Source organism: Parasteatoda tepidariorum, chromosome 9 (assembly GCF_982258835.1).
Source record: "Parasteatoda tepidariorum strain Cologne lab strain chromosome 9, Ptep-v5.0, whole genome shotgun sequence".
In the NCBI taxonomy this organism is placed as follows: domain Eukaryota; kingdom Metazoa; phylum Arthropoda; class Arachnida; order Araneae; family Theridiidae; genus Parasteatoda; species Parasteatoda tepidariorum.
Genome location: NC_141763.1, coordinates 58,823,748 through 58,967,926, shown reverse-complemented (window position 1 = coordinate 58,967,926; position 144,179 = coordinate 58,823,748). Strand labels below are relative to the sequence as shown.

At 32.2% G+C, this 144,179-nt stretch overlaps 13 protein-coding genes, 1 long non-coding RNA gene and 2 pseudogenes across 18 annotated transcripts; 13 read left to right on the top strand and 3 right to left on the bottom strand.

The window, feature by feature from the left end:
* The first annotated feature begins 12,812 nt into the window (after positions 1-12,812).
* Positions 12,813-14,580, top strand: LOC122273074 (uncharacterized). The gene is made up of 3 exons (XM_071188515.1): positions 12,813-12,922; positions 13,565-13,998; positions 14,096-14,580. Exons 1-3 carry the CDS (start codon positions 12,813-12,815, stop codon positions 14,578-14,580), a joined length of 1,029 nt encoding a protein of 342 aa, XP_071044616.1.
* An 11,566-nt stretch (positions 14,581-26,146) lies between these two features.
* On the top strand, positions 26,147-28,251 carry LOC147804091 (uncharacterized). Its single transcript, XM_087151417.1, has 3 exons — positions 26,147-26,722; positions 27,426-27,889; positions 27,921-28,251. The coding sequence occupies exons 1-3, from the start codon at positions 26,147-26,149 to the stop codon at positions 28,249-28,251; spliced, it is 1,371 nt and encodes a 456-aa protein (XP_087007543.1).
* A 3,212-nt stretch (positions 28,252-31,463) lies between these two features.
* LOC147804090 (uncharacterized) lies at positions 31,464-32,203 on the top strand (annotated as a pseudogene).
* Positions 32,204-32,571: 368 nt separating this feature from the next.
* Positions 32,572-33,869, top strand: LOC147804089 (uncharacterized). Its single transcript, XM_087151416.1, has 2 exons — positions 32,572-33,246; positions 33,387-33,869. Exons 1-2 carry the CDS (start codon positions 32,572-32,574, stop codon positions 33,867-33,869), a joined length of 1,158 nt encoding a protein of 385 aa, XP_087007542.1.
* A 9,053-nt stretch (positions 33,870-42,922) lies between these two features.
* Positions 42,923-43,462, top strand: LOC147804088 (uncharacterized). Its single transcript, XM_087151415.1, has one exon. It carries the CDS (start codon positions 42,923-42,925, stop codon positions 43,460-43,462), a length of 540 nt encoding a protein of 179 aa, XP_087007541.1.
* A 1,863-nt stretch (positions 43,463-45,325) lies between these two features.
* LOC147804087 (uncharacterized) lies at positions 45,326-46,513 on the top strand. Its single transcript, XM_087151414.1, has 3 exons — positions 45,326-45,554; positions 45,878-46,114; positions 46,158-46,513. Exons 1-3 carry the CDS (start codon positions 45,326-45,328, stop codon positions 46,511-46,513), a joined length of 822 nt encoding a protein of 273 aa, XP_087007540.1.
* Positions 46,514-49,664: 3,151 nt separating this feature from the next.
* LOC147804086 (uncharacterized) lies at positions 49,665-52,774 on the top strand. Its single transcript, XM_087151412.1, has 3 exons — positions 49,665-51,266; positions 51,723-52,236; positions 52,284-52,774. Exons 1-3 carry the CDS (start codon positions 49,665-49,667, stop codon positions 52,772-52,774), a joined length of 2,607 nt encoding a protein of 868 aa, XP_087007538.1.
* A 6,875-nt stretch (positions 52,775-59,649) lies between these two features.
* Positions 59,650-63,230, top strand: LOC147804085 (uncharacterized; annotated as a pseudogene). Its single transcript, XR_015429250.1, has 3 exons — positions 59,650-60,945; positions 62,469-62,885; positions 63,032-63,230. The product of XR_015429250.1 is annotated as an uncharacterized LOC147804085 (transcript).
* Positions 63,231-63,640: 410 nt separating this feature from the next.
* Positions 63,641-64,303, top strand: LOC147804084 (uncharacterized). The gene is made up of 2 exons (XR_015429143.1): positions 63,641-63,956; positions 64,067-64,303. It is a non-coding gene; the product is annotated as an uncharacterized LOC147804084 (long non-coding RNA).
* A 43-nt stretch (positions 64,304-64,346) lies between these two features.
* Positions 64,347-69,047, top strand: LOC147804083 (uncharacterized). The gene is made up of 3 exons (XM_087151411.1): positions 64,347-67,577; positions 68,281-68,535; positions 68,616-69,047. Exons 1-3 carry the CDS (start codon positions 65,898-65,900, stop codon positions 69,045-69,047), a joined length of 2,367 nt encoding a protein of 788 aa, XP_087007537.1. The 5' UTR covers positions 64,347-65,897.
* Positions 69,048-73,736: 4,689 nt separating this feature from the next.
* LOC147804082 (uncharacterized protein F54H12.2-like) lies at positions 73,737-75,005 on the bottom strand. The gene has a single exon (XM_087151410.1). The coding sequence runs from the start codon at positions 75,003-75,005 to the stop codon at positions 73,737-73,739; it is 1,269 nt and encodes a 422-aa protein (XP_087007536.1).
* Positions 75,006-77,705: 2,700 nt separating this feature from the next.
* On the bottom strand, positions 77,706-80,110 carry LOC147804081 (uncharacterized). Its single transcript, XM_087151899.1, has 2 exons — positions 78,746-80,110; positions 77,706-78,352 (listed from the first exon to the last, which is right to left on the bottom strand). The coding sequence occupies exons 1-2, from the start codon at positions 78,788-78,790 to the stop codon at positions 77,708-77,710; spliced, it is 690 nt and encodes a 229-aa protein (XP_087008025.1). The 5' UTR covers positions 78,791-80,110; the 3' UTR covers positions 77,706-77,707.
* An 11,629-nt stretch (positions 80,111-91,739) lies between these two features.
* LOC107440987 (uncharacterized protein K02A2.6) lies at positions 91,740-93,397 on the top strand. Its single transcript, XM_087151898.1, has one exon. It carries the CDS (start codon positions 92,297-92,299, stop codon positions 92,984-92,986), a length of 690 nt encoding a protein of 229 aa, XP_087008024.1. The 5' UTR covers positions 91,740-92,296; the 3' UTR covers positions 92,987-93,397.
* Positions 93,398-96,224: 2,827 nt separating this feature from the next.
* On the top strand, positions 96,225-96,976 carry LOC147804080 (uncharacterized). The gene is made up of 2 exons (XM_087151409.1): positions 96,225-96,341; positions 96,437-96,976. The coding sequence occupies exons 1-2, from the start codon at positions 96,225-96,227 to the stop codon at positions 96,974-96,976; spliced, it is 657 nt and encodes a 218-aa protein (XP_087007535.1).
* Positions 96,977-101,126: 4,150 nt separating this feature from the next.
* On the bottom strand, positions 101,127-132,203 carry LOC107440988 (mitochondrial tRNA-specific 2-thiouridylase 1). 4 transcript variants are annotated; one of them, XM_087151897.1, is made up of 8 exons: positions 132,149-132,203; positions 118,862-118,959; positions 112,662-112,827; positions 111,055-111,227; positions 110,801-110,973; positions 108,231-108,351; positions 106,572-106,672; positions 101,127-101,465 (listed from the first exon to the last, which is right to left on the bottom strand). In XM_087151897.1, exons 2-8 carry the CDS (start codon positions 118,932-118,934, stop codon positions 101,133-101,135), a joined length of 1,140 nt encoding a protein of 379 aa, XP_087008023.1. In that variant the 5' UTR covers positions 118,935-118,959; positions 132,149-132,203; the 3' UTR covers positions 101,127-101,132. The 4 variants fall into 4 exon arrangements, with proteins under 4 accessions (XP_087008023.1, XP_071042200.2, XP_042901993.2 ...); XM_071186099.2 differs by lacking the exon at positions 132,149-132,203 and adding an exon at positions 119,493-119,710; XM_043046059.3 differs by lacking the exon at positions 132,149-132,203 and adding an exon at positions 119,497-119,710.
* Positions 119,795-138,999, top strand: slim (scruin like at the midline). Its single transcript, XM_087151896.1, has 11 exons — positions 119,795-120,160; positions 120,355-120,479; positions 122,116-122,200; positions 123,877-124,031; positions 125,328-125,491; positions 126,013-126,097; positions 128,701-128,755; positions 129,119-129,166; positions 130,099-130,238; positions 132,165-134,218; positions 137,353-138,999. Exons 1-10 carry the CDS (start codon positions 120,100-120,102, stop codon positions 132,480-132,482), a joined length of 1,236 nt encoding a protein of 411 aa, XP_087008022.1. The 5' UTR covers positions 119,795-120,099; the 3' UTR covers positions 132,483-134,218; positions 137,353-138,999.
* The last annotated feature ends 5,180 nt before the right edge of the window (positions 139,000-144,179 follow it).

Here is a 144,179-nt window from a genome sequence, read left to right as displayed (position 1 = left end):
CCCTCAGATAAATCTGTGACCGAGTGAGCAAAAACATCCTTGTAAACTTTTAAAAATTCCAACAATCTATCTCTTTGTTCAGCATCTAAATGATCAAGCTGAAAATTTCCACCCCAACATTCAAAATCCTCTCCAAGTTGAGCTGTGTCAATATTATTACATTTATCTTTATTTGGTACAAATAAACATTCCATTTTAGCGAGGGACGCGTTTTTATTAATATGGATAGGGGTTTCACCTACATTCATGACATTTATAAATAGTTTATCAGAAGCCAAAGAAACCGTTCTTGCAATTAAAAGATTGTCTATATTTTTGTTGGGCAAAAGAAGTATTTGTTCAGTATGTTTACTGAATTTATGTTTGTTACGAACGGGAATTATCAACTGTGAGAAAGGGGGTACTACAGTCTTTTGGGTCGTAAATAAGGAAATACCTTTTTCGGACTCACAAGTATTACAAGTTTCAGTATTATTTGCATGAGCGAAACTTATATCAATTTCACTATTTCTTAGGTTTCTAGTATTACAATCTAAAGTGAATTTATTTTTACTTAACCAAGGGTAACCTAATATTATGTCATACTCTCGAGATAACCTGGGCAAAACAAAAAATTCTGCAGAAAATTTTACGCTATCAATTTTTAGATCTAAGTTTATTGACTTGTTGATGTTAACAAGACCTCCATTAAAATTTTGTACTTCTATCCTACAATTTTCCTGTTTGTCAATCCAATTAAGTTCTTCTAACATATTCTCTGAAATTAAGTTAATTGTAGATCCGGTATCCACGAGAGCAAAATAATTTAAATTTTTAATGTCTACCTTAACAATTGGTAAATTCTTAGAAATATTAGCGTTAGGAAAAAATTCTGAACTCTCCACAGAAAGTGTACTTTTGTTTGCATTTTCATTATTTAAATTTGGTTCCTGATTTAACACCACGTGAGGGGTATCCACAGAGATAAGTGGTGCAGTTACCTCACCCCTAGTTAGTTTAAATCTTTATTTTTCTTAAAACAATTCTCTACTGAATGACCTATACGTTTGCAGTAATTACAATATGGAACTGGGCAATTCTTTGCTAAATGTCCCAATTTTTTACAGTTAAAACATTTCTTTTCAGACTGATTCTGATAACGATTTCTAGCACTATGTGTTTGACGCGGCTTCTCTCTATATTCCCGATTGTTTTGTTCGGTATCGAGTTTTGTTTGCATTTTAGAAATTGTTAGTGTAAGCTGTTCGATTTTTGTATTTAGATCATCTATTTTGGCTGCTGTATTATCTTCCGATTTAGCTTGAATTGCTGCCGCTAATTGCATTGGCTCAATTAACTTAAAATTTTCCTCAAACGTAAGAGTATGTTTTTTAAATTCATTATAACTATCTAGTGCGGTCGATGCAATTCCTCTTAACAATTCAACCCTTAAACCTTGCTTAGCAGCGGATAACAAAAGTTGTTCTCTATAACTTTCAAACTCTTCACCGCCATTACCTGGAATACAGTTATATGATATCCCTTCTAAACGGCTGAAAAACTGGCGTGCATTTTCACAAGGCAGCTGATATGCCTGTGTTAATTTGGTTATATACGAACACTGGCGTCGGAACCATAGGGGTCCGAGGGGTCCGGACCCCCCCAATAATTGGGAAGCCAGGGCTCATTATTTTGAGAAAATATTTCCGTTTTGTTTCCATAACTTTTAATTTCTCTCTCTCTTATTTTTACAAAGCACAACTTATTATATTATATAATTAAAAGAAAATTAGTAAAAAATAAAATACACACAGAAAAATGCACTGTCTGAAAAAATAAAACAGGTGTTTAGAGAACTACAAGAAATGTCACAGCCACCCTTTCCTTCAATAAGCAATAAAACACTCTTCCCACCATTCCTTCTCACTGCTAACTGATAAAGACGATTCTCCCTCAACATAACACACATAGTCATTTGATACCCAAAAATAGCCGCCTTAGTTTAGGATACGGGAAAATGGTTAGCATTTTTAACTTATCTTTATCGTATTTATGGCCCTGGGCTCTTTTGTCCTCTTTTTTAAAATGTCAAATATCAACAGACCCCTACCTATTCATAAATTGTCTCAAACAGGCAATTATCTAGAATTTCTAGGGGGGATTTCAGTAGGGAAAGATTCTTGTAGACATTTTCTATTTTCTTGGTTTTTTTTTTTTTTTTTTTTTTTTTGGTGGTTTTGTTAAGAAAATTTCTCTGAAATAGAATCATTCTAAATCTTCTCTTACGTATAAGCGCTCACAGTGTTATTCCATCATTATTTAAACTAGACATTTCCAGTCAGTTCGAAATTTTGATAAATTTAAGTAGTAATTCTGTTTACTTTTATATTTTGTTTCATTAATTGTTTTAACTTAAATTATTAGTTGTTATTTTTTTAAATAAAGTTTATTTAAAGTTTTTGCAATAATGTTTATCGTTGGAAAATAAGAAGTCATTAAATAAATTCTGGGGAGGTAAGCAAATGTTTGTATTAAATCACTTACTAATACATTTATTATTATATATTTGCAAGAATTGTTTTATAGTTTGTATATTAAATTTATTTATACAGTACATCATTTCATGGTTTTACTGTTCATTGCGCATGAATTTATTTTGAACGCACGGAGCTACTTTTTATTTATATTTGTAAAATCAATGTAACTTTTTAATTTTTAAAATTATAAATCGAAACTTAGAATTTTAATGACCTTTCTATAACTTTGTTTTCATTCAGAAATTTAATGTCACGTTTATGTTTATAAGGACATTCATAAAATTAATAAAAAATTTTAATTAAAAAAATTATATAAACATTGATTATTTATGTTCAAATATAAATAATTATCACTTACTTGCATTTTAATTAATTAAAACAATGAAGAATTACTTTAAATGCTAAAGTTTCCTAAAAAAATTCATAGAATTTTATTACGGTAAAAAAAACTAATAAAAATATTTTTTTTAAGAATGGGACAAATTGTTAAACTTAATTTATTGTATGAGTGTTTAATGATTACTTCATGTAATTTTATTTATTTTGTTTTTATCAAAATAATATGGGATTTTTAAAGTAATTATTTTGTGCTAATAAACATTTTCATAATTTGGTATTTTCAACAAATATTTTTTCTGAATTAAAAGTAATAATTTTTAAATTTTTAATACTGAAACTATAAATACTGTCGATAGAGGAAGGAAAATAAGAGTACTATGTGTTGTCTTTTTTATTTTTTCGTGTACATTTATATGAAGTTTTTATGGTTACCAAAATTAATCATGCGATCCAAAAAAAAAAAAAAATTATCTCATCTTGTCTGTTGCTTTGCTTGAAAATAATAATAAGAGAAATACATTGAATAAAATGGACATAAAAATTATTCCCATCACAATTATTATAATTTATAATTTCTTCAAAATATGAATACTATAGTTCTGTCAATCAACTGAATAAAATTTTATTTTCCTTTTTAAAGACAACAATTTCGATTTTTAAAACGTTTTGAGCAGGAACAAGATGAGAAAATGGCTAAACTTAAAACTGCTTTAATATTCTTGAATTTCTCAATTTTTTTTTTTTTTTTTAATTTTTTTTTTGCAATTTAGAGTTCTATAAATATATTTATTTTAATCATGATGATCTCTACTGAAACCAATATTAAAGATAGTTTTTCCAGTATTATTATTAATGTTGTATCTTTCATCTCAGAAATCCAGATCAATTCAAATTCATAGTAAAAAAAATTTTTTTTCGTTTAGCAAAACGTATTATGACTTTTTCCTTACATTTTCTTTTAAAAAATTCCGCTACAATTTAAAATGTTAAAATATGCCCCAAAAAATTTATCTCATTCATGATTGTTTAATCACGTAGGATTACATGACATAATATTATGCATTTATAAATTTCATGTCATTCTCATCAAAAACTTTAACAGACAAAATGTTCTTTTCAAAATGAAACTATATTTTTAAGACACTGTGCATATTGGATTTAAGTAACTTTACTTTTACCTCAATGTATTATTTAAAGAAATTATGCTTATTTTTCAATTGAGACTTTTGAAAAAGGGACATACGTGATACATAAAAATGATATGTGATACATGATTACTTCATATATTTTTAATACTTTATATGTTTTAATTTTTTCATATTTTTAATTATTTAATATATAGTATTGTAATAAATAATGTATCAATCAACAGTCTCTCAGGGGCTAAATCTTTTAATTAGTTAAAAATATCAAAAAAATTCAAAGTATTATCAATTTGTAAAGTTTTAGTCGTTTCTATGATACAATTCATTTTTTAATCATAGAATAAATTTGCAGTATTTCATACATTATATAGTAATCAAACACAGAATACAAAAATATGAAAGGTTCAAAAGTTAAAAATAAAATTGATGAAATTTTGTTTTTAAATAATGCTTTTTTATAAAAAATTGTATTAGAAAAAGAAGAAATAATCATTTAATAAAGAAATGGAAAGTAAAAAATTCGAAATAAAAAGTCATATTTTTAAAAACCACGTTTTAGTAGTGGAGAATAATAATTAAGAAAAAAATTTAAAACGAAAAACGTGGGGCGCATGAAATACATAACAGTAATGTTATATTAGTGTGTGTATGTGTGCTCTTGAGAATATGTGTATGTATATCAGTAATTGTAATTGTATCTGAATGTGGATGTGGAATATGCTTTTGTATATGCATATGTATGTAGATGTATATGTGGCTGTGCATGTGTATGAGTAAGAAAGTGTGTATATGTATGTGTATATGTACTGTTATGTATTTCATGCGCCCCACGTTTTTCGTTTTTCAATTTTTTTCTTAATTATTATTCTCCACTACTAAAACGTGGTTTTTAAAAATATTACTTTTTATTTCGAATTTTTTTATTTTGAATTTTTTTATTTTAAACTATGATTTTTTTAATTTTTATTTTATATTTTTAAAAAAATTATTATTTTTTAATTATTATTCTTCACTACAAAAAACGTGGTTTTCAAAAATATATATTTTTATTTAGATTTTTTTTCTTAGTCAAGAGTAGTCAAAACTACTACAAGACCACTACTAAAGTAATAGAACTTTTATTTTAAATTAGGGATACAAAAATCTTTATAGAAAAACAATACCTTTATGACTTTCATTAGTTTTATGCTGATGACAACCAAAACAATCTGGAAATGAATGAGGAAAAACTGGATCCTACCACGTGATTTTTCAGCCAATAAAAATACTCCGACAACAAAAATCTTTTCACCTGACACGTAATAATTTGAAATAATGGAATTGACAACAAAAGACAATCTCGAAAGTAATTTTTTTTTTAAATTTTAATTTTATTTTACTTTGCATGCCTTTTTTCTCTTCATTTTCATGTATTGTCATCCAATTCTGAACTGTGTGCTAAATTTGAAGTTTGTAGCTAGTCGGGAAGTTAGTTTAAAATCGATTACAAAATTCCACCCGGACAGACATACACGAAGGCAAGTTTATATAAACGTGGTAAAATAGAAATTATCAATAAATAAAATATTTATTTGTCGAAATGTTGTTATCATGCACTATTCTGCAGTTTTTGCCTATTTAGCAAAAATTTTACTTACTGAACTCTGTTCTTTTTTATAATTCTAGTATGCTACTATAATTGAAATAAATAGTATTTTTATTAAAAAAATATTTAGCTATTTTAGACTAACAAGCCTAGCTCTCAAGGCAGTTTTTGAGGACAAATATATTTCCTCGCCTGAAGTAAATTACAAACTTACGACTCACCACAACTCAATTTTTAATTGACATTAATGTAATAATTGTATTTGCTGCTTATTCTACTGATTCCCATTTTGAGTCACATTGCACAGTTGCATCTGCATCATCCGGAAAAACTCCCCAGTTTAAATTTTTTATTCATTTACAAGCCGAATACCAGTTCAGCGCATGGGGTAGAAAATAGGAAAGTAAATAATCAATCGATGTTAATCAACATGCACAAGCATGTACCAAAGCAATTAATGAAGTTAAAATAATTTTAAAAAATTATTTATTATTATTTGTTGCTCTTTCCAAGAAATTTCCGTTAGATCAATGTGCTATCCTAATGTTTGAACAAAATTCAATTTTTGTATAATTTTAATTTTTGCATAATTATAATTTGAATAAAAACTTAAAGACTAGCGAAAAAAAAATTCAAAAATAAAAATAAAAGGGAGTTAAATATTATTTTATAATTAATTTTAAAGTTGTTAAAAGGTAACGCAACAAACAGGATTTCTAATTTTGCAATTATCTGAAAAAAGTGGGTTTCAATTGAAGTCAACATAAAAAAAAATAATATTTAAGAAATGTAAAAATTGAGAAGCCTGTGTAAGAGTCTTTTTTTTCCGAATTACTTCTACTATTCTAGTTTTCATAGAAGAAAATAGTTTTTAACAAAGTTAGGTATATGTTTTATATTATTGTAATCTCGTCTTTTATCACACGAGGACATAGTTTCTTCTTTCCGCATCCTTTTTTACCATTATTGTCTTTCAATTTTAAGAACTTACTGACTAGACTCTTTGATCTTGAACTACCTATCATTATCATCGCACTAGCACGAATATTTATTGAAGAAAAAGCTTCTATCGGTTCTTTTCATGATCAGTTAATCTCTTTACCTTTGCAACCAAAACTTCTAAAAAGCGCAATAAAAAATACATAGCAAGAATTCATGGCAAATTTGCAAATAGAAGTGTTTTTCAATCGTCGTAGTAGCCATAGTATTTTTTAATTATATTTATTTCTAAAAATTACTGGTAGCCTTTAAGTTTTTACTCAGGCTAAAATACTAATTTTGATCTTAACAATTTTTTCTACATAATTTTACATAATTGCAAATCTTGTTTGTAGCGTTATTTCTTAATAATATACTTTAAGAATTAAATAAAGGGGATTTAAATTGTATTTTTCGATTTCTCAAACGTTTGCTCTAGTCTGAAAATTTTTACTCAGACAGTACTTTATGTTGTATTTCATTATAGATTGTTTGATTTGTAATTTTCTGCGCATTTAATAGTATTTTTTCACAGAATTGTACACATGATGCTCCGTAAAGACAACTCCTTCGATAAATTTCTAGAATTCTTGTCACAAATGAGGTAAAAAAAAAAAAAGGATCACAAATTGATATTTCAGGGGGGGGGGAAAGAAAATCAAAACATGACCAAAAATTTATGTTTAGTTGCCGAAAAAACATAGAGGAATTGAAAGACACTTATTTGAGACACTTCAAACTTATTTCGGCAATCAAACTGGTTTGAAAGTTTCAATTCCGTTTATCTTAATAGTGATTCTTACGATTTTCTTATCGTTTTTTCGCGCTTTTAAATGGTAGTTTGCTATTCCAAATTTGTATAGTTTTTTTAACTTAATTCTTAAAGATGATTCTAAAATAATTATATATGAGGAAGTAGATTACGGACCACTCTGCATCATAGAATCAAGATGTTTCTTGATTCTATGATGCAGAGTTTATTCATTCATTAGAGTTGTATTCTTACTATATATATATATATATATATATATATATATATATATACAGGGTGTCTCAGTTAAGCGTTTCAGAACTTCTAAGAGGGGTAGGGGGCATCCTGACGACTCGAAATCATGTAGCAATGTGGGGTCGGAAATGCTTTCCTGAAGCGGTGACGTACACAGAAGCACCATAAAGAAAAGAGACCGTAAGTGAAAAATCGCTATAATAATAGATTGAAGAAATTATATGGTACATGGGCCAAAGTAAGTGTTCGAAGTTTCTGCCACCGGCTACAATGTACACCTCCGATCTCCGGCGCATGGACATTCGAACATTCTGCAATACTCCAGACATATCTCGCAGGCAGCTACTGCGATTCTTGCAACCAGCATTATCAACAGGGGTGTCATAAACCAGTGTTTTCATATGACTCCAGAAATCGAGACATGATAGGTCGGGTGACCGAGGAGGCCATATAATTTTTTCAATGTATTATTATAGCGATTTTTCACTTACGGTCTCTTTTCTTTATGGTGTTTCTGTGTACGTCACCGCTTCAGGAAAGCATTTCCGACCCCACATTGCTATATGATTTCGAGTCGTCAGGATGCCCCCTACCCCTCTTAGAAGTTCTGAAGCGCTTAACTGAGACACCATATATATATATATATATATATATATATATATATATATATATATATATATATATATATATAAATAAGGGCAAGGGTGATATTTTTCTTTTTTTCTCAAGAAACGTGAAAATAACAGTCTTAAGTATGGTCCCCCCCATTAAATTTTATCTGACGACGCCAATGTATACGAAGCCATATTCGATTTAGTTTCAAATCTTTCCCTTAACGATTTAACTAACAATTTAAAATCCTTAGTGTACCTTAACTCTCGCTGAGTGGATACGAATTCCTGAGCTTCGCCGATAAGGCGTAACGAAAGAGCCAAAATTTTGTCATTATCATCCCATTTACAATAGTCAGCAATCGAATTAAATTTATCTATAAAAGCAGAGAAATTAGAATTTCCGTCAAACGATGGGATCACGGGTAAGAACTCAGAAACTGTGTGACTTTTGACTACTGGAATAATGTCTATTGTTTTTACTCCCGTAGAGTTTGTAGAAAGACCTTCTAACTGGTTATCAGTCATGTCTAGTTAAAGAACGGAAAAACCAACACTCGAAAAAAAAATATATAAACTAAAATTTTTGTCTTAGTGAAAGTTTACCTAAAAATAATTGCTATTTCGAAAGCATTAATCTAATTAGCTTTGTAACCACTAATATCAATCTCATCAGGGGAATATATCACACATTCACATAAATATGCCTTAATACCAGTAATACTAATAACAAAATAACACACAAATGAAAATAATATGCATCAAATTCAAAATCATTTGCTGAACATGACGTTAAAAAAAAGTTTTTTTTTTTCTAAATATTACTATTTACTGAAATAAAATTTTTCCTAACAGGTGTCTCGGCACCATTTGTTATATTTGCTTTATGGAGACATATAACAGTACCTAAAAATGTGTCTTTCATTAATTTGAATTGCGTTGTGAATTTGAATAACTAGTTAGTGGAGAAAAATGATTAATATTCCTTGATAATTACTCATCACTATCGAACCGTTTCATTAATTTAATTATGAAATTAATTAAGAAAAAATTAGAATTAACAATTTACTATTCTAGTTCAAGTCTAAATCAACACGTGTGGATCGACACGTGCTTCACTAATACTTAAATCTAATTGCATCTAGGCTTAGATTTCTTAATAAAATTATTTATCTTGATTTAATATTTTATTATTTTTATGCAATCAAAGTAATTCAAGCATTTTCCTCCAAATAAATTATTTAAGCTAATCTAAAATCAGGTTCGAGCCTGTCAGGAAAATATTCAAATATATAACTAAAAGCTACTAAAATCACAATAACTGCCTAAAGTGAATCAATTAATAACTGCTAATAAATGAGAGTTAAGTTTATATAAAATTACAATATTTATTGAAAATCATATTAATCATGTTCAGCTCAAACAATTAAGTATAACATTCCTCATGTGGTTTAACATTCTAAAACAATTAAGTATAACATTCCTCATGTGGTTTAACATTCTAATTTAAACATGACAATGAAAATCATTACTAATCATTTTAATACAATAAAAAAAGATTCTCTGGAGCAGGGAAAGATAAAAAAAAAATATTAAGTTTTCATTTCATATTAAGTTAAATTAGCACGAGCACGTGGCACAGCTACCACGAAGTTAAGTTTAATTATTAGAATTACTTATTTGATAGGATCCTACGGATTTAATAAATAAAAAAAAAATAAATTAGTTTATTTAAATTTAGCGTTAAACGAAGCAATATGAAAAGAAATAGGAAAACTTATCGTGATGTCCATCGGGAGATAGGGACGCGTCCGTTCCGCCGCGTTAACTTGATTCTGACCCTGCAGGCGCCAGTCACGACCATCACCTCGGGAAGCTAAGAGAGAGAAAAAAAAAAACTCTCCCTTCGTAGATCGCGCGCCACACCGTCCACGCTGCACAGGTTCGATGACGACATTATTTCGTCACAGCTATAGCTACTACCTATTGGTGGTTCGCTCGTACGTCAGAGCGGGAAAAAGAGAACTTGAAAACAGGGAATAAATAATTAATGAAAGGGATTTAGGGAAAACAAACATTACCTGCTCCAGGTTGAAATAATACCTTAACCTGCTTCCAGAGATTTAATACCCTAATATAATACATAGTTTTTCTTCATTTCCAAAATACTTGATTATACATTCACATACATTATGATGTCTGGCTTTTAAAGCAAAGCCCAGCGATATAACACTTCATTAATTTTTGTTTCGATTCAAAATACGTTTTATTGAGTTTATTAATTTTGCTGATATCGGGTTCATTGCAATTTTATACAGTTTTGGCCGATGTTTTGTTGAAATTTTCAAATGTTTTATTGAAATATCATTATATTTTGGCAGCCATTCCTGATACCACGGTGTTCCGCGCAAACAATGGCGTCAAACATAAGTCGCCGATTTCGCCAAGGGGCACCCTCAAGTATATTTTCACTCTAAACTCTAAGATGACTACTCATAGATGCATGCTTTTACATGATAAAAATTGTTTTGTATGTGGTAAGTGTATATGATAATTCACAACGAATAACAGGCATTGATTTATTTGTTAGCTTTAGACCACACAGTGTACCTGTTTGTAGTACACTGCTGGACAATTGCTAAGGACGGATCACAAATTGCAATGTAGCATAACATTAAGCGAGACATGAGACCTAGTAGGATAAAGTATAGTTGCCACATTGTTCAGACATTAGAATAAAGAACATTCATTGTTCTGGAAAGTACAAAAGCTATGAAACATCTGAAAGAAAAAAAATGTTCATTTGATGCTGCGTACGGAATAATGGAACAATGCATTTAAATGTCAGCAGGCAACTTGAAGAAAGGTGTCAGTACGGAATATGTCCACCGTGGAGTGTGATGCAACATTCTACAGGTCGTATCATACTTCGCACAACATTATCCAGCAGCTGTTGAGGCAATTTATCCCATTCCTCTGTCAGTGCACGGATGAGGGTGTTCTTGTTTGTCGGAGGATAGTTTCAACCAGCAAATTGCCTCCCCAAAGCATCTCAAACATTTTCAATGTGGTTTAGATCTAGAGAACGTGATGGCCATACGAGGCGTTGAATACCCTCACTGTCTAAACAATTCTGAACAGCGAGTGTTCGATGACATGTTGCGTTGTCGCCCATAAAAACAAATTTATCACCGACAGCACCACGTAAAAGACGAACATGAGGAAGTAGAACTTCCTCAAAGTATCGTTGGCCCGTCATAGTCCCATTCGCAACCACATGTAGGCGCGTGCGGCCATTGATCATGATGCTGGCCCACACCATGACCCTGCATGTCGGATATCGGTCCCTTTCCTGAATATTTTCTGGATGATAACCAGTACCACTCTCGCGCCAGATCAGTTGGCGTCTACAATCCGATGACAGACTGAACCTACTCTCATCTGAGAAGAGTACGCATGCCCAGTCCTGTTCAGTCCAATTGTGATGCTCACGACACCATTGCAAACGTGCAGTACGGTGCTGTCTGGTCAATGGGACGCACACAACAGGTCTGCGGGTGTATAGTCCTCCTCCCCTCAAACGTCTGGCAACAGTTTTTCGGGAGATCTGCTTTCCTGTGGTAGCAAGAAACTGATTTGCCACCTGCTGAGCTGTGGTGCGCCTGTTCCTTTTTACTGATAGGACGATGTATCTGTCTTCAGCAGGCGTCTTACTTCTAACAAGACCTCCCCCTTGCCGCTTACTACACATTCCAGTAGTTTTAAAAGATTTCCACAGCCGTTAGACAACACCGTCAGCGATGTCGAACTCCCTGGCAACGTTTCTTATTCTTCGCCCTTCGTCGATCTTTCCAATAATTCGGCCACGCTTAAAATCATCTAAGTAATATCGGGAAGACATGCCGAAAATTTCAAGTTCGTCAACTAAATCTTTCCTGTAAAAATTTGACTTGAAACAACAACTCTCCACAACGCGTCAAAACCTTTAAAGCTCTTATCAGCGCTATCACGTGATGAACAAACGTGGACAAAAAAATTTACATACGCATACCCCTTCTTACTATATCCCGCACTTATTCTAATTTTCCACATTTTGCTTCCCTTCATTTTGTGGTTGCTATGGATGATAGTGTTATCCGTCCTTAGCAATTGTCCAGCAGTGTATTAACCAAACAACCTGCAACCACAGATAAGATAAAACAGATGGGCCTTAACATGTTTTTACACTATAGTAATGGTGAGTGTATATCCGAAGAACTAGTTCTTTTGAATGGTGATGACGTGTAATACCATTTATAAAAATAACAGTTGCAGAAAGTTGTTAATGCTATGTATTTGCAATTAAGAATTAATCTTAATCTAAATCTGTGTAACCTTATCAATTAATCGTAATCGAAAATAGTCCTTCTAATTGTATCCTGTTTTTTGTTTCTATCTTTTATTGTGATATGTGCATTACCCCAGAAGATGCTTAATCGTCATCTCTTTTATATATATATCACCTACACACATACATTTTAAGAAACCTAACATGGTGTCTGATTGAAACACCTCGGTATTTATTTCAACTATTGATTTCCCCCCCGTTTTGCTGTATTCGGATTGTGTTACATCATCTAATAGTATCAAAACATGGTTGCTGATCAATTCATTCAAATGGAGCCATCTACTCTTGGCGACAATCCGGCAAGAGCTTGGGCAGATTGGAGACAAAAATACGAACTGTTTGAAACAGCTATCAAGTATAATAAGAAAGGCCATTGTTCAGTTTTAAAAATTTATCATTTATTAATAATTTGTATTAATATTTAATTAATTTTCAATTTGAATTTAGAGATTTAAACTTAATTGTAACTTTTTAAAAGATAGCAACATTAATTCATTGAATATCGTTTCTTTTAATTCTAATTCTAATTCAGAGATGTCAGCACTATTCTAAATTTTTATTATATACTACAACTTTAATTCAAAAATGCTTTTGATAATTATGTATGCCAACAGTCGATGAGATCAAGGCATCTATGAGCGTGGCTTGCTGGTTGTTGTCACAACACCGCCGATAAAATGTATAAAGGTACATTGCATTAAAAACATATTTGATTCCTTATGAATGTTTCTCATCCTTTTCCATACAACTACTAGCGTGAATTCAAATATTTCAGTGGCGACGAGCAGATTTAGGAGTTAGTTGTTTATCGAACGAAGTGAGTTAGGCCTAATTCGGCGATGACTACTCGCGTGCACTATGGCACATTTCGGACCGTTAGGTGAGTTCGAAGCTGCCAAAGAATCTTTCTGTGAGTAATCAAAAAGACTTATATAGTATTTTATCAGTAATGAAGTGAACAATGATGATCGCAAGAGAGCGATTTTCCTCTCTGTAGTGGGAAGTGTTACGTACAGTTTGCTGAAAAAAATTTGCTGGCACCTGAATTACATACTAGCAAATCATTAGATCAAATCTTGGCAGTGTTGCAAGGACATTTTGAACCGCCACCATCCGAAATTATGCAACGACTTCGCTTCGATTGCAGGGTAAGGAAAACTGATGAATCGGTTGCAATTTTCGTGGCGGAGCTTCGAAGTTTGGCGAGATATTGCAATTTTGGCGCCTCGTTGTCTCGAGACAGACTGGTCTGCGGAATTGGCGATGTGACTACCCAAAAGAAGCTGTTATCCGAAAGAGATCTAACCTTCGAAAGGGCTGCAGAAGTAGCATTATCGATGGAAGCTGCAGCAAGAAATGCTTCCGGTTTAGGCAGTGATAAAACATTACCGGCAGACGTGCTGTTATTGAAGCAGTCGAAAAAACAGGAAAGTGATGATTTTTCTACATTAACATGTTACTCTTGTGGAGAAAAAGGCCATAAATCACCAAATTGTAAATTCAGTAAGAGTGCCATTCTTGTGGTAAGGTTGGGCATATAGTCAAGATGTGTTAGTCACTAAAAAAAGGTACCTGCAAGAAGAAAAAAATGAGGTAAAGGTTGGTTACGGCAGTCAAGTGCATCAGGTGGTACCTGAATCTGCTGCGTGTGATATGTATGATGTATTTACATTAAGTACCTTGCACGATACTCCTCCACCTTGTAAGGTGCGTATAGAAATTGAAAGTGTGCCATTAAATATGGAAGTGGATACTGTTGCTCCTTTTTCTATCATGCCTTTTTCTGTTTATGCAGAAAACAACAAAGTTTTACATCAGTCGAGGGAGACGAACGTTAAACTAAGATCGTTCACTAAACACAGATTAAAACTTTCTGGCATCATGGATGTTAATATCACATACAAAACAAAGAGTGTAAAGCTTCCTATATTGGTTGTTGATCAATGTTCTGTTACATTGATGGGTAGAGACTGGATTGGTAAACTTGGTGTTTTAAATGACATCAAACAATGAATGTCTACAAATTTAATCCAATCAACTCAGTCTTGAAATGACTTTGCAGTATATTTTGAATGAGCACAAAGAACTGTTTTCTGATGGTTTAGGAAAGTGAAAGAGGTGAAAGTTCATTTGAACAGGAAAGAGTCTGTTCAGCCAAAATTTTCTAAAGCTCGCCCTTTACCTTATGCTTACAAGAAAAAGATAGAGGATGAGATTGACAGGCTGTTGCAGCTAGGTGTACTCGAGTTAGTATCATCTTCGAACAGGGCTACACCCGTGGTTCCAGTTCTGAAAGCTAATGGATAAATTTGTCTCTGTGGTGACTTCAAACTGACAGTAAACTTTGCGACAGATTTTGAGCAATATCCATTGCCAAATATCGAGGATTTATTTGCTAGCCTCTCAGGGGAGTGATGTTCTCAAAAATTGATTTATCTGACGCATACTGCCAATTGGAACTGGATGAGCCATCTAAAGAGTTGTTGGTGATTAATACTCATCGAGGATTGTTTAGATATGCCCGTTTGGCATTTGGTGTGGCCTCAGCTCCTGCAGTATTCGAAAGAGAGATGGACACCTAGATGACCTACTTGTAACAGGAGACTCTGAGGGAGAGCACCAGCAGAATTTGAAGAATGTCCTGTCTACTCTGTAAGAGGCTGTTATTAAACTTCATCCATCCAAGTGCTCGTTTATGCAGTCCTCAGCTGAATACTTGGGCCATCGTATTGACAAGGATGGTTTGCATCCAGTGCAGACCAATATAGATGCTATAAAGGAAGCTCCAGAGCCTACAAATGTAGATGAGTTAAGATCTTTTATAGGTCTCCTCACATACTATGCTAAATTTGTTCCAAATCTGTCATCAATGTTGGCACCGTTGTACAGACTACTGAATAAGAATCAACCATGGCAATGGTTTAAGATAGAAAAAGAAGCTTTCTGTGAAGCAAAACAGAAACTGACAGCCTCATCATTGTCAGTCCATTTTGAAAGGAATTGCACTTGGAATGTGATGCTAGGCCACATGGGGTAGGAGCAGTTTTGTCACATTCATCAGGTGATCGCCCCATTGCTTTTGCTTCTTGCTCGCACACCAAAGCAGAGCGAAATTGCAGTCAAATTGAAAGAGAAGCTTTAGCTTTAATTTTTGGTGTCACTCGTTACCGAAAATACTTATTGGGAAGAGCTTTCACATTAGTAACAGATCACCAGCCTTTAGTCAGTTTGTTTTCTGAGAGTAAGCCTGTGCCAACTATGGCGGCTTCTCGTATACAAAGATGGGCTCTTATTTTATCAGCAGACTCATATCATATTGCGTACCGTAAGGGTAGTTCCCATGGTAATGCTGATGCCTGCAGCAGACTGCCCTTACCAACTACTTGTACAGATCTGCCCAAGTCAGCAGATATTGTCTTATTATTGGAAGCCATGGACGATAGTTCAATTACCAGATATCACTGCCAAAAAGAATTGCAATCAGATCCTGTTTTGGTGCAAGTGAAAAAGTACATAAAAAGGTCTGGCGAAGTAAGTGAAAAGGTCTAAGACTGTTGCTGAAGAAATCAGCTAGGTTAACTGTAACTTGGTATTAACTGTTTATGTTAGTTTCAGTTTCTGTATCTCGTCAGGTTGTCATTAAATGTGTTCGCAGTGATGTTAGATCATGCTCATCTATTTAATTAGCATTTAAACGATACATAACCAAAAAGAAAACAAAAATTAACGAAGTAAGTTTTCAATCTCATTCGATATTCTGAAATTACATCGTCATGGCATCAGCTCCTGCATATCATATAACGCCGCCGAAATCATTTCCGTTTTCGATGCCGGAGGAATGGCCTAAATGGAAGCAAAGATTTCTACATTTCCGAACTGCTTCGGGACTAATAAAAAAACAGAAGAGGAACAAGTAGATTCCCTTATATATGTCATGAGCGATGAAGTCGAGGACATATTTCTTTCGCTCAGTATATCGTAAGCAGATAAAAAGAAATTCCAGGTGGTTTTAAATAGTTTCGACACTCACTTTGTTGTTAAACAAAACATAATATTCGAACGTGCGCAGTTTAATTGGCGAATACAAAAAGAAGGTGTTATATATTTTACTGTAATGGCAACACATCTCTTACTGTTTGTAATCTGGCAACACTGTGTTGTTCACATCTTACTGCAATCCAGATCATTCATGTAGCAAAACATTATGCTTCTTTCCTTGTTGATCAAAGTTAAACCTTATCTGTTTATTTTACTATATCAATACAAAACAGTTTAATCAACGAAATAAATATCTTATCATAAACTTATCAACATCGTTTTTCTTTTGCCATGGAGCAATTGCTAAAGCCAATGTTTTGATGTGGACCCCACGTGGTCGGATGCACAAACCAAATGGAAACATTGGAAACGGACTTTCACGAACTTTGTTATCTAAATATCTAATTTTACCGAAGACGGTAAGCTTTCGTTCTTATGCACTTACATCTCCGCGACTGTATTTTGAAGTATCTACGATGTGGAAAGCTATGACGATGCTATATCTACCCTGGACTCTACATATATTGTACGTCGCGACGAAATCTTTGCTAGACATTGTTTAACCTCCAGAGGTCAACAAACAACAGAAACAGTCGGAGAATACTTACAAATCTTAAAACAACTCAGCAAGGACTGTGATTTCAAGGCTGTCACAGCACAACAAATTAACATGCCAGCTTAAACTAGCACCATATCTTGGTAAGATCACAATGGCCAATTCCGCAATGACGTCAGAAATTGCTGGACATTGTATCGTGAGCATTGAGGTCCAAGCTCATCGCTATGAAGGGATAGAAATTCTAATTATGAAAGACTTGTGTGCTGATTTCTTAATCAGGTATGAACTCCTAAAACTTCACTCCTCATGGATTATCAACTTCGAGGAAAGCAAGTCTCCACTGGAAATATGTTCTTTAGCTGTTGCTAATGTAGATCATGTATCTTCATTTGCCAACTTAACTCCAGATTGCAGACCAGTGATCACCAAGTCGAGACGACGCACTATAGAAGACCAACAGTTTATTGCGGCAGAAGTTAGAAGACTGCTAATAGAAAACATCATCGAACCCAGTCATTCACCGTGGCGAGCTCAAGCATTTGTGATTAAAGGTGAAAACCGTAAACCCAGAATGGTCATTGATTATTCAGTAACCATAAACAAATTTACCTTACTTGATGCTTATCCTCTTCCCAAAATTGAGGAACTTACTTCCAGAATATCCCAATATGAAATATTCAGTAGAATTGATCTAAAGAATGCGTATAATCAGGTCCCAATCATTGACTCAGAGAGACACTTCACCGTATTTGAAGCTGATGGAAAATTTTATCAATTTCGTAGGCTTGCTACACCATTAGTCCTTTTAGAGTGACTAATGGTGTAGCAAGCTTCCAGAGAACTAGCGATAAACTTATTCAAGAAGAACAGCTGGAAAATATGTTTCCCTATTTAGATGATGTTACTATTTGCGGAAGGCACCAGCAAGAGCATGATAAAAATTTGCAAAAGTTCCTGGTCGCTGCTACGAAATTCAATGTAATTTGAAATGATGATAAATGCATGAACTCTTCAAAATCTATTGCGTTACTAGGATACTAAATTGAAAACAAAACCATCAGACCAGACCTAGAAAGATTAAAGCCATTAATGAGTCTAGCTGTGCCTAGGGATATAGCCTCACTGCGAAGAGCTCTAGGAATGTTTGCCCACTATTGTCGATGGATTCCGTCCTTTTCTGCCAAAATTCGCCCTCTATTGACAGAAGGTCCATTTCCCCTCTCAAAAGAGGCTGTTGCTGTATTTGAATTTTTAAAGAAGTTTGTTGCTAATGCCATTCTAGCTGCAATTGAAGAAAACACCCATTTCGTGTCGAAACAGGTGCCTCTGATTTCGCTACATGTGCTACTCTAAGCAAGCTGGTCGGCCAATAGTATTCTTTTCTAGAACACTAAATCAGTCTGAACGAAGACACTCATTGATAGAAAAAGAAGCCTATGCCATCGTTGAGTCCCTACGTTACTGGAGGCACTATCTCATCGGCAGACATTTCGAAGTATTCACTGACCAACGAAGTTTCATGTTCGACCAACACCATAGAGGCAAAATCAAAAATGAAAAGATCACACGTAGAGGACTTGAATTGGCCTGTTTTAAGTAAGACATAGTATATCGTCCAGGAATAAAAAATGCAACAGCTGATGCTCTATCCAGAATATCCGCAGCTACTATCTCCGGAGCGGATCTAATAGAACTGTATGTTGCTCTCTGTCACCCTGGAATTACCCGAATGGTACACTGAGTGCGGTCCAAAAATCGAAGAAGTAAAGAAAGTCATTCATACCTGTACCACATGTCAGGAACTAAAACCTCGCTTCCACAGAAATGAAGGCATCCTCATTAAAAGTACAGCACTAAAGTACTATTAAATATTGATTTTAAAAGCCCGTTACCCTCTAACAACAAAAACCGCTTTCTTTTAACCATCGTTGATGAGTTTTCGAGATACCCATTTGCTATACCCTGTCAAGATATTTCTTCATCTACTATTATTTCCAGCCTACAAAATGTTTTTTCTCTGTTTCGCATGCCCACTTACATACATTTAAATCGCATGAACTAAAGACATACCTAACTTCACAAGGTATAGCCACCAGTCGTACTACAGCATATAATCCTGCTGGTAATGGGCAGGTGGAGAGATACGATGGTTTAATCTGGAAAACAATTGAACTGGCACTTAAATCAAGAGGTTTAGCCATCAAACAATGGCAGCTGGTGTTGCAAACAGCTCTTCAAGCAATACGCTCGCTTTTATGCACAGCAACTAATGCTACACCTCAAGAAAGGATGTTCACACATATCAGAAGATCTCACAATGGGTGCTCATTGCCTACTTGGCTGTCTACTGCAGGACCTGTTCTAATGAGAAACCACATCCAAGAAAATAAATATGAACCCATTGTTCAAGAGGTTGAGCTCTTGGAGGCTAATCCAGAATATGCCCATGACAGGTTGCCTGACGGCAACGAAACCAGCATCTCATTGAGGCACCTTGCTCCTCGAGGGGATTCCACTGGGAACCTAGATGAAAACCATCGCCTTACTCTGGAATCTCTTTAAAAATACTGAGCGCTTTGTGATGCTGTTTCCTTCCGTCCTCTTGTATCCTTACAAAAGTAAATAAAATAATTTTCGCTCACTAGGTCAATGTACTTAAATGTGTAAGTCAGAAACTCGAAACAGGACAGTCGCAAGAGAAAAATTGAAGTATGCTAAGGTCCAACTCGGGGCCCCAAGTGCGCCGTACCAAGATCTTTTCAAAATTAAATGCTAACTCGGATTTTTGGCAAATACCTCTTGATGAAGAGTCTTCGTATCTCACAACATAGATCACACCCTTTGGCAGATTTCGTTTCTTATGTTTACAATTCCAAATATCATCTGCTCCGAATATTTTCAACGTAGAATGTCTCAAGCTTCAGAAGGTCTTCTTGGTAGTATATGTCGCGTGGATGATATACTCGTCTCTGGTTCAAATCAAAAAGAGCGTGATGAACGTCTAACATCTACTTTAATCCGTCTGAAAGAAACAGGAATAACTCTTAATTAAAAAAAATTTGTTTCGCTGTTAAATATATAAAATATCTTGGTCATGTCATTGATGAATCAGGAATACAGCCAGATCAGGACAAAGTAAAAGCCATGCAAAATTTCAGAAGCCCAACAAACAAACCTGAACTGTAACAGTCACTTGGAACGGCAAATTATTTAGCAAGATTTATTTCACGATTTTCAGATATTATGTCACCTTTGATTTCCATACTATCCACAAAGAATAAATTTGTTTGGAACTCTCCACAGGAAAGGGTAATAAAGAAGATGAAAGACATGTTGTTATCTGAACCTATACTTACCATTTTTGACCCAAACAAGCAATCAGTTGTTACAGCCGATGCTTCTTCTTATGGATTTGGAGCCACACTGTGTCAGAAACATGATGCTACAATCAAGGTGGTAGCTTATGCATCGAGAAATCTAACTCCTACTGAACCACGTTATGCTCAAATAGAAAAAAAAGCCCTTGCACTTACATTGCATTTGAAAAATTTTCCAATTATCTAATGGGTAGCAAGTTTCTGTTTCAGACAGATCATAAACCTCTTAACCCAATACTTAAGGCCTGGTTTCTTAATACAAGCGCCTTATTTGGGCGTCAGCGGGTAGTTGACGTACCGCTGACACCAATCTGTCCTAAGAAACCAAGCCCTAGTTAGCTCAGCGTGAGAATTAGTCGGTCCAACGCGCAAGTGAGGAAGACGATTCCATAATGTTAAAAACTTTCGTCGGAAGAGTAAAAATAGGGAAAGAGGGAAATTACACTGAGAATTTTGGGGGGGTTTTCCATTCGCTTCCTTGGCTAAATTTCAAAGGCTTGCCGTCACCGTTCGCATTTGTTTATGCTTATTTTTTGCGACGTTTGCTGTCATTTTCGAACTCGTATAAAATATCTTATTTGTTGAATTTTTTCTTTATGTTTTTATTATTGTTATCTGTTTTGCTTTTGTTGTTTTATTATTTTTTACTATTTTTAATTTGGGATCTGCAGTTTATAATGGATGATATTTAACATAAATGAAAAGATATATTTAATTCCAATTTGTATTCAATTCCAATGAGTTCCAATTTGCATAAACATATACGTTTGAAGCAATAGTAATTTTAATAAGTTCCTATTTGAAGTCAACGTTGTTTTGATTCTGAAGTGTTAGGCTTATTCCAGCATCAGTTTGAAACATTTGATACAGTAATATGGATAAATTCAATTTTATTGAGAAACTGGAAGGTGAAAGGTAACTGGGTAAGATGAAAATTTGACGTTGAACTTCAGCTTACAGTTCAAAAAGTAATGCCATTAGTGCGTGGTGAGATGATGAAGTCACATATGTTATCAGAAACAGCCAATGAAACTGAAAGAGTAGCTTATGCTATTGCTATTAAAACTTTTGAAGAATTTGACGCTATTGCTCGATATGTCATTGGATCAAGTGTGAGAGGTGAGCTAAAAAGACACATTCTTACTTGCAAAACTGGTAAAGAAATGTGGGATGCTCTTCACTCTGTTGAACAGAAAAATGAAAAAAGACGAGATCTACTTTATTCTCAACTGTTGTAAAGATCCAGTTGATAACATAGCCACTCATGTATCTAAACTTCAACATAGTTGGAATGATTTACATGAAGAGCTTAAGTCTGAAAAAGTGCAGCTTCCGAAGTCTATGCTGTTAAACAGAATTTCAAATACACTTCCAAATGAGTACCTGGAATTTAAAAATGCGTGGGAGTCTGTGCCCAACAATGAAAGAACTATTTCCAGTCTTACTGAGAGACTTAGACTCCACGAACAGCGTTTAGAGGAAGTAAAAGCTCCGGCTGGCGATAGCAAACGGGTACCATTTGTTGTTAAACCTGCCAATGGATTTAACATAAAGCTTCAAGACAAAGTTCTTACTGATTCAAAAAGGGATTATAAACATAAAAGAACAAATTGTTATTCATGTGGTAAACTTGGACACATGAAAGCTAACTGTAAATATTCGAAACATGAACAAAATAAATATTCAAAAGATGAACAAAATTTAGGTCAGGCATTTATGACTTGTGGTACATAGAAAATCTCAGGATTTTTGGCTGATAGATTCTGGTTCTTCACATCGCATTTCATCAAGAAAAGAATGGTTTTCAACTTATGAGAACTTTGATAATCCAAAGCTATTATGATAAGGTGATGGAAGATTAATGTTTGTCAAAGGTATTGGTGAAATTCAAATTTAAACTTTGGTTCATGGAAAGTGGAAACCTGGTTATTTGAAACAAGTTTGGTATGTTCCTGAGAATGATCAGAATCTCTTTTCTTCAGGATCTGCATTAGATAACGGTCTGCATGAATATGCTGACAACAAAGTTCGTGAATTCAGGAACAAAAAGGGTGATACTGTAGCAGTTGGTATCAGACACAATAGTGTTTACAGACTTCTGTTGCGTGTGTTGGTTCCAGAAACTGCTTGTTTAGCTGTAGAGAATAACTGCCTACAGTTATTGCATGAACGTATGGGCCACCAAAACAAACGATATGTTCAACAATTTTTGAAACGACGAGCTATTGATGTAAAACTAGACAGAGAATTTTGTGATGCCTGCATGTATGGCAAAATGTACAGGCTGAGTTTTGGTCCCCGACAAGATCGTCCAACTAGCCTTGGTAACCTTGTTCATGCTGATATGTGTGGACCTATGACTGAAAAATCATTGGGTGGAAATAGATATTTTATTGCATTTAAAGATGACTATTCAAAATATAGGACTGTAGACTTAATCAGAAGTCAAAAATATGCTTATAAAATTTTATCCGAGATGAAAACTGCTGGATACAGATTAAGAGTTACTAATTGATGGAGGTGGAGAATTCAAGAATTCTGAAGTGTTTGTTATTGTACAGAAAGCTGGCTTAAATCACAGGACATCCATGCCCTACACACCGGAGCAAAATGGGGTCATTGAGCGAGAAAATAGAATTTTGGTTGAAGCAGCTAGGTCCATGTTGCATGCCAAGGAAATGCCTGAAAGCCTTTGGGGTGAAGCTATCAATACTGCTGCCTATGTTCTGAATCGTACTGCTCCTACTCCTGAAGAAGGCAAATTTCCATATGAACTTTGGTTTCGAAAAGTTCCCTCGATTGATCATCTAAACATTTTTGGAACTGAATTTTATGTTCACAGACTCTTACAAGATCTTAATTTTACTGTTGCTTTACCCGTTCTTCAAATAGATAATGAAAGCGCCATCCGTCTCAGTAAGAATCCCGAGTTTCATAATCGAACGAAGCATATAGATGTGTGTTATAAATTTGTGCGAGAAAAGTTTGAAAATAGACTATTAGATGTTCAGCACTGTACAAGTGAAGACCAAGAAGCTGACCTTTTTACAAAACCCATTCCTAAATTTTGTTTTCAGAAACTGAGAAAAATGATTGGCATGTGTGATTTAAAAACTTTAATTTAAATCCTGACTTTAGTAATTTTGTTTCTAAATTTAGTTTGCCATTTCTGTTACATATTTTTTCATTTAACTTTTAAAAGGAGAATTTTTTTTAACAAGTATGGATTTAGGGGAACTGTTAAAGTATTAAATCAATACTTGTTAACTGTAACCTGTTTTTATAACCCATTAGCCACCTACTACAACTTCCAATTCCCCATCATTAGATCAATCGATTATTGTGTGATGTTCTATGCTGTTTTTCATCTCACCGTTAACTGACTTTAATAAATTTGTTTTTATGTAAAAGATAACTCTTTTGTTTTACTAATAGTTAGTAATGATGACAGAAACTTGGGTGGAGAGTATGAAAAGCAGTGAAGACTCTCCAATTGTTTTATGTAAACCACTGAGTTCAACACATGATATATTAACCCTAGAAAACTTCCTCCTGGTCATAATGAACTCTTCTCAAGCTCATATGTTAAATTAATATGGAAATGATGTGATTTGTATTGACTTCGCCCATGGGGTTGATTCTTATGGGTTTGATCTTGCTACCATTGTAGTTTTAAATTATAAACGAGGAGGCTTCCCTGCTGGATTCATTATAAGCAACAGGCACGATAGCATTGCTCTTTCTGTAGCATTTAATGCTATTAAACATGTTTGTGAGAATATCTCTCCTAAGGTTCTTATGACGGATGACACTGAGTCATTCTACAACGCTTGGGAGGATACGTTCGGAGAACCTCAGAAACGTCTCCTATGCTCTTGGCATGTTGATCGAAGTTGGCGGGAAAAAACATACAGAATTGGTGCCAAATAAGGAAGAGCAAGCCAATATTTATAAAATCATAAGATGTCTGTTATCAGAACCAGATCTTAACACTTTTATAGTGTTAGCAGGAAATGTTGTGAAATTGTTTTAAGAAAATGAACTTTCAAAAAGTTTTGGAGTTTATTTTGAAAAAAACTACTTGGGCAGAACTGAAGTATGGGCTTATTCATACAGAAAGTGGGCTGGCGTAAATACGAACAAGCATATCGAGCGTATGCATCGAACATATACTTAGAGGGGGATAAAATCAAACGCCTAGACAAAACAATCCATTGCCTCATGAAATTTGTCAGAGATAGGTTGTTTGGCAGATTGATTGCTTTAGAGAATGGCAAAATATCTTTTAAGATATCAAAATTGCGCAATAGGTATAAGAGAGTAAAACTCTAACATCTGATATATCTCCTCTGAGCGAAAATGAATGGGTAATAACATTCTCAAACAAGAATCGAGGAAATGTATTATATTCATAAAGCTGATGAATGCAGTAAGGAATTCCCTTTATTGTGTAAAGAATGTGGTTTTTGCATTCAGAATTTCACTTGTAGTTGCATCGATAATGCCATATAATGGAATATGTGCAAGCATATTCATACAGTTTGCTCAAAAGTTTAAGACGCCACAGTTTCTACAGAAATGGTAGACAACAATATTGAAACCCCTCTCGAAGGTGATTTGATAATTGATGAAAGTGAATCGCAGATAAAGAACACGAAAAGAATGTTCACGTTACATCTTTAAAAAGAAAAATTGAGGATATTGATGGATTAAAATCAGATGTCAAAAAATTTCATATTGAACTGGGTAAAGTGCTAGAGGAATGTGATTCCCAGGAAGAACTGTTAGATATAAAAAATATTTTGATAAAATCAAAAAAATTGTTCAAACATCATTCCTCCAAACAAAAAAATTGCTCACCAAAGATTTTTTTCAACGAAAAAAAAGAGCTAAAAACGAAAGCATTCAGAAAAACCAACAGCAGTAGAATCACATAGCATTGCATGCTCATTGATTTTAAATCAACAAAGTAAAGTCTCTGAATCCACTATTTGTTAGTGCCACTAATTAGTCTTTCTCTTAACATTTAACAACCAACATTTCACAAATATTAATAATTAAACATAGCAATTAAATATCTGCAACTTTTCCCACTGACACTTTTGCTTGTTTTCCCCAGATTATATGTCTTGTTTTTTTGTTTCAACACAAAATAATCATCACATGTTACTTAAAATTTCATGAAGCTTATTAAAAAAATTAATATTAACTAATGTGGTGTGCCTCGGCAAACACCCAGTCCCCAAGTATGTACCTCGACAACCCTCCTGACCACTCCAAAACGAACTGAAGTGAGGTAAATCCAGCCAGCATAACCGGTTGTAAAACCCCCTCATACTCACGCACTTCCAAACTGACTCGCGTGGAGAGAGGACGCGTTCCTCACCCCTTCATTAAAATTATCTAATTCTTTACAATGTAAGTTTTCATTATATGTTTTTGTTATAAATTAAATTTTTCCTTAACTTAAACTTTTTTTATTCTTATTTATTTTTGTAATTAATTTTTAATTACGCAATTTAAATATAGCATGTTATTAACTTTAAAGCACACACGTGGAATACAGCGAATCCGCACAACCCCCTACCATCCTTCTTCAAACGGTATGGTTGAACGGTTCCACAGTTCTCTGAAACAAGCTCTTCGGTGCCACAACACCAAATGGACTGAATCTTTACCAGTAGTTTTACTAGGATTGCGAAATTGCTTCAAGGAGGATCTCAATGCATCTTGTGTTGAGATGGTCTATGGACAAACTGTCGTCTTACCTGGAGAGTTCTTTGAACCGCCTCCCGATGCTCCAAGTGATCCTTCAACTTATCTTTCGAAACTTAGAAAAACCTTCAGAACTCTAAAACCTACACCTGCGTCCTGCCATTCAAAATCATCATGCTTCGTACATCCAGCTTTAGAAACGTGCTCCCATGTGTTCGTAAGAATCGATACCTTGAAACCTGCACTGTCATCACCTTATGATGGACCTTTTGAAGTTCTCCATAGAACTGAAAAACATTTCACGATTAAGAAAAATGGGAAGGAAGCCACCATAAGCATTGACCGGCTAAAACCAGCCTTTCTCTTAAACACAGACTCAACATCAGATCCCGTACAAGAAGAGAGAGTTTCAACGCCAGCAGTTTCAACTCCACAAGTTCAATGTGAGCAAGGTGACTCTTTACCGGTTATGACTCGCTCTGGAAGAAAAGTCAAGTTTAATCCTCGATACTTGTAATCACTCTATAGACTTTTATAGACTGTTTCGTACCTTTGGTACTAAGGGGGGAGTACTGTGGTGTGCTTCGGCAAACACCCAGTCCCCAACTATGTACCTCGACAACCCTCCTGACCACTCCAAAACGAACTGAAGTGAGGTAAATCCAGCCAGCATAACCGGTTGTAAAACCCCCTCATACTCACGCACTTCCAAACTGACTCGCGTGGAGAGAGGACGCGTTCCTCACCCCTTCATTAAAATTATCTAATTCTTTACAATGTAAGTTTTCATTATATGTTTTTGTTATAAATTAAATTTTTCCTTAACTTAAACTTTTTTTATTCTTATTTATTTTTGTAATTAATTTTTAACTACGCAATTTAAATATAGCATGTTATTAACTTTAAAGCACACACGTGCTATAACTAACACCAATTTGTGGTGATTTTCATCTATGTTATACGTGGAAAGGGATGATTTCAGTTTATACATTGAACAGCTAGAACACTTTTTTTTGGCAAATGATGTTGAAGAAAACAAAAAAGTTTTGGTATTTATATCAACAATCGGAACTCAAACTTATAAACTTCTTCGAAACCTGTTGCTTCCGAAGCTGCCAAGTGAATGTTCCTACAATGAACTAAAAAAAGTTTTAACGCTACATTTTTAGCCAACTCCAATCATCATTGCTGAGCGTTTTCGATTTCATAGGCGAAATGAAACATCCGGAGAATCTGTTTCTCAGTATCTAGTCGAGTTAAGAAGACTGGTTTCCACGTGTGATTTTGGTGCGCTTCTTGATGAAGCATTACGAGATCGCTTTGTGTGTGGACTGTGCAACGAAAACATTCAAAAGAGACTTTTAGCTAAAAAGGACCTAAAATTAAATCATGCAATGGAAATAGCTACTGCTATTGAAATAGCTAAAAGTGATGCAGCTAATATGAAGACATTCACACCTGCTGTATACATAGTACAGCAAAGCTTTTCAGATCAGAAAAAAGGTAAACATAACTCTTCTAAAAATGTTTCCTCAAGTGTGCAGAGTAAAAAGAACTTTAACTGCTTTCGATGTGGTGCTGTCCATAATCCTACCAAATGTAAATCAGTTAAATGCCATTCCTGTGGGAAAATTGGTCACGTTTCACCTGTCTGCATGAGTTAGAACAAAGGCTCATCCACTAAAAAAGTTGAAAGATTTGGTTGTGAATCAGAAGCCTCATTGTATGCTGTTGCGTTCATTAATCAAGTGTCGGGAAGAAAAGAAATACACTATTACTGTCTATGTAAATGGTAAAGAACTGGAAATGGAGCTTGACACTGCAGCTGATGTCTCCATAGTATCAGAAGTGTGGGTGAAAGACAACTTATTCGAAGCTGAGGTGACTCTATCATCGACTAAATTAAGAGACTATAATCAATCAGAAATTGAGGAATGTGGCGAAATCCATGCTGTCGTTAAGTGCTGTCCCTCTCATAATTGTAAAAGGAGATAGGCCTGCCTTGTTTAGTAAAAACTGAATTAGTAAATTTAAACTCGACTAGAAAGAAATTTACCATGGACTCCATAAAAAGTGGAAACTCGCTCAGTATTGATCAGATCAGGCACAAGTATGCAGAACTTTTTCAGCCTGCCACTTCTCCTAATAAACATTTTAAAGTTTCATTGAAGATACAAGGCAATGCTCGACCATTTTTTTGTAAAGCAAGACCCGTGCTCTACACATTCGAGCAAGTGGTGTCTGATGAACTCAAACTATTAGAGCAAAGAGGTGTATGGAAATCAGTTGAACACTCCAAATGGGCAACGCCATTGGTAGTTATACCAAAAAAGAATGGTGCTGTTAGGCTTTGTGGAGATTTCAATGTGACTGTAAACAAAGTGTTAGAGCCTAATCAATGCCCTCTGCCTACGCAACAAGGCTTGTTTGCAACACTTAGGTGGTAAATACTTTTCAAAACTAGACTTAGCTCAGGCTTACTCACAAGTAGAGCTTGATAGTGAGTCTCAGGAGTTTTTTACACTCAACACTCACATGGGTTTAGTTCGACCAGCTACACTACAGTATGGAGTAACTGATGCACCTGCTCTATTCCAGTCTACAATGGAGCAAATGATACAGCCGTTCCCTTCAGTCATTTGCTTTCAGGATGACAGTTCCTTAAATTCAATGTGCATCTTAATGGTGATAAATGTATTTTTATGCAACTTAAGGTAGAGTTCAGGGTCACATAGTGGATGAAAGTGGAATTCACCCAACTGAAGAAGAGGTGTTAGCAATTAGAAATATAAAACCTCCTCAAAATGTTACTGGACCTTAAATCTGTTCATGGTCTACTGAACTATTATATAAAATTCATTAAGAATGCCTCAACATTGCTATCACCTTTGTATGAATTATTAAACAAAGATATTCCATAGACATTCCGAATCTCTAGACATTCCGTCTGTTTGCAAACACCGCGTCGTTCGAACGCTCATGTCATTCGTTCTTATTCTTAAATTCTATTTTATTTTTACTTACATTAAATAAATATTTTCAGTTGATTTAATATGTTTCTCACGTATCATTGCTTAAATTAAGCTCTCGCTGACAGGTTATGGGCCCAGAAATGGAAATATTAATCAACTAGAATGGACACTTAAGAACGAATTTGGAAATCGAAAGTGTTGGAAATAACAGAACATATCAGTTTCTTATCATCACTTGTTCGCTGAAATCACTTCTGACATCGAAAAATGGCTGAAGCAAATGCATTTAAAGAATTGCAGCAACAAATTGCAGATTTACAGACTCAATTAAATGCTCGAAGAACACCCGTTTCTACGTCAAGTGGGGGACTTCCAGAATCGAAACATCTTGATGGCTCGAACTATTCCGATTGGAAATTTCTAATGAAAAATTTCATAGTTGATGCTGGACTTTGGAGATTCATTGAACCGATAAGAAATGAAGAAATTGATCCTGAATTAGATAGAAGAGCACTGGCAAAAATAAATTTATCGATTAAACCGATAGCGTCAACCGAAACCAAGAAAGTGAAAACAGCTAAGGAAGCCTGGACGTCACTACAGAATACCTATGAAGATAAAGGGGTAATTAGAAGAATTGGACTGTATTCATCGCTATTTCGAACAAAATATGAAGATTGCTCATCGATGTCAACGTATATTGACAACATCTCGAAAGTATCGGAAAGCCTCTAAATAGTGAAACTGTTGGTGGAATAATACTTGGAGGACTACCAGAAAAATTCAGACCACTTATTCTCGGAATACAAGGCTCAAATCAAGTAATTACAGTTCATTTTGTCAAAAATTTGCTATTACAAAAAATTTGAAAGATTTGTGTTCTACATCAACCAATTGTTCAACGTCGAGTGTGTCCGCTTCTAAGTCTGGCAAGTGCCGTTTGGACAGGCTCATTGCTTGCCCTGATCAGAGCAAGACCAGGCCGGCCTCCCCCATACCAATCATGCACAGGAGCTTTCCTCCAACAGGAACCAATATCTTGCCTAGTCCGGGTTGCTATTTCTGAGAAAGTAAGAAGGTCATCGCCAGCAGTATCTCTATGGCTGCCCTCACGGGCGAGACCGTCAGCAATTTCATTCCCGTAGACATTCACGTGCGACGGTACCCACTGAAAAAAATTTCCTACTGTCGTGACTCAAGCAATTTAGAAGCTGGACAATGTTTAGTGTCGTTCTGTCACCATGCCTCCACCATTCAGACAGGTGCTGTATGGAGCTACGGCTGTCACTCAGAATCCATACATCTGAATCGACATTGTCAGCAATGTAAAATTTCACAGCTTCCTCAATAGCTATTAGCTCTGACCTAAAAACCGAGCAAAAATCAGAATTTTTGATACAGATCTTGATGCCAGTCCCCTTTAAGATGAAAATTCCACTACCCGATATAGCACCAGCACCCATGCTACCGTTAGTGTAGATCTGTAAAGCATCATTTGAAATTTTATGAAGGGTTTCCAAAGCCAGCTGTCTGAGATACTCTGGGTGCTGTAAGCCCTTGTTGGTATACGAGCATAAATCCGTTCTAAAAAAGACGCGTTCGTGGAACGACGTAGCAACATCCATGCAACCCGCCAAAGAGATATATTCTACTTTATAATATTCTTATCGCATTTAATGATTTAAAATATCCAGTTAAAGTTTTCGTTGTCACGTAGAATTTGATTTTTGTTCTAAGAATATTTTGGTTAAAATAATTTTAATACTTTGAATTTGTGAACTTTTAGGAAAGTACTTATTCTCTATCTAGTATTAAACAAAGTAAGCGTGTTGATTTAAAATGATTATAAGTGTTACAGTTTATAATATGGTGGTGTGATATAACAAATCGATAACTGAATGTTACAAAATATTCTCAGTATTATGGTGATTCATCCTTCCAGCGCATGTTACAAGGAAGCGCTGCGAGCGTATGTAAAAATCTTCTACCTTGTAAGCACTACTATAACTTTCACTTCTCTCAGCAGTTGTAACTCATTATGTTGTGATTTATCATTAAATGTTGCTTTGTTAAACGTTTGGAGATCATGTATGAATGAAAACCCATTTAAATACATTCTCTTAAATGGTGACCCGCGATAGACGTAACGTATGTATATCCTTATGATTATTATTTATTATGATTGTTGAAACTGAATAAGAAATTGCATCTCTCTGATTTTTGCATTATATATTAACTATGGAGGCAGCAGCAGCAGTAAAAATGCCAAACTTCATTCCATCTGATCCATCATTATGGTTCACAATGATTGAACCCACTTTTGAATTGGCTACTCCAAAGCCAATTACTGAATCAAGAACTAAATATAATCATTGTGTTGCCCACTTACCACCTGATATCGCAATGACTGTCCGTGACATTATCATCGATCCGGACAAGACGGATCCTTATGGAAAGTTAAAAACGGAAGTAATAGCACGATGTGGGGAAAGCAAATCGCTGGTGAGCAATTGGGAGAGAGAAAGCCATCGGAGCTCCTTCGTGTGATGCAGAGACGTGCTGAAAATCACAATGTTTCTGACACGCTAATTCTGGAACTATTCCTACAACAATTACCATCAAATGTGCTATCAATTCTGGCATCAATTTCTCTCCTAACTATTAAAAAGGCTGCTGAAATAGCAGACAAAATATTAGAAGTATCACCTCCACAAGTAAGTGCTGTTTCCTCTCAAAATTCTTTAAATGCTGACTCTGAACTCTTGAAAGAAATAAAACATTTGAGAGAAGAAGTTGCTAAAATGTCTTTGAGACAATCCAGAAGAGTTACTCGCACTCCATATCGAAATAATTTTCGACAGAGAAGCCCAAGTTCTAACAGACTCTGTTGGTATCATAGGAAATTTAACTCGAAAGCTCATAAGTGTGTACCTCCCTGTAATTTTACAGTGTTAAACGACAACGGCAAGGAGTAACGGCGACATACGCCTCTCGTCGCTTTTTTGCAACAGATCGGAAAAGTAATTTATGTTAAAATAATAATCAAAACCTTTAATCGTAATCCTTTACCTATTTTGTGTTTTGGCAACGCCTCTCTGCTTGTAGATCTGTGTGTTTAGAAACACGCTGCGTGCTAATTTGTTTCTTAATTATTTAATCTAGTATCTAATAAATTTATGTCAACTGTTAATGTCTATGTGAATTATTTATAATTGGTTATGGGAACCAGTAACGCGGATTAACTTGACATTTAGAAAGATAGCTAGGGAAAGCTTTGATTAGGCTTACTGGAAGTGAAACTCATGCTGTGTTGCATTCCTAGGACTAACACCTTTTTTTAACAATGGAATTTAAAGCTCATGTCGACAAACTTGTTGGTGTTTCTAACTGGAGTAAATGGAAACGTCAGATTGAACTTTTGCTTCGCCATCACGATGTTCATGATTTAATAACTGGTGATCAGGTATGTCCTGTTCTTTCCGAAAATGCAACAACGGAAGCAAAGGCGCTTCATGAAAAGAACAGAAAATCTTTCATGGAGAACGACTCTCTAGCACAACTTGTTCTAGTTAGTAGCATGGATGATGCAAATGTTGAACTCACAGCAACATGCGACAGTGCGATAAGTATTTGGCAAAAGTTACTTTCTATTTATGAGCAAAGCTCGGGTCAAAGGCTTGATCGCTTAATGGAACAATTTTTTCGATGTGAAAGGGATGCAAATGATGATGTTGTCACACATATTGCCAAATTGCGAAAGAATTTTAGTGAACTTAACGATGAACTTAAAAGAGTTGCTAAGACAACTCTTCCGAATTTGCTACTAATGAGTAGAATCATGTCAACCCTCCCATGTGAGTACTTTGAGTTCAAGAGCGCATGGGAGTCTATTCCAATTGAAGATCGTTCTATAAATATGCTGACAGAGCGACTTCGTCTAATTGAAATGGGATGGCAACCGAAGAAGTCAGATTCTACAGCTTTTCTTGTAGAAAAACAGGGCACATTGCCAAAGATTGTTAGAAGGCAAATAAATTGAAAGCCTCTGGTGACGCATTTGTGTGCGTTGAAGGAGTGGAGGAAAACGAACTCTGGATAGCTGATAGTGGAGCGTCAGCTCATATAACCAGTTTTAAAAATTATTTTCTCGATTTTAAGAAGTTTCCTTTTTCAAAGCCAGTGCATGTCGGCAACAACAACACAATTTTAGCTTCTGGACAAGGAACAGTAAATGTTGAAATGAAAGTAAATGGAAAATGGGTCAGCAACCATTTGTCAGAAGTATGGTATGTACCTGATGTGAGCAGAAATCTGTTTTCTGTTAGTCAGACACTTGAAAAAGGTTTTGCTTTTCAAGCTGAAAGAAAAGAATGTTTTTTCACAAGAGATGGAAGTGTACGCTTAAGAAGCGTTAAGACAGTAAATGGACTATATGCTTTAAAAATGAGAGTTGTGTGTCCATTAATGTCTGCTGAAATATGTGTTGCTTCTGCAGATCAGTCCTTTCAACTATGGCATGAGAAATCATGTCATCAAAACAATACTTATGTTAAAGAGTTTCTTGGTCGAAGGGGAATTAAAGTCTGTGAAAGTAAGGAATCTTGTGAAGGGTGCTTGTCTGGTAAACAACAACGTGGGTGATTTCCTGACTGACCTTGCCGACCAGCAGAAACTGGAGCACTTATACATGCAGATGTGTGTGGACCTATGCAGGAGAAGTCAATAGATGGATCTCGCTACTTTGTGTGTTTCAAAGACGATTTTTCAAAATTTCGTAGAGTTTTCTTCATGGAGTCAAAGTCTGAAGTGCCCAATTGTCTCAAGATCTTCTTAAATGAAGCTAAAATTGCAGGTCATACTGTTAAAGAATTTCTCAGTGATGGAGGAGGAGAGTTTAAAAATTCTCAGGTTTGTGAAACGTTGCAAAATAGGGGAATAAATATCAGATACTCTATGCCTTACACCCCAGAGCAGAACAGTGCTGCAGAAAGAGAAAACCGAACTATAGTGGAAACTGTTAGATCTATCCTTCATCATAAAGGTCTTCCTCTAAAGTTGTAGGCGGAGGCAGTAAACACTGCAGTATATGTCTTAAATAGAACAGGTCCAACTAGGCAGAAGAATAAAACTCCTATTGAACTTTGGTCAGGCAGCGCTTTTGATATAGCCAACTTGAAAATATTTGGAAACAAGTGCTTCGTGCATGTTCCTAAGCAGCGAAGGCAAAAATGGGATCCGAAAAGGGTTTCCGGCTATTTTGTTGGTTACTGCGGCAATAAAGGTGGCTATAGAGTTTGGGTACAGGATCAAAACAAAATCGTTTTGAGTAGAGATGTTATTTTTCAAAATGAATCCTATTGCTCTATGATACCTCAGAATGAGAAGTCATGTGATGATGTCAACGAACCATCAATTAATCATGAATCAGATGTAGAATTCATCAGATCCTCTGACAAGAAAGATTTAGATGTGAGCCAGGAAATAGGGGAAGATTCATCTGATCCAGTAGATTTTGAAAATTTATCTGATAAGCAAGAGATAAACTTGTGAAACAGGTCACTGATAAAGAAACCAGCAAGATATGACAATTGTGTTCTTCTAGCTGAATATACAGAACCTGAAACATATAAAGAGGCCATTGCTTCAAAAGAAAGCAATGAGTGGCTTGCAGCTATGAAAAAAGAGATGGGTTCTTTAGAAGACAACAATACCTGGAAGTTTGTGAATCTACCTCAAGGTAGAAAAGCGATTGCTAGTCGCTGGGTTTATAAAGTAAAGAAAAATACTGATGGGACTGTTCAGCGCGTTAAAGCATGCCTCGTCGCCAAAGGCTACAGCCAAAAAGTTGGTGTTGATTTCAAAGAAACCTTTAGTCCTGTTGTGCGTTGGGATACCATCAGAACAGTACTCAGTATTGCTGCATTTAATAAGCTGAAACTGATTCAATTTGATGTCAAAACTGCATTTCTCTATGGAGATTTGCAAGAAGATATTTACATGTATCAGCCTGAGGGCTTTGAAGATGGTACTGAACAAGTCTGTAAATTGCTTAAGAGCATTTATGGATTGAAGCAAGCTCCAAGAGTTTGGAATGAACTCTTCAAAAGTTTCGCTGTGAAATGTGGTTTGAAACAATCAAACTCAGATCCCTGTTTGTTTTTGAATGATGAGAAATCAATTTACTATCTCATTGTGTATGTTGATGATAGAATTATTGCATCGCTAGATGAAAGTGTTGTAAAACAATTCTTAGAGAAACTTAAAAGTGATTTTAGTGTTGTGATTGGTAAGGCCAACTACTTTCTAGGTATGCAAATTGAATGCCTTGATGATGGTGGTATATTTATACACCAGGAAGCTTACTGTAAGAAAATTTTGAATAGGTTTGAAATGAATGAGTGCAATTCAGTAAGTACTCCAATGGAAAAAGGTAGTATTACCACTGATCAATCAGTACCCCTCCCAGCTGTTGTGCCTTATCGTAAAGCTATTGGCAACTTAATGCTCTTAGCAATTGTTTCTAGGCCTGATATATCGTATGCAGTTAGAGTGTTATCTCAGGTCTTAGACAAGCCTCAGCAGGTGCACTGGAATATGACCAAAAGAATTATGCGTTACCTGAAAGGAACTGAAAGATGTGGAATTCTGTTCCAAAGTAAGAAAGATTCTCAGATTACTCTTCAGTGTTATACCGACTCTGATTATGCAGGAGATCCTCTTTCGAGAAGATCCACTTCAGGAATGGTTTTCCTATCCAATGGTGATGCTGTTTCATGGAGGAGCCAACGACAAAACTGCATTACTCTTTCAACGACTGAAGCTGAATTTGTTGCAGCTAGTCAAGCTGCAAAGGAGGCCATTTGGTTAGGTAATCTTTTAAGAGAATTACAGTGTATTTCTACAATACCAGTTCTACAAATGGACAACCAAAGTGCTATGAGATTAGTGGAAAACCCTGAATTTCATCACAGAACCAAACATATCGACATCAGATATAAGTTCATACGTGAACATTATGAATCAAAACAACTAGATGTTAATTATTGTAATAGTGATATGCAAATTGCTGATATCTTAACTAAACCTCTAGTGAAAGACAGGTTTCTAAAGCTCAGAAATTTAATTGGAATACATAATCTTAATTAAGTGTATCTGTGTATTTATGTTAATATTTATAGTGCTATATACTATTTAAGTTGTTATTGTATAATCTTTTTTTCAATGTGTTTAAGAAGACAAATATTGCTATTAGTGTTTTGATTTAGGGTAAGTGTTAAAATAATAATCAAAACCTTTAATCGTAATCGTTTACCTATTTTGTATTTTTGTGTTTTGGCAACACCTCTCTGCTTGTAAATCTGTGTGTTTACGAACACGCTGTGTGCCGGCTGTGTGCTAATTCGTTTCTTAATTATTTAATCTAGTATCTAATAAATTTATGTCAACTGTTAATGTCTATGTGAATTATTTATAATTATTTATGCTTTCTAGTGGACACGGGAAGCGACTGTTTTTTGATACCAGCATCGAAAATAGATAAAATGTCTGCTCCAACTCAAACATTCATTGATGCTAATGGAACTTCCATTAATGTTTATAAACGGAAATTATTATCCATTGATTTAGGTCTACGAAGACAATTTGTGTATCCTTTTTATATATGCAATGTTTCAACCCCCATTATAGGTGCTGATTTTCTGCATTACTTTAATTTAAAACCAGATCTTAGAAAACGTAAGTTATTTGATATTGAAACTCATTTAAATACGCATTGTGTATTTCATAATTCTGATATTTATTCTATCAAATCAATTGTAAATGATGATATTTTTTCTGAAATTTTAAGTGAATTTTCTAACATCAATAAATCTCCAAGCCCCGATCAAATTATTAAACATTCTGTACAACATCATATCGATACTTTTGGCCAACCTGTCTATGCTAAATCTCGACGTCTCGCTCACGATAGGCTAAAAATAGCAAAAATGGAATTCCAGCATATGTTGGATTTGGGTCACATGCGCCCATCCAACATCAATTATACTTTTCCACTACACATGGTTCCGAAAAAGAACAGTGATGACTGGCGTCCGGTTGGCGATTTCAGAGCACTTAATGCTTATACTAAAAAAGATAAATACCCCATTCCGAGCATTGTTGATTTTACTAGTCAGCTGCACGGAACAACTATTTTTTCTTGCATAGATTTAGTAAAAGCCTTCCACCAAATTCCGATTGCTCCCGAAGATGTTCACAAAACTGCTATAACCACACCTTTTGGACTCTTCGAAAGCACTCGGATGCAATTCGGTTTATGTGATGCTTCTAGCACATTTCAGAGATTTATAGATGAAGTGACTCGATGTTTATGCTTTTGCTGACGATATATTAATTGCATCAAAATCTCTTGAAGAGCATATTAAACATCTTAAAGCTCTATTTTTTAGACTTGACCATTATGGACTAACAATCAAACCTTCTAAATGTATATTTGGTGTTTCAAAATTAGAATTTTTAGGCTTTACAGTATCTAAAGATGGTCTTGAACCAATTTCTGACCACGTTAATGCTATTTTTAAATTTTCCTATGCCCACAACTTTAACCCAACTTCGTAGATATTTAGGCATATTTAATTTTTATAGAAGATTTATTCCTAAAGCCGCCGATATTTTATCACCCATAGTTAAATTCCTCGAAGGACACAAAAATCGCAGAAAACATCCTCGATCCAATGCTCAAAAATCTGATGAGCAATTAGAATGGAACGATGAAACAGATGCTGCATTCACAAAATCAAAAGAAGCTATTTCTAACGCCACACTTTTGCGTCACCCTATTCCTGGTGCTCAGTTAAACTTGTGGGTGGATGCGTCTAATGTCGCTATAGGTGGTTCCGTCAATCGACTGTCTGACAACCAATGGGAACCAATTGCATTTTATTCGGCAAAATTAAATAAATCCCAAAGAAATTGGTCAACATATGACCGAGAATTATATGCCACATATTCTTTAATAAAGAAATTTCGACATTTACTCGAAGGTCGAAACTTCTTTATTTATACCGATCAAAAAACATTAATTTTCAACTTCCATCAAAATCCTGACAAATGCAGTCCCCGCCAACTTCGCCTCTTAGAAAAAGACCTACTTTTTGAAATAGGTAAGGCCCACTTTATAACAGTAATCAACTTAACGAAAGGTTATTGGCAAATCCCGATGAAGGAAAGCGCCAAACCATATACAGCATTTGTCACTCATGCTGGAATTTACCAATAGAAGGTTCTTCGGAACGGTTTCAAGAATGCAGGAAGTACCTTTCAGAAATCCATGTATAAAGTACTAGCTCGCCATAGACACTACTGTCACTCATACATTGATGTTGTGGCGATATTTTCTAGGTCCTGGGATGAAAATCTCTACCACATCGACCAGGTGGTTCAAACTCTGAGAAGTGTTGGTCTAACCGCAAATCTAGATAAGTGTGATTTCGGAAAGAGTCACGTGAAGTTCTTAGGCCATATAATAGGTTCTGGCACTCACTCTCCAGATCCTGAGAAAGTGGAAGTCATCCAAAATTTGTCTAAGCCTACCAACAAAAAGGAAATTAGAAGTCTATTAGGGCTGGCAAGCTATTATAGAGATTATATCCAAAAATTTTCTGAAGTAGTTCTACCTTTAACAAACCTTACTAAAAAGAATGTTCCGAATAATATTTCATGGGACTCGAAAACAGAAGCATCCTTCAACAAACTTAAAGAAGATTAAAATGCCATCATTACACACTCCAGACATCGATAAACCCTTTCAACTCTATACTGATGCATCTGCGTTTGCAATTGGAGTGTATTTAGCCCAAAATAATGAACAGGGAAAAGAGATGCCCATCGCATTTTTTAGCAAAAAACTAAATCTTTGCCAACAACGATGGTCAACCATTGAGAGGGAAGCGTTTTGTGTCATCGAAGCTTTGAAAAAGTTTGATACTTGGATTTTCGGTGCCAAAGTACAAATTGTGTCAAACCATAATCCCCTTACCTACCTGACCCGAAGTACTCCTCATGGTGCTAAACACTCTCGGTGGGACTTAGCGTTAAAATGCTACAATATGACTTTGACATACCGTAAGGGCAGTTCACATAGAAATGCCGATGCCTTATCAAGGTTAGCAGTCAATTCCTAAAAAAAAATAATAATGTATATATACAGGGGACCTCATCAGGGGGGAAGGTGGGGGCACGATGCGCTCACTTAAAGCTTGGGGGGGATTTTTACACTAAATACAGTTAAATATAGTTTGGGGGGGGGGGGAATTTAGACGAGAGAATTTTTTTAAGTACATGAATAAAAGAAGCAACTGGCCATTTTCAGGCATGCATAACTTGACTACAGGTGCAAAGCAAAATACATAAGGAAATTCTGGAAATCCACCTCATCCTATTTCCTGTCCACAGAGAATAGGGGTGCCACTAGTAATTGCTGTTTCCCCCTGTCTGCAAGCTGACATTCTCACATTCTTCTCCTCAAGAATATTCTTCTCCTTACAAGAATTTCTACTTTCTTGGAAAAAGGGGTGTCATGATTGTCGTCGCTCAAATGTTTCGGTCATGATCAGTCGTGGTTCTTTCACAATCTTTGGATATAGCGGTTTATTTCATAAAGAACATAATTTATGGTATGGGACTGAGGCGCACGTGAGCAACAACAATACGATGACAGGCTTTAAGAAACAATCAATTTTAAAGAAAGGCATTTTTAGCGCTCCTCTTTTGATTTTCAAGATGCTTGTTCGTGCCCACTGCGACACAAGCGCCATCCATCTCTTAGAGTTTTAAATATTTGAATCAGTGTTAAAAGAGTTCCGCGATCAAGCGGATGTGTCTATACAACAGTGAAAATGTGTGTGTATAAAAGTTTTAAATAAAATAATTAATGAATACAGTCCGGTATCAGAGTTACTGAAATACATCCGGTCCGTACAAACCGGACTAATTAGTGAGCTATGGATAAAATTTGAGATGTGCAATTAATGTTCATTGTGCGTAAAGCTACGATGTAAACAAAGTGAAACTTTAAAATCAAAAGTGAAACCTTCTTGGATGAGCATCTGATGTCAAAGTAGGTGCATGAACTTTCTGGTCATTTACTCCCACCAGTTAAATTCTGTGTTTACTTATATGAGTTAAGTGATATATGTTAATTTTGTGATTGTATTCTGTTTGCAAAATGTTTAAAGGTGCGAAAAAAGTAGTCATACAACTTTCCGCTACTGAGTTAGGCGTGATAATAGGTGATAAAGTGACAAATATAGATCCTACTAATCTTATAAAAAATACTGAGAGTTACAAAACAGATCCTAATATGGTAACTGATCTAATCGAGGGGATAATAGATGGTAGGAAAACAGAATCAGAGAAATTTGAGAAAAGTAAACAACAAGAGTTACAATTGGAACAAATAAAATTAGAGAGAGCAAAAGCAGAATTGGAATTGTTGCGCAAGCAGCCAGTTCAAAAAACTAATGATAATTATTCTGAAAACAAAGTTGAGAATTGCGAGTCTCTGGATTTGATAATAAAAAGTATAAAAACTTTAACTATTATAGAGTTCCGAGTCAGCCAGAAGGGTGGGGTTTATTTTTTGCTTCTTTGGAAAGGTCCTTTATAACAAAAAATGTACCCGATAAATTTAAGTCTGAAATACTTTTGAATTTACTAGGCGAAAAAGCGTCAAACGTAATTTCTTACATAAGTGATAACGAACTCAGTGATTATGATAAAATAAAAACAATTGTATTGAGGGAGTTTGAACTGATCCCCCAGTATTGTTTAGAGAAATTTAAGAAAACTACTAGGCACACAAATGAAACCCATTTGCACTTTGCATCACGTTTAACTGCTAGCTTTAATTATTATTTAAAATTGAGAGAAGTGTCTGATTTTGATAAGCTAAAACAATTAATTGTATCGGACAAATTATATCAAACTTTAGATAAGGAAACTGCTTCTCATATTAGCATTAGACAGTCTAGCGGCTGGTTTGATCCCGTAAGTTTAGGCAAAGAAGCTGATTTATTTTTTGTCTCACGCGGAAAATCTTTAACGGAGGAATATCAACAGTCATAAATCGTCTAATATGAGAGCATTTTTGGCTGATGGCAAGAGTTTAAAGTATATTATGTGTTCATCGGAAAGTCATCCTTTATATAAATGTAATTATTATTGGGGAATTCTGAAAGAGTAGAAGTAATTAAGAAAAATAACCATTGTTTTAATTGCCTGGGAAAACATTTAGTGAGTAAGTGTAATTCAAAATTTTCGTGTTCGATATGCAGGCAAGAAGGAAAAAATAAAAGACCTCTTTACATTATCCTAGAAACGAAAGTATTGAGAATGGGAAAAACGAAAATGCTAATGAGGCAGCTGTAAGTAGAGAACTTCTTTCCCTCTCTCCTAGAGTAAACAAAGCTTCACTGTCGCCGATCGCACCCATATTTCAGGCGTCTGCCTCTACTCAAAGTCAAAACAATCCGATTCTTTCATCAAGAGTAATAAATCAGAGAAAAATTGTTTTGCTGAGTACGATTAATTGCTTATTGAAGAGGCCGGGATAGCCTGGTCGGTAGGGCGCTGGGCCCATATCCAAGAGGTCGTGGGTTCGATCCTCGCCGGCCGAAGACTCCCCGTGTAGTAAATGGTGACTGATGCACGTTGAATCTGTCGAGTCTCAAAGTCCTCCATGTTCCCACAACAAATCAATACCTCTGGGGGTACTGATCCAGGAGTTTCCTTGTCTTCTGGATTGGTTCAAAATTACAAGGCTACGGAGTTGAACGTAAGTAGTCGTAAACCCATGAAATTGGGTCGGCTGTTCAACGACGGTTATAAAATAAAATAAAATTGCTTATTGAAAGATAATCGAGGAAATATAGAGTCCATGGAATATTAGATCAGGGTGCAATGAATAATTTTATGACTTTAGATTGTTTTTTCTTTCTTTAAGTTTAAGCTATTTGCACAAACATAACGGTTTGCGGTTTAGGTGATACATTCACAACAATTAAAACCTTTGTTAATGCTACAATTTCTAATTTTGAGGGAAGTTTTGAAAGAGATTTAGATTTTTTAATTGTACCTAAAATTACAGATTTTATGCCGTCAAAAATGATAAAGATAAATTTACCTGAATTAGAGTTTATTAAACTAGCCGATGACAACTTTAATGTTCCAAGTCGTATCGATGTACTTTTAAGTGCTGAGATATTTTACGAATTATTGCTGCCCGGTCAAATTTATCCGCTTAACGGTACTTTGATTTTTCAAAATACAGTTTTCGGATACGTGGCTTGTGGTAACGTTCCCATGGAATCAGAGGAAAGGCTACACTATGGATTTATTCAGGATAATACTGAGCTAAACAAAAATATAGAGAAATTTTGGGATATAGAAGAGGTGCAGTGTGAGGTAACCAAAAATAAAGAAGCAATAATTTTCGAAAAACACTTTGAGGAAAGCGTTAAAAGAGATAAGACGGGGAGGTTTATTGTAAAAATGCCATTAAAAGATGATCCGAGGTGTTTGGGAAAATCTAAAGATATCGCTTAAAAAATTAAATTCTCCGTGGAATCGGTTTTTAAAAGATCCTGAATATTTAGCTTTGTAGAGATTTTTTACGCCAGTATGAAACATTAAGTCATATGACCGAAGTTTCGGAATGTGAGGAAGAAGCAGGAACTTATTATATTCCACACTTAGGAATTTATCGCCCGGATAAAATGACAACAAAACTTCGTGTCGTGTTTAATGCATCCTCACCAACAACTTTAGTTAATTCACTCAACTCTATACAATATAACGGTGGAGTTATTCAGGAAGATCTATTTAAAATAATAACAAAATTTCGCAAACATATTTATGCATTTGTAGCTAACATCAAACAAATGTATAGAATGATTTTAATTGATCAGAGTCAAACCAAACTTATGAGAATTCTTTGGAGGGAGGAAGTAAATGACCCAGTTAAGATGTACGAACTCAAAACTGTCACCTATGGCACAACCAGTGCACCTTACCTAGCCACACGAGTTTTATTGCAATTAGCAAGAGATGAGTCTAACAACTATCCTCTAGCTTGTCCAGCGTTAGAAAAAGACTTTTATGTTGACGACGTTTTGAGTGGTGCTGACTCCTTGAGTAAAGCAAAAAAAAATTGCAATCAGAGTTATCAAAGGCTCTAAATAGTGGAGGTATGCTTCTGAACAAGTGGTACTGCAACAACCCGGAATTGACAGGGTCTGACAATAACTATAATTTCGAAGATGAGACAAAGACACTCGGTGTAATTTGGAAACCTGCCGATGATCATTTTGCGTTCCAAACTTCCATTGAAAGTACTGTACCACCAACAAAGAGATCAGTGCTGTCCACAATAGCACGTATTTTCGACCCTTTTAATATATTGGGTCCGGTGATCACAAAAGCGAAAATCTTTTTACAAGAATTAAGCTTGACTGGAACGATCCGCTTCCTGAAATGGAGGCTCAACAGTGGGAAAGCTTCAGCAATGCTTTGCCATCAATTAACAACATCAGTATTAAAGATGCATTTTAATAGAAAATCAAGTGCATATTGAGCTTCACGGATTCACGGATTACGGATTTTTAAATCATATTCAGACGACGGAACCTTTGAAGTGAACTTGATTTGTGGTAAATCAAGGGTATCGCCTCTTAAGCGTGTTACCATTCCAAGATTGGAGTTATGTGCTGCAGACCAAGACTAATAACAAAAGTGAAAAGTGCTTAACAATTTGAATCAGCTGAAATTTTCCTGTGGAGCGACTCGATGATTGTCCTCTCCTGGATACGGAAGGAGCCCTTTCAACTAAAAACATACATTGCGAACCGGGTAGCATCAATTCAAGACTTGACACAAGTTCAACAATGGCGTCACGTATCTTCCGAGAACAATCCGGCAGATCTCATCTCCAGATGGATGAATCCTGAGAAGTTGATTGGAAATAAACTGTGGTTCAAGGGACCTGCTTTTCTGAATGAGCGAGAGTATCCCAATCGGGAAATTCCGTCATCGATCCTAAATGATGAGTTCACCTGCGAGATTAGACATTTAGAACAAATTAACTTGCCTGTGCTTAGTATGACTTCTAACCCTTTTATTCTTGAATTACTTGATATTAGCAATAGTATACTGAAGTATTGCATGTTATTAGTTATCTTTTTAGATTTATCCACAATGTAAAGAATTCTGGAAATAGGATGTTGGGGCCTCTTACTACGAAAGAAAGAAGTAAGAGTGAAACCAGATTTCTGTGGTCCATTTTTTGTAAAGTATAAACATCAACGGAAGGGAATTTACCATAAAATTTATGTTTAGTCATTATGTTATTATGTCATTAGTCGTATGTCATTATGTCCACATTATGTTTATTGCTATGTTATAAAATTATGTGTTTAGTCACTAAGACAATACACCTAGAATTAGTAACGGATTTAACCTCAAATGAAGTTTAAAGAGATTTGTGGCTCGTAGGGGTTTATGTTCTAAGTTGTTTTCGGACAATGCCACAAATTTCACAGCAGCCAACAAAGAACTATCAAAATTACATAATTTGGTTGTAAAACCAGACGATTGCTTGGCTAACTATTTAACAAGTGAGGAAATCGAATGCCACTTTCTCCCACCGAGAGCACCCAACTTCGGTGGACTCTGGGAAAGTGGCGTTAAAGTTTTTAAATTTCATTTTAAAAGAGTTGTGGGCAATTCCAGATTGAGTTACGAAGAATTCCTCACTGTCACAACCCAAATAGAAGCAATTCTAAATTCGCGACAGCTTGTACCTCTGTCACCTGATTCTGATGTTTATGATGCATTAACTCCTGCTCATTTGTTTATCGGCAGACCTTTAAATGCTATTGTAGAACCAAATTTAATTCAAAATAAGGACAATCAACTCTCTAATTGGAAGAAATTAACTAAAATAGTTCAAATCTTTCGGAAGAAATGGCATATAAAATACCTTAACAATTTACAACAGAGGTCCAAGTGGATGGTAAAAAAGGATAATGTAAAAAATTTGTGATATGAACCATGGGCTGCGAGATATCACGAGGCATGGACAAAACATTGAACATGTTGATGCTGAAAAGGCAGTTATCCGCTGGTTACGAGGGGAGCGCATAGATAGAAGGAATGCAACAATTCAAAACGCTACAGTTGAGCAAAATCGCTATGTTGTGAGTTGCATGATTGATTGCGCGAAATATCTTGCAACAGAAATGATGGCATTTCAAGGACATGATTCAAAATCAGGTAAATTTTTAAACTTGCACAAAGTTATTTAGATAAACTAGACGCTGATCACGAAAAAAAGAAAAGCATCGCGTCAAACCTCCTGAGTTGGCGCAATCAAAACAGACTTATCCAGGCAATGGAGTTATGCATCATCAATGAAATTGTTCCGAGTCTTAAACTACACAAGGTATGGTCCCTCATTATTGATTGCACTCAAGACGTCAGCAAGAAAGAGGTGATGGCTATCATTGTTCGCTACCTAAAGAATTCATCGAATTAAAATGAACCACCAAAAGTAGTTGAGCGTGTACTGAAAGTATTAACACTCAAATCGTCCACAGGAGCGGCTATGAAAGAAATAGTTCTTCAGACTCTCAAAGAATCCAAAATTCCGATAGAAACCCTCGTTGGGCAGAGCTACGATGGTGCTCTCAATATGCGTGGCGATTTCAAAGGTTTGAAAACACTGATCCAGGAAGTTGCACCAAAGGCTGAATATATTTGGTGCAGTAGTCACCGTTTTAATTTAGCAATAAACACAGTCGGTAAATCGTCGATTGAAAAGAAAAGAGCCATTGGTATGCTAGAAGACTTATACGTCTTTATTCAAACGGAATGCAGTTTTCGTGGAAGAGCAAGGAAATGGACCATGTCGGTCGTTAAAGCGAGTCCAGACAACGAGATTTAGCAATACCAAAGACGCTGTAACTACTATTCTAAAGACTTTTACTACTGTAATTTCTACATTGAAGAGAATAATTGGAGATCCGCACATGGAACATGAAACCATCACTAAAGCGACTGGTTTGCTGCACAGAGTACAAGATATCAACTTTGTTGTGTCTCTCCATATACTGGATAAAATTTTTACCATTACATCTCCTGTGACAATATTAATGCAGGGAGTTGCAGTCGACCTGGCCCAAGCAGCCCAGTTGCTTGAAATTTGCAAGACTGGCATCAGGAAATTTAGATAAAATGTGGACACATCGTGGAAAAAAATAAGAGAGTTGTCATGCACATTTTCCGAAACTCATGGCATTGATATCGAGATCAATCGGAGACAAAGGAGAATTCCCCACATGCCTGGTGGAAATTGCATGGGATGAAAGACTTCATGGAGAAGAATTACTAAAAACGAGTTTATATATTGTGGCTTTGGATGGTTTGAGCATTCAACTTGAAGATCTTTTCCGGAAAAAAATTTGACTTTGTACCGTCAAATGCGTCTTTTTAGCAAAAAAAGTTTAAGATCTTCGGCATTCAAAGCTACAAAAGATGACATAGGATATTTATGCAATAAGTACGGTCTCGATGCTGACGAAGTCGCTAATGAGCTGGAGAACTTTAGAGATCTTTATCTTGAATTGGGAGAAGATGACAGTGAAATTCATAAGGAATATCAAAATGCAGCATCACTGGACACAGAGGAAGAAAGCTCAGAGTCTGAAATTGACGAATCAGATATGGCGGTTCTTTAAAAGGATTGGAGAAAGTGTGGATTTTTTTCTCCACTGAAAGTAGCTTTCGAAATTTCCGCATTTCCTACAATAACATGCATTTATAAGATCTTGGCCATTCTACCAGTCACAAGTTGTTCCGCCGAAAGAGCGTTCAGCAGGCTTAAAATCATCAAAAATAGATTGCGGTCCACCACTGGCACGAAGCGTCTTAACAGCTTATTGATAATTGCTGCAGAAAGTATCGACAGATCATATTATTAATACTTTTGCCATGAGCTCGGAAGTTTTAAAGAAATTATTATTACTAGCCAGTTCTCTTGACTAAAGCATCAATAATATGATTTGTTGAGACTTTTTTAGATGTATCGTGTACGTTTTAACCCTTACAGTCACTATCTTTATTCAGCGATCAAAGACAAATATTTTTGTGTGTTCCGTGCTACTTTTTACCAAATTAAGGGAAAAAATTTTAAAAAAAAATTATACTTATCTATGTAATGAAAGAATTTTGTAAAATATAATGTGAATGTTTATTTATTAATTAACAAATATTTGCAACAAATGCATTATTTGTTTTGGTTACTTTTGTACATTAGTAGATGGAAAAAGCCGTTTCTGGGCCAGCGGTGCTGGTGGTGCCGAGTTGAGTTGAGTTGTTTACCTCCTGCTGTTGAGTTGAGTTGTTTGCCTCCTGATTTAGTTTTGGTTTTGTTTTTAAAAGTTTTTAACTTTCGGTGGCAACACTTGAAATAGTTTTGGTTTCGGTTTCCAAAATTTCTTACTTCCGGTGGCAACGAGTAAAATATGAAAAAGATTTTAAGTTCCGGTGGCAATGCTAAATTTTAATTTGGTTTTTTCAACTTCCGGTGGCAACAAGTTTAGTTTCGGTTTTCAAAAAAATATGCATTTTTTAAGATTATTTAAATTTAAAGTTTCTAACTGAAAAGTGGCAACGCCTAAGTTTATGTTTTGTGAATGGCACCACATAACTCTACAGTGGTGCCAGTTAGTGACGTCATCTGTTGATTCTAATAATCGTGGCGCCCTCTAGTGATTAAAATAGCAACTAATTTCTAGGTATAAATGCTTTGTATTGATGGCGCCATCTAGTGTCAAAAATATTTATTAATTTCGTTCATTTAAATTGGAAAAATTTAATTATTAAAAATAAATAATATAAATGCTCATATTTAATTGAGGATTCGAACTCACAATCTCCAGGGCAAAATGCTTCCATGAGATACTGGTTTTTCAGGCACGCTTACCAGTATCCCAAAGACGCATACAGATACAAGGAAAACTTATAGTTTTAAGGAAATAAATTTAAACTCGCCGGCGGTTTCGGATAAAATTTCAGTTTAATCTTTTTTTGTTGATTTTATAATGACAAGGCAGCACTGACTATTTCTGCCCGCCTTACGAACTAACTACTTTGATTTTTACTTACAGTTTCTATTTTAATATTACTTTAGAGTTGTGGCAACACTTTATTTATATTAATAAGAATGGCAGCGGCTCCGCAATGACGCTTCTAAATTGATGACGCAATATCATTTTCACTTTTACACGCTACGAATCGTGAGATATCCAGTTCAAACAAGATTCAACAGGGTTGGTTTTGGTCCATGACGTATGAGTATTGGATTCAGTTCTTTTTACTGACATGTTGGTCACGTGACTGTTTCAAATTTTATCATTGGATATTACTTATTTTACTTTGTTAGAATGGCAACAGCATTCTCTACATTTATAGTATTTATCCAATCAAAGTATATATTTCTAAAGCAAAGCGTAGTGTGATATCGAACATATTTTGAATTATCATTTTGGAGTTCTTAGTTTACAAGAAACGGAATCAATTTGCGACCCTGGTGGACTGAACATATAATGGGTGTTAAGAAAGTTCCGGATACAAAGCAGGAGATACCTCAGTCATTATTGCCTCCAGAAAATCAAATTCAAATAACTAGTGAGAACTTAAATGATTTTCGTTTTAAGCGATTTGTATATGGACTCGATAATAAAGTGACTTGTAAAGAAATTTTAATTTCACGTGCCCAGTGGAACGAAATGATTAAACACCACAAGGACATTGCAGCCAGTGAACCAGACCAAGTGTTCCGATCAAACATGATTAGCTTTACCTGACGAAATTTTCAATAAGAGAAGAAAAAAAAAGATACATTCTTTATTTCAGAATGAGGAATGGTTTCTATATAGTAGCATTCTAGCTTTGTTGCTACAGTGACAAAGAATATTGATCGAGTATGTATGTGAAAAGCACGAAAATTTATGAATGGTTCTTGCGATGAGAAATGAAACATGTTTCACAGCCTTACAATCTTGTACCCCCGTTGTGATGACCACAGTGCTAGAGAACTCCCACTTAGTTCGAATTATTCATAAACTTGTTAGGTTTTGTAGTAAACTTGTTCAGGATTAACTGATTTCAGTATCGTTAGAAATTCTGCAGACGATAGTTTGTTCGAAAATAGTCTCTCATCCTCTTTTCGTTCTTTAACAATTCAGCTATTTTTTAAATAGATGTTTCAAGTTTTTAGTTATCTAGCTTTTTTTAAACTTTCCTCTGATGTTGTTTTTACTTAAATATTTTTCTTCATACATTATAAAAATTGTTTTTTATTGATTTTAAATAATTGACAAGATGAGCGGAAATAATATTCATTGTGAAAAGTGTAATAAGAATTTCACTGCTAAAAAAAGTCTGTATAGACATCAAAGATCTGTTCATGGAAATGCATCTTATCAATGTGCTCAGTGTAATAAGAACTTTAACAGACAAGACGTGCTATCCAGACACATCAAATTAAATTGCCACACAAGTAAAAGAAATGAACCCTCAGATGCCGGACCTTCAGGCCACCTTGCAAAAAGAATTAAAACTTTGTCATCAGAAGCGAGTACCAGTAGAGCATTGCGAGTGCAACAGCCACATTTAACTGCATTATCAAATCGTGTAAAGACCTTTAACATCGAAAATGTGGACGGTTTTAAAGACATTAGAGAGTTTCTAAACTCTTTACACGAAGAAGTTTGCGGAATAATCAAACAAGAGCTGTCAAATAATGACTTAAAAGTAAACTGCAGACTTAAATGTGTGTATGAAAATAAATCTATTTCTACAAATGTTATCACTGAAGAAAAGTGTTTTAAGACGAAAAACACTGTTGTAGTTCAGGCAACTGACTTGAATGAACTATATTCATGGACTACTGAGAAATTAATTCAGGAGGCAATTGATTTTGTCCACAAAGAATCCGGTTGGGTTTTGAAGGTAATTCTGTCCCTAGAAGTGAGAAAGAACAGGTATAACCCGTTAAGAGGTTCTTCATATATTGATCTACCCGATGTCATAAAACGGAAACATGCTGTTATCAAGATCAAAAATAATGATAATCGATGCTTCCAGTGGGCAGTTTTATCCGCATTGCATCCTATTACTGAAAGAGGATTACATTCCAATCGAATAACATATTATGAACAATTCGCCCAAGAACTTAAGTTTGAAGACATATCATTCCCGGTGAAATTAAGTGATGTGTCTAAGTTTGAGAAAATAAATCGAATATCGATCAACGATTACGGCTTAGATGAACATAATAAAGTGTTTCCTTTACACATAACTAAGAATGAGGAAGATAAGCATGTGGATTTGCTATATTTAACATCAGATGCTACCAACCACTATGCTTGGATTAAGAATTTTTCCCGCCTCGTTTCCACACAATTGTCATCAAATAGTCATAAAAAATATTTGTGTCGACGATGCCTTCTGCATTATGGAAGCTTAGAACTCTTAGAAAAACACAAAAGGGATTGCAATCAACATGATGCTGCAAGGGTGGAAATGCCCCATGAAAAAGCACTATCATTTCAAAATGTGAGACATACTTTCAAAGTTCCGTATGTCGTCTATGCGGATTTTGAGAGTTTTACAAAACCAATAGATTCTTGTGAACCTTCCAATATGAGTTCATACACCAACCCTTATCAGAAACATGAACCCTATAGTTTCTGTTATTATATTTTATTTTGTAATGGTTATTATAAAGATCCAGTAATGTATAGAGGACCAGACGCAGCGGAAAAGTTTTTTAAAGCCATGCAAGAAGAAGCGAGAGTCATTCGAGACATCTACAAAAACCCTTTACCTATGTTACCTCTTTCAGACGAGGAAATTGCAGAATACGAAACAGCTAATATTTGCTACATGTGCCAAAAAGAGTTTTCTCTGACAAACATTAAGGTATGTTAATTAGCTTATATATATTTTTTTCTTTTTACTTTGTATCTTATAAATGGTTTTAGGAAAAATTATTTAAAAAAAAATGAAATACAATGATTATTTTTAACTATTAACTGCGAAGTTATGTAGATCAATTTTCCATGTTTAAAAACCTCATATCTCTTTCTCCAGCAATTTCGGCATAATGTTTTTCTTTTTTTTTTAAAATATTTAATTTATTTCCATTTTATTTTTTCTGAAATCAACAAGAATTTTGACTGATGATTTCTAAATTTATAATAATTTTCATTGTTGACAAACTATTTGAGAACAATTTTTTTAAATCGAAATCGAAAAATGAATGCTTTTGGTAATTAAAAAATAAATTTTAGGCGATACATTGAAAAAATAATAATATGATTAAGTTATATTTCATTTATTTAGTTACCTTTTTTTTTCTTTCTTTCTTGATAATAGGTTCATGATCATAACCATATTAATGGACGGTATCGTGGGGCAAGCTGTTCTCGATGCAACATCAAAGCTAAGATCCCTGACTTTTTGCCTGTATTTTTTCACAATTTAAGTGGTTATGATAGCCATCTATTTGTAAGAGAGTTAGGGACTGATGAGAAAAATATAGACGTTATTCCCCAAAACACTGAAAAATATATTTCGTTTTCAAAAAAAATTGAAGGTGGGTTCAAAATTCGCTTTCTGGACTCATTTAAATTTATGTCCAGTAGTATCGATGAACTATCAAAAAATCTGGCTCGAGATGACTTTCAAACAGTCCAGCGTTTTTTCCCGATAGATAAAGTCCCACTTATTCTAAGAAAAGGAGTATTTCCCTATGATTATGTCACCGAACATGAAAAATTTAGTGAAACGACCCTCCCAACGAAAGAAAATTTTTACAATGAGTTAAATGAGCAAGATTTGTCAGAAGAAGACTACGAACATGCAAAACAAATATGGTATGAAAGGAATTGTAAAAATATTCCGATCTTTATCTTAAAACAGACGTTTTGCTTTTAGCAGATATTTTTGAAAATTTCCGTAAAGAGTGCATGGCAACATACGCGTTAGATCCGGCGTGGTATTACACATGTCCTGGTTTGTCCTGGGATGCAATGTTGAAAATGTCTAAAATAGAAATTGAATTGTTTGATGATTATGAAATGATACTTTTTATTGAAAAGGGGAGCAGGGGGGGGATTTCACAATGCTCTAAACGTTATGCACTTGCAAATAACCAATATATGGAAGATTATGATAAGTCTAAGCCGGATACATACCTTCTTTACCTTGATGCCAATAATTTATACGGGTGGGCCATGTCCCAGCCCCTCCCCTTAAAAAATTTTAAATGGGTCGATCCTCAAAAAATAGACGTAAATCAAATACCAGATAACAGTAACCAAGGTTATATTTTAGAAGTCGATCTTCTGTATCCAACCGAGCTTCATGATGAGCACTCAGATTTACCTTTTGCATGTGAGAGTGCCATCCCCCCAAATTGCAAATAAAAAAGATTACTTACAACTATATGGAATTAAAAAAATTATGTAATACATTATCGAAATCTCAAACAATGTTTACAATTTGGCTTAAAGTTAGAAAAAATTCATAGAGTTCTAGAATTCGATCAGGCACCATTTTTAAAACAATATATAGATTTAAATACTAAAAAGAGAGCAGAGTCTAAATCTGATTTCCAGAAAAATTTTTACAAGCTTATGAATAATTCCATCTTTGGGAAAACAATGGAGAATATCCGGAAAAGAGTCGATGTAAGACTATGTTCTAGCGTAAAAAAATGTGAAAAATTAATTGCAAAGCCTAACTTTCTTGATCGGACAATATTCTGTGAAAAACTAGTAAGATTTCACATGCAAAAAACCCACCTTCAGTTTAACAAGCCCATAGCAATCGGAATGAGCATATTGGAACTATCTAAAACTCTAATGTACTCATTCCATTATGAGAAAATGAAACCGAAATATTTGGATTTCATTAGCCTATTATATATGGACACAGACACTTTTATTTATAGTATTGAGACATCCAATGTATATGAAGATATAAAAAGTGACATTGAATCATATGATACATCCGATTACGCTATTGGAAATCCGTACGGAATTCCGAGGATAAATAAAAAAATTTTGGGAAAAATGAAAGATGAGTGTCGAGGAAAAATTATGTCAGAATTTTTAGGAATACGCTCGAAATTATATGCCTACAAAGTTGAAGGGGAAGTCACTAAAAAGTTAAAAGGCATAAAAAAGTCTACTATCCAAAATAAAATCACTTTTAATGACTATAAGAACTGTCTGTTCCATAATAATTAGTTAGTTAGTTAGTTTTTAGTTATTGGCGCAAGAGCCAGTTGTGGCTATATCGCACCTACAACTTGGTTTTTATTAAATATCTATATTGATGTATCAAAACCAATGGCTTTGAGGTATGAGAAGATGTTGTCGTGGGGACTGTTACCAATTAATAAAATCAATGATGGATTAAAGCAACCGAATTGGCGTTGTCTCTGAATTTTAAATTTGCTACATTTGGTTAAAATGTGTTTCACAGTGAGCGGTTCCTTACAATGGGAACACTCTGGAGCAGGCTCATTTAGTAGAAGATGTCTGTGAGTAATACGAGTATGACCGATACGTAAACGGTTTAAAATAACTTCTAGCTTTCGAGGTAGATTAAGATGTGTATAAGGTTGTAGGTTAGAATAGATACTATGTAGTTTATTATTTGTCTCATTATTCCAGTTTTTTTGCCATTCTGAATACAAGGTACATTTGATAATATTTTTAACATCTGATAACGTTGATTTGTGATTAGTTAGGTTATTTGTTGATTTTGCTGCCCTATCTGCTACTTCATTTCCTAAAATGCCAGTATGTCCAGGTATCCATGAAAAAATTATTTTGTACCCAGAAAAATTTAAAGTGTTGTAGAGATTAAAAATACAATTTATAATAGAATGAGGTTTATGATTACAGTTTAACAATGCTTCAATACAGCCCTTTGAATCGCTATATATATACCATTTCTTTAATGGTTGAGATGACATAAACTGTAAAGCCAAGAATATTGCGTGTGCCTCACTTGTAAATACTGAACAGGATGGGGGAAGTTTTTCTGAAACAGTGGATCCATTGGCCACAACAGCTGATGCTGTGTGACCATTAGTTTTTGAGCCATCAGTAAAGACCGGATTAAAATCTGCGTATTGCTCTCGGTGGTAATTAAAAATTTGTTGATAAATAATGGATGATGTGTGTTCTTTAGTATTTCCTTTAAAAATGTCGATGAAAGGAAAATTTATACCAATCCAGGGAGGATGCGGTTCACATACTGGTAAAATATCAAAATCCTCGATGGTAAAATCTGATAAAAGTTTTTTCATCCTAAGTCCAAAAGTTGGAACGCAGGATGGTCTATGGTTAAAAAGAGTTTCGTAGTCTGGCGTTAAAATCTTAGGAAACATGGGATGATTAGGGTGACTCTTGATATGAAAATAATAATTTAGGGCAAGTTTTGCTCGGCGTATAATGAGGGATGGTTCATGATATAAAGCTAGCAAACTTTGAATTGGAGAGGTACGAAAAGACCCTGTAGCAATGCGAATTCCTTCGTGGTGTACTGTGTCTAGGTATCTTAAAACAGATTTTCTAGCAGATCCATATATAATAGATCCATAGTCAATTTTAGAGCGAATGATACTGCGATAAATTTTAATCATAGATTTGGTGTCTGCCCCCCAAGAGCAGTTCGTTAAAACTTTGAGTATGTTTAATTTCCTTTCACAATTTTGTCGCAGATAGTTAATGTGAGGTTTAAAAGTTAATTTTGAGTCAAAAATTATGCCCAGAAATTTTACTTCAGGTAAAACTGGTATACGGTAACTATTGATAAATAATTCTGGATCAGGATGAAGACCTCGTTTACGACAAAAGTGAATGCAAGAAGTTTTGTTAGGTGAAAAAGTAAAACCATTACTGTCTGCCCACTGTAATACTTTATTAATTGCATATTGAAGTTGTCTTTCTATTGTGTGCATATGGGTAGCTTTGCACGAAATCCGAAAATCATCGACAAAGAGTCTACCGTCAACAGAAGGGGGTAAAAGGGATCAAATTTTATTTATTTTGATTAGAAATAAAGTGACGCTAAGAACACTACCCTGAGGAACACCCTCTTCTAAAGTGTAAATGTCTGAAAATATAGGATTTAAAAACACTTGAAAGGTTCTTTCTGCCAAAAAATTTTGAATAAAATAAAATAAATTCCCTGTTATATCATAATCTAGAAGATCTCGCAGAATACCATAACGCCACGTTCGGTGGTATGCTTTTTCGATATCGAAAAATACTGCTACCAGATGCTGTCTTTTCAAGAACGCTTCTCTTATCTCAGTTTCTAAAAGTATGGCATTATCAGTAGTAGAACTGCATTTTCTGAAACCAGTCTGTTTGCAAGATAAAATATTTCGAGATTCTAGCAAATAGGTAAGTCTAGCATTTAAAATCCGTTCCAATAGTTTGCATAAACAGCTAGTAAGAGCTATGGGCCGATAGTTATTAGGATTTTTGTGGTCTTTTCCTGGTTTGGGGACAGCTATTACGTATGATTTGCGCCAGCTGGAGGGAAATTTTCTCTCGATCCAAATTCTATTGAAAAAATTTAAAATTATTTGTAGATGTGTATCTGAAAGGTGCTTAAACATGTTACTGTGTATATTATCAGGACCAGGAGAAGTGGGTTTACAACGTTTTATTGCCGATTTTAGTTCTATTAAAGTAATTTTTGAATTATAATCATTGATTGGTTCGGATGGACATTTAAGTATTGTTTTTTCAGTTATTGCTTTATATCTTTGAAAGGAGGTTGGATAATTTGTGTGGCTGGAATTCTGAGAAAAGCTTTCAGCAAGAGTGTTAACTATTTCTTTTTTATCAGTTATTTTGCGGTTATTTATTTCAAGATGAGTAACAGGTGAAGTTGCATAATGGCCAGATATTGTTTTAATCTTTTTCCAAACTTCTTTAGATGTAGTATTACTGTTTATTCCACTGACGTATTCAATCCAAGATTTCTTTTGGCTTTGTCTTCGAGTTTTTCTTGCTATTGCTCGGGCCCGTTTGAATGCAATCAAGTTTTCTTGGGTGGGATATTTACGGAATTTTCTCCAAGCCTGTTTTTGAAATTTGTGAGTTTGGCTACATTCCTTGTTCCACCAGGGTTTTGTATATTTAGGGCAGTTAGGAGAAGTGTAAGGCATTGACTGTTCAGCTGCTGTTATGAGGGCATTAGTTATTTCAGTTGTGGCTTCATCAATAGTTCCTGTTTCTATTGTATGTTCATTGAATGTAAGAGATTTACAAAACATTACCCAATCTGCTGCCGCGATGCAGAGTCTAGGTAATCGATAGATATTATTTTGAGACGGTACAGAAATTTTTATAATGATAGGAAAGTGGTCACTGTGGTAAAGGTAGTTGTCAACAAAAAGCTCTAAAAACGGGTATATTTGAGGAGAACAAATAACCAGATCAATAGAATGAAAAGTTCTAGAAGGTAAATGAAAATGAGTTTTTTCATTTTTATTTAGTAGACATAATTGATGATCATTGATGAGTTTCTCTATCTGGTTACCACGAGAATTTGAATTGGCGCTACCCCACAATGGGTTATGCCCATTAAAATCTCCCATGATGATGAATGGTGACGGTAGTTGAGTAATTAGATTGTCTAGGTCAGATTGTGGTAATACCTGATTTGGTGGTAAATAAATACAGCATACCGTGATAAGTGATTGAATGAAAATTTGAACCGCAACAGCTTGTAGAGGGGTTACTGATGAAACAGTAGAAAACGGATAGCTTTTAAACGTTAAAAGTGAAACGCCGCCGCATGCTTTGTTACCTTGTATAAAATCCTTTCTTGAATTAGTATACCTATGTATATTTCCCTTATGAGATGGTTTAAGGAATGTTTCTTGGAGACAAAAGCATATGGGATTGTGTTTGTCAATTAGGCTTTTAATGTCTATTAAATTTGTGTAGAAGCCTCTGCAATTCCAATTTAAAAGTTTTGCCATTATTTATTTTGCAGATTTAAACTTGTTTTTAGGCATAAGGTTAATTGGAGTCTCCATTCCCTTCTCTATTTGCATGTCCGAATCAGTTGCATTATCAGTACTCATATCTTCAGATTGTTCTAGCTTACTGTTGGATAATTTGTTCCTATTTTTATTGAAACGATTTTGTTTACTTTTTGAAACAAATTTGGGTTTGCTTAATTGTGGCGTCTGGGTTAATTTTTTGTGCAAAACATTTACTAGCTGTGGAGTTAGTTTCAGATATTGATTTTTTTCAGTATTGTTTTGTGAAGATGTTGATTGAGGGGAAACAGATTTTACAGATTTGTGTATTTGATGAGACGGTATGGTTTTTGAGGCAGAGGTTGTTTGTTGAGATGTTTGTACTTCTGCTTCGATTACGTTACATTGTATGCCGATGGATTTAGTTATCTTTGAATTGGTGACAGCTGCAGCATACGAAATATTAGGTCGTGGCTGTGCGTTTAAAAATTTAGATCTAGCTTCAGTGTAGGATAGATTTTGCGTAACTTTAATGCTTATAATTTGCTTCTCTTGCTTCCATTTTTGACACATTCGAGAATTAGCGGAGTGGGGTTCATGGCAATTTATGCATTGTTCTGGTAACGTGCAGGATTTGAAGTTATGCCCTGCCTGACCGCAGCGAGAGCAGGTTTCTTTGCCTCGGCAGTTGTTGGTGGCGTGGCCAAACTTCTGGCATTTAAAACAGCGAAGTGGATTTGGTATGTATGGACGGATTTTACAATTTCTATAGCCAGCTTTAATGTCAGTAGGTAAATTGGCTGTGTTGAAAGTTAGAATCAAGTGTTGTGTAGGAACTATTTCATCGCCCTTTCTTATTGTTATGTGTCGTACATCAATTACGCCTTGACTAGAAAAGCCTTCAATTATTTCAGAGGTTGGAAGAAATTGTATTGTTTTTTCTGTTATAACGCCTTTCGATATGTTTAATGTCTTATGGGGTGCTACAGTAATAAGAACATTGCCAAGTTTATTTGATTTTAAAAGTAGGGTAGTCTGCTTTTCAGAACTAGTTTCCACTAACAAGTCACCAGAGGGCATAGCACGAACATTTTTTGGATTACCTATCTGAGATTCTAGAGACTTTTGTACGAGAAATGGTGATAAAGAAGAAAGTTTCTTTACTGTTGAGCTGAGTATCAGATATTTAGATTTCGTAGAGTCGTAATTAGAGCAAGTAGATAAGTCAAATCTAGGTGAAGTTTTTCCGAAACAGGGTGATTCAGTAGGAGTAGTCATATCAAATGAAGATGTTCATCTGGACACTCTCATGCCCACCACCGAGCCCAACAAGGGGAACAGAAACACTGGCTCTGAATACATCAGCCTCAGCATTCTGCTCAGAGTAGCTCCAGATATAGCACTAAAACCAAAGGAGCGTGGATCCGCCAAAGCTATCAGAGCTCAGGGGCACTCCTCTGATGCAGTACTAGTCCCGAGCAAGGAGCTAAACTGTCCCTACCAGCCGATTGAAAGAGAGGGGGACCTAACCTCCTTCCACTCGTCTAAAATGAAGCAGGGGCCAAAGAGCACGCAGTCTACCAACTCCGAGAGGAAAATGCCCCCTTGGGCGCCACACTCGTATGAGAAAGCAGACAGGTAGCTCCAGGCTCCCCCTTTCCACCTTACGAGACGCAGCACACGGCAAACGTGCTGGTTAGCAAAAGCTAACGTTGTTAGTCTGCATGCTTTAGGGAAAGATTGGTTATTTAAATTAAATAGGTGAAACATAAATCAGGAAACCCGACAAAACCAGTAGAAAACAAACAAAAATTAGAAGATATATAATCTGAAATTGATAAACAGTGTTTTTGAATGAAATGAAATAAAATTCGTCCACTAGGTCAATATAAACATTGGATAAAAGGTCGGAAACTCAAAACAGGACCGTCGCAAGAGAGAAATAGAAAAATGCTCAGGTCCAGCTCGGGGCCCCGGGTGCGCCATGCCCGTCACACAAGAGTGTGCCCCTGGGGGGCTGTTCCATAATAAAGAGCTAATGACATCCATGAATTTAATTCGCTCAAAAAGACATGAAGTCCTTTCTGTAAAGGCTCATAAACTAGCCTTATCTCCTCAGGATCAGAAGAGATATGTCTTACCTGATGGTATAAATACTTTACCTTTTGGGCACTATGCCATTGAAAATGTATAACTTTATATTTTTATATCAAACATTAAAAAATCTTTAACTGTCTGAAATTGGTTGTTCTGTTTATTCATGTTTTCTTTTAATATTTTCCCAGTTTTATTTTTAAAATTATTTTATTTAGTCTAATATTAGTAATGTTGGTATATTTTCTAATTGAAAAAGCAAAATATTTTTAAGTGAGATGGATACGATAAAGTTAAAGTCGCCTTTCACAATGATCGTTGCGGGCCCAACTGGGTGTGGGAAATCTGAATTTGTGAAGAAGCTCATTAATTATAGAATGATAAATCCTTTTCCTAAAAATACAATTTGGTGCTATGGAGTGTTTCAAAATCTTTATACGAAGATACCGGGAGTTATATTTAACGAAGGAATTCCTTCCAATATAAATAAATTAACTGATACTTTAATTATAATCGATGATTTAATGAGTGAGTTAGGTGGTGACTCGAGATTAACACGAGACGCTGCCAATCAGCAAGCCAGTCCCTATGCTAGTTGGCCCACTGCAGCCGCAGGCTGCGAAGGTTTAGCGTAAGGGGGATCCTGTATAAAGGAGTCCTTGCGCGCAGTCCACGCTGCAGCAGACGTCTACGAATTGATATAGCACACAATGAAACACCTGTAGCTACTGACCACCGTGCTGCTAGTAGTCTAGAGGGAGCCGTACGGTCCGTTAGCGCAACGCCGAACAGGTGTCTATCATCGCGAGCTGACGTGACATTTCGGGGTCCACTCCCGCATTTCCGAGTTGCCCGACACTCGTCCATCCACTGCTTTCAAACACGCATCACCGTGCTGCTGTTACGCTGCACACGAGCGGCTACTGCACGATAAGATAATCCAGCTTAACGAAGGCCGATGATTCTCCCCCGTTTAAACTCCGTAACTTGTTGAAATCTCGCTCTCTTTCGTCGAATAGGCATAAGTAATGACTAAGCTAACGTTTACCACTAGCAGATAACCATACTCGCTTGGCTACAGCCGTCTATTTATTCGGATCCATCCGCCGTTCAGAGGGCGCTGCTCAGCATACGCTACGGGTCTGAAATTCTAATCATTTGCATATCATGCTCTACTTTGCATTTCCTGAAAATTTCAGCTCACTCGCGTAAGTCCTTCATGGTGTTGCAATTTTCATAAACATGAGTTTATATACGAGTATATATGGATGGGTGATCGTGTAAAGCTAAAGGTGGTGGCGCTAGTGGTTAAATTGCCTTTCGCAAGACTTCCGGGTTACTGCTTCCGATATATTTTTACGCCGCAGATTGAAAAATCATATTATTGCATCATATCTTTTACTGTATTTCACATGTACCGAGTTCTTTCTTTCAGCCTTTAAACTTCAGCATTATCAATTTCAGCTTTGATCATAGTTGTTTAAGGTCGGTATTTTTTTACAAATAATTTTTAACATTGATCATGTACTGTTAATTAGAATATTTTAATTTCAAATTTAATATCATTAATTCGCGATTTGTCTTATCGTTGTAGGCTTACGCGATTTCTTACAGATAGCTTATTTTAATATTACTGTTTCCGGAACCAATTTTGAAGTTTTTAAGTTGCACTAAAAATTTTTTTCTCAATGAAACTATAAGTTTGATTTTATTTTTTAAGAAGTAGAAGCTTTTAAGGCCAGGTGTAAATCGTCATTAAAAATTATTAAATGAGATTATTAAAGAAACTCAAAATCTTCTTCCGAATTGTATTGCTCTCCTTAATTGCTAAAGAAATGTAGCTTTTTAGTTACAAAATTATTTCAATAAAAGCATGATAAATCAAGGTAAGCTTTGTTTAAATGCCTTTATTTATCAAAATCTGAATTATATCCTCTTCTTACAAAGAACAACATGCAAACTGGCTTTAAGTGAAGAATATTTTCTAATTAGGCTAACTTAAAAAGATATTTTTAAAATCGTTTTTTTTTTAAAGCCTGATTTTGTTAATACAGTTATTCAATGTTAGATTTGTGATTTTAATATGTGGTCTTGCAGAAAGAATTGTTTTTGAGTTTATTAAAAGTGATTCATTTGAAATTTTAAAATATTTTGTGATTAACAATCTAAAGTTTTGCCTTAGCCGATGTTAGCTGAAGTAAATTTTCTTTAAATTAATATACTTAATTTTTCAATTTCTTTAGATTGTTTTAAAACATTTTCATTGTCATATGTTTTTTTTATATATTATATTTAAATTGTAATGATTCCAGTTGCTGATTAAACACTTAAAAAATATTAAATTCTCAGAATATATTTTGTCTTTAATTCTGTTGGTCTTTAAATCAAACATATTTCATTTTTTTTCACGTAACCTAAAGATCAGATAAATATTGAGAAATTACTTATTTATAATTAATTCTACAAATTTTATTAGATAACTGAGAACCACCAACTTCATAAAATTATCTAATTAGTTATTGTTATTAGAATATGCTGAAAAACATTTATATTTTGTCTTGCTAGTTTAAATTGTATATACTATAGTAGGAGTGCACAACCTTTTTGAATGAAAGGCCACATGTTAAAGCATGCAAACTAATGACGGGCCACATGCATATTTAGTGTTATATTCATAATTACATATTTAGTGAAATATGATTATTTTCATTTAAAAATTAGTGTTAAGTACCATATACTTTACAGTAAACTTAAAACTTGTTTTCATATAATTCAATACTATAAAATATAAAAACTTATATATTTATTAATATTAATATTGTAAGCAAAAGCTCCAATGGGCCGCACATCAACAGTCTGTGGGTTGCATTTGGCCCTCGGATAACAGGTTGTGCATCCCTATTCTATAGCAATATTAGAATAACATATATATTCTCATCTGCATTTTTTGTGATTTTATTTTCTACATTTACATAAATTTGTTATTGATTCTTCCTAATTTTTTTTAGATGAGTAGTTTGTATTTTCGAACTTTAGATAGAGATGCCGGTAGAAGGTATCAAGAGAAATTGACGATTAAAGGGGAGATTCACCCTGGTCCAATTGATGAAGATGTCAGGAAAAATGTGTTTTGATGGGAAGAAATTGCCTAATTTGTCTTTTGGTGACCTTTTTATGTACCTGGTTATGTCTAAAAATGCTTATGCACCTGAATGTTTAAAAAATTATAAATCTTTAGAAGCATATAATTTTCTTTTAAATGGTAAAGTGTTTGATTTAAAACTTTATAGAAATGATCTTTTGCAAGTTTGTGTGGTTACTTGCTGTGTACAAGCTAGCCAAACTCTTGGTAAATTCCATTTACCATGGGCTGCTATTGAATGTAGTGGCAGTATACTTAGTGCTCATTGTTCTTGTAAAGCTGGGTAATAATATTTTTTAAGTCATTTTTTTTTAAGATAGGCTTGTTGATTTTTAACTTATTTAATGTTTAAAAAGTTGAATAACTACCGAATTATAATGTTTCTTGTGATTGAAAGCAACAGCATCAAATCATTTCTCACCTTGTTAGGCTCGGCGAAACATGTTCTCACGATGCTGCACTTTTCTTCACAATTGAAGCTGCTATCAAGGAAGGTGTTAATGACCCAGCATGTACGTCACTGCCTTGTATGGGGAAAAAATCAGCTAAAAAGGTATTCATTTTGCCATAGAACTTGGATTATGTTATTGTTCTGTAATTAAACTATTGATTTATTAATTTCAGATATTTTTTTTAATGTGGCCAGATTTATTTTTTTTATGAAGAACTTATCTTAATTTGTTAATTATTTTAATTTGCAAAAATGTTCCTAATTCTTTATAATAAAATGTTTATAAATTCTAAAAATTATGTCTGATAATTTTGAATTATGTCTGTAGACATTTAAAATATTATATAATGAAAAATTTATTTTTAAATTTTTTAGGTGTATTTAAATTTAACATTGTAAATAAATCTTTAAACAAAAAGTGAAACAAAGTATATAATGTTGTGCAGTAATTCCTTATAAAAGAAAAAATTGGAAATTAGAAGAAAATTTATGTATTTTTTATTTAAAAAAAAAAAACCAAATTGAATAGATCAACTTAAACTTTATGGTATAGAAGAATATTTAAGCCTAATGTGTTTCTTTTTTAATAAAATTTGGTTTATAAGTTTAATGCACAACACGACCTCATTTAGTTGAGAAATGCTTGAATAATGAGTTACTCTTCTAACATGTCTTAATGTATGGACGCATATTTTTATTTATTGTAGTTATCGATTGAATAGTAAATCAAGTTATATCAAAACATTGTATTCTAAATTTGGATCATTCTTTTCGGTGGAGATCATTCCAGCTGTGGATATAAACTTCAGCCATAAAAATAGAGGGTCAAAATCAAAAACGAATGAAATTAACATGGTATTACCATCTGAAGAGGCATATATGAAATTCTTCACTTTTATAAAAGTGTTATAATTATATCAATTATATAATTTCACATTCAATGCAATTATATTGTTATTATTTTCTGTTTTTATTTATTTCGTTGTCTATTATTATATTTTTCTTCCGTTTAGGAAAGCCATCCGGATGCACCTGTTTCAACTCTGTTTACAGATAGTGAAGACACGCAGAGTGCAAGTAGTGATGTTGAAATGGACTCGCCATTAGCACCAAATATGATTGATTTAGTTCAAAAATTATATCCTTTATCAACTCCCTTATCTAGCAAACAAAAAGTTGAAGTTGTTATGAAGCAGCTTGAATCAATCCGTGTGGACTGTGATAACATAGAAGAGGAGACCCGTAAGTAGGTAGAAAAGGAGAGAGCTGGGCCAGCGGATCGCGGATCGAGTTGAGTTGTTTCCCTCCTGCTGCGGATCCGAGTTGAGTTGAGTTGTTTCCCTCCTGCTTGTTGAGTTGTTCATCTCCTGCTTTAGTTTTGGTTTCGGTTTCCAAAATTCCTTGCTTCCGGTGGCAACACTCAACTTAGTTTCGGTTTTCAAAATTCCTTACTTCCGGTGGCAACACCAGATTTAGTTTCGGTTTTCAAAAAAAAAAGTAATTTACCTCCTATTTCTGGCCACTTGCTTATTTCTGCCCGCTTGCTTATTTCTGCCCGCTTGATTATCCGATTTTAGTTTTGGTTTTGATTTTTAATATTATTTTTCAGTGGTGGCAACACTCGTTAATTTAAATTTCTTATTTAAGGATGGCAGCACCATTTTTTAGTTTCGGTTTTCAAAATATGTGGACACCGCTCGTGGCTCCATCTAGTGATTAAAATAGCTACTAATTTTAAAAATATGAATGTCTTTTAATGATGGCGCCATCTAGTGATTAAAATATTTACTAATTTCGTTCATTTAAATTAGGAAAAATTTAATCATTATAAATAAATAATATAAATGCATGTATATAATTCAGGATTCGAACTCACAATCTCTAGGACAAAATGCTTCCATGGGATACTGATTTGTCAGGCACGCTAACCAGTATCCCATGGACGCATACGGATACAAAGAAAACTTATGGTTTTAAGGAAATAAATTAAAACTCGCATGCGGTTACGGATAAAGTTTTAGTTTCATCTTTTTATTGATTTCATAATGACAAGACAGCACTGACTATTTCTGCCCGCGTTACGAATTGACTACTTTGAATTTATACTTTCAGTTTCGATTTTAATATTACTTTAGAGTGGTGGCAACACTTTATTTATATTTATAGGGTGGCAACGGATCCGCAATGACACTTCTAAATGGATGACGTAATGTTATTTTCACTTTTGCACGTTACAAATCGTGAGATATCCAGTTCGAACAAGATTCAACAAGGTTGGTCTTGGTCTATGACGTGATGGTATTGAATTTAGTTCCTATTTAAAGCGTGTTTGATAATTTTATGAATTACTATTATGAAATATTTCATTAATTGATGATGATTGTAAATATTTTCTTTATTTAATAAAATTTCATTTCAAAATGTATATACATGAGTTAAAAATAGGAAAAAATGAGTGATTCCAGACCACCCAGCTATTCATGACATTGACTGAAAGGCCCCACCCACATGGTACATTACTACGAAAACCTGAACTCCTATGGAATCTTATAGAATACGGAAATAGCATGTCATTTCCTCTTTCTTAAACAAGCTTTAACCAGAATAAGTCATCATGGAATCTCATAGAATACGGAATACGTCATTTCCTCTTTCTTAAACAAGCTTTAACCAGAATAAGTCATTTTCACAAAAGTGGTTCTGACTTTATTTGCTGTAGTGAATGCAGTCTGTTTTTTTTTCTTTAACGCGTGTTTGATAATTTCATGAGAACTATTATATTTAAAATATATAATTGACGATGATTATTTTTATTTTCTTTATTTCATAAAAATTCAACTAAAAATGGATCGACATTATTGTGATATATGTGATTTTACTTTTACCGTGAGAAGCAACTTCTTAAGACATATGCGTGCTAAGCATAAAAACTTTACCTTTGAGTGTTTAGAATGCAAGAAATCCTTTAATAGGAAGGATACTTTAAAACGACATGCTAAAATTCATTCAAGATCACTAAAAAGAAAAAGTAGTCCTGTCAGAGCGACCTCATCTAAGCGATCTAATATACTGAATAATGAAGAAGCATCAACATCTGCTGAAGAAAGAATTCATGAACCTATTATAGAAGAATCATCATCATCTAAGCAACCTAATATCTCAGTTAATGAAGGAGCGTCTACATCTGCTGAAAATATAACAACAATAAAGGCACTGATAGAAGCATTCAGTGGGCGATTGAGAACAGTTCGTTTTGACAATGATAAACATTTCACCGAAATTGAAGATTATTTGGAGTCTAATCGAAAGAACTTTATAGAGCTCATTTCAAATGAACTGATTAAGAATAACTTAAAAGTGAATGTTCAACTCATTTGCTTGTATGAAAAGGCGACGAGTGGTGGTATAATTACGGATGAAAAAAACTTTAAGACAAGAAACTGCATAATTCTACCTTCAACGGATATTAATGATGTATTTAGCTGCAAAAAAGATAAACTTTTAATGGAGAGCTCCGAGTTCGAGGAAAAAGATAGTGGATGGGCACTATCTGAAATTCTTTTCCTTGAGATCAGAATTAATAAATATAATCCATTGAATGGCTCGACATTTATTCAACTACCTCCATGCATCGAAAACAAAAAAGCAGTTATTAATGTTCACAATAAGTACGATAATAAATGTTTCATGTGGGCTATTTTGTCAGCACTTCACCCGCAGAGTGATCACAGCAACAGAACTTCACACTATGAACCTTTTATAGATGAACTAAACTTCATGGGTCTCGAATTTCCCATGAAGCTAGAAAACATTACAAAGTTCGAAAAGCAAAATCCTATCTCCGTCAACGTATACGGTCTCACGGAGAAAAATGTTATATTTCCTCTGCACATAACTAAGACTGAAAGAGAAGTGCACGTTGACTTACTGTACTTATCATCATTAACTACAGCTCATTACTGTTGGATAAAAAATTTATCCAAACTCTTAACGTCGCAACATTCATCACACAATGGAAAAAAGTATATTTGTCGCAGATGCCTGCAGTTTTTCTCTACCGAAAAAATTAGGAGCGATCATAAACTGAATTGTGACTTGCATGACTCAGTACGAGTACTAATGCCGGCAGAAAACGATAAATATTTATGTTTTAAAAACGTTAGACACATGCATAAAATCCCTTTTGTTATCTACGCAGATTTCGAATGTTTGACGCGAACGATAGATTCTTGTGCTCCTGATTCAGATAAAGCATTTACTGATTTCTACCAAAAACACGAAGCGATAAGCTTTTGTTATTATATATCGTACTTCGGAGAAGTATATAAATCACCTGTGGTCTATCGAGGTAAACACGCTGTTAAAGTCTTCATGGATATGCTTAAGGACGAGGCAAAATCTATAGCATCGATGTACAAAAATCCGCTTCCAATGCTACCATTGACAGATGAGGAGTTTGAATCGTACAGGACAGCCGAAAATTGTTACATGTGCAACCGAAACTTCACAGTTTCGAATTATAAGGTATGTAAAATTTTATTATTTTTCAAAGTCTTTTTTTTATATTGAATATGTGCTTGTTTCATGCATGGATATTTTCTTTTCTTTAATGTTAAATCTATGACGAAAGTTAGTTATACTCAAACTTTAATAATAATGAAAACCTTTTATTAAACTTCCTTATTACTGCGCGTAAAATGAAACTTCAGTATTAACTTTTTAGTAAAATTTTAATAGTCTATAGCATTGCAAAAGCGTAAAAAATAAGAATATTATTTCATGGAAAGAAGTCACTAAATTTTTCTCATACAAATTATACTAATATATAACTTAAGGGAAAATTCGTATTTAACATAAATATCTAGTTATATGTTAGATTAGGTTTTTCGCAACTCGACTTTTTTTAATCGATATTTCATGCTTCATTTTATAGCTCGATTTTAAGTTACAGTTAAATATCTATATATAATTTACTATCTTCTTTGATTTGCTTAAAATAAAAATTTTGCATTTCTAAACAATAGAAAAAATTATTTAAATATATATTTATACATATATAAAAAGAGTTAAGTGTTGTGATAGTATAAAGTAAGAATATTATTTTGAAGACATCATAGAATTTAGGAAGCAATTTTTATTTTGACTAAGATGTTTATTACGTTAAGTTAGAAATCAATTAACTATATTAATCATTATAAATTTTCTAAGTGAATATTTTAACTTTTAGGTGAAAGATCATTGCCATTTGAGCCAAAAATTTCGGGGAACCAGTTGCAATGAATGTAACTTAAAAGCGACAGTTCCTGATTTTATCCCCGTAATATTTCACAATTTATCGGGTCATCTCATCGCTTTAGAGTTAGGTTCCGATGATGGGGATATTTCAATCATCCCCGAGAATACGGAAAAGTACATATCAATTTCGAAAAAAATTGCAGGAAAAATCACTTTAAGATTTCTAGACTCTTTCCGGTTTCCACCAGTTTGGATAAACTAGCTAACAATTTAATTAAAACCCCTGAGAAATTTAAGCATATTAAAAATCATTTTCCTTCCAACCAGGTTCCCCTTATTTTACGAAAAGGTGTTTATCCTTACGACTTCATTATCAACGAGGAACGTTTTCAAAATGAAGCATTACCTCCCAAGGAGGCCTTCTATAATAAACTTAATGAATGTGACATAACCGATGAAGATTATGCTCAAAGAGTTTGGGAAAGTTTTGGGATAAAAAATCTGGGAGAATATTCCGACATGTATGTAAAAACAGATGTCATGCTTTTAGCAGATATTTTTGACAACTTCAGAGATGTATGTCTTAATACATACGGGTTAGACCCGGCTTGGTATTTTACTGCACCAGGTCTTTCGTGGGACTCCATGCTTAAAAAAACTAAAGTTGAAATTGAGTTACTAACCGATTGTGATCAGTTACTTTTAATTGAAAAAGGTGTAAGGGGGGTATTTCTCAATGCTCAAATAGATACGGCATAGCGAACAATAAGTATCTACCAGAACAATATGACGCGAGTAAACCCAGTAATTATTTGCTATATTTAGATGAAAATAACTTGTACGGGTGGGCCATGTCCCAATTTCTCCCATTAAAAAATTTTAAGTGGGTTGATGATATGACCATTGATTATTTGAATGTTCCAGATGATAGCCCCATTGGATACATTCTTGAGGTAGATTTGGCATATCCATTTGATTTACATGATGATCATTCTGATTTACCTTTAGCCCCCGAACTAGAAAAACCTCCAGGTTGTAAAGAAAAAAGATTGCTAACAACGTTAAATGATAAAGTAAAATACATCCTACATTATAGAAATTTAAAGCAATATGTGAAATTTGGGTTACAAATAAAAAAAATTCATCGCGCTCTTCAATTTGAGCAAACACCCTGGCTTAAAGAATATATAGATCTTAATACTCAGCTTCGACAATCAGCTTCAAACGACTTTGAAAAAATTTTTTTCAAATTGATGAATAATTCTGTATTTGGTAAAACGATGGAGAACATCAGAAAGAGGGTAGAGATAAAACTAGTAAATAATGGGAAAAGTGCCGAAAAATGGATAGCTAGATCTAACTTTCATGATCGTACGATATTCAATGAGAACTTGGTAGCTTTACATATGCACAAAACAGTATTAAAATTTAACAAACCAATAACGGTAGGTATGGCTGTTTTGGATCTCTCCAAAACTCTTATGTATGAATTTCATTATGGATATATGAAACAAAAATATTCAAATTCGTTACAGCTTTTATATACCGATACAGATAGCTTCATATATAATATAGAAACTGAAGATGTATATAAGGATATGCTTAAGGATATAGATAAATTTGATACATCAGAATATCCTGAAGATAATATTTATGGAATACCTCTTGTTAACAAGAAGGTCTTAGGGAAAATGAAGGACGAAACGAAAGGGGAAGTTATGTCTGAATTTATAGGTCTTAGATCGAAAATGTATACATATAGAGTAGGGGTTAAAACAATCAAAAAATTAAAGGGAGTGAAACGAGGGGCTATCGAAACTAAAATTGATATAGAAGATTATAAAAGATGTCTTTTTCAAAATAATGAGCTTCTTGTAAAAATGAATTGTATAAGATCAAAGAAACATAATTTGTATAGTATAACACTCAATAAATTGGCTCTATCCCCCCATGACCAAAAGCGCTATGTTTTCGAGGATAAAGTCAGTACTGTCGCTTTTGGACACTATTGCCTACTATAAGTGAATAGAAGAAGAGGAACTGATTGTACTATAGTATTTGAAAGTTAAATTTTTTTTGTACTTGATTATTGTTGTATTAAAGTATCTTGAATCAAATGCCATCTTACTCACTTATGTTAATAAAAAGTTTATTTGAAGCAATTTTAAATGTATATAACTTTCTTCTTTTTTTCAAGCATATCCTGTTTATAGATTTATTATTGTTTATTCATTCAATATACGTTTAGGAATTGTAAATTATTTTTAGGTGCTGCATTTATTTTTAAAAAAATTATTCAGTAATTATTTTTTCTTTCTTCCAGGATTATTTTTTCAAAATATTTGTTTAATTTTTCAATAGTAGCATATTTCACAATTGAACTTAGTGTTGTGAGGGAAATGTTAAAGTTAAGGTCCCCCTTTACAATGATCGTTGGTGGTCCAACGGGGTGTGGGAAAACTGAATTTGTAAAAAAGCTCATTGATTATAAAATGATTAATCCTTTCCCTAAAAATATAGTTTGGTGCTATGGAGTGTTTCAAAAACTTTATACAAAAATACCAGGAGTTACATTTAACGAAGGAATTCCTTCCAATATAAATAAATTAACTGATACTTTAATAATAATCGATGATTTAATGAGTGAGTTAGGTGGCGATTCGAGATTAACTAAAATATTTACAAAGGGATCACATCACCAAAACCTTTCAATTATATTCATTGTTCAAAACATATTTCATAAAGGGAAAGAAATGAGAGAAATCTCTTTAAACTCACATTATTTAGTGCTATTTAAAAACCCTAGAGATCGATCACAAGTAGCTCATTTAGGGAGACAATTATATCCATCAAAATCAAAATTCTTTCAAGAAAGCTTTGAGGATGCAACATCTAAACCATATTCCTATTTATTAATAGATTTAAAAAGTGATACGGATGAATCCTTACGCATGCGTACAGGACTGTTTCCTGGAGATACTTATTATATATACCAACCCCGATAACTTTATTAAAGCAAACGATTTTGTGGAAGTAACATGTCTGCTGTCGTTATAGATTTCGAGGGGTTTCAATTACCTTCAGGGGGCTATATCGTGAAAGAATTAGCATTTCATTCGGTTAACAATAATAAAATGACGGGTATATTTACTTTTCAGCCACCGCATTCTTTTCAAAAGTTATTACCTCATCAGAAATTTCAGTACAAATGGGTGACGAGAAACATTCATGGCATAGAATGGGGAGAAGGAGAATTGCCTTACAATAAACTATATTCCATTTTAAATTTTTTATCCTATATGTTTCCATTTATATACGTTAAAGGACTTGAGAAAAAGAAATTTATAGAATTTTTAATCGGAAGATTTTGTAAAAATTTAGAAGATATTGGATGTCCAAAAATTGATCAATTAAGTATAAATTCAAACTCGTGTTCTCTTCACAGTTCTAATTTTAAAAGTTGCGCATTCACTAAAGTGAAAGCTTTTGTAAGTTTTTTAGAGAATGATAAATAGACTCGAATAATAATTACATCATTCATTTGATAACAAGATGTCAGTGTGCACTGAACAAACTTTACAGCTCTTAAAATTAATTTCTAAAACTAAAAATTCAAAGTCTCTTTTGAAAAAGTGTTCAAAAAATGAGATAAGAACTTTGTGTGAGTGTGTATTAAACGTGTTGTCTGGAAACATTGCCTTAACAAAAACTCAAAAAAGTCGATTATACCCTTTTAAAGAAAGCTTGCGAAAACTTTCAAACAAGAAAATACCCCTTTATAAGAAAAAGAAAATTATTATTCAAAGAGGGGAAGGATTTTTGTCTATTTTATTACCAGCTGCTATATCAGTTATTAGTTCATTAATTCATGGAGTACAGTAGGAAATTTGTACTAGTTCCAGAAGACAGGGTTCAGGTTCAAGAACACTTATCAGAATTGGATCAACAAATGAAAAATATTCTGCAGAACAAGGACTTAACAGATCACGAGAAAGCAGCTCTGTATTTACAAATCTTGCAAAAGTATACGCATTTTTCAATTTCGAAACCGAGTAAACCAGAACCTCAACCGAATGAGCAGGAAATTCCAAATAAAGAGAATCCTGTAGATGCGTCTGCAGAAGAGGACTCCTCAAATATCAAAGAAGAAACAGAGGACTTGGAGGAAAAAATTCTAACTGTAGTTCCACCTCGATTTCGAGAAAAAGCTAAAGATTTATATGAATTTTTAAAGAGTAATGAATCTCTCCTTTGGAACGCTAAAGGTGAAATCATTCATGAAGATAAAGCTGTTCCAGGAAGTCATATAGTAAATCTCATAAATGACTTTTTACGAAATAGAAAATCAGCTCCTGTGGGGAGGAATGTATTTTTAAAAACGTTAAATGATGTTCAATTACCAACACATTTAGACGTAAATAAAAAATTGTATATTAAAAATAAAATTGTCAAGAAACCTGTAATGTATGCTCGCAGAAATGCCTGGTTGAAACTTTAAAAAAAAAAAAATAAATAAATATTGATTGATTTAAACTTTCTGTCTTTATCATCATCTTCAAAGTTTTCTTTTCAGATAAAAATTTTATATTTAGAAAAAAATATCTTAAGTAAAATGTAAAAATATTGAAGAAAAATAATAGTTATAGATTTTCGTTTAAACAAATTCCTTTCAAGAAACTTTTTTCTTAGGTATAATATCCTTTCTAATTTTTTTCTTTGTACATGAAAATTTTTAATATAAATATTTTTTTTTATATTGAATATAATTTCTTAAGTAATCCTTTTCAAATTTTTCTTAAACATAAATTTTTTCGAAAATAGTTTTTTTCTTTTTTTTTTTTTTTTTTAAAAAAAAATATATATATAATTTGAAAATAATAATTTTAAAATACAAATTAAAATGATAGACTTTCTTTTTCTTTTAAAAGTAATAAAATAAAAAAAAATGAAACAATAGAAAAACATACACAATTTTTAAATTTTACAATTTTTTTATTTTTATTTTCTAAACACAAATCTTACACCGTATCTCTTCTTTACAAATTGATACACTCGAAAATCATTTATATACAGCTGATTTAAAATATGAAACATAGAATACCCTTGACAGCGTTTCAGTAGAAAATAAATACAATATTGACCACACACATTTGAAGTCAGTGATTGATATACTTTAGAATTCCATTGTACAGCTGAGTAAGGAGATGTATTCATGTCGTAAAAACTAGGTGGTCGACCGTAGGAGTCATACAATTCTAACTCATTCTTCTTATTGATAAATATACCCAGCCAGTGGGTTCCAGGTTGGGAGGATTCATCAGAGTTCATTATCGCACACGAATTTTCTTGTAAAATCGGTAGGGTGTCTATAGAATACACCCCTCGAAAATAAGGTGATGTCATCTTTTCTTTAGATAAAATATGAAATAGCTGCAATCCATCCATTCTTTAGTTTCCGAAATCGTACAAAATATTTCTAGATTTGTTTATTTCAATTAAGTTTTCAAACTCAGCGAAAATGATAACACATACGGTGTGTTCTAATGGTTTGCTAAATTTTAGTTCTAATAGTAAATTACTGTGCTTTATTAAATTTAAATGCTCTCCCGAACACAAATCCGGTGAAAGATTAAATCCGAACAAAGTGTTGAAATTCTTATAGTCTTCTCTGGAAATAAATATTCCTCTGTCTTGGCCCATTCGATCTGTTCCAACAAAAAGAGTTTGATAGGCACGTATATATTGATTTTGAGAAAAATCAAGCTCCAAAGGATTGTGTGGTACGGGTTGTCCGTCAACATACACTCCGATAAAATTTAAATTAAAATGTTTAAATTCGTAGGGAGATTTTGAAAATGTTCCATGAAAAGCGTCATTTTCTACACATCCTACAATAATTTTTTTTGGCATTTGTCCAGAAAATATGTTATCTTGAATGAAAGACATGCTCCCTTTAGGAATCGAATACACTTTGCACAGAACTCTATTAATAGGATACTTTGCACTTGTTTTCTCCAATGCTTTAGCATGACCTAGAATAACTCCGGGATTCACGCGAACTTTTCGAATAAATAAAGAAACATGATCCAACACAACTTTAAAACCTTCAGATCCTTGTAAACAAAATTCAGGCTTGCTTCGTATTAATTTTATTTTCAAATCCACTAAATTAAGTAAGAGACGATCTTGATAAAATAAATCTGAATGAATACAGCCAATCATTTCTACTGTAGCACTTTCTTTAAAAAATTCGGTTCTTTTCTTCAGTCCATCCTCATTATCTTTGTAAAATAATTCAGCTGTTAATTGAGAAGTTTTGCTATCATATCCATGGTTTAAGAGCGTCTCAATATACGCTCGATAAGGGTAGGTATTATTTGAATTAGAAACCACGCGATCATTTAAGGACACATCTACTTGAGAAAATAAAGAATGAAGAAATAAATTCACAGGTCCTATAGTATCATCTTTAGTGATAGGTGTATTGTCAGTTTTAACTATTTTCGCTTTCACATATAGTTGTGTTTGACTGAGATCTATATAGTCTTCTCCACTTCCAGAAATGTGAAACTCTACAGGTGCGTTATCGAAAACGTTAGAAAGTGGATGAAATTGTATCCATTGCCCATCTTGAATAACTGTTTGAGTTCCGGGTAAATTGAAAAGTTCCAATTCCGACTTTACGCATTCGGGGGAATCTTTCAATAGAAATGTCATTTTTTACGGGTCGAATATATCACGTCCACTCACTTTACGTGCTTTGGAAGAAATGAATCTCTTCTGTTTCTTACGCTTTCTTTTATATCCTCCCTTCCCTACCATTGACTGTACTTTATCGAGAGCTTTTTGTGTTAAATTCTTTCCGCTTTCTTTACTTCTTGTTTTTAGTGCTTCTTTAAAATTTTCTCCTGACAATACATCTGACGCGACACGACTGCCTGTTATTAATGCTTCTTTTGCAACAGTTTTACCTCCTTTTACTAAAAAAGGTAATGCTGCTCTAAATAATCGACGAAATATACCTCCGATTCCATAACCTTTCTGGAAATTAACTCCTTTGTAATAGCCCAATCCGGAGCCAATTTGACCCGCATAATGGTCTTCAAACTTTTTAGTGCAGCAAGCATATGGTGCATTCATCTTGATGGTTATATCATTAAATGAGGATACAATAATTGTGGTATTCTATTTATAGTATTTGTCTCAGACGAAAATGTAGTACTAGGATCACTTTACCTCGTTCAAAGGGTACAAAATCACCTGAATTGAGTCTCAGTTCAACTTGAATAGTTTGGAATGAATGCCTCATTAACGGTAAGTATTGTGGTCTATCGTAATACTGGCTAATCGTTTCCCCGTCTTCTCCTTTGATTCGAACGATTCGTAATAAAGGGGCTTGTATATCGCCTACAATTTGTGGTGAAATTAAATCTGAGTAGACGTAAAACACGGAAAAGTTAGACATTGCATCAGCAGCAAACTCACTTTTCATGTTACCCGTTATGATTGTATCACGTTGGAATCCTAGCAATTCACCTAACTTTTCTAAATGAAGACTGCAGCCCTCAACTGCATTAATTTTTACTCGTTTTGTAGCTTTATTGAAATGTAATGTAAATCGAATAGGATTTTTTGGTAAAGTGAGTTGTATAGCTGATACAATATCGAACATTGATTCATAACAACCTACATCAATTGTTTTCTTAACAGTCGATGTGATATTGCCATTATTTATTTTATATCGAAAATAATTATTAGTTTCATTAACGTTATACCATGAATGAGGATACATGATTTCGGACAAACCTACTTCCCATTGTCCATTTAAATCAACCGGAACGGGTAATTGAACCTTAAAATGAGATAATTTGTTTTCAGGGAAGAATTGCATAGAACTATCAGAAGGTAATGTTACATAGAACGACATTTTTGAAAATGAACTTATAATGAAACTGAGCTCCTATTTATACTTTTTGAACATCATTCACCCAAGCATTAAATTTTTCCGGATAACCCGTAAATTTTACAAAATATTCAGTTACTCCTTGTCTCTTTCGTTTTTTAAGCACTTTTTCTACAGGGTAGAAACCTGTATCTACAACTTTTTGCAATTCTTCTTCGTAGAAGGTACCTTTAATTTCTTCACCATCTAAATCTTTTAATTTATAAACGATTGGAATTCTTTTCACTGTTTCATAAATTTTAAAAAGTTCTCTACTCCAATTTTGTTCATACCCCTTTTCGAAGTGAAGTTTTTGTTTACTTATGCGCACAACATCGCCTATTTTGAATTTAGGCGCTTTAGGTTTCTCGTTTCTTGGGACACCGTATAAATTATATAATACCTCTCTCTTATTGTATTTATTTACAGAAGCGGGTTCCATCTTAATCGAACGGTGATAGGAATTATTATAACTGTATATTAATTTATCTATGACATCAATATAATTTTTAGTGTTAAACTCTGTGAAATACTTCCACATCTTAGTTTTTAATGTGCGGTTAAATCTTTCAACAATGCTGGCCTTAGTTTCATTATTTGTAAAAAAATATTTCACATTCTCCCTTTTCAAATAATTCTGAACTATTTTATTTGTAAATTCTGTACCAGCATCGGTTTGAAGAACTTTAGGTTTTCTTTCTTTAAATATAATTTCTATAGCAGACTTAACATTTTTTCCTGTTTTATCTTTTAAAGGTATTGCCCAGGCAAACTTTGAAAAGATATCTATGCATGTTAACAAATATTTATAACCTTTATTGAACTGAGACAAGGATTGCATATCAGCTAAATCAGCTTGAAACTGATGATCAATATCACTTACTAATACTCGATTCCGTTTAAATTTATGTTTAACCGGTTTATGAAGTGTATAAGAATCCTTATGCATTAACCATTGTTTAACATCCTTTCGAGTATATTTACCTTTTATAGCACGATATATTGATTCTACACCACCAAAGCTATTTGGAGTTTCAGGATTTTTATAAAATCTAGTTAAATCTTGATTCATTGTTAAGCAAGACTTTGCAGAATATGTTAACAATAAAAAATAAATTGTATTAAGAATAGAAATATAAGGTAATGTTAACAATAATTTAAAAAATGGTAAGTAAAATTAAATATTGATAGTATCAAATATAGTAAATAAAAAGCAGTATAGTAGAAACATAATAATATTTATTAGATTTTTAAAAAATTACTCAAATATTTCACAAGAGCAGAAATCATTTCTAGCTTTTAGTAGCAGTTGATCCAAATGGATCTCATTCAAATAATGTTCATTCATAAAGTTCATTAAAGGAACATTTTCAGGATAAAGCTTTTTCTCCTGTAGTTCTTTTTTAAAATCGTGAGCAATACTATATACATTTAAATACATACATGATTCATTAAAGTCAGATATCGAAACAACGTCTTATGAATCCAGTAATTCATCCGCTATGATAGGAGGACTTAAGCCCTTTTTTTGCCCTATATGACGATAAAGTACTTGTTTTAGACACTGATTCATAAGATATTCAGCTTCACTGTAGCGGTTACTTTCAGGCTTCTCCTCACTTATCGCACTCTTGATACACATTTTAAAAGTTTCTTTAAAGTTTCGGCACTGATACTTCACAGTAATGAAGCTTGTATTCACTTCATCACGAATTTTTCGTATTTGAGACCACTGAGCAAAGGTTATATCTGTAGGAAATTTGTAAACTCGACCGCTCCTACACGTGTATTCGTGAGTGAGGGTGTAATTTCCACTATCACTCATGAGTAAATAAAAGTCTCTCACTCCATGAGGACTAACAGCTTCTAATTGTAGATTTATTTCTACTATATCAAAAATAGATGTTGGAGGTTCATGAGAGAAACACACATTATATTGTTCAGGCTGTAATGTTATTCCATCTGCTGAAGGGTAATACATATCTCCATGTTTGTTATATCTCCGTATATGTATACTGATCTTTGATTTGTATTCACTAACAGTCAGAAAAAAATTGTCTCCCAGAGGATACACATGGTCAGGAAAACATCCATCTTTGAATATTCCTTTTCTTGTTACACCCTAATAAACAATAAAAATAAAGTTTTGAGTCATCACACTAATAACAGAAATAAAAGCATCGAAGATATCAAATGTAGAGGAGCATGTGATAGGACTGTAAATATATTTTGGATTTTATTATATAACTGTATAGATTAAACCAAATCTTTGAAATTATTTAGATAATTAATTTTAAAAAAGCACATGTTATGATTTTTTTTTAAAAAGTATGAAAGTATTATAAACTATACTAATTACAGCTAAATGTTATGAAGCAAACTATCAGTAAGTAAAGAAAAGTTATGATTGTTAAAACATTTAATCTAAAGAAACGTAATAGCTAATAATAAATATCATTTACAAGTATTTCTCTCTTTAAGAATAGAATATTAAAATATCGAAATAAGTACTTACTTGAGTTTCAGCATATTTTCTCTTTAAAGATATATTTCCGTCCATAATGAGGAAAAAATATGCAATGCTAAAATTGCTATAAAGAAAAGTTTAAAACAATTATTTCAAACAAAATTAACATTCAACAAAGTATGGTGGAATAAAACCGAGAGCACTGGAATGAAAATAAGAGTGAAATATGAATGCACGACAGGAATTCAAGACTTTGCTATGCTCACCGTTGCCAAATTCAAAAAGTAATACTCCAACAACCAATGAGAAAATTTGAAACAGTCACGTGACGAACGTGTCAGGGAAAAGAACTGAATTGAATACCATCACGTCATAGACCAAGACCAACCTTGTTGAATCTTGTTCGAACTGGATATCTCACGATTTGTAACGTGCAAAAGTGAAAATAACATTACGTCATCCATTTAGAAGTGTCATTGCGGATCCGTTGCCACCCTATAAATATAAATAAAGTGTTGCCACCACTCTAAAGTAATATTAAAATCGAAACTGAAAGTATAAATTCAAAGTAGTCAATTCGTAACGCGGGCAGAAATAGTCAGTGCTGTCTTGTCATTATGAAATCAATAAAAAGATGAAACTAAAACTTTATCCGTAACCGCATGCGAGTTTTAATTTATTTCCTTAAAACCATAAGTTTTCTTTGTATCCGTATGCGTCCATGGGATACTGGTTAGCGTGCCTGACAAATCAGTATCCCATGGAAGCATTTTGTCCTAGAGATTGTGAGTTCGAATCCTGAATTATATACATGCATTTATATTATTTATTTATAATGATTAAATTTTTCCTAATTTAAATGAACGAAATTAGTAAATATTTTAATCACTAGATGGCGCCATCATTAAAAGACATTCATATTTTTAAAATTAGTAGCTATTTTAATCACTAGATGGAGCCACGAGCGGTGTCCACATATTTTGAAAACCGAAACTAAAAAATGGTGCTGCCATCCTTAAATAAGAAATTTAAATTAACGAGTGTTGCCACCACTGAAAAATAATATTAAAAATCAAAACCAAAACTAAAATCGGATAATCAAGCGGGCAGAAATAAGCAAGCGGGCAGAAATAAGCAAGTGGCCAGAAATAGGAGGTAAATTACTTTTTTTTTTGAAAACCGAAACTAAATCTGGTGTTGCCACCGGAAGTAAGGAATTTTGAAAACCGAAACTAAGTTGAGTGTTGCCACCGGAAGCAAGGAATTTTGGAAACCGAAACCAAAACTAAAGCAGGAGATGAACAACTCAACAAGCAGGAGGGAAACAACTCAACTCAACTCGGATCCGCAGCAGGAGGGAAACAACTCAACTCAACTCGATCCGCTGGCCCAGCTCTCTCCTTTTCTACCTACTCCCGTAATCAGGGTATGTCTAGTACCTGGATGCATCACAGAATGGGACGCATCACCTCTTCTATGTTTCATAGAGTGGTTCACTGTCGAACTGGACAGGCTGGTATTGTGAGAAATATATTGCAAATTGACAAGCCATTCAGCTCTAAGGCAACACGATGGGGTGTTGAAAATGAACGGAAAGCTATATCAGCTTTCATAAAATATGAATCTATAAAGCACGAAAGCTTTCAATACTGTAGAACAGGGCTTCGGATCGATTCAAACTTTTGCTTTCTTGGTGCCTTACCAGACGGTAAAGTCATGTGTGATTGCTGCGATCCTGACAGAAAACAAAACGATTGGAGGTTCTCTTTAAATCTGCCGGAGCTGAAAGTTTGAAGAAAGGTGCATCCCTGTGCTATTCATCCCTGCTGTGTGTTTGTGTGATATGCACAAATGTTGCTGACCATGTTATAAAATCTTTCAATAAAGCAAAGATTTTCAGTTTATTGCTCTGAAATATAGTTCAGTTGCACAAAAACAAAAAATTGAATTGAAGAAAAACTTTAAACTGTATGAAATGACTGTAAAGTTTGGGAATTTTTTTTAATTTAAAAATAATAATAATTAAAATGATAACTCATGGTCCCACTGTTGCTTTTTGAAATAAAAATTATTTTATTTAATTACAAATACAGTCAATTCGCTATAACTCGAAGTACGATAACTCGAATATTACTATAACTCGATTTTTTTATGAGGTCCCGACTCTTTTATCTTCAATTTCATGTTAATTATTCTCGATTACTCGAATTTTACTCCCTTTAACTCGATTTTTTTGGATCTTTTAAAGCAAGAAAAAAAACCTAGGAGCTGATATCTTGCCCCTTCCTTTGCAACACACACACAATGTCTTTCGCACTCTTCATGGAGAAGATAAAACTGTCCCTCTTGAAGTATGTGAACAGTGGTTAAGTGAAACGTTACCAAATTTACTTCAAGGATACAGTTAAAATGATGTTTACAATATTGATGAAATGGGTTTATTTTTTAAATGTCTTCCAAATAAGACTATGATGTTTAAGGATGAAAACTGCTCAGGGGGTAAAATGAGCAAGGAACGTTTGACTGTCCTAGTTGGAGGAAATGCGTCTGGGACAGAGAAATTGCCCTTACTTGTTATCGGCAAAAAAGCGAAATCCCCGATGTTTCAAGAATGTAAAAACGTATCCTTTGGATTACAAGTCTAACAAAAAGTTCTGGATGACATCAGTTTTATTTGAAAACTATGTAAGAAAATTGGATCGGAAATTATTCGCTAAAAAAAGAAAAGTGATACTCTTTATGGATAAATGCACAGAGCATAGTGATCAACCTAATTTGAAAGCAGTAAACTTGCAGTTTCTCCCGCCAAATACAACAGCAAAGTTGCAGCCGATGGACCAAGGTATCATAAAGTGCTTCAAACAGTCTTATCGTAAATGGCTTGTCAGAAAAATGATTAATAAGCATTAATTAAATAATCCGACAATATTTTGAAAGTCCAAAACCGAAAATAACGGTAAGTCGAACTTCCGATACGTCGAAGTTTTTCGTCAGTCCTATCAGATTCGAGTTATCGCGAATTCACTGTACGTGTTCTTAACTTATATTTTAACAAAAGACTATCGATAAGCTTATATTAAACAATGATGGTAAGAATGTATTGCTTTTATAGTTGAGTGAAGTTATATTTATATTGTGTTTTGTTTTAAAATAAAATAATTAAGTAGTGAAATGTTTGTCATGATTTTATTAATTTTTTTATTCTTAACTACTGCATTGTGTTATTTATTCTAGTCATTATAGTTATGTTTAAGTATTATGAAAATTCAAGAAATTTTGAAGATATCAGAAGCAATTTTATTTTAACATCATTGCTAAACATTGACTTTAACGTATGAGCAATTATACTACTACCATTGTATTTATTACTTCAATTTTGTAGTTCAAATATGAGATAAGAAATGTGTATATAATTTTATGATGTTTAAATTAATGTAATTTTAAAATAATGATAATAGTAGAAATTTCTTTGGCTTAATATTTAAAATTTAACAAAACATTTATTTACATTATTGTAAAAACAAAAAATTTAAATCCACTTAGAGAAGAATCTGGTTTAAATTTTTATATATAAGGTTCTTTGCAAGAGTAACTTTTTTAAATGCATAATATATGTTTTTTAAGGCTAATTCTTCATAACGCATACCATATAATCAGAGAAAAACGAGGAATGGAATAGTCTTAATCAAAAATCTATTTTGTTATAGTAACTTTCTCAAAAGAGTAGTTGATTGTAGTCAAATTTTGATCATTTATACTAAAGGCAACTTTTAAAAGATAATGTAAAAAATGTTATTAATTTTTCGTCTCATTCTTGTATGCAATTATATGTTTGTGCAAATTTAATTTAGATAACACATAATATTTACTGACAGTTTTGAAATTAAAATGTTATGTAAATTTTTTGCAAAGATAGTTAGTTTAATAGAACATAACACCTTTCAATAATTATCGAATTGATGAAAATTTCTGATGTGCCCATAAAAGTTATTTTAACATTATAAAAAAATATTAGCAATTTTCTCACATCAACTAACTCACATCATTTAACTCACATCAATCCCATTGTATCGTAATCGTATACATTATAAGTCGCTGTGATGTTGGCAACAGCACCAACATTGATGGATTGTTGTTTTTCTATAAACATTGTGGGTTGCAATGGCTGTGAAGATGAAGAGATGTTGTTTTAAAGTTGAACTAAGTTAATCTAGAAGTTGTATCTCACTGTAAATAACAACTGAATATGAAAGAACTATGTATTTGTGTTCTATTAGACTTAAATAACAACATGACATGGTGTCAGAAAGAAAATTGATGAAATCGGATTTCCATCATAGAGTCTAATCCACGTTTTCGAGTATACGTTGCCATGGATGCGTTCCGACCACCTGGTCCTTTGAAGTTCTCCAGTGGAAATAATAAAGAGAAATGGAGAAAATCGAAACAAGAGTTGGATAATTATCTGCTTGCCACAGAAAAATATGAACGTGCAGATAAAATAAAAATCGCAATCCTGCTGAATTTACTTGGAAGTGAAGGATTTGAAATATTCAACATTTTCAAATTTGAGTCTCCTGAAAGTAAAGAAAGGTATCCAGATGTCCTTAAAAAGTTTGAGGATTATTTTTCACCGCGGCAGAATGTCGTTTATGAACGTTATAATTTTTTTTCGCACGTCCAACAAAAGGGACAAACAATAGAATGCTACATGACTCAACTTAAAACTTTAGCTTCAACCTGTGAATTTGCCGATCAAGAGAATGGACAAATTCGTGACAGCATCGTCCTAGGAATTAGAGACAGTGGTTTGAAAGAACGCCTGCTTCGAGAATCTGGTCTGGGACTAGAAAAAGCGTTAGAAATCGCTTATGCAGCCGAAAGTAGTTGAGAATAACTCTGAAACATGAAAACACAGTGTCTGTTAATAGTTTAAAGAAACATTGTGAGCATCATCAGTTGAAACAGTCGCCACAGGAGTATGATTGCAAGAAGTGCGGAAGAAAAAATAAACCTCGCGAGTGTCCAGCATTCGGTAAAATTTGTGCCAGATGTAAAATTAAGAATCATTTTGCAGATAGGTACCCTCAGAATTCAAAGTACGTTCATGAAATGAAAGTTCCAGACGATGAAATAAGTGTATTTGTTGATTCTGTGAGCACAGTACCACCAGAAAAGAATTTAAGTTTGCAAATATGTTCAAAAGATCCTACCCCCTCTACACTACACTACAGTAGAAGTTAGGGAAGGTCACGGAAACGTTCCCTGGTAAAGACGATAAAGTTCGTGTGGTCAAGGTAAAAACTCACTCTGGTGAACTTGTGAGACCAATTGCAAAACTGTGTCCACTTCTTATAAACACTTGAACATTTGTAATTATGCCTAATTTTTCTTCTATCATTGTAGAAGTCATATATTCATCTGTAATCCAATTGCTTAATTTCATTAATTTAGAAGTGTACTTTATTGTCAATTGAAGCTACTTATTATGTTTAACTAAATTCATTAATTTTGAAACCCCTCCGTATTTCAAGGGGGGGTTCCCGCCAATATTTTTCTCTTTCTAACTCTGGTTGCCAATAGTAACGACGAACATGCGCACTGCTCAAAACATGGAAGAACCGAATTTTAATCCTCAGTTGATTTGCAGAATTCATTGGTGTGATGCAGTATTTCGTTTACATATTTACTAAATATTGAAGCATCATACAAATTATAAATTTGATTATTAGTGTTGATAAGAATTTTTCAAATATGGAAGAATTAACTAAGCAAAGAAAAATTAGAGGCGTTATGCGTGCTAGCATAACAAAATATATTAATAAACTAGAACAAGAATTTAATGAAATAAATACTGATACTCAACTGGAACAACACTTAGATTACTTAACTAGATTAAAACAAATAAATGATTTAGATAATACTTTACAATCTCTAATTGTAGATGAAAAAGATTTTGATGCAGAAATTGAACCAGCAATTGAATGTAGACAGAAAATTATTTTATGGAATTCGAAAATTTCTTCTAAGATAAAATCCATTCGTCGTAATGCAACTGCTAATAATTATGATAGAGTAAATTTAATTCAAGCACAAGAACATTCCAACAATACTGTAGCCACTGAATTTGTGAGTCGGAAAATAAATAAGAATGTTAAGCTTTCTAAATTAACGATAGAAAAATATTATTGAGATCCGTGTGTTTGGATTGAATTCTGGAATCGATTTCAAAGTACAATTGATAAAAATGAAACATTATCTGTAATAGACAAATTCTCGTATTTAAAATCACTTTTAGGAGGTGCTGCAGCTAATGTTGTTAATGGGTTTTCGCTTTCTGAGGAAAATTATGGAAAAGCTGTTAAACTATTAAAAGAAAGGTTTGGTTCAATTAGTCATTCATACAGTAAACCGAATCCGAAGCAACGCGTTGAATACGCTGTTATTTGCGCAGTTGTGTGAGTAAAATGACGAGAACTTTTATAAATTACTCCTTCACACTGAAGTACGCTGGCTGTCGAAAGGCTTATGTTTGACAAGATTTTTTGCACTTTTTGAGACTATTTTAGAATTTCCGGATGCTAAAGATAAAATTTTAAACGAAAATTTAATGAAGAGGAAAACAGACATTGCCTATTTAACAGATTTGTTTCCTAAATTTAATATGGCTAACTTGCAGTTACAAGGTGACAGTCTAAATCTGATTAAAACTAAGTCCATCATATCAGCGTTTGTGGCTAGAATTAAGCTAATGAAGCGAAACATTGGACGGGGCGAATTTTTCCAGTTCCCCAATTTTTCACAAACAAACTGCCAGGAAGAAGACGTTTCAACCTACGTTCAACATTTAAATGCCCTCTTTTCAGGTTTGGAAACTAGGTTTGAGGATATTTTGACTATGGTAATAGCCTCATCACTCCGACGGTTCACATATGTGAACCTCATAATCCTTGTTTGTAAAACTCTCTGTTGGAAAAATTTGTAATTTCGACCTGATATCCACAATTGTGGATGTCTGAGCTTTGTAATGAATATCATAGATGGCAGCACAGACACCGTTTTCCTCAAGAAATGTTTGTTTACAAAAGTGATTTTCCCAAAATGGCGACTTCTTCGCGTCCTCGAAAACGTAAGTAATTTTCAGTATTTTAAATATTATTTATAGATCCAATAAAATTATTTTTAATTAAGTTAATCTTTCAACATCTTCTTAGAATAGTTTTGTTTGTAAAAATGTTTTATTGAAAAGCTGTACCAAGAATTATAATTAGGTACACATTTGTGTAACTTCGTCCCCTATGTTTAAATTATTGTAATATGATACAAGTGTGTTAATGAATAATTATCGTTTAAATTATGATTTAATTATTGTTTAATAGTAAGTAATTATTGTTTAAATGCATAAGTATGCTAATTATTTGCTTTTTTACTCAATTAATTTGTTCTAAAATTATATTAGAACATTGTACAATAGTTTAACAAAAACTAAACATTAGTAGCTGAGTTATTATGGTTTAAATGCACATAGTGCATATAAATGTTTGTTTACTATTTTATTATTTAATTTAAAGTTGTTTAAAACATTTTGGAATGTACATTTTTAAATTATATGACTTTTTAACAAAAAAAAAGTAACTTAGTTATTTTTTAAGTGCAGAGTAGATTTATTGTTTGTTTTGTTTAAAATTAACCTAATATAAAATTATAATTTTGAACATAAAGCAGCAATAAAGAAGTAGTGACAGAGTATAATTCTAAAATTTTATATGAAATAATTTTTTTTTGGTTAATTGACTCCAGATGAGATTCAGGCGTTGTTACAACAGAGCGATTTGTCTGATGCATCAAGCGATAGTGATAACGGATGACCTGTTCCAAATACAGATGACGATGAAGGAAGTACAGATGAACACTTTTCAGATTCGAGTGGTCCATCTACCCCAATAGTTGTTAATAAACAATCGAAACAACTCAGAGAAAAAACATGGAAAGCAAAGAAGTACGTACTGTCAAATTATTATTTTAAAATAATTTTCATAACAATGTTATCATTTTAATAACAAAATGTGAAAAGTGGCAAAACAAAATTACAATATTTCTTCAAATGCATTTCCTTATGACTGATGATATGAAATAAAGCGATTGTAATTTTTATTCTTGTAGGATGATTCGGAATGCTGCAATGACAGATGATAATGATGTTAATGTCCTAGAACTCCAATCGCCTCTTGAATCCTTTTTTAAATATATAAGTATTGATTTATTTGAAGAAGTGGTACATCAGACTAACTTGTATTCTGCTCAAAAAAGAAACCACAAATCTGTAAAAACTTCAGTTAATGAAATTATGAAACTAGTTGGCTTACACATTGTTATGGGAACGCTCAAATTTCCCCAAGCCAAATTATATTGGTCCCGAGATTTGAAAATTAACTGTTTTACAGAAACTATGTCAAGGGACAGACTTTTTGAATTGCGAAATTACTTGCACTTTGCAGGTAATGAATCGGGAAAAAACAATCCAGATACTTTGTGGAGAGTGCGACCTTTCCTAAATCCTATTCGGGAAAAGTGACTAACCTTGCCTTGTCCTAAACACATTTCTCTGGATGAACAGATGATTCCTTTTTCTGGGAGATACCACTTCAGGCAATATGTTCCCAGTAAACCCAATCCTCTTGGACTTAAAAACTTTGTTTTGTCTGCGCCAGATGGCCTAGTGTTAGATTTTGCAATTTATTCTGGTAGGGGATGTATTTCAGCTGAAGACATCAAGTTTGGGTGAAGGTGGAGGTGTAGTGAAACTTTTATCACAAAGTGTTCCCCATGATTCCAAGCACGCTATCTACACTGATAGATTTTTTACCTCTATAAAATGTGCAGAATATCTGCTGGAACACAATATTTTCTTAGTTGGGACTGTAAATAGTAACAGAATTGGGTTGGTGCAAAAAAAACTTAAAAGTGACAAACAACTCAAAAGAGGGGAATGTGACTAGATGTGTGTTGTCAAATGGAAGGACAACAAGTGTGTTACTTTTTTATCTACTTGTGTAGGAAGTGAACCAAATGCATCTTGTATGAGGTGGAGAAAAAAAAAGTTAGCATTCCACAGCCTGCTGTAATTCGAATGTATAACATTTCTATGGGAGATACTGATCTTTGTGATCTGTATTTAGCATACTATCGTTGTTCTATAATAATAAAAAAATGGACTGTGCGTATGTTTACGCATTTTGTGGATCTAGCAATATCTAATTGCTGAATTTATTATGTGCGCTTTCACAAAAGCAATGGTTTGAAAAAATACATGCGCCTTTTGGAGTACAGAATGATTATTGCTTCATCTTTGTTGAAGTATGAAGGGAATGTATCTGGGTGCTCTTGCAGAGGGAGGCCACGTAAACTGTCTAACCCCTCTGAAGGAGAATTAACTGTGCCTTTTAAAAAATGAAAAGTTGTTAATCGTCCCCCAAAGAATGTACAATTTGATAACGTAGGTCACATACCCAGGTACATGGACGACAAAAATGCATCCAAATGTCGTCTGGTGGAGTGCAAATCTAGAACAAGAATAATGTGCACCAAATACAACATTTATTTATGTGTGCTAAAAAATAATTGCTTTGAAAAGTTCCATTCAAAGTAAATGTAATAAAAATATTCTTAATTATTAAAAAATAAAGTGTTTAATAATACATTTTAATTAAAAAATATGATAGCGTTGAATAATGTAAATTAATACTTCTTTTATAAGCATTTTATCAAAATTGCAATATTCTTGTTATTTTGTGTAATAAAAAACTAAGGTTCGCATATGTGTACCTAAAATTTTAAGCCCCCTAATAAACTTAATTCTTTTCATAGTCTATAACAGCAAAATAACTCAAAAAAACAATAATTAATTTTTTAAATCATTTTGGTAATCTTCGGGGGTGAAGAGGTGGATAATCAATCCATTGAAGAAACGGATGTCATAATTCAAGAGGAACTTAAGGTACAGTTTAGAAACGGATGTCAGCAATTCTGGCTTAAAAAAAACATACTTGTTACTTATCCCGTATTATGGAATATCGCGAGAAAGTTTTTAATTGCTTTTCCATCTTCATACCTAGTGGAAAGGGGTTTCAGCACAGTTGCGAATCTCCTAACAAAACAAAAAAAAAACAGACTGGGCATTATTAACCAAGGAGATTTGAGATTAAACCTAACTAAATTGACGCCAAATGTTGAAAATTTATTATTAAAGCATCAGGTTCATCCCTCCAACTAAAAGCATTTATTTATTGCTTAGTTATTTTAAATAACAGATACTAAATTTTAATTCGGTTCGTGTTAATTTGAATTTAATTAATAAATGTATAAAATTAACATGTGTTTTTTTTCTTAAGTTTTCCCACTACACTTCACTATAGATAGAAATTTAAATCTTTCACAATGAGTAGCACTATGCCAGCTGTCAAAAATACATTTGAAGTTGATGAATTTACAAAATAGTAAAAATCGGGTAAGGTCTACCCAAAACCGAAAACATGGCAAGGGGTCTAGAGACAAAAAAGTTCAGGAACCATTGCTGTAGAGCAAAAACACTCTTCGGTTGAAAAGGAAGCTTACGCTTTTCTGGAGTCTATAAGGAACTGGTGACATTACTTGATAGGCAGGCATTTTGAAGTCTTAACAGACAAAAGATCTGTTTCCTTTATGTTCAACCAGAGCCATTCCAGCAAAATAAATAGATCATGAGAAGGAAGCTAGAATTAGCCATTTGATATAATTTACCATCCAGGAAACAGGAATGCAACTGCTGGCACAATGTCCAGAATAACAGCAGCAATTTAAGCTGAGGTCAACCTCCAAGAACAATGCATTATGCCATCCTGGTATGTCGTGTATATAGCCGTACGAGGCTATGTTTACGAACTATCATATCACGCCTGCGTAATCGAATTTGGACTTTCCCTCTAAGTTTCTGCTAAGATTCCTCACCTGCTAGTATTGCGTTAAGAAGCAGCTTCTGTATTCTAAATGTTGTAAATTATTAATAAATAGTGCTTGTTATACATAAAAGTGTTTATTCTTTAAACCCCACGCTACGGAACAGCACACTGGCGACAAGTTGGTGAAATATTTTCCATAAATACAAAATATCATCGCTTGAAGAAGTTTCGTTTCAAAACGAAACTTCTTCAATTTGGATTAGGGTTTCAAGTACCTAAAGATTGGTAAAATTTTCACTCTTGAAAACTGCTCAAGGAAGAACAATTTATTTCTTTTTCCAAATGGAAGACCTCATCTCTCAATTAGTTGAACAAAATAAATTTTTAATATCGGCGCTGCAGCCGAAAGACTAAACCAGAAACAAAAATAACGTTACTGGTGTGAATTTCGATTCTTTTTTGGAGCAGTTTGAGGCTTTTTTGAACATGCAAAATGTTCCAAGTGAAAAATGAGAGAAAACCTTGATTTCTAGTTTATCAGCTAAATAGCATAATTTGTTGGCACCCAATAATCCAGCAGGAGCTGATTTTGAAACCCTAAAAAAACACTTTTAAAGATCAACCTTGTAATATCGTAATCGATGCATTTCTTAAATATTGTAATATCGTAATCGTTTGCATTTCTTAACTAATTCTAAGCTTGTAAAATCTGGCAGCTACATGAACGCGGCTCGCAAATAAAGCATCTAACATTTTATGCTCATGTGTTGATATTTCTAATTTTTACTTAAATGTTAATTTGTGCTTTCTAAGTACTTTAGTCACGCATGATTAATATATTACACTGGCGACGAGGATGGGATTATTTGAATTTACGACGCTTTTTTAGTTAAACTTGTTTACATCAACATGAGCAAGTTAGGCCTGATTGGCAAGCTGCATTCCTTTGACGTGGAAAGGAATGATTTCAATTTATACATTGAACAGCTAGAACACTTTTTTTTGGCAAATGATGTTGAAGAAAACAAAAAAGTGCCAATATTTATATCAACAATCGGAACTCAAACTTACAAACTTCTTCGAAACCTGCTGCTTCCAAAGCTGCCAAGTGAATGTTCCTACGTCAAACCAAATAAAGCTTTAACGCTACATTTTAAGCCGGCTCCAATCATCATTGCTGAGCGTTTTCGATTTCATAGGTGAAATCAAACATCTGGAGAATCTGTTTCTCAGTACCTAGTCGAGTTAAGAAGACTGGCTTCCACATATGATTTTGGTGCGTTTCTTGATGAAGCATTGCGAGATCGCTTCGTATGTGGACTGTGCAACGAAAACATTCAAAAGAGACTTTTAGCTAAAAAGGACCTAAAATTAAATGAGGCAATGAAAATAGCTACTGCTATTGAAATATCTGAAAGTGATGCAGCTAATATGAAGACTGTTATATATCTTTCATACATCTGGCAACGTACAGTGAAGTGAGAACTGGACTGAATAACTCAGTAATAAATAATCAATGGACTCCAACGTTATGAGAACTCGTCGTGGATTTGAACATGTATAACTTGTCTTTCTTCTATCTAAATAAATAATTAAATTGATAATGCACTCTTTATTTCATTTTCCATTCATTAAATAATATTGTCTGATCTGCTGGCTTCCTGATTATGACAATGGCGACGAGGAAATTGGAATTAAGTTAATTTGCTGTAGCAGTGAATAATCAGCGTACTTCCAAAATTACGAACGTTAGTGCTGGACATTTACAAAGCTTTGTGGAAGGGGATAATTTTGAAGAGTATTTACTACAAGCCGATTTCTTTTTTGAAGCCAATAATATTACCTCGGATGATGAAACGCGAGCTTTACTCTTATCAGCTATCGGTAAGAAAACATTTTCACCTCTTCGAAACTTACTCCAGCAACGTGATATGAAAACGGTTGAATATAATGAAATTTTACAAGTACTAGCTGATTATTACTTTCCCACTTCATCTACTATTACAGAACGTTTCCGTTTTTATAATTTACATCAGGGAAACGAGGACATAGCTACTTTTATTGTAAAGATAAAAGAGCTGGCGAGCAGATGTGATTTTGGTGCATTTTTGAATGATGCTCTTAGAGACAAGCTTGCTTGTGGATTGCAGTCTGAACAGATTCAAAATAAATTGCTTAGTGAAAAAGATATAAATTTCATCAAAGCTTCTGAACTAGCACTTGCCATGGAAACAGCTTCCACAGAAACAAAATCCTTAAAAGGAGGGGGGATACTAATGTGTTGAAAATCTCTAATCAAAAGTACAAGAAGCATCCTTCTCAAAAGAAAGGTTGAAGTTATTCTATGAAGAGAAACACTCCTCAAGTCCAAGGTTCAAAAGGAGCAAAACCCTGCAAGCACTGTGCAAAATCTCACCAAGGGGATTGCAATTTTGAGAAAGCAAGGTGTTACAAGTGTGGTGTTAAGGGTCATATCAGGCCTGCGTGTAAAGTTCCCTCCACAAATTTTGTTGCAGCTAGTGAAAGTGTTGGGGATTCTTCAGAATTTTATCTGAACAATGTGCATAATATTGATAATCCTTCAAAACCATACACTATTAATGTACAGATAAATGGTGTTAAAGTCAATATGTAAATTGACTCAGGAAGTGCTTTTTCAATTATGTCTGTTACAAAATTTCAACACCTTAATTTGAATAGTTTATCTTTACAAATTCCAACTTTGAAATCATATACTGGGGAAGTTTTTAAGATTTTGGGTAATTATGAGGTTCCTGTTACTTATAAGGATAAATATTATACTCTTCCACTAATTGTTGTTGATTGTATTGACAAACCAACTTTGTTGGGTAGAGAGTGGATTGAAAAGTTGAATATAAGGTTTGATAATTTTATTAATGCTGTGTCTAATGCTAGTAATAGTAATGTTGATAATAGTAATCTTGCTTTCAGTATTTCTTCCATTATTCAATATTTAAACACTAAATTTCCAAATTGTTTTAATTTAGATGTCAAATCTGGTATATTGGGATATCCAATAAACATAGCTATGAAACAGGAAACAATCCCTATATTTTGCAAGAGTAGACCAATTCCTTATGCCCTAAGAAATTTGGTTGATAAGGAGTTGGACACTCTTATCAATAATGGTGTTTTGCATGCTGTAAGTCATTCGAAGTGGGCAACACCTATTGTTGCTGTTCCAAAACTCAATGGAGATGGTAAAGAAGCTGTTAGAATTTGTGGAGATTTTTCGGCAACGGTAAATAAATTTTGTGAAACGCAATTTTATCCTTTGCCTTCTCAAGAAGAAATATTAACAAGTATTAGTAAGCAAAATTTATTTATCTAAGGCTTTTCATCAGCTTCCTATTAGCCCAGAATCTCAGGAATTATTAACATTGAATAATCCCAGAGGATTACTTAGATACTGCAAACTTCCTTTTGGGATTAAATCAGCTTCTTTCCTTTTCCAACAAAAGATGGATGAAATCTTGAAAGATTTATTTTTTACTAATTGTTATATTGATGATTTGATTGTTAGGGCTAATACAAAAGAAGAGTCTATAAATAGGACTGAAATTGTTATGGATAGGTAAAATTCTTAAAATGTTAAGATTAATCTTTCTAAATGTGAATTCTTTAAAGATAATATTCAAATCTTAGGTCATAAAAAAGATGTTAATGGTGTTCATCCATTAGATGACAAGTGTAATACAATTTACCAAACATCTATGCCTACAAATGTTACTGAGTTAAAAAGTTATATTGGTTTACTTAGTTATTATTCACATTTTATTCCTAACTTGTCAACTACTTTGAGTCCTCTTTATAAATTATTAGAAAGAGATGTTAAATGGAAATTTGATAAAGTTTTTGAAAATAGCAAAACTCTTTTAAAAAAAACATAATGTTTTGGTTCACTTTGAAATGTCTAGGCCTGTAGTATTGCAATGTGATGCATCAGACTATGGTGTTGGAGCTGTTTTATGTCATGAATTTCTCAAGGGTGAACTTCGACCTATATTCTTTGCTTCTAAAACGTTAAGTAAAGCTGAGAAAAATTATGCTCAAGTCGTAAGGAGGCTTTAGCTGTAATTTTTGGCATAAAGAAATTTTTACAAGGTCGAAATTTCACTATCGAAACAGATTCTAAACCATTGCTGACTCTGTTGGTCATAATAAATCTGTTCCAATCATGGTTAATGCTAGAATGCAAAAATGGTCTATTATTCTCTCAAATTATGATTATGTAATGAGATATAAAAAGGGTACAGAGTTTTTGCTTGCTGTTGCTATATCAAGGCTACCATCTAAAGATTATGTTCCCATTGATGATTTTATACATTTGTATGTTTCTTTTCGGATTTTAAAACTCTAAAAAAAGAGGATATTCAGAAAGCGACATCTCTTGATTTTTGTTTGTCTCGAGTGTTAAATTATACAAAATTTGGTTGTCCATTTGACGTTGATGAAAATTTAATAGAATTTAAAAAAGTTAAAGATGAACTGGGTATTGAAAATAATTGTTTGTTACGTGCAAATAGGTTAGTCATCCCTGAAATTTTGCAAAAAAAAATTCTTGAACTTTTGCATAATGAGCACCCAGGTATTTTCCGAATGAAACAGCTTGCTCGAGCGTATTTTTGGTTTCCGGGTATTGATCAAATAATTGAAAATTTTGTAAACAAATGTATTCCTTGCCAACTTACTAGACCTTTAGCTCCTAAAGTTAAATCTAATTTTTGGCCTTTAAATGGTAAACCATTTGAAAGGATACACATAGATTTTGCTAAATATGAGAGTAAAAATCTTTTAATCGTAAAAGACTCCTATTCTAAATGGATAGATGCGTCAGTTGCAAGTAATATTGACTCAAAAACAACATGTTTGCGCACTTTATTTGCTTGTTTTGTCAACCAAATGAAATTGTTTCTGATAATGCCGCACAGTTCAAATCTGAACTTTTCTTGAAATTTTTTAAATCCAATGGGATTAATACGATAAATTATCCACCTTATCATTCAAATTTTAATGGAGCGGCGGAAAATTCTGTGTCTATCGTGAAAAACATGCTTAAACGGCAAACCTTTTCTAATCGCTAGATTCAGCTCTTTTTGCCTATAGGAATACTCCTTCTTCAGTTACGCTTAAAACTCCTGCTGAGTTACTCTTTAGGTATTTACCTCAAACTACAATCACAAAAGTTAGAAGTGATCATTTACCTAAAGAAAAGCAATATCAAAGATCTTATTTTAACCGTCGTGCTTCTAAAAGAAATTTTGATATAGATGAAAGGGTATGGGTTAAGTTCACTAGAAATGATTCAATTAAATGGTTTCCAGGGAAAATCATAAAAGTCATAAGTATTAATACATTTTTAGTAAGTGTAAACAACAAAACTCGCTATGTCCACGCTGATCATTTAAAAAAATCTGAGTTAGAAAACTGATGTCAACTCTCCAATTATACAAACATCACCTGATGATAACGTTAGTACACCATCGATTAGGAATGCTATTCTTCCTGCCTTGGGTATTGCCTCCAGGTTGAACAAAGAAAATACCAAAGATAATACTGACATTGAAACTTATTCAAATACTAATTTACCACCATCAAATTCTACTGAAAGCGTTTCAAATTAAAACTCTGTCAAGTCACCCTTAAGATCCTTCAGACCAATAAGAAATATAAAACCACCAAAAAGATATATTGATGAGGCTTAGTAATTTATAAGTTTGTCAATTGATTATTTTTATATTGTCATGTCCTTTATTTTTATATATTAAAAAAAATATTAGGAGGAGAGTGTCATATATCTTTAACGTACAGTGACGTGAGACCTGAACTGAATAACTCAGTAATCAATCGACTCTAACGTTGTGAGAACACGTTGTGGGTTTGAGCATATATAACTTGTCTTTCTTCTATCTAAATAAATAATTAAATTGATAATGCACTCTTTATTTCATTTTCCATTCATTAAATAATATTAGCTTCCTGATTATGACACTGACAAAGATTTAGCAAAACCTACTCAGCTCGATGAACACTTGGGATTTCTTTTTAATTACAATATGGAGGTCAATTAGAAGGGATGGAAGAATATACCTCACAGGATGGGTGTATTATGTATGGGCAACGAGTGTGCATTCCAGACTGCTACAGAGCAAAAATATTAGACGAGTTGCATCATGAGCATCTTGGTGTAGTTAAAATGAAAGCAGTTGTCCGCTCTTTCGTGTTTTGGCAAGACATCAACCAAGACATAGAAAACTCTGATAGAAACTCTTTGGACTATGTAAGGTTCAAAACGGACCCAGGAAAAGTTCATCATGGGGAATATCCCAGTGCACCATGGGAAAGAGTGCAAGTTGATTTCGCAGGCCCTATATTTGAACGAATGTTTCTACTCATTGTTGACGCCAATTCAAAATGACTTGAAGTTTACCCCATGAAGACAGCCAACTCGTTCAAGAGAATTGAATGTCTCCGAGATTGTTTTTCACGTTTTGGACTACCTGTAGCTTTAGTTTTCGACAACGGCACACAGTTTACTTCTCAAGAGTTTGAAACATCTATACCAAGCAATGGCATTAAGCGCTCTTTTCAAACCATCCAGCAATGGACAAGCAGAGCGCTACGTGCACACATTAAAGCAATCTTTCCGTGCTATGCAGAATTTTGCAGAGGATATCCAGCAAAAGGTTAGCACATTCCTCATGCGATATCGCAAAGCTACTAATACGACAACCATGATTAGTCCGGCTATGCTTTTTCATCAGAGAGATATTATGACTAGAATAGATCTTATCTTGTTCTCCCCGACTTGATCGGAAGAGTCAACGAGAAGATCAGGAATAACACGCATACTTTCCAAGATCGCATTTTTCACGAAGGTGATAAGGTGGCTATTCAAAACTATCGTTCCCCCAAGGCAAAGTGGAAATTTGGAACAGTTATGAGCAAAGATGGAGCTCATCATTACACAGTTAATGTGCAAGGTACATTGTATGGACGCCACGTAGATCAAATGCGACCAATAGGTGACCAGATCTTGGATAAGACAGTTCACGTTCCACGAATCAGTTTTAGAAGTGAAACCATACACATCAGCACTGCTGATAATTCTCCTACATCCACTAATCATGGGGGAAATATCCAAAAACACTCTGGATCTGTCAAATCATTACCGGAAACTCGCCAACCAAGAACCCAAGTTCAGCTGTTTTGCCGAGAAGTACTCCATCTTCAACTTCTTAACAAATTCCATTTCAGCCTAGGAGATCACAAAGGATTAGACGGTGTCCTAAGAGACTTGACCTTTGAATTTTCATTTTAAAGGGCGAGATGCCGTGTATTTAGCCTTTCGAGGCTATGTTTACGAACTATCATATCACGCATGCGCAATCAAATCGTGACTTTCCCTCTAAGTTTCAGTTCAGATTCCTCACTTGCTCGTGTTACGTAAAGAAACATCTTCAGTATTCTAAATGTTGAAAATTATTAATAAATAGTACTTGTTATACTTAAGAGTGTTTATTCCTAAAACCTCACGCTATGGAACAGCACATGGTATAATTAGAATGCAAGAGCAAAAAATTGACCCCTTTCTTCAGACGATATTAAACAAATTAAAAATGTTTGCTCTACCTATAATGAAGTAAAACCTCGCTTTTACAAGAACAAAGGAAAACTTATGAAAGCAATTACAGTAGAAGTCCATAAGTCCGGCATCGCTCCGGAAAATTGTAAAAATTTTGGTTTTCTCCAAAAGTGTGTCTATAAAGCAAATTAAAATGCTCTAGAGCTATTCGGAAGTTTTCGGGGTAGTTCGGGATCATCCGGAAGAGCACGGTATTGTTCGGAAACAACAGGTGCAGTGCAGCTCCGTTAATCAATCACGAAGCGTCTTCGCCATTTTTTTGTGCGTTGTTGTTTTGCGTCCTTTCGCATCGCAGTAAACGTAACTTTTGAAACTGTTTATAGAAAAAGTGATTTTTGTTCTAACTGTGCAGTGACCATGTTTTCAAAACCTAAGCCTTCGAGTTCAAAAGGAGAGAAACGAAAACACGTAACACTGACTCTCAATCAGAAACTAGAAATCATCAAACGGCTAGAAAAAGGCGAGAATAGAAATGTTTTAATGAATGAGTTTAATATTGGCTCATCAACTATTTATGACATTAAAAAACAAAAAGATGAACTAATGAAGTTTGCTTCTCAATCGGTAACAATTGAAAAATTGGCTTCCAGACAAACATTAAAAATTTTTTTAAAAAACTTGAACAGCTAGATAGTGTATTGTTCAAATGGTTTAGTGTAGTACGTTCTGAAGGAAAGCCGGTAACAGGGCCAATGATTGTTGAAAAGGCAAAGAAATTCGGCCAAGATTTAGGAGTTGCTGAAAGTGAATGTAATTATTCTGATGGTTGGCTCAGAAACTTTAAGTTTCGGCATGGAATTCGAAGACTTGGTGTAACTGGAGAAACAACCAAAACTCTGCAGAAAAAATACAAAGACGAGTTTGAGAAAATCGTGGCTGATAATGATTTAACACCTGAACAGATTTACAATGCTGATGAAACAGGGCTATTGTGGCGATGTTTACCAACATCTACACTAGCTGGGGGAGGAGAAAAAGCAGCCAACGGTTTTAAAAAAAACGAAGACAGATTAACCGTTTTGCTATGTGCTAATGCGTCTGGAAAGCACCGAGTGACCCCTTTTGTGATAGGTAAATCTACAAAACCCGGGGTTTTTAAGAATGTTACACACTTGCCTGTCCAATACGATGCTCAATCAAATGCGTGAATGACTGCCGCTCTCTTTAAAGACTGGTTTTTTTCACCACTTTGTGCCTGAGGTTAAGGAATCCTTCAAAAGCCTTGGTCTACCAGAAGATGCTAAAGCCATCCTTCTTTTGGACAATTGCTAAGCCCACTCGCCAGTAGACGAGTTAGTTTCTGGAAATATTGTTGCTACTCTGCTCCCACCTAACGTAACATCTTTGATTCAACCCATGGACCAAGGGGTTATTCAAAATTTTAAATGCTTTTATAGAAGGTCTTTTATTCAAGGCCTGTTAAATGCCGACTGTGACGTGACTGATATTCAAAAAAAAGTTTAGAGTAAAAGATGCCGTCTATGCTATTGCACTGTCTTGGAATCAGGTAAAAAATACAACACTCCAAAAATGCCGGAGAAAACTTTGGCCAGCTCCAAACCCAGCATCTGACCTAACTCTACAGACTGATGAGGAAGAAAACCATCAAGACGCTCTAAACAAAGTTTTGGATGTCGTTAGAAGTGCTGACAATCCCTTGAAAAACCTGCCTGAAAATGAGGTAGAGGAGTGGCTTCTAATCGACGAGAATGAACCTGTTAAACAAGAACTAACCGATGAGGACATTATCAACATTGTAGTAAACCCTCAGCCTACTCAAAATCTTGAAGAAAGTGCCTCAGATGCCGAAACTGAAGAAAAGGAAAATATCAGCTGGGCAGAAGCTGCAGAATTACTAAATAAGTTTATCTCTTTTGCTGAGGCTAGTACTAGCTACAGTGCATCAGAAATTATTGATTTCCATATCATTAGAAATAAATTTCATACTAAACGCCAAAAGTAAAAAAAACAAAGACATTCGTGACTTTTTTAAATCTAAGTGAAATATGTTTTACAGTATGTGTACATACATTATATGAAATGTAAAATAAACTTTGTTGTATGTATTTGCATACTGTATTTGTAGTTTAATTATTAACCTAATTGTTCTTATAATTGCCGCCCGATAGATCGGAATTTTCGGTAGTCCGGCATCCAGCCGGTCCCGAACGTGCCGGATTATCGGACTTCTACTGTACACCGTTTGAGAGGCTCAACAATGATTTTAAGGAACCACTACCTTCTACTAAAAATCATTTTCTCTTGACTATAATTGATGAATATTCTAGACCCTGTGCAGATATTTCTGCTTCTACTGTCAATAAGGTTTTAAGTAATGTGTTTTCTCCTTTTGGCACACAAACATTCAGATAGATGTGCATCATTCATGTTCAGTTTTTTTTTCATTTTTGAATGAATTCTAATAATTAAAAGTATTTAATTCTAAGAAAATATATTATCTTTTTTCATAAAAATTTAATTCTTAGAACACAATAGTTTACATAAAAATTATCACATTTGCCGCCAACATGACTAAATATGTGTGTGAACTTTCGTTAGTCAATCTGATGTGCAAGTGGCCCTTCATCCAAAAAAGTTGTGTGCATCCTTAGGCTAGACAAACTAAGCGTTTACTGTCAAAAAAATTCATTACTGGATATAAATTAGTCAAACTGAGTGAACCTTTAAATACTTTCACTTAGGTTCAATAATTTTAATAGATAATAAATAGAATATAATTTAATAGTTAATAGAGTTAAGGATTTACACTTGGTAAATTATCAATAATATTAACACAAAAACCTAGAGATATTTCTCTTAAATAGAGTAAAAAGGTCACTAGGGCACCTCGGGAGTGTGAGACCCCGTGTTTACCTGAAAAAAGGCAAACCCCATGAGGAAATTTTCAAAAATCAGTTTATATAAAATAAATTTTAAATTTAAATCAGTAGAATTTTTCTGCAGTTGCATCTTTAAATTTACTGATATAAAATTATGAATTTTCTAAACAGAGATTTTTTTGGTTTATAAAATCAGACCAATTTAAAGAGAGAATATCACCAGAATGCATTTATAACCAAAATAAATTGAATAAAAAAAAGAAATTTTTTAGAAAAAAAGAAGAAAAAAACGTTGGGGAAATTACTAGGAACTTAGTCATTTCGTCTCTTTACTGTTTTACTTCAAAATACAACTATTATATCAAGTTATATATTGGTTATTAAGGTAACTTCAGAAATTATGTATTTATTTCCTACTACTAATCAAAACATAATCCTGAAAAGGCTGTGCAAAACATAAAATACTTTTTAAAAAAATGACATTAAACCATGTACATTTAAGTTACTTGTTTAAATTGAGAGAATTAGTTGAAATTTACTGAAACTTACACGAAGAAGACTTTAAACGATTTAAATGTTAAAAAGCATAAATACTACGTAATTTAGCAACAAAAATAATTAGCATTAATGTGCAGGATATAGATATTATATAAAATGAAATTGTCTTATTAATTTCGAGATATCTAATCATATATAATGTATATTAAAAAAAATATCATACAACAGGAAAATAATTATATTTTTCCTTCAAAAATCTTTTATTAAAATTGTGAGTGATATAAAAATGATATAAAATATGGTACATTAAAGTTGGTTAAATGCAATAATAGGGAGGGGAAAAAAAGGTTTTGTAGCTATTAATTATTACTGCACATAATGATCAAAAATGTGTAAATTTAAATTTAGCTTATTTTAATATTAATTGAATTGAAAATAAAATAATTTTAGTTCCCAAAAATAAAAGCAAAACTGAAAATAAATACAAATTATAATCATGTGATATTTTTATTGTAAACAGAATCTAAATGGTACAAAGAGGGACCTCTAAATAGAATCCTTGCACTTCCAAGACATTCATCACCTAGATAAAATACTGCATATTGTCCAGGTGTAAGGGCACGTAACGGTTTTTGTAAAAATATTTGAAGTCTCTTTTCATTATCTTGCCACAAAAGACACTTAACTAAAGGCTCCCTGTGTTGAAAACGAAAATCACAAGGGAATAAGTCACCCTTTTCAAGTTCTACTGGAGGCTCATTTATCCAATAAGGTATTTCAGTGACTAAAGTTTGATGAAAGAGAGATAGATGCTTTCTTCCAGGCGCCTGAAATAGAATAAATAAACATTTTGTACAAGAAATACCTCACAATGCAAAAATATTTTTAATCATTATTAAAATAAACAATAAATTATTAAAAATTAATTTTCTTGCATAAAATTATTTTTAGTTTGATCAAATTAACAATTGGTAAAAAAGGCTTTTCATTCACACAATTTTCAAAGATACGAGAAAAGAAAAAAAAATGCAATTTAAAATAGCATCAAACTTTTTACTTTTATTTAACATCAAGAATATAACTATATTCCTGACCAAACTATTTGAACCATATTTTTAAAATTGCAATTATTCCCTACACTTTAAGTTTCAAGAATACAAATACATAAAAATGTTAATTAAGAAAAAGTACTTTGTGTCTGATTTTATTAACTGGAAATTAACTATCTATGCTAATTAATCTGCCTATCAAACTCTTCAAACAATGTGTCTTTTCAAGCCATGAATATTGCAGCTTAGTAGAGGAAAATCAGAGCATGAGACAAAAAGTTATTCAGAGCTGAGCTCAGCATGTGTGTATATAGATTCAACACAAGATTCAACAGTGTAAAACATGCTCAGGAGTTATGCTGTTAAAACTCTAAGAACATTTTTTTCAGGCTCAAAATATCAACAATAATAATAAATAAATAGATAAAAAAAAGAAAAGGAAATTTAAAGAAATGAAAAGAATGTGATTGAAAAATAACTAAGATCATTTTTGACATGTTGCACATTTATCAACTATTATTTTTGGTTTAACACGTTTCATAAGATGAAAAGTACTAATACTACATAATGTTAATTATAAATACTCTTCTTAAACTTTTAAAAACATAATTAACAAATTCCAGATAGAGAAATAGGTAAAAATATAACAATTAAAAAATTTTTTCAACAATTATTTTAAAATATATTATTAGTTATAAAATTTCAATTTAAACTTAATAACAAGATAATAAAACTATTAATGTAAACATGACATACTTTGGCAGCAAAATTAACCAGTTAAATTGACAAAATTTATTTAAAAAAATAAATGAGTAAATTATCCTAATTTATATTGTTAATAATGTGCTACTTAGAAAAATTAAATTTGCTAGCACTAGGACTGCGCGATATAAGAAATTTTATATTGTTATGCATCGTCAGTTTTGCAGCGCGATATATAGTAATTTTGAAATTCATTTACTTGTAAGGCACAGAAAGTCGAATTTCTATCAAAACTTCATACTCAGATTGATTTAAATCAATTTATGAATTTGAAGATATATGTTTTGATATAATAAATTTTGATATAATAAAGAAAAAGAATAAGAAGTAATAAAGAATAAGAAAAGATTGCTTAAGAAAGATATTAATGTTATATTTTCTAAAAATGATCGCGCAAATAACGAAAGATTTCTTACTTTAAAAATAAATAATAAAAAAATAAATAATAAAAAAATAAATAAATTGAAATTTATCAATATATTTACCTAACAATATAGAAAGAAAATTTACAAAATAAGTACGTTAAAAATTATTTGCATGCTTAAAACGAAGTGCTAAATAAATTTAAAAAAAAAAAAAAAATAACAACACCTTTAAAACAACACTATTTTTTATCATTATTATTTCACATAAATAATAAAGTTAAATTGAATAATTACCAAATTCTGAACGAAAAAACAAAGTAAGGTTTAATTTCTTAAAAATAAAAAAAGAATTATGATATTTGATAATATATTTAACTGACAATATTGAAAGAAAATTAAAAAAACACGATTATACTCGTTAATAAAACGAAGTGTTAAATGATAAAAAAATTAATAAAAAAAGAAGTCGCAAACTTTACTAATTTCTTTGAATAAACAAAGTTAATTGACTTATGCCCAAATCCAAAAGAGGAAAAATAAGTTTTGTCATAATTTTATTTATAAAAATAAAAACAACTAAGGATTTATAAATTTTAAATCAGTAATAAAAACCCATTAAATTATTAGAAGTTTTATCCAAAAAGTTTTTAATAAATTAAAATAAAGTAAAAAATAGTCTAACAAATTTAATTACTTTGTAATTTAATTCTTTATGGGCACCATAAATTAGATTTCCGATTGTAATAAATTCAATAATGTAAAAAATTACTTAAATATATAATATCAAAATTAAATTTCACAATTAAAAATTAAAAAAAAGTTTTGTTTTAAAAAATATTTTACTTAATTAATTAAGAAACACTTCTTTATATATTCTTTTCAATAATAGATTACGTTCAGAACAAGGTAACGATAGTGATCACAAAGTCAGTCCCACTGAAAATAATCTACAAGAAACGATATCAAGTCGCGACAAAGAAAAACTATGAGGCGCGAAAACGAACATGCGAGATCACGATATATATTCTCAAAACTATGGTTCTGATTCTACCACTCATCAATCAAGGCCATTTCAACATAACGAAATGAATACCGTCTTCCACAGCGCGAGTCGGGATCAGTTGGAAGAAGATCCTTGCGTGTCTTATATCGATACATCGTTTTGCGCTCGTCGTCTTTAGCAATCTGATGCATCGCCTGTAACGAAAGTTGTGTATCGGCTTGCTGATATATGCGTTGAATGGAAATGTCGCGATACAACGATTTATAGCACAGTCCAAGTTAGTGCTAATACCTAACATTTATTCATCAGGGATGAGATTAGCCAAAATGCAAAAAAGCTGAATTTCCACGTTAGTAAATTTTACGCAAGCGCAACCCTTTAATAATAAATTCCAGACAGTTTAAGGTAATAAATAATGTGTTGACATACAATTGTGTACTAATCTATTATTATAAAAACGATTACATTGATACTTAACAATTAGTGAGAATAAAAAATTACCAATTGAAAAAATAAAGCTGGAAATTATATTTTTCCTCAGTTCACATAAGAGACAATTACTACTTGAAAAACTACCTGGTTTAGCAAATTAAAACTACTGAGAATATAAATTAATATTTCATTCCTTTTAATAAATACTGTTATGTGATTTATAGCAAATATATCAGTAATATTACTTTTTAAATTATATTGGGAAAAAAAACTTTAACAATGGACCGAATCATTATGTTCATTTTATAGTCTAATCTAACTACAGCCCTCTGAAACATATCAATAACAGTGAAGTAGAAATATATAGTAACTCCTTAACATACAAAAATTGTTATTTTAGTTTGAAAAATTACATGACAATCAGCAACTGTTTAGATAATTGTTTTTTATTTGATAAGAATTTTGCATTTTATACTATAAATAACAGCAATTATAAATAAAATTTTGATGATGAGTTAATTAACTCTTTTTCCCCAAAAATTTTTTTTAATTAAAAACCTTTTTAAGTGATTGCTTTTGTTTGCTATATCTTTTATGTTTGCTATATTTAGTTGTTAGTCCATCTTCAAACATCTTGTGACAAATCCTATTTTTTCTTCTTTGCAAGCACAGAATATAAAGTTTTGAATATATTCCCTTCCAGTTTCTCTGATGTTGTAACACTTACATATACTAATAATCGTCGTTAGAAAAACAGTCACTTTTATAGTAACTAATTTTAAAAAAATTTACTTCTTACAAGAATTGCGATAGTTGATCCTAAAATTGCGTGAGTATGAATAACAATTATGGACTTTGAAATCACATGAATATGAAACTAGATATACGATTTTGAAAATACAAACTGGGATATAGAATTTTTAAAACGCGTAAATACAAATCACGATTCATAATTTTTAGATAGCGTAAATACGAATCATGATGCGTAATTTTGAGATTGCATAAATAAGAATTATGATGCATAACTTTTAGAATGCGTGAATGTGAATCCCAATGCCTTATTTTAAAATCGCGTATAAATACGAAAATCAATGTTTGATATTATAAACCGCATGAGCAAATCAACACATTGAATTTTAAACTTGCGTGAATACAAATCGCTACATAGGTTTTTAAAAAGACGTAAATACGAATCACAATATCGGATTTTCAAATCTCGTAAATAAGAATCGCAACACGCAAATATGAAAAGCTATGTTTAATATTAAAATCGTGTGAATAAGAATCGAGATACTAGCAGATTCCAGGCTTGGGACCTCTAAAAGGCTTGTCAGAAGCAGCGTCGTTTGAACTATAAAAATCTGATCTATCTGGAGGACGGGTAAAAAATTTGGAAAATCTTATCTGCTGCGTGTAAAAGGGGAGAAAATAGGTAGAATAAGTAAAAATGAGAAAGGATTGGTAGCTATGTAGTTTGAATTTTCTGCTTCTCTTTGAAAATCGGTGAATTTTCTGAAAAAGCGGAATACTTATTGAAAAAAAAAGAAATTTTTAGAAAATCTGAATTTTTGATAAAAAAGCTGAAATTTAAGAGATAAAAGTGAAAAAAGCGGAAAAATCTCATCCCTGATTCATTGACAGCTTTAATAATTTATTTAATTGGTTTTCAGACACTTTGAAAAGTTAACAATTCTTGTGCGGTTATTTCTCAACATTCTAAAGAAGATAATGAAAGTAAGGATGGGCAAGTAAAGGACAAGGAAAACTGAGGATCTGTGGAAGTACCTCAAACCTATCTTCAATCCAAAATTAGTTTTTTTTTTTTTTTTAAATATAATATATATTCAGACATTAACTCATATAAAAGCTAGTCTGTGCATACTGACCCTTCTATTAGTATGAGGGAGCATGATATGATTTAAACTGTGAGATTGAATGATTTAAAGGAAAATCTGTTTTTTAAAAAATAGAACTTTTTTGGTAGCGAAAAATGCAAAGGAAGTATGATTTTACTTATATCTTCAATTATAAATCAGTAAATGTGCATTTTCTCTGCCCAAAGTTGGCACAGCAGATGTACAAGAATTACAAGCTAATAAAAAAGCACTGTAACCAAAAGATTACAAAAACCTTTTTTTCCCCTTTTCTTTTTCTTTATAATTAAACAGCATTTAGTGCAAATCACTTATTAGAGTCATTTAGAACACTAATTTATTTTAAATTAGTCTTAAAATAAATTATATTATTATAATTCAATTGATTTTAAAAATATAATTTTATGAATAAAACACAAAAATTTGTTATTACAAATTTAAAACTTACAACAAATATATCTTGAGTTTCAGCATTTCTTTCAACAACATAAAATGCACTAGAATTATCCGTAACAGCACATCTTTGACCGATTGTCCAACAGTGAACCCCTAAGTAATAATAAAAACATTTTTATTAACTTTAAAGGAAAATAACTTTTATTAAACAGTTTTAATGAGTAATAAAATAAACAGAGATTTACACAAGAAATATAACAAGCTTATTTGCTATTTTATTTTAGTTGCTAGTGCCATTCCTTCCAAAATGAAAAGAAAATTATGCAGTTAATTCCACAGTACTAAATAAATTATTAGCCAGAAGAAACAGAATTTTTTTTAACTCAAGAATGTATGCAAATTTTTATATTTTACACTCACAGGAAAAGTAGTTGAAACTAGCATGCTACAAATAGAGAAACTACAATTGTAACCTTAAATAAATAATCCCCAGAAACTGAAGCAATAAGATATTACTTGATTATAAATTTGTCTCAAAAATATATAAATAGGTAATAATAGTTAACACGTTTCAAACCCCCCAAAACAAACGGTCATTTTCAAGACTTGCCACTTGAAACGTGAATAAAAATAAACAAAAATAACATGAGATATAAAACATAAAGTTAACAAGGAAAAATAGAAAAAATAAAAGTGAGAAAGAAAACTATAAAAAACCACAATAGCCAAATCAGAAAAAAGAACAAACAGAACAAAAAAAGATTACAGTGGCCAAGAGCAGCAAACCAGGGTAAAATGCATTTCCACACACCATGGAGAGGTAGTGAAGAACTAATGTTGTTAATAAGGGAATTTGCATTATATGAATAAAACAAAATTCCAGTCTTCAATATTTTTCAATTTTGAACATAAGTGTAAATCAAATTTTCTAGTAAAATTAGTCGTTTAAATGTAATTAAGTAGCGACTACATTTCAAAATCAGTTTGTAATAACTATTTCTACAAAAAAGTAGTTATAGTTCACTACATTTTTAGCAATGTAGTTGAAGTAAGCTACAAGAAAAATTTAATTTTCCCGACCATTGCACATGAGAGACAAAACATTTAAATAATGATTATATTAAGCCTTACCTTCAACTAAGAAAAAAATCTGAAAATTGTCTGAATTTTAATTGCAATTTAATGACCTTTAGAAGTTTGTAAAAGTTTATAAGTTGCATTCACAAAGTTATGCCTATCTCTAAAGGTGAACAACTGTTTTGATTAAAATAAGATTTACAAAGAAGTTATAAAATATTTTAATTTATTTTTCACATTTGGCAACCTTTTTTTTTTATTGAGACAAGCTCATTAAATCCAGTTAATATATTACAGAGTTTCAAAATAATAGCTATAATCCCTTTAATTCATGGTCCCTCATGACTAATTTACACTGCAGAGCTGTGTGATGGTATCCATGTCCATCTGATTTACTCTTACGGTTGTTCAAAAGTTATGATCATCTACTGTATTATATGATACTAGAATGAAAACTGTTGCCAGCGCGAGAAAAGAAATATCATCGGTTTTATTGATACATACATACATACGTACGTATTAGCGTTTTATATAATATAGATAAATATTTCTGGTAGAAATTTGAATGTAATAACTAATTAATACTTTTCATTAGTTGTCTATATTCAAGAAGAAAAAAAAAACATGAACATACCTTTATGCTGTCCAATTATTTTGTTATTTTCTATATTTCTAAAGTAGCCTTTCTGGGGTTCAATATATTCATCTATGAAAGACTGAAAATTCCGAGGACCAATGAAGCACATACCCATGCTCTGTAAAGATATTAATTACAATTATTAATAAGGTACTTACATTCTATGAAAAATAAATAATGTTGTTAACACTTTAAGAGTACATTATTGACTAATTACATAAAAATTCCAAAGCAATAAAACATTAATTTTAAAATTGCTGTTGTTGTTGTTGTTAATTTACGTCGCACTAGAGCTGCACAATGGGCTATTGGCGACGGTCTGGCAAATATCCCGAAGGATGATCCGAAGACATGCCATCACAATTTTAATCCTCTGCGGAGGGGATAGCACCCCCGCTTCGGTAGCCCGACGACCTGCGCGCGAAGTCGAGCACTTTACGGTAGCACAGTTTAACGAGGACCAATACCGCACACCCTCGGTCCCTATGCAGACGGATTCAAGTGGTCACCCACCCGCACACTGACAGTAGCCAGTGATGCTTGACTTCGGTGATCTGCTGGGAACCGTGTCTTAACGATCAGTCCACTGCGGGACATTTTAAAATTGCAATAAATGTTAGTAAATGCTAATTTTAATGTAAATACAAAATTTTTTAAGAAATTAAAAAAATCAAAAAATAATGTAAAAATCCCTATTTACAGAAATATTGCAAAGTAATCACAAATATAGCATTGGACTTTTAACGATTGTAACAAGATATAAATATGAAATTCATAAATTTTCTCCTCTCCATTCTATTATATGGAAATAAAACTTCAAATGAACATCACAAATTTTATTTTAAGTTTCAAAAAGTAAATAAATAAATAAATGGTACTTACATATTATCTTGTTGGCCATTTTCGCCAAATCTGAAAATAAAGTTGGAAATGGTTCAAATTTAAATACCTAATTTTTTGCAAGAAGTCTTATTTGTATTTTATAAATTTTTTATAATCAATTTCTAAATTAAAATAAATTAGAAAATACCAAAATGACTCTGGCGCATTGTTGGCGAAAATTGTCAACAGTATAACACGTAAGTACCAAATAAATAAAAAGGGTAATCAGCTTTTTATATAAAAATTTTTTTCAAATTCTTACAAAAAGTAAAGTTTTTTAAAGTTTGTTACTCTGAACAAATTTTTTAAAAAAATTACACAATTGATGCAAGCAGGGCCGGATTAACCTATAGGCACACTAGGCACGTGCCTAGGGCCTACGAAATTCAGGGGCCTACGAAAAACTTGGGAGGAAAAAATTTGCTGACAAAAATAATTTAGCTTTAAAAACAACAAGTGCATTTTGCACAAAATTATGAAGATACAAATAAAAATATAATATTTTTTGGTACTAAATTATTTTGCAGAATCTTATGATCTAATATATTACTTTTTTGAGATTTTTGGATTCAACGAAATCTTGTATTATGCTGTTGAATTCCAAACTACGCAAAATGTCGTATTCAATAGACATAAGTGCGAGCGATGCCAAACGATCTTGATTCATTGTTGAACGCAAATAATTTTTTATCAATTTTAATCTGGAGAAAGATCTTTCTCCTTCTGCATTTGATCCAAGAATCGACAAATATATTCTTAATGCAATGTGAGGAAAAGTATTCACAAGTTTATCTTTTAAATGTTATATTTCTACCTTTTTTTTCTCTTTAAAGTTAGGAGTACCTTTCTTTTTTCTCTTACTTTATGCATTACACTTTTTCCTTCTAATTCGGATTTGATAAAACATCGATTAACGACACTTTTTGGTCGATCCAGAAAACTGGGAAATTCAGACATCCGGGATAGCGATGGTCTCGAGCATCCCGGATAATTGGTTCTCTACTGTATAAATATTTCTTGTAATTAATCTCACTATCAATTTCACTGTTTTCTTTGCTGGTTTGTTGTTGTATTTTTGACGTGAAGTGTTTACATAGTTATCGATCGAACTAATCATAATGGTATTATCGATATCAACTGCAAAATCGGCAGTATGTCGGTATTGCAGATAAAGTTCGATAAACAAATTCGTAAACTAAAATCCATATTAATAAAAATGTAAAAAAAAATATGCAAGAAAATTTTAGCATATATTTTGAAAAGAGGGGAAGGAGGGGAGGGTCCAAAAACGGCTATGCCTAGGGCCTACGAAAGGTATTATCCGGCTCTGTGCCTAGGGCCTACGAAAGGCATAATCCGGCTCTGGATGCAAGATTTTATACCAACTTAGATCCAAATTAAATTAAATTTAATAAATTTTTTAAAAATTCTACAATAATTTATACAATTCAAAAGCTTGAAATTAAATAGTTCTTCCATTCAGAATAAATTTGTAAAATGAAAAACATCAAAAATAACACAATTATAGAGTAACACAATTATAGAGTTTAAGTTTGTCAATATCAACACAACTTTTAACAATTTTTTAACAAGTTTATAATCGCTTTTAACAAGTTTAGAATAATATAATAGCATTTATAAACTGTAAGAAAAAGAATACAAAAAAATTGTACTGAAATTCAGACCTCTTTCTTCTTCACAATACGATTTAATCCAGCAGATAAAGCTATACTTTTTACTTTGTCTTTTGTCATTTCTCCTAAAGGAAAAAGACACTTTTCAAGAGCTAATCTAGGAATTTGAGATAAGAAGAAAGTTTGATCCTTCCGTTCGTCCACACCTTTAAATAGCTTATATTCTAAAAAAATATAAAAAATTCCTTGAGTTTTTTTTCTAACATTGTAATCACTATCCTAAAAAAAATGATTTGTTTTCATACTTTTATTAGAACTGTCAGAAGATGATAATATTCTGGCATAATGACCGGTTGCTATGGCCTGTGCTTGAAATCGATGCAGAACATGTTTGAAAAAAGCATCAAATTTGATGTTCTTGTTACAAAGTATGTCAGGATTAGGAGTAAATCCTCTTTTATAATCATGAATGAGTGAGCTAAAAAGGTTTTATATGTTATTCATATCTAAGAAATAAATTAAGAAGAAAAAAAAAGAGCAACATTTGGGCAAATATCTGAACAACTACAAATACATTCTTGAAATCACATAGTTAATGTACATTGCATCTTTCTGCATTCACACTCCGAAATTATAAAACATTTTCACAATATGAAGTAAAATAAATCAATATTAAGAAAGGATATAATTTTTCCTATCAAATAATAATTTAAATTTTTTTTTTATAGTTTTGTATTGACTAGAGTTATATACAGACAATGAGAATTTTTTTAGAGCAACAGCTTAAGTTTAATGGTTGAATTTTATTTACTATAGCATTTGAAACCTAAGTTAACCCCTTACCTCCCGAGTAAAATTTACGTGATTCACTCCCCAGTGCCACCGTTTTCGCTCAATTGCGCTCTGTTACAGGGTGTTCTGGTGGGGCAAAAAGATGCACATGTTGCAATTTAAAAACAGTTTACTTTCACAAGAGAAGAAAAAAGAAAAATAGAAGACGCAAAATTTAAATTAAAGAACAAAAATACAATATAAAAGATGTTAAAACTTAGCTGTTGTATGATAAATCCTGAAACGTGGTTGGACACATAAACCAACATCACATTCATTGCACTGATAGCGGGAATCACGACGAATATACACGGGAAACGAAAGCCAAAGAAGAATAAACCTGACCTTACTCAAATAGAAACACACAAGCAATAAATATTATGATATAACTTTTCCAACACATCCCTTTCCCAGTCTCCCTCCTCCGAAATTGGTAATACATTCATTGTAAACACTTTCATTGGCAAACACTTTCAAGGTCATTTTATTGCATTCAGAAGCTAGGTATGTAGTTCTATTTACAGCAGCCCAATGCAAAGCATCGTACTTCGGGAAAGCGTATACATACATCTGCGGCAGTTAACGCATCATCTGGCCGAGACGTATATATACATCCGCGGCAGTTAAGGGCTTAATCAATAAAAATGATAAGCACAATTCTGAGAACTACACAGGATTTTCACCCTTAAACTACTTATCTGGTAAATACAATACAAATGTTTCATCTAATGATATTTACTAAAAAATTACTGAACAGAACTGTTAAGTCCACTTTTCTTCCAAAACAATACAAAGGAGAACATTTGATAATTTTTAAAAAATTTAATGATAAGAAAGGTTTTTTCTTCTTTTTGGTAATTAAAAGCAAAAATGTAAAATATTATGTTTTGAAATCACATCATACATGTTAGTTTGAAATCAAAGTAATGAAACTTTAAAAAATTTTACTTTTTTTTTTCAACAATTGTATCGAAATGAAACCTTTGTAACATTTAAAATCTTTCATTTCTCCATAATTTTATGTGATGTGCAAATTGAATTAAAAATACATCTTAGTAACGCAAATATAAAAATTAGTTACCTAAAAACACTATTCCAATATTCTTTAACAAAATTCACTTCAAAAAATGGGATGCCAATTTTTTTACAAGCATACTCAGCATCTTCTCTGTCTAGATCAGCTTGACAAAAACCTTTTTCATCAGAAATGTCCCAATTTCTCATAAATGCACCAATGACTTCATATCCTAGAGTATTGATGAAAAATATTTTTTAAAAGTTGAAGAAAAAAACTAAAACACCAGCAATTATTTTTTAAAAAAATGCCAAAATACAGCATAAAATACGATACATTAGATTACTGCAATAAAATTGTTTAAATCGAATAGAATTTTAGAACAAGGTTTTATAAAGCCTAATCTATTAATAAATTACCCAGAAAAAATTAAAATAAAATTCTATTTTTTTAAATGATAATAATTTAAGTTTTTTAAATTCTGGACCATGAAAATTTTGAAAAGTGTTATATCGTTAGACTGTTTAATTATCTTAAATAGTGAGGAATTTAGATTTTTCCAAACCTTAAAAATGTAAGTTGTGTATGATGCTTAACTTAAGACACCTCAAATTTCTTAGTAATTTAACCTTTTAGTTGTGGCTAGTGAGATAAAAAAAATTTCCCCTCCTTACGGATATTTTTTGCAGAAATTCATTCCCCTTTATGAAGTGGGAGGTAACTATTTTAACCAAATATGAAAAAGAAACATTTTGTTGCAATTTGTATGTCGCATTTCTCGGAAGGAGCAATTGCAAGGTTGTAGCATGCATTTTAATCGGCAGATATTTTGGCAAAGTTATACATGTTTTAGCATATTTTATTTGTAATATTTAACAAATTATGAGAAAAAGTTTAAATGTAACTTTTTATAACTAATTTTTTCCAAATGTAATAACATTTCCTCTAATGCAAGACCATTAATTTAATAATTATTTCAGAATTTTGCCAATTTAAAAAGAAAATTGTATACTTTATTGTATCTGATAGATAATAAATAAGCTAATAAACTATTACAAACAAAACTCTTAATTTTTTCCATTGAATAGTGTATTGTTTGAAGTTTTAATGTTTTAAAATTATGAACACAGTTATTGTGATGCATAATCAGAAAAAGCAAAGTTTTTAGATTTGTTAGCAATGAACTTCATAAGTATTTTACATTATTGAAGATTATTTTATTTATTCATTTAAAATATAGGTCTAAAAGTAGATTTCTTTCATTAGATAGATTTTTTTATTAAATAATTTTGAAAAATTTTTTTTACTTGTAGTTTTCTTTAGAAATCGTGTCTATTGCATTCATCAAAAATTGAAAGGAAAATATTCTTAGGGACAAAAATTATACTTCAAAAAGTCATGTAAATATTTTTATTTAAATTTAATTTTCAAATATAGTTTGTTGGACAAAATTCTTTAAGTTTAATAATAATTATTTAATTACATGTTAATAAATGGAATTTTTCTGTAAAAATATTTGATATATAAAGCCTACTCATTTATTTATATTATTTTGTTTTCATACTAACACTACATATTTTAAATATAAAACTTTTTTATAAAAGATACGGGTGAGTAGGGCTAGTTACATATCCTGTAGTTATATTATTTGGGCATGATACATTTTATAATGTCCGTACTTAATTCTTAGCGATCTTTTATTTACTTTTTTTTCTATTAAAGAAATGAAATGTTATATTTACTACTCCTAGCTAAGCTTCACGTGTCCAATTCCAAAGAAATGTTTATACCACATTAAAAAAAAGTAAGAAATAAAAAATAAAAAAGGCTAAAAACTAAGTTTTCGAATATTTTGTATCTTTCAAATTTCCTACCATCAGTACATATTTTATGCAAAATGTTTCATGTTATACCTAATGTTACATCACTCAGCTATGATAAGCTAACATTCAAATTCTATAGTAAGAACTTTAGTCATCAAAAACTGCAGAAGTAATAAGATATTTCCAAGAAGAAGAAAAATCAGATTACATTTAACTTTAAATTAATATGTTAATTTTTACAGAAAAAAAATTGAAGCTAAAAAAAAATTAATAAAGGAAAGAAGAAAGGAAAACAAAGGAAATTCCTCTTCGGAAACTAGCAAATAAAAATTTCATGAAGAAATATTTTTATTTCTGATATTTAAACTGATCTAAGTAAATTTTTATTAAAAATGCATCAACTGCCACTTTGCAAAAAATCCTGATATTAATTTTAATTGATATAAAAATTTTTCTTACAACTTAAGCTGAAGAAAGATTCATACCAAATAAAAATTTAAATAAATGATAACTATAAAAAAAAAAAAAATTTATTATTATTTTATATTAAACAAAAACTTTTACTTTACTTTCTTTTTATAAAATCAGCAGCGCAACTCCCAAAAAAAGGATTTAAAATTGTTGATTCTGAAATTTTTTTACGAAACAAAATCAATACTGAATTTTAAAAAAAAGTGTTGCAAACTTTTAAATACTGAACTGACAACTGAATAAACAAACATAATACCAAATTGTACTAATATAGAAAAATATTATTTAGCTACATCATAATATTTAAAATAATTAGAAATACTTCAAAAACCTTTTGCCTGTGTTTCTTTTAGAAGTACATAATATATTATATGTGTGCATTTCATAAAAATATTAATTGAATTATTAAAAAAAATAGTAATAAAGGTAATCTTTTAAGTAACTTCAAAGAAGAAAAGCAGCAATGTTCATCATTTCTACAACAAATATAAAGTGTACCACATTTCTATTAAGATCACATTTCAACCCGACATCAACAAAATAAATAACCCATTCCTTTTCTAAATTTGTTTTAAAATATTGATTAATATTATACATTATTAAATACAAAATAATTTTTTTTATCATCACTTAAAACCGATTCAATTTCGTAATAATTTCATTTAAATTTTGCATAAAACAAAACGATACATTTTTTCATTTCTTTTTTTATTTATTTATTTTCAGCTTTTGTAAGAAGCAGGAAAGGTTCTGTCCAAAAGAAAGCATCCGTTGAGTTAAAGTCTTTCACAACTTACAAATTTTAAAATCACCAATTAATATCACACTGTGGTCCTTCTTTAGGTGTATTGAATTTTAAAAATGGCAGAACCTAAAATATATTATCATTAATTAGGAATGCACATTCTGGCAGTGAATTCAACAGAAAGCCGGAAACGACACTTTGCATGCAAAAGAGGCTGAAATGATTTCATTATCCTTACTTTTTTAGAGAAGGAATAATAATTCATTTTGAGCAAATTATGACAAGCTGTGAAGGTCTCATTAGAAAGATTTCCTCAGAACTTGAAAGAAAAATTTGTTTCTGCGAGCTTGGCGGAAGTAGACAAAAAAGATACCTTTCTGAAAGTAGTGCCGTAGTAGTGTAGTCATAATTGAAATTTAGCAAAGTGGAGATTGCTTCATTGAGACAACTTGCAATTCAAGTTCACCCATTCAAAATATTCCCAAAGATGTTCTCTCATCTTTCCATAAACATTTAAGTTTTTTTCAGCAATCACAATATTTTTTTTTAGAATAGATAAATAACATAAATGTTTTATTTTATTTTCCTTTTTTTAAAAAAAAAACTTATCAGTTTCACAAGTTTGATTCCATATAAATTTACCAATGCAAAAATTTACAAAGCTCCCATCTCTTTGTGCACACTAGATTCAGAGTTTGAAAGGTTTAACCAGATTTTCTCTTTAACCTTTTCAAACTGCATATTACTCTGTTCTTGCCCTAATGATAACTTTTATTTTTGAAAATTTAAAGTCATACATTTGATATTTGTTGAATATCTAAAATACTTATCACTTTCTCCAATTTACTATTAACTTTTTCTTTCGAATTGAAACCACATGACTGCGGTTTAACTGTTATGATTATCCCTTTGGAATTATAAAAATTTTGCAATAATTACGAATATGCTAAAACAGTTAAATTATTCCATCAATGAAAACAGAATGATAAACATACCCAACAAACTAAAAAAAAACTTAAACAAAGAAATTAAACTAAAACATGAACAAAAATTAATAAAAATGCAAACAAAATATTACAAAAACATTAATATAACAAACAAAAAACTTAATCCAAAAGAAACAAACTAGAGTCAAATTTGCATCAAAAGATTTGCAAAAGTAATGTTAAATATATCTCAAATGAAACTAGTATTACAAAGGGAATGAAATAAACTCTCACCCCTCAAAACTTGACAACTGATAAAAAAGAAAAGTGTTTCAGCATATTCAAATAGAAAGCAAGCAAGCGTGCAAACTTTCCTTTTTAACTTTAAGGACACATTACAGGAGGTTCTCGAAAAAATGACAGGTTTAATGTCAGCCATTGAATATAGGGAAAAGAGAACCACTGGTACAAATGCTGATCCAGCACCGCAGAGAGACAAGTTTTTTCTGGGCCGCGAGCATAGGGTTAAGTAATCCTTTATTCTTTATAAGAGCATAACTTCTGGATGCCAAATTTTAATAATTACTAACAAAATTTTACAAAGATACGTCGCACCCATAAAATTTGACTAAAAGGGAAAAGTTTTTCATCAGAAAGGCCGCACCATCAGATACGCCACGGAAAATTTTACTGCATGACCGATTGCAGAGTAAACGCATCTGTTTAAAGTAACAAGTTATATACAATATAAATTATTAAACATTTAAAAATCATTAAAACAATTATTAAATATACAAATTCATACATGTGATCGTACTTAAAATCAGAAATTGTGTATTTTAATAACGTCCATTGCAACTTTTCAAATGTGCACAAAATTGTAGCATGTACAATTGAGCGCAATTCAAATGCAACATAATTGGAAGCACATTACGTTAATAAATACCAAGATTAAATACACGAATTTTATGTAAACCAAGTCGTTAAGTACCTAAATATATTTAAAATAAGTAATCAAAATACAATAAAGAAATGAGAAGGCGCTGAATCTTACTGGGTGCTAAATCGAACCATATAGAATAATCGTGATTGCATCATATCGCTTTATTGTAATTTTATTTGAAATATCTAAAGATTATTAAATCAAATGATTAAACAGCTAAAAATCCTTACAATAATTCATAAATATTGCTAATAATCAAATAAAAGAAAATAAATATTATTTTGAGCAAAATTGTACTACATAAAACAATCCCAAACGCATTCAGTTTCTTTTCACTAAATTTAAATTTCTAAAATTTTAACCTATCAAACGAAAAACAGCAAATAACGTTTAAGGTAATTTTAAAAAAATAGATATAAAAAATAGTAAATTATTTTGTTTTGGACAAAATTAGAGCATAAAATGATTGCAAATGAATTATATCTTTTATAATATTCCAGTTATAAGTAAATCATATGATTAAACAGCTGAAAAGTGTAAAAATAAACAATAAATAATTTTCATAACAATCATAATTTTCTGAGAATAAAAATAATAAAGTTGACCTTCAGCTGAAAGTGGAATAAACTTGACCTTTAAGATCATTTGAGCATTTCACCCCACAAATTCGTATTAGAGAATGTCTGGTTTTTTTTTCTTCACTTCACTCTAAAGTCCCCACATCTACAGCAGAAGAAAAGGGAAATTATACTTCTGTGGATCCTTGTAAATGACTATTCGAATGGGGGATTACAGGAAGAAAATTCCTCAATGGCTTCTTTGGTTGAAAATGAGAATATCTGTTGCACTACTGTTACATTCCTGCAAACTGCTTTTCACCAGCCTTGTTAGTTCCTCAATTTAATATTAATTGTAAACTATTACTAACTGTAAATTATAAAAGTAGATTGCTTCAAGAGATAAAAAGAAGAAGAGTAATAATAAAATTTTGGAGAATCAATTCAACAAAATAGAATTTTCAAGTTCAATGTTTTGTGTAGTACAATTTTGAGCAAATTAATATTTATTTTCCTTTATTTAATTATTTTATTTAATTAGCTGTTAAATCATTTGATTTAATAATGTTTAAAAAAAAATAGGCTGTCTAATTACATACACCGAATTTTAATGTTATGAATCACAAATGCCACAGAATATCTCCGTGAAATTACGGTATTTTTTCATTAATCAAATTTAAAACATAGCCAAAATGCGTAATTACTATTAATATCAAATAACCAAATTATACTTTAAAAATCCATACAGAAACAAACCATCTACAACAAAGAAAGATTAAAATAATTAAATTTTAATATTACCTTGTCTTTTAAGAAGAAGAGCAGCTACACTACTATCAACACCACCAGAAACTGCACATATAATTCTCTTCATTATTTAACAGCTTTAAGTGATTCAGCTTAGGAAAACAGATAAAATTAAATCAGGATAACTCAAATACATAGATATATTTCTATCTTATAGAAAAAACGAATAATTAACTATTCTTAAGACTTTAATATAAGACATTAAGAAAAGATTTGTAGTTTAAAAGTTTGATCTGAAGTTTAATCTTAACAACGAAATAGTATTATGAAAAAAATTTTTTAGACGCAACTTAAACAGTATAAAAATAGATTGAAGGTATTCAAAAAACACATTGATCCTTGAAATTAACATATTTTACCAAAAACAGAATAAAAATCTGCAATTGATATTAATTTTGCTTTATTTAACTGTCATCAAAATGTTGATTGCATTACGTACACACAATTCATAGCATGAACTTCATGTGCTGAAATATAGTTAGTTCCATAGTTTGAAATTAGTATATCAAAAGTCAAACATAAAAAATTAGGTGAAGGCAGTATTTTAAGCTGTTGAGATCTGATTACTAATTGAGATATAATTAACGTCCTAATTGCCTAACGCATATTAAATGATTTAGCATACTTACGACGAATTCAAACTTGATCTGAAGAATCTTCATAGATTGAAAGAGAGAAATATATATGTATACAAAAAAATTGTTATTCACTAGCACAGGACTGATGTCTAATTTTATCAATTGAGTATTGTTTACATGTAAAATTTTACTATTTACATTTGCTTTATAAATTTTACTGTTTACATTTGCTTTATAAGAAAAGGATGTTGCCACTACATAACATGTAACCAACTTAACTAGTGTTGCCAGAAAAACCTTTAAACCTAAACAAATATTTTCCATATTAAACTGTATTCACTAAAACTTCGATTTCAACAGCAGACAACCACAAAAACAAGAACAAATGTGGGGAAAAAATTCAAGTGCAGCACATTCATTAATAATTCCAAACTTGTTTAGTTAGTTATGTTTGTTTTGGCATAGTAATTGACCTGTCCACCTGTTTTTCGCGAGCGATTCACGAACTTTTATTTGCTTACATAAAATTGCTCTACAAAAAAGTAATTTATCGCACTTGTGTATTGTAATTTCTTAGAGCCTACTTCGTTATTGCTTTACCAAATTAATATTATATGTCTTCAATTTTTAATCTGAACGCTTTTCTGACAAAAAATGTTTAATTTTCGACCGCAAGAATTGACTAAAGTAGAAACTACTGGGAATCAATTGAGAGGTATAAAAAATGTGGCTAAAATATTGTTTACCTTTATCTTCCTTTTAGGTTCAAGATTTTCTTAAAAAGCATACGAATTAGATTTTTATTTTAGCAGCTTGTTTTCATATAACGACAGAATGTTAATTTTTATTCAAATTCGGGAATTATTTTCATTGATTATAAAATATGTAACAAGCGTATATCTATTTTAGGTATTCACTGCCCATCTCCAAGAAGTGGCCATCGAATAGTTGTGACTGGTGGAAACGTATATTCTTTTGGTGGATATAATCCAATTTCAGTTGATGATGCTGTTGAACATATACTCTTTAAGGAGGTACGGATATCAGAAAATTGTTACTTGGTTTTTCTTTCAGATTTGACTATGAAATATTTTTGTATCCTATTACTCATACGCTTCAAAATTTAGGTTTCTATGTAATTTTGAAAAAAAATAGTAACTGAAATTTTTTGCTAACAGCTTACAATGTGTATGATCTATTTTTTTTTCGTCTTATTTAAATATCTATTCTATTTACTCCTTTAATTTTTTTTAATATATATATTTTATGCCATTTTATAGAATAAAGCTGAATATTCTATAAATTTACTGCGTCGTCTTGTTGTTCATGCTTGAAAGTTCGAATCTTCATTTCGTACCCATATTTGGAAAATTATCTTGATCCGAAACAAACTGTTTTTGCCAGCCCCAACAATGCAAATTGTTGTATCTCAGTAAAAAATGTTTAGATATTTAGCCTTTTGAAACTTTTTATTTGAAATATACTGGGACCTTAAATTTTATCAGTGCTGGACACCCGGGACAAATTGAATCTTGTGCAATACCAGGTCCAGTTAGCCACCAATTTTTTTTTTTTTTTTTTTGTACCTGCCCAATTCTGGGTATCCAGTAAAATTTGGATATATTACCCAATTGATTGCAGGTACCTGGGCAGATGTTATAAAACATTTTTCAAGATTTACGTTCTGATTTTGCTGTCATTAATGATATCAATCTATCTCCTACATTCAAATAACTTTGAGCCCCCAAAAGATGAAGTAACTTTTAGATCAAATAACAAAAAAAGATCCAGCTTATTTTCGTGTAGAGTTTTTCCTTTGAAACTTATGCATATTTATGCATGTTTGTTTTCAATATAAATGTAAATAAACTTTTATTTAAAACTTTGTAAAATATTTGCAAATGAGTTTTTGTTGTGTTATTAAGAAAAAGACTGTTTTTTTTAGATAAAAATGATTAATTATTTTCTTTTAATTTTGTTAAAGTAATTTGTTTGGTTTTTTTTAAGATGTGCTTTTCTGTACTAAGAAATTATACATTGCTAGCTTTAGAATAATTAGTGTGCTATTTGTATGAAAATATTTATGTTTTATGTCAAATCATTTTCCATTACACTTTTATACAATATTAAGCAAAAAAAAACATTCTTGCATTTACTCATTTTCTAAAAGCAAACTTAATATCTGTATGATACACATACATCATATCCTACACTTTATGATTTTATTTACTTGAAATTATCAATGTAATTCCCTGTTTTGTCTTCATTTAATTATCATTATTGCTTAAAATAGTTTTCATCATTAAATTCCTGAATTTGCGTGTTCCCTTCCTAATTAAGAGTGCACCATTCTTTAACGAACATAATTGCTTTTATCTACTTTTATTGTTCTCGTGTTAGTTATTCTTCTTTATTTAAAACTATTAATTTTTTTTAATATTAATAAAATTTTCTTAATTTCATGTTTTCCTGCTTTCACTGTTACTGTTTATTGCATTATTATTTTTATTTTAAATAAGGGAGTCTTATATTTAAAGAAAGCGTATGTGTGAGTGTTACATTTTCTAGTCTTTTCATGCGTATATTTTTTTTAATGAAAAAAAAAATGGTTCTAATTTTTTATTTGTATTTTTATGATTAATATTACTTATAGATTTACTATTCTTTTAGCTCTGGGTGTTTAATATTGTTTCAAAGACTTGGAAGCATTTGAAAACATCAGGAAATGCACCTGAAGAATTAGCTTCCCATTGTGGTAACTGATTTATGTCAAAATTTGATTTGACTTTGATCATATATGTTTGATATTGAAAAAAAATTTTGTTTTATAATTTGGATATTTATAAATTGAAAATTTGCATTAAGAACATCATTGTCTAAAGAAGATTAAATTTTGAGTTTTTTATTATTTTTGATTATTGTATTTTTGTCTAATATCTTCATATATTAAAAATTGAGAAAAAATTTATTGAATTAAATTGAAAATTAAATTTAAATTGTAAGAAAAATTAAATTGAAAATTGTTAAAGACTATGCAAAAGTCTCTTTGAATTACTAAAGTTATTCAAATTAAAAGGACGCCCGGTGACTGAGTGGTAGTGCTTTGCACTCTCATGCCACAGGTTGATCCTCGGGCCGAGCAAAGTTGACTCAGGTTTTTATCCCTTCAGTGGGTCGATTAAATGAGTACCAAGCTTGCTTGGGAATTATATACTGTGGGTTCCGCATTCGGCTGACCACCCAACTGGAACATCTGCTCTTGCACCCCAAAACCCAAGGTCAAGAAAACTGAGATGGGCGTATTAGGCCGTGGACCTCTATGGATTGTCGCACCACTGAGTTTAGTAGTTTTAGTTCAAATTAAAAGCTTCAAACATTAGATCGTGTTAATTGGTCAAAAAATAAGTTCAGTCTTAAAATTGTTTTAGAGTGGCACCCATATATATTTTAGAATGTTGCTGAAATGACTGTCTGCATTGATTAAGTTTAAGAAGCACTTTTTCAATTGTAACTGCATTATTATTCATACGCAGTATTGCTTTATCAGGGGTGATTGAACCCTGGAATTCCGGGTTTATCGTATCATCTGTCCAGGTCTAGAAACTAGAAGGCATGTGATTTTTTATGGAATTCCGCACATCTCAAGACTATTGATTTGTGGACTTCCGCCCATCAAAACTTATAATCCAACGAAATAAGTTCCACAATCTAAAATTTTAATTTTGAAGCCTTCGCTAATATCAGGATTCATATTCACCCGATTTTAATATCGAACATCGATTATTGTATTTACCAGATTTAAATCATTTTTTGTGAATCGTATTCAGGCAGTTTAAAAATCTTACATCTCGATTCGTATTCACAAGATTTAAGAATTCAATATCGCACTTTGTATTTAAACGGTTTTTAAATCAATATCGCTAGTCATATTCACAGGATCTGACAATTATGCGTCGCGATTCATATTTATGCGTTTCAAAAATCTCATATTACGATTTGTATTATCGCCTTCCTAAATCCAACATCGCAATTCATATTCACGTGATTTTAAAACCCAATATCATGATTTGTAATTTCGTGTTCTTAAAATCCGACATCACAATTCTTGTAAGAACTGAAATTTTTCTTAAGTTAGTTACCATAAAATGTGTTTTATTGAAGGGTAATTTAATTATAAATCTTAGTTCAAAAAATTTTGGGTCATAAAATTTTCAGGGTTTTTCACTTCCTGTCACAATTACACCTGCTTTATACATTTATTACTTTACAATATACATTTGTGTTTCTTAATAAACTTCAATTTTAAGCTTCTGTTATATTTTGTAATTTTGATTTGTTGTTACATAAAGTTTCTTTCTTTTTATGTTTACTAATTTTATAATTTTCATCACTTTGCTTATGTTTTTTTTTTTTTTTTGTCCAATTTTATAGCTGCATTTATTGACAACCATCTGCTGATTTTTGGTGGCACAGCTTATCCATTTGGTGCAAAAAGTAGCAATGATGCTCACATATGCAATTTAAAAACTTTACAGTGGTCAAAACTAGAAACTACTGGCACGCCACCAAAGAAACAGTATGGTCAGGTATATTATCCATTATTCTGTATTAAAAAATACTGATATTTGAATATTTAAAATTTCAGAATTATGATATGAATGTAGATATACAAAGCATGGTTCTTATAATGCCACCAAATTTTGAACAGTAATTCTAATAGGAAAAAAAAATCTAAATAGAGAAATGTCAGTTTTTAAAAAAGATGTATCTTTATTCATTTTTGTTCCTTTAAAAATTTATTGGCAAGGAAATAAAGGGTAGGAACAAATTAAATTGTTAGTTTTCAATTTTCTAAGTAGCTTTTTATGCAGTCTATGCTCTTTAGTATTATCATTCCATTATAATAACTAATACATTAAACTTCATTCGCTATTACACAGAAACATTGTTATTTTACCTCCTATTATAATGTTCCCACCAAACTGTTCATTCCAATTTAGCATCCCAAATTAAGTTTTTTTATTAATATTTTTATACTCTTGAAAATCAATTCATCAATGAGTATCAAACATTTTTGTGGTTTCAAAATAAAATACTTCCATTGACTATCAATCATTCAATTTAACAATAAGTTTTTAAAGAAATTATTGAAAAATGTATTTCCATTGGTGTGTTTGCATGGTAAGTGTGAAACATCTTTAATTCCTTTTAAATAAGAAGTGTATGATTTGGTCAAAGTGTTAGTGAAATATGGATTGCTTTACATTGATAATCATAAGTGTATATTGAACTTTCATGCGGAAATCATATGCATTCAGGATGTTATAAGGATGCATAAACAATCTCTATAAATTTATGTACAAAGGATTCAATGTTTTTCTCAATTATGATTAACTTGTTTGAAAATTTCATTCATTCTTATTATTCCCATTTAATGTATTATAAATTCTACTTTTACGTGCATTAAAAGGAAAAAAAAAGAAATGTTGCATTATTATGTATCCTACTTTTTTAGTTAAGATAAGCATTGTTTTGTCTAAATCAGTTTAGTATTTTTTTAATTATGATTAGTAAATATTCTGGTTTATTTTTCTGCTCATAACCACCTCATGTTCTAATGTATGTTTTTTATTTTTATTTACTTTTTCCATAAAAGATTAAGAATGTAACTAACATGGGAATGTTTTTTTGACTATCATAAAATATCTCTAATAATTAAAACTATCATAAAATATCCCTAAAAGATTTAAATCATGTTATTTAAGCCCATTAATGTAATCACAACTAATCTTGATACTATTTTACAAAATTTTATGTTCAAAATTACCCAGTTTATTAAATGATTATTTGTATAAAAAATATTAATCTATTTCTTTTTGCAGGCAATGGCTATATTTGAAAATAAAATGTATGTGGTTGGAGGAACTTCAGGCTATGCTTATTCTAATGAAGTGCATTGTTTAAATTTAGCTACCAAAGAATGGAGACAGTTAAATAAATGTGTAGGACCTTCTCATTTACGGTCTGAGTATGAACCTGAACCACGGTAAATAATATAAATACTAACTACTGAAAAATATCTGATTAGATTATCTTAATTTTGTTCAGAATGAAAAATTAAGTTATTTACATATTCTCTTTGTGCTTGTTCACTGTTGACCCCTTACAATATTTTATTTAGCTTCATGTTTTTATTCATTGACAATAGTACAGTACAAGCTATTTCCAGCTAAGAAGTTGTATGATTCCGCTAACTTATAAATTAATTTTCCTTTTATATTAATGTCTCACACCTTTAATTTTTAACCACATTTTTTAACATGTTTTAGTAAAAGAAGTTTTTATTTTTAAAAAATTGATGCGCCAAAACATTTGAGCTCTTTTGTTCTTCCTTCTTTTGGAACATTGTTGCAATTTCAGTCTTTTTTTTCCCAAAGTTTATTGAAATTAGTTTCAAAAACAGTTACGAAATTTTTATACTGATTAGGTTGATTTTATAAATCAATTTTTAACTGAAAGTCTATGGCTATAAGCATGCTTTTTAAAATGTTTTTTCTTTTATTTTAGGTATAGGCACGAAATTGCTATTGAAGATAATAAACTTTTTGTATTTGGTGGAGGAACAGCTGCTGAGTCTTTCGAACTAAGTAGGGTGAGTTTTAAAACCAAGCACTTAGGTATAACTTTTCCAGTTTTCAGAAATTCAAAAAGTGAGATTAAATTAACTGTTGTCTAATACTTATGTTTTATAGATTTTTAAATGGAAATGGCTAACGTTTTAATAATCAAATCTTAGTAATGTATCAATAAATTTAAATCAATATCAATAACAAAATATAACAGGACAAACTAAACAAAATCAAATAAAAAGTTGAAAGAATTTTTTTGTATAATTAATACTTCTTTTAGCATGTACTGATGTATACAGTTTATATTGCTATCCAGAAACTATCTGAACATGTAATGTAAATTTTCTGATGCAATTTTACTCGCAATGGTGTGAGACCATTCACAAAATGATCGGACTACTAGTTTATAAGTTGTAAGCGTTTTAGTACAAAAAATGCAATTTTGTACCTGATATCATTTACACATTTTACATTGCTATAAGGAAAAGTGAGGTACTGTTTCCTATTCATATTTTCTCATTGAATCGAGTGAGATAATGCACAAATCATCATATTGCAATAGTTAAAATTATTTTTTTTATAAATAAAATGTATTATTTTTGAATAGCATTTATTATGAAGAAAACCTTTGTATCTTTAAAACTATTTCTTCTATCAATTTAAGTTTTATCTCATTAAATTCTGTATAAGAAATTTCAACAAAGAATGTGCCTCACATGTTCAAATGGACCCTAGTTAGCAATGTAAAAATTGTACTAAATCAAGAAAAAAATAGTACTTTTTATACATAAAACAGCTTGAAACTTTTAAACCGTCCATTCTACTGGATTGTGTATAGTCTCGTGTAATACAGTATAAAAAAGTACATAAGAAGCAATGTTTCACTGGTTTGGATAGCAGTATCAGATGTGTAAATAGGTACAAGAACAAATTTGTACTTTTTTTGTACATAAAACCCTCATAATTTCAAAAACTATTAGTCCGATCATCTCGGGATTGGTATCGTTCAATTTAGCGTGAAAAATATATAGGTAATAGATGCCTCACTTGCATCTGTTAAGAAAAAATTCAATTATCCCTCTGAAATCACCCATATTTCCTTCAAAAAAGGGCAAAATGTACCGAAGAGATTCGGGCAGTGTACAGACATCATTTATATACAGCATTTTTCAAAAAATTTCTTGAGTAGTATAGTACTTTTTCGATGAAAACACCTTTTTTTCCGCTATAACTACTAGACAGTTAGATTAGAGCGCGCAAAAAAATTTATAGGAGCCCTAACGTTATATTTAGGAGCCAATTTCTGAGATAAATTAGATAGCTTGGGAAATGAGTGTTCGATACCTGATTTACTACACCTGTTGAAAGTAACTCAGAACAAAAATTTTAACACATTCGTTTTAAAACATTGTGTTTAAACTTTTTCCAGTAGTTGTTACTAAGACTAATATAATGTTATAGATGTTACCCTACACTAAATATTAATGGGAAAATTATGACAAAAATATATATAATAACCCAATATATTTATAATAATAAGAGAAATATATATAATAATAAGATAAAAATGCGGCAAAGGAAGTATGATGTTCCTTCTTTCCAATGAAGTTTGTAGATAGAAGGTCATCGGTTTTTCCCCCTTTTCTTACAATTATAAGTTGAAGTTATGTTTAAAACATACCTTTAACTTATAAGATAACATTTATTTTTATGTGAGAAGCATGTTGAGTGGCTTTTTAGAGACCCTGAAACGTTTTGGTTTGAAGCATGTTTTAGTATGCTGTATTAGATTAGAAGTATTATCTTCACAATAACATGAGTCCTCTTGACCAGATGCACTCTAGAGATATTGTGATGTTACTTTCTTTCCTTTTGTTTGATTTACCTATTTTTGTAACAGATTTAAGTTATAAGACCATTTTATTTTGTTACATTTGCTTTTATTTCCATATTCAACCAACTCATTCATTTATTGTATATCACTTCTTTTATATGATAAATTGAGTAGTTTTGATACTAAGAAACTAAATTGATGTTTAAATAATATTAATGCATAGATTTGTATTATTTTATAATAAGCAGAGCTCAGAGAATATGAAAATCGTTAGGCAAACAAAAATTTATCGTACTTTGTAAAAATATGGGTTATATTTTGTACAAAAATGAAAGAAAACAAGCACTAATTTGGGATTAAATTACTCAACAAATTGATTCATTCATTGAAAAGCAGTTTTTACATAGTTTATCCTTATCTTCTATTTTTCTTATGAAACCTGTGATTAATCTATTTTCTTCATTTTGTTTATGTTTATTAATTGCTAAAATACTATTTCATTCTAAAGATACTTTTATTTAGTTTCTAAAAGTGATCGAAAATTTTCATCAACTGTTTATTTTGTATTCACAAAATATTGTTGGTATAGTTTTTTTAAAATTATTATTATTATTATTTGTTTATTTATTTCTTCTTTTTTTACATAGATTTACCATTATCCATTCCACTAAGTCCTGACAGTTTAGTCATTCCATTTTTTCTGTATTTTCTTAATTCTTAAAATATGAATTATTGTTCATTAAAATGCATTCTGTTTTAATAATGTTAGGCTTTTTTGTTTTTTCTTAATAGCTTCCAGTATTTAACTTAGACACAAACACTTGGTTTCAAATTGCCACAACTGGTGGTAAGTTTTTTTTCTTTCAAATATTAATCCCATTATTATTTTACTTATTAATCTTATTGTTATGTAGCTTACCAATTCTATTGTAATTTAATTTAATAATCCTATTACTCTTTAATTTAATTTATTAATCCTATTACTGAATTTAATTTATTAATCCTATTACTGAATTTAATTTATTAATCCTATTACTATTCAGTTTTTAATCCTATTATTATTTAGTTTATCATCTTATCATTATTTAGTTCATTAATTTTATTGTTAGTTAGCTTATTAATCCCATTCTTTGATCTATCAATTCATTATCATTTTGTTTGTCTTGCACTCTGCTTTATTTGCTTTTAGTATTTTTATTTTCTTTTTTAGATTGTCCTGAACCAAGACGTTGCCATAGCTGTGTGCAGATTAAGAGTGGTATGCAATTTTATTACATTTTATATTTTAGCAATCATTTTAAATTCATTTAAATATTGCAAGTTGTTATTTTTTTTAAAAAAGTAGCATAAATTCTTGTAAGCTTACTTAGAAACTAACAAAAAATGTGCTTTAAAAATTTCATGTAATTCAGTTATGTATGTGACACAAATTAAATTTCTTATTGTCATAACTGCAAACTTGTCTTAGTAAAGATTGTGACTTTCGAATCAAAGCTTAAAGTAAGAAAATACCTGCCATTATGCTAAGGATTTCCAACATATGGGTCATAGTCTTCTGATGTAGGCCACAAAAGCTTCTTTGATAAATTAATTTATATTAAATTTATTAATCCCATCACTATTTAGTTTATCGTTCTCATCACTATTTAGTTTATCATTCCCATCACTGTTTTGTTTATCGTTCTCATCACTATTTATTTTATTGTTCTCATCACTATTTAATTTATCATTCCTTTTAATATATTATATGAGTCCTAGTATTAATTAGTTTACCAAAATTGGTAATTAAACAGAAAATATTCCTCACCTCTTAAGAAAAACTTTAAAGCCTTAATAAAGCTTTTCAAGCTAAAGCTTATAAAAAAAACGATAGATATCAATGCAAGTTACCGGCTTGGGAAAAAAAGGTTTGAAATGTCAAATTAAGAAAAAATACTTTGCGGATTAAATAAGCAAAATTCCTATTCATAAGTGTGGTTTGCAGCATTCTTAAAGAATAGTAAAAAGGAGTTTATGTTTATACATATTTACAGTTATTTCCTGATCTTTTATCCTTACATTTTTTTTATTTGTTAAAAAAACTTGTTAAATTGAACGAAAAATTATGGTTGACTTTAAACTTGATTTCTAAACTTTATATATTTAAATATTTTATTTCATGCATAACCAAGTTCTTATAATTATTTGTAGATGTTTATATTTGTGGTGGGCTTGATGCAGTGCACAACTACAGCTGCCTTTATAAAATTAACTTGAAAACACTAGTCTGGGAGAAACTCAAAATTTCATTGCCATATCCACTTTACTTTCATGCTGCAGCTTCATCAGAAGTAAGTTTTCTGTTTAAAAGAGTGTATTTATTATATTTTAAATAGTATTTTTATTTAATGAATAAACCAAAGATAGTCTTAGAGTTAAGATATTGATAAAGGTACTTTGAGATACTTTGTTTTATGTTATATGGATACTACTCAGTATATTTTTTGTAAAATATTATAGAATTTTTGTGTAATTTTAAAAATTAAATTATATGGGTTTTTTTTTTTTTTTTTTTTTTAAAAAAAAGGTTATTCAACAATCTTAGTTTCATAATTTTTGACATTTTATTGCCAGTCAATATAAAAACAGTTTCATATTGAGGCTTTGAAAAATATGTTTTTCAATAGAATTGATATAAAATGCCATGTTGTACATGCAGATTGCAACTGTCCATGTTGTACTCAGAGGCAGACCCCCTACTACAGTGTTTCCCAAAGTGTGGTACGCGTACCCACAGCGGTACGGGAACAGTTTAGCAGGGGTACGCGTTCTTATACGAAATATCTTGCGACAAACGAAAATTTCAAAAACTTTTGTTTAAAAACAAAGCTAGCCATGAAAATTTACTATTACTTATTTTTCTATTGGCTATTTTTTTCAGAGTTAACAGTTAATAATTTGTGTCAACAGCCAGTTGTGATTTTTAACTTTTGTGAAATTTTTTTATAGCAAAAAAATACATTCATTTTTTAATTAGGGATACACAGCGTTACGAAAAATTTAGAAAGGGTATACAAAAGTCATAAGTTTGGGAAACACTGCCCTAGTAGATGGCTCAACGACATGGGAAAGGATTTGAAAACCCTAAAGATTAGAAATTGGAGGGGAGTAGTTACATGAATAGGAGACGCTGGCTTTCGTCAGCTGTTGAGGCAGCCAAGGCCTGCAAGGGGCTGTTGCGCTGACGAAGAAGAAGATGTCCATATAGGAAGACACGAGCTTTTAATATTGCCATCTGTACTCAAAATTTTTTTAACAATCACAATCAAAATACACTGTTATTTTTAATTTTTATATATTCCAAACATTTAAGAAAGCAAATTGTTTTTTTAAATACTATATTTTGATATGCATTCCAGCTTTATCTCCAGCAAAAACACTGCCCGTTATCTTAAAAACTATGAGTCATAGTCATCTATTAATGATCATGAGTCATCTATTAATTTTAAAATTAAATCAATAGTAAATTTTATTACAAAACAGGGTTCTTTTGATACTTGAATATCCTTGAATTTTGTTGGAAAAAATCAGGGCCCCTAAAAGTTAATGAATTCTGTGTTAGGATCCTTGAAAAATGTTTGTTTTTCTCGGAGGAACTTTCAAATTAATGTTAACAATAACTTTCCTGCAAAAAGCACAATAGAAACGAAAGAAACATTAAGCAAAATGATAGAAATTCCAATCACTCCCCCTCCTTCCCCATCTTTTAATGGTTTTCTTTACTTAAGAATAGTTTAATAAGGAGTCTAAAAGAAATTTGGAAAATGACTCTTATCCTTATTTACCTCTGTCCTGTGATTGGATTACAAAATAGAAGTAAGGTGTGGGAAAACCAATAGTGAATTTGTTGCTTACAAAGTTGCACACATTTTTGTTTCAGGAATATTACTCAAATTGAAAGTTTTGAATCTTTGTAATTTTTCACAATGTTGCATAAATGCAACAATAAGTGTTTTGTCAATTTGCATAATGCTGTAGAAATGAAACTAGCTATTTTTTCAATAAATTTTTAATTTTATAATGTAAATTTTTTCATATTATTTTTATGCTCTTAAAATGATGCATTATATTGCTTTTTTTTTTTTTTTTTCAAATTGGAAATGCTGAGATAAAAAGGGTTGATTCATATTTAAAATATGGATCTTTTGATTCTCAATGTTTTATTTTCTCATTTTAAATATATATTTTTAAAAATTATGACTTTTTATTTATGTTAGTCCAATCAACTGTTCATATTTGGTGGCGTGAATGGGCATGAAAATCAAAGAACCAACGACATGTTTTCCCTATTTCTGAACATTCCTTCCTTAGAAACAATAGCCTGGCAAGCTGTTCTTCATTATGCTCCTTACCTTGCACTTACTGAAAAACAAAAACTGTTTGAACTAGGCATACCTATCAGTTTCTTAAATGAAATAGAATTTGTACCTCCTACGAAAATGGTGAGTAATGGTGAAATGTCAAAAGGTGATGAGGAGGTAATGATTGTGTTGTCTGAAGGTGATGAGGATGATGATGAGTGGGAAGACCTGTAATAGTTAATTATCTAAAAAGGAATTTGTGTAATTAGATGAATTAAACAATCCTGTTACTGAAATAAAAGTTTATTTTAATGCCTTGTTCCAATCTGTAACATGTTTATACAGTGTTCTGTAAAATTTACTGTTGAGTTTGTAATATATTTAAAATAAACCATTAATTAGAGATTGTGAGCTTGATCAGCTTGAATAAAGCAAATTTTAAGAATTTTTAGGATGCAGATTAAGTAGTTTTGAATATTTAGGTGACAATCGTTGTTGCAAAGATTATTTTCATATGAAAGTAAATTTACATTTTAAGTGTTCTGTAGTAACTGTTTTAGAAGCTGTTTTTGCTGATTCCTACTTTTAAAGTTATTATCACTAGTTAGTATATTCTTTATTCAGTTCTTATTTCTTATCTTGTATAAGTTTGTTATTTGCTGCAATGAATTGCTGGTCATTTTATAAAAATGTTGGCATTTTTTTGTTGTTTACTTGTTAAAGTTGCTTGTTATGTTTAATTTGTACCTTAAAATAAGAAAGTTATTAGATTAAGGTATGCATATACCACTCTCGTTGCATTTTACTGCTAATGTTGAGTTTTTGATCAAAATAATAAAGCATTACACAAAATTCTCTCAGGGTGCGTAGCGTTTTTTAAAAAGGAATTAAAGGGGCTTATTTTTTATTTACATTTTTTAAGAGCCCTTAAAGGTGCTTTTTTAATTCGGGGTTTGTAAAAAGTGCTTAATTTTCTATCTTTTAAAAATAGATTTTTTTCTTTGCTGTGTCGATTGTCGTTCTAAATTACAGAAAATGCATGATTTTCGCAATTTTCTCTGCATTATTTATCAGATACCAGTTATTTTATCATGATTATGTGAAGTTTGTGAAAATGTTTTTCTATTTTATTGATTTTATGTTCATAAATTAAGAACTTTAAATGATAGAAAGAAATAATTTTTATTACTGCACAGATCCTAATTATGATTTTTTTTAATAGTGATTAAAAATATTTTTTGAGTTCTTAAAAAGTACTTAAAAGGTGCTGATTTCTTGTTGAAAAATCTGGCTATGCACCCTGTCTCTAGATTGTGTGAATTTTTATATCATTTTCAGTACTTGGTAGTATTAACTGAAATTTTAAATCTTGCTGGAGCTCTTTCAATGTGTACTTGTTTCAAGTTAAGTAATATTTAAATAATTCAAGAATAGAGAGATTTGTGTTAAAATTGCCCATTTTTTCTCTATGGACTGAGGGATGGTATAAATTCCCTTTAACAGTTTCACTATGTTTGAATAAATGTTTCTGTATTTTAAATCACTTCCCGATCATACAAAAATGCATTTTTAAATCATAATTCTACATTAAGCTTATGAAAGAAAACTGATATTTGATCTGACTGTACAAATTATGAGGGCAATCCTAAATGTAAGGTCTCCTATTTAGCTTAGAAATAAACAATAAAAAGTAATTTATTTTTTCAATATTTATATCATTTTAAAGGTTGACCATTTGTCTAATATTGTTATGTTATAATTGCATTTTCAGTTTATGCGTTTTTGTAGATGGTGTAGAGTTTTTGCATGCCTATATTATAATAGCTCCCCACCATGTCCATGTTTAGAAGTGGGGAAAGCAGCAATCACAAGAGCTTCCCTGTTAAACTGTATCTCTCTTGCTACAATCTCTTGGAAACAATCAAAACTAAATTATTACAATCTCATATCCAAGTCAATAGCCTAGCCCAGTGGTCGGCAACCTGTGGCTCGCGAGCCACAGGTGGCTCTTTTGATGTAAAGTTGCGGCTCTCCAGTTCCATACGAAAAAAATTAATAAATTGTTACCAAAGCCCTTAAAAATAAGAAAAAATATTTTTAAGTACCTAATTTCTCAAGAGCTTTCTATTCTTATAATCGTTAATTACAAACCGCTACCCTCAGGCCTGCCGTTAAGCCCGGTCAGAGGGGTGTCTCATTCCGACTCGATTCCGAGTATTCACCCGGAAAAGTGGCAAGTCTGTTGTCTGTTTGAGCATGCCGTTACCGACACCATGAAAAGGCACAAAAAAAGGATGATGCCTGCGACTCTGATCTTGTGAAACAGCAGACAAAACCCCGGAATTTTCTGTCAACTTGAAAAATCCAGGGTGCTTTAAAAGTATTTATCTAGAAATGCCTTTTTCTCACGTTTTCTCTTGCTCTTTCTAAGAATAAAGACAATATCTTTGTCCATGTCGTTAAGAAAGGGAAGGAAAGGGCTCAATGCACATACAGCTGTGGTTTTCTCTATATGACTGTCCAGTTTCTTTTCACTCACCTCCCCAGTTACTTCACTGACCTGTCTTTAACTGTCCAGTACCAGTTTACAAGTACTTAGTTACTCAAAGCATATCTTATAAATTAATATTATTATTGAATGCAGGTATAAATTTTTTTATGAATATTTACTATTTGCAGTCTTATTGTTTAAATATTAAGGTAAAATTAAATTTCATTAAATACGTTGTTATTTTCTTATTAAATTAATTCCTCAATTATTGCTTCAAAATTTAGGTATAAGACTTTTTTCAAAAAAGAAAAAAAATATTTTTTTTAAAAATATATATGGGTAAAAATTGATTTTTATGAAGTAGATCTCTTTTCCACTGCAAAATGATTAAAAGAAAGAAAAAAGAGCAATTAAAATTTTTTTACGTTATTTATATTCATTAGTAGGAGCTTGAGATGGAAACAGATAAATCGCATTTGAATTCTAAATATAGGAATTCTTTTTCCTTTTTTTAAATAATTATTTACTAAGCTTTTTAATTTTGTGTTTAAAATAGTAATTTATTTTTAAATTAAATTTTTTTAGTTGAGATTATTTTTCACAGATCTTATTTAATTTAAATTTCAAAAATCAAATTCTATATTTGTTCGTAGCAGTTGTTTTTATAATAAGTTCAAACTGCAATCCTTTATGAACAAAACTATACTAATGCTTATTTTATTAAAAATGTAATGTGTTTAAAAATAGAAAAGCTGCAGTTTTTTTTAAAAAATTTTTTTTTCTTCATCTTTTTTGTTACTATGTTGATGTATTTCGTATGTATTTAATGTTTTTTATTCATATTTTAGATTTAAGTTAACAATTTTCCATTTGTTTAAGTTAATTATTAGTAAAAAGAAACTTAATATTTTTTGTAATTATGAAAAAACTGAATTCACAGTTTTGTATTAAAAGACACGATAATTAACAAAATTATACTTTAACTACCTTAACTGGAGAAAAAAAATTATTTTACGATTTAAGGGTATTTTTTTTTTAATATTTTAAAAAAATACTTAAACATTCTTCTGTAAAGCATTATTTACAAATCATCAAATTTTAAAAATATTTATTTATGATTTATCACGCTGCAATGTTTGAATACATAGTTCAAATTTTTTTTTAAAGTTTTATTTATTATTTACATAGTATTATTTTTATATAAAGAAATATTCGGATAAAAAATTTAGCATTTTACAAATTTAAGGCAAGAATGCGTGAAAAAATTTATCTGTGCTCCCAAAACTAGTTCATCCCCCCCACAGAAAAAAAAGAAGTATTTCTGTATCCCCATTCAAGATTTTAGTCACAGCTCTTATATTAATAACAATGTAAATTATAAAATGAATAATAAAAATAAATAAAATTATTAAATGAAAATGAAACATAAAATTTTAGTAATAAATAAGCATTAAAAATAATTATTCGCAAATTAAATTACTAAAATTAAATAATTACGCATATAATATTTGAAATGCATCAGAAAGAATCCTACTTAGATTAAGAGTTTGCCAGGTGAATGTTGAAGTTTATGATTTATAAAGTTATTTAATTTGGTAAAAAATCGTTAATCGCCTTTTTACACTCGCCTTCCTCAACAGTGATTTGTTTGTTTTCGATTGTTAAAATTCTAACGTGTGACCTCTATCCGTTCGTTTTCGCGTTCACTTGAAACAAAATTTCTTTAAATGCATATTAAGAGCGGTCACTCCGAAATCCGAATTACCTGCATATTATTAAATTTAGCAATCAAATACATTAATGTTGTAATTTTGCGTATAAAAGATATTTAAAATAATAGAAGATCGTTACTTTCAGTGACTTTTATTAAATTAATTTTTTAAAAAAATTTTAAATTATTTGAGTTGGAAAGCTCGAGGCTCTATAAATGTTTACAATAAATAGAAAATAAATAGAAATAGAAATTACAATAAATAGAAATAGTACGTGACCATCGTTTCTAGCACTTCATCATAAGTCGATTTAACGTTTGCCTTGACAAAAAAATGCAAAATTTATTTAAATGTTTAATAATTAAGTGCTTAAAAATTGTTTTTAACAATAACAAGAATAGACGGTACATTTCTTAAAGAAGGAAAATTGTGAAAAAATTCTGATATAATATAAATGAATATTATTACGGAATTGCTATGAAAAATTAAAAAAAATTATTATAAAATCTTTCTGATAAGATTGTGTTTCGTTGCACATTTAATAAAAAAAATTGCGTTTTCTGTTGAAAATTTGACAAGAATTAGTAAGAAAATTTACAATTTTCATCGAATTTTAATGACCCAAATATTCTTATCCCCCCCCTCTCAAAAAGAAATAAGTTAAAAAATTAAAAATTAAATAAAAGCTAAATTTTAAAAAAATTATTAGCATATTTTAAAAATAAAGAATAAATATTATTCTGTATTCAAAACCGTTTTTTTTAATTAAAAATCATATGTACATAAAAAAATATTATAGTATTAAATCAAAAATTTTCAGTGGCTCTTTAAAACCGGGAAATTTTGTAAAATTGTAACTTTTGGCTCTTTCATTTCAAAAGGTTGCCGACCCCTGGCCTAGCCTAGACTTGGCACCTGGTGGTTAATCCCTGCTCCCTAATGTTGGCTAGAAAGAGATTTGCTGATAACAGAAAAGAAAAATTATATTTAATGCTTTCTCAGGTATATTGTGGGTATTCAATTCCGGTATTATATAGATATAAAAAAAAATACTTTGTCAATAAAAATGGACAAATGTTTGACTTATAACCTTCAGCAGTCCAGAAGAATTTCCTGTTTGCTTTCCTATAATTATAGTGATTATTTATAATTAAAATTATATCAATAATGTGTAAAATAATTATTGTAATTAAATGAACTGCAAATCTGAAAACAATACTGCCATATATGCAGCATCAGACTCAGTAAGTTCAGGGCCCGACTTAGCCTAATTAGGGCCCTGGGCAAAAACTTCTTTGGGGGCCCCTTCTGCTTCACTACTTCAGTATTGAAGAACCGAACTTTTTGGAGGTATTTAAATTTTTTACCTCAGTATAGATAACAAGAAAATTGACTAGAAACTAAAATTGCTATAAAGTCCCTCCCCCTCCAATGGCCAGATGAAATATCGCTCTGTCTATTTTATCGACTTTCTGACAATTCTATGTTCATTATGCTGAATGCAGTTATCTTATTGTTAACTTTATCATCTGGCTGCGCAAATTTCATATCTTTGCTGACATAAGGGCGGGATTCAGCTAAATTTACGCAATGACGGTGGCTCAATTAAGCCAATCAGAAGCCTGTATTTGTGTAAACATATCGCATTTTGCGATTCGTAAAAATGCAGGCTTTTGATTGACAAAATTTGTTCATCGTAATTGCAAAAATTTAGCTGAATTTCACCCTAAAAAGCCATGGATTTACAAAACATAGGTTATATTCTTACGATAGATTAATGAAGAAGCTAACATAAAACTGACGGATTTTACACTGTACTGATATTTTGTTTTAAAAAAGTTCATTAAAGAAAGAAACATAAAACAAACTTTAAATTGGATTAGGGAGGCCCCCTCTAATGTGGGGGGCCCGGGGCAACTGCTTCATATGTCCCTGCCTTAGTCAGGCTCTGCGTAAATTTAAAGTTTCATACCGCTTTCATGGCCGTTCACTAACTGTTAAAATGATGTGAATATTGCAGAAAAGAAACAGTTTTTCCGTTTCTAAACAAACAAGGAGAGTTTACTTTTTAGATTCTCATTGTATTTTATATCATAAAGTTCTTCTAGAAGTAGTCATTGTAGTCAGTTCATGTGATCTTCTAAAATTATGTTAATGTTCTTTAGTAATACCTTTTCATTATGAGTGTTTTTAATTATTTATTATAAGACAAAATAGCAATTTCTATATTTACTATAAGCTACTTTAAAATTAAAAGAAAATAAAAGCTTTTCTTGTTTATCCTTTTAACACCTTGTTTAGTTGAATTTAGACAACCTTTAAAATATTTCTAAAAATTAAACATGCTGGCTACACTTACAGCATTAAGCATTGCAAAATAATTTGGTTTTGGATGTGAGCACAGCTGCTGCAAATTAATGACGTTTAAGATTTTATCACATGGTCTATGCCATTAATATGAAATGTAGATCTGAATCATAAGCAAGTTTGTAAGTTACTATGAATTTGTAATGTATATTGTGAAATAAATTATTTTTTAAATTATGAATACATTTCTTTTTATCAATGTTTTGCGTTATATTACTGATGCAAAGTGTTCTTTAATGACTGCTCTTACTATATATTCTTTTTGTTCTATTTTTAGTAGTCAAGTAAAAAAAGAACTAAAGCCTTTTCAAACTCTGACTAATCACTATTAAACTGCCAAGTATTGAGTCCCTGGGCAAAAATATTTGGATATTTTCTTCATGCTCACTACTTTCTTATTTAATAGTGTATTGAAAGCTGGTTTTTTGATACAAGAAAGCCACTAGCTTGATGTTTAAAAGAGCTTTAACTAATACTGAGGTAACTATCTAAAGTAAGGTCAATAAGAACTTAGGAGGACTAAAACCAGTTTATTTGATAATAAGGCTTAAAAACATCCCGTTAGACAAACTTTTTTTTTAATCATTTTAATTCCTCTCTTGCTCTTCATGACTTCAATAAGTGATTAGTTAAAGTTGTGACATATTTTAGTTTTATCACAAACAAATGCACAGTTCATTGTAAAAGTAGTGTAACTCTAAGTCCATATATATACATATATAGCCATGTTGTGTATGTTAAAATAGGTAATAAATTGGAAAAATTAATTGTTTAATAATAAAATGTTTTGAGTGTTAGATTGTAAGTCATTTAACACATTTTAAACTCTTAAAGCATTTAAAAAATAAAAAATTTTGTTTCACATTTAATTTTATTGCATAAAAAAAAATTTCATTAAAAAACGAACATTCGAAAAAATCTAGTTTTACTTTTTCAACTGAGAATAACAGAGCCGTAGGTCGCCAATTTACAGGACTCACCGGTAACGTCTCGTTGCTCCAGTCCATTCCTAATCTGTTCTTGAAACTCTTCTCTTTTTATTGGTACTTGAACGCGCTATCATTTTATCAATACTAAATCCCACTATCTTTAATCAGTTTTCGAATCAACTGCTTTTTGAACAATAGTCGAACTCATTATTTTTTATCGTTACTGGAACCCACTATAATTTGATCAGTACTCCAGCTTACTATCATTAGAACATAACTCAAGACCGCTTTCATTTGTTCAATTTCCGAATCGACTCTAATTTGTTCATAACTCGAACCCACTATGTTTTTATCGATACTCGAACCGCTGTCATTTGGGAAGTTTTCAGAAACCACTCTCTTTTTTTTCGATGCTCAAACCCACTAACTTTTTATTGTTACTCGAACCTGTTATGATTTGATCAGTACTAAAACCCACCTTTTATAGGTACTCGAACCTGATATTTCTTGATCAATTATCGAACCCACTATTTTTATCTATACTTGAACCCACTATCATTTGATCATTACCTGAACCTACTATCTTTTATCGGTAGTGGAACTCGCTATCATTTTAACACTTTTCAAACCCCATATTTTCAATACTCGAATCCACTATATTTTTACCAGTACTCGAACTCTCTGTTTTTATCGGTACACGACCCCCCACAAACTTTTTACTTTTACTCGAACTCTCAATCATTTCATTAGTACTCGAACTCATTATCTTTTAATCGGCTCTCGAACCAACTCTGTATTTAACCCACATCTATTTTTGGTTCACGAACTGATTCTCATTTTTTTTCAGTACTTGAACTCACTATATCATTTGATAAAAAATTAAACCTTTTATTTTTCATCGGTACTCAAATCCATTATTATTTCATCAACACTCGAACCCGCTATCATTCGATCAAATCGAACCCAATATTTTTATTGGTACTCGAAGCCACTATCATTCGATCCAATCGAACCCAATATTTTTATTGGTACTCGAAGCCACTATCATTCGATCAAATCGAACCCAATATTTTTATTGGTACTCGAAGCCACTATCATTTGTTCAGCACTCGAGCTATCATTATAAAATAACTCAAAACCACTTTCATTTGTTCAATTTCTGAATCGACTCTAATTTATTCATTACTCGAACCCACTATGTTTTTATCGATACTCGAACCCGCTGTCCTTTGAACAGTTTTTGAAAAGCACTCTTTTTTCGATGCTCGACGAACCCACTACCTTTTTATTGGTACTCGAACCTGTTATGATTTGATTAGTACTAAAATCCTCCATCTTTTATAGGTACTCGAACTTGATATTTCTTGATCAATTATCGAACCCTCTATCATTTGATCATTACTCGAATCCACTATCTTTTATCGATATTCGATAAAAGATAGTGGGCACTCGAACCCACTATTATTCGATCATTAATTAAATCCGATATTTTTATAGGTACTCGAAGCCACTATTATTTGATCAGTACTCGAACCAACTGTCATTTGATCAATAAATTTCCCTTTTTTTTCATCGGTACTCGATCCCTATGTACCTATTTTTTATCGTACTTGTACCATATTTTTTATCCTTAAATAAAATAGTTTATAATGGTATAAATCTGTTTTTTTTTTCTTTTTTATGTGTATCCTAACTTTTTCATTACCTAATAATACCATTTCCTAGATACGCTGTACTATCCCATGATCTGATACGAAGAAAAAAAAGTGTGGTAATTCATAATCCATAGTCTTATTGTTTTAAAAACCTGATTCAGAAAACAAATGCAATTAAGTCAAAAGTGGATTCATTTAGTTAACGCAAATTGTATGTGTGTATGGAGAGCCCAAAGACATGGGATATAAAATGCTGTTAAATATATCATATCAATATAGTCAAGATATACAGGGTGTCCCAAAAGGTCGTTTACAAACTTAACATGCTGGTCTGTCATATCATGATGAACAAGATTTACATAGGAACTTGTGTCTGAAAATTAAAACTGAGACCGTTAGAGGGCAATAAGTGCAGGTTTGGATGAGGAGAAAAAAAATGATATCGATAGCGGTGTTAATATGATTTTTATTATAAAACATCATTACATCACAGCAAATGCTCAAAATTCCTTCCATTCGCCACAATGCACGTTTCACAGCTTCGGCGCATGGATTCACGAACCCGTTCAAATTGGCCAGGAGTGTCACGGACACGTGCTGCCGCTTCCGCGATCCTGGCGATAAGATCCATGTCCGATGTTACAGGTGTCTCGTACACTATGGACTTCATGTGTCCCCACAGGTAGAAATCCAGGAGAGTCAGGTCGGGGGATCGCGGCGGCCATGGGACTGGTTCGCCTCTACCGATCCAGCGATTAGGATAAATCCTATCGAGGTATTCTCGAACAGCGTAGCTAAGTGGGCAGGCGCTCCATCATGCTGAAACCAGATGTTTCGGCGTGTAGCGGCTGGAACGTCACCCATCAGATCTGGCAAAACTCTTTCTAAAAAATGCGATAGGTATTTCCTTCGAGGCGTTCGGGTAGAAGGTAAGGGCCAATCAACATGTCACCGATAATACCAGCCCAAACGTTCACGCTGAAACGTTGTTGATGTGCATGGGCACGAGTACATCTTGGGTTTTTTTGCGCCCATACGTGCATGTTGTGCAGGTTCACAACACCATCCCGTGTAAAGCAGGATTCATCAGAAAACAAAATCCATGATGGGAAATCTGGCTGTGCGATCCGCTGTTGCAAATACCAGCGTGAGAATGCAATGCGTTTGGGATAATCGTCAGAGCACAATGCCTGTACTTTTTGGAAGTGGTAAGGGTGTTGCATGTCTTCGTGCAGTATGCGCATTATGGTGGCACGAGCTACACCCAAGACACGTTCGCCTTTTCGGAAACTTCTTTGCGGGTTGATGGCATACTCCTGTAGCACGGTTTCCTCTACGACAGGTGTGCGTGTAGCACGTTCTCGACCGATGTGGCTACGTGCTACGAAAGCACCTGATTCACATAATCTGCGGTGCAATCGCTCAAACAAAACATGACTTGGCTGATGTCTGTTTGGGAAGCGCTCAAGGTACGTCCGTGCCGCGGCTCGTCCATTTCCATCAGCGGCGCCGTATACGTAATGCATGTCGGCCATTTCTGTGTTACTAAACTCATTCATCCTTCTCCTTCAACGTCCACGCCTGAAATGATTGTTTTTCCCACTCTCCCGTTTTCGTGCAATTATCGCTCTCTAGAGGTCGCAGTTTTAATTTTCGGACACAAGTTCCTATGTAAATCTTGCTCATCATGACATGACAGACCAGCATGTTAAGTTTGTAAACGACCTTTTGGGACACCCTGTATGTAAAAATATCCGAGACTTTATTATTGCTGGGAGAAATAACGAGGCATGTAGTTTAGAAAGATAATTGTCTCTTGAGCTTATTGTGTTGCTTATTTACAATTTCAGGTTTAAATTTAAAATTTCTAATTACCGTATTACACTTAGAAAACCGTGTGAAAACACCACCTATAAGGGGAAAAATAACCCTCTAACAAGGAAAATAAAGACGTAAATCGATAATCGCCCAGAAAGCATGTAATCTTACGGCAACCTTGTGTCGGAATTTTCTTTATATTGCCACGAAAATGTTTGTACTAAAAACCTTTTTTCAATAAAGCAAAAATATTGCAGTTTCAAACCTTTCATCCTAAGAGAATGAAAAATTATTTTTTAAAGCTTTTTTAAAAAGTATTGCCACTTAGATTCATAATAACGTTTTAACTGACGTCACTCTAGCGATAGGATCAAATTGCATTGTTCATTAAAATTTCATGACAATGTGGATTTTAGATGAGCATACAAGACTTTTCAAAAAGAAGCCTTATAATGACCTAGATTTAAGATAATTTCCACCTTGAGACTACCCTTATTAAAGGATTTTTTCCACGTCTATATATTCTCGCGTGGTATTTGTAATTAATAATAAGAAAAAGAACAATCGTATGGATCGGGTTTTAAAAACACATACTCCTTCTTAATAATAAGCTGAATGGAACATGCCACTAAAATGAACTTCGGTCAAAGTATAAAGTTCGAAAGGAAAAAATGTACGACAGAAATCAGCCAATAAAATTTTTCTATTTGATTATTAGCAGTGGTTGTTAAACAGCGTGCCTACTTATTTAAATAGGCGATCGCAACGCTCGAACACGTCATATGGGGAGAAGACCGGTGCCTTTGGCCTTTCTCCCTTCACTCTCCTCCTTTTTTCATTCGTTTCTTAATATTTTTCGTTTTCAATTAATAAAAATACTTTTTCAAATTTCCATGATGCTTTCTTTTAGAACTATGTTTAATGTAGTTTTCAGTTCCATATAGTTTCCCAACTTAAAA

Excerpts from the sequence above, each read along its gene's own strand:
- LOC122273074 (XM_071188515.1), top strand. The coding sequence starts at position 12,813 with ATGGTTGCTGATCAATTCATTCAAATGGAGCCATCTACTCTTGGCGAC. Across the intron at positions 12,923-13,564 it reads CTGTTTGAAACAGCTATCAA|TGGGAAGTGTTACGTACAGT; the intron begins GTATAATAAGAA and ends TCCTCTCTGTAG. Across the intron at positions 13,999-14,095 it reads GCAGTCGAAAAAACAGGAAA|GTTGGGCATATAGTCAAGAT; the intron begins GTGATGATTTTT and ends TCTTGTGGTAAG.
- LOC147804091 (XM_087151417.1), top strand. The coding sequence starts at position 26,147 with ATGGTTGAACGGTTCCACAGTTCTCTGAAACAAGCTCTTCGGTGCCAC. Across the intron at positions 26,723-27,425 it reads AGCAAGGTGACTCTTTACCG|CCAACTCCAATCATCATTGC; the intron begins GTTATGACTCGC and ends CTACATTTTTAG. Across the intron at positions 27,890-27,920 it reads TGCCATTCCTGTGGGAAAAT|AACAAAGGCTCATCCACTAA; the intron begins TGGTCACGTTTC and ends TGCATGAGTTAG.
- LOC147804089 (XM_087151416.1), top strand. The coding sequence starts at position 32,572 with ATGGAATTTAAAGCTCATGTCGACAAACTTGTTGGTGTTTCTAACTGG. Across the intron at positions 33,247-33,386 it reads AGGGCACATTGCCAAAGATT|AAGTTTCCTTTTTCAAAGCC; the intron begins GTTAGAAGGCAA and ends CTCGATTTTAAG.
- LOC147804088 (XM_087151415.1), top strand. The coding sequence starts at position 42,923 with ATGACCGAAGTTTCGGAATGTGAGGAAGAAGCAGGAACTTATTATATT.
- LOC147804087 (XM_087151414.1), top strand. The coding sequence starts at position 45,326 with ATGAACCATGGGCTGCGAGATATCACGAGGCATGGACAAAACATTGAA. Across the intron at positions 45,555-45,877 it reads AGGACATGATTCAAAATCAG|GAGCGGCTATGAAAGAAATA; the intron begins GTAAATTTTTAA and ends AATCGTCCACAG. Across the intron at positions 46,115-46,157 it reads TGAAAAGAAAAGAGCCATTG|TTTTCGTGGAAGAGCAAGGA; the intron begins GTATGCTAGAAG and ends AACGGAATGCAG.
- LOC147804086 (XM_087151412.1), top strand. The coding sequence starts at position 49,665 with ATGAGCGGAAATAATATTCATTGTGAAAAGTGTAATAAGAATTTCACT. Across the intron at positions 51,267-51,722 it reads TTTCTCTGACAAACATTAAG|GTTCATGATCATAACCATAT; the intron begins GTATGTTAATTA and ends TCTTGATAATAG. Across the intron at positions 52,237-52,283 it reads AATATGGTATGAAAGGAATT|CAGATATTTTTGAAAATTTC; the intron begins GTAAAAATATTC and ends TTTTGCTTTTAG.
- LOC147804083 (XM_087151411.1), top strand. The coding sequence starts at position 65,898 with ATGGATCGACATTATTGTGATATATGTGATTTTACTTTTACCGTGAGA. Across the intron at positions 67,578-68,280 it reads TCACAGTTTCGAATTATAAG|GTGAAAGATCATTGCCATTT; the intron begins GTATGTAAAATT and ends TTTAACTTTTAG. Across the intron at positions 68,536-68,615 it reads ACTCTTTCCGGTTTCCACCA|GTTCCCCTTATTTTACGAAA; the intron begins GTTTGGATAAAC and ends CCTTCCAACCAG.
- LOC147804082 (XM_087151410.1), bottom strand. The coding sequence starts at position 75,005 with ATGACATTTCTATTGAAAGATTCCCCCGAATGCGTAAAGTCGGAATTG.
- LOC147804081 (XM_087151899.1), bottom strand. The coding sequence starts at position 78,790 with ATGGACGGAAATATATCTTTAAAGAGAAAATATGCTGAAACTCAA. Across the intron at positions 78,353-78,745 it reads GAAAATATGCTGAAACTCAA|GGTGTAACAAGAAAAGGAAT; the intron begins GTAAGTACTTAT and ends ATTGTTTATTAG.
- LOC107440987 (XM_087151898.1), top strand. The coding sequence starts at position 92,297 with ATGTCTGTTACAAAATTTCAACACCTTAATTTGAATAGTTTATCTTTA.
- LOC147804080 (XM_087151409.1), top strand. The coding sequence starts at position 96,225 with ATGGCATTAAGCGCTCTTTTCAAACCATCCAGCAATGGACAAGCAGAG. Across the intron at positions 96,342-96,436 it reads CAGAGGATATCCAGCAAAAG|AATAGATCTTATCTTGTTCT; the intron begins GTTAGCACATTC and ends TATTATGACTAG.
- LOC107440988 (XM_087151897.1), bottom strand. The coding sequence starts at position 118,934 with ATGAAGAGAATTATATGTGCAGTTTCTGGTGGTGTTGATAGTAGTGTA. Across the intron at positions 111,228-112,661 it reads TATTGGAATAGTGTTTTTAG|CTCACTCATTCATGATTATA; the intron begins GTAACTAATTTT and ends AAACCTTTTTAG. Across the intron at positions 108,352-110,800 it reads GTATTGTGAAGAAGAAAGAG|AGCATGGGTATGTGCTTCAT; the intron begins GTCTGAATTTCA and ends ATATCTTTACAG.
- slim (XM_087151896.1), top strand. The coding sequence starts at position 120,100 with ATGTTTAATTTTCGACCGCAAGAATTGACTAAAGTAGAAACTACTGGG. Across the intron at positions 120,480-122,115 it reads AACATATACTCTTTAAGGAG|CTCTGGGTGTTTAATATTGT; the intron begins GTACGGATATCA and ends CTATTCTTTTAG. Across the intron at positions 125,492-126,012 it reads GAGTATGAACCTGAACCACG|GTATAGGCACGAAATTGCTA; the intron begins GTAAATAATATA and ends CTTTTATTTTAG.